A 121,896-nucleotide genomic window follows, 5' to 3' on the forward strand; every position below is an offset into this window, starting at 1 on the left:
TGGAGCCTGACCAAGATCAAAAAACACAAAACTGATATGTGCATCTACCTTTCATAAAATGCAATGAGTTTCCTCCTGAGGTGCAAATGCTGGCCAAAAGTTATGTGCTTCATCTGCTCAAGAGAGCTGCTTAACTGTGGGACAGGCAGACATCTCGAGGTAGCTTGGATCCTGCAGAAAATCTCCGTTGACCAAAGAGATTTCCATCAGCTCCCTGTTCCTGTTGCTGTAATGCTGTGATGGGGGCCTGCTAGGAATAGCATCAGAAGGGAATTGGAGGTCTGAAGCAGGAGGAGGAACTGGGTAGAATCTCCCCTCTCTTGTGTTATTTTATTTATATTCATACTCTTGTTTTTCTCCCCAATGGGAACCCATAGCAGCTTACAGTATTCACTCTCCCCTCTTCCATTTGATCCCCACAACAACAACTGAGGAAGTGGGACTTCCTCAAGGTCACTGAGCAGGCTTGCCTCCCACCCACCTTTACCTACTGGAACAGCAGGAGAAATGGGGGAGGGGTTGGTTATTGCATTGAGCTATGTGCTAACATCATGTCTGTGCAAAAACCTGGACGTGGTGCCAGATGTCAGCTGATGCTCTAGAATCTCTCTGGTAATACCATAGAGTTTCTAAAGCATCAGTCAATGCACTGACACCACATTTGGGGTTTTGTCTGGATGTGACATAGCTCAACTTCATTTCTTCCACTTGCACCACTCTTGAAGTTCCTGGGGATGTCAGGCTGCTGCCCGGCATCTCTATCACTTGATGCGTTTCCATGGCAGAGTGGGAATTTGAACCGGAATCTCCTAAATTCTAGTCCAACACTCTAACCACTACAACTTTGGCTCAATTGAGACTCCCAGCTGGCTTGTCCCTGTCCCCTCTGCAGCATTGGCTAATTCATCAGCTGTGTCTATTGCTGGACGACCAGGAAATCGCCTCTACGATCCATGTCTCATTCTAAACCTTACAAAGTCCACATGGTGGGCAGCAACCTGAGCTGTTTCAGCAAAACAGGAGGAAAGCTTAAGCCCCATCCTCATGCACCATGGTCCCAACCCAAACTGGACTCTCACTTGCCTAGGAATAAAGGAATAAAGGGCTCGCCATGGAACCCCCAGTGTTCAACCCGTGTTCAGCATCAACCGTCCCCAAGTTCACCACACAGTCTTTGTAATATCAATCCTTAGTGACCCCTAGTTTACAGCACTGCAATGTGCCTGGCATTGGGGTGTCCCTGAGAATGGTTCAGAAACTTATTTGTGCAAAATGCCACAGTCAGACTTTTTTCTGGCACAGGTAAACATGATTGGATTTCTCCAATACTTGAAACAGCTACATTTATTTCCTGGTTGTTTCCAGTTAATTCAACATGCTGGCTTTAGCCTTTAAAGCCCTAAATGTAAGGTTACCAGCTGGCCTGGAGGGAAAAAAAAAGTCCTATCCCTTTAATAGAGGTTTAATAGGATGCTATTTATCTGGTAATATTTGCATTCATTCTATGAGAAGCTTCAACAGCCTATTCCCACACATTAAACCCCTATTAAAGGCAGAGGGCATTTTGGCAACCCTAATGAAATAGTTAGATTCTGGGTATTTTAGAAAGTGTCTGTTGTCATATAGCTTCTCCAATGTTCTCAGATCACCTGATTTGAGTTCCATCTCTCAAATAGCCTCAATGTGCAGCACAGGCTTATGGGTGCTAGCCCAACAACTGTGAAATGCCCTTGCTTCCCTGCTGATTTGCCTTGATTTCTCTTTCAAGTGATTTTGAAAGCATCTGAATTTTTTTTAAAATTCAGAATGGCCTTCTAAACTTATGTTACAGGTCCTGATCATTACTCTTTCATTAATGCTGTTGCTAAAACATTTCATAACGTATATTTCATTGTATTATATGATCTTCGTAACTGTTTTATTTATTCATATTGCAACTGTACATTGCAACTGTCAAAAACAGCTTCTAAATTTTAGCAAATAATTTTTTTAAAAGCAGCAAGCTTGCAGATGTTCATGAAAGGGCTGTGCATGGAATGCTCTAACAGCTACACAAGCAAAAAACTGCATCAGTCACAGAGTGTTTATCAAGCCACAAGACAGACAATATGTGCTACCCTTCAGACAGTCCTTGAATCACCTGTCCTGAAAAGACCATTGCTACTAGGACTGCCAACAGCCTGGGGGGGGAAATGCCCTGTCCCTTTAAGAGAGACTTTATTATTATTATTATTTATTTTACTTCATTTATTTCCTGTCTTTATCCCCAGTGAGGACTTAAAGCTGCATATACTTTTCTCCTCCATTTTATTCTTACAATAATCCTGTGACGTAGATTAGGCTGAGCATGTGACTGGCCCTTTGGTCACTTGGCAAGCCTAATTTGAACCTGGGTTTCCCAGACTCTAGTCCAGCACTCTAACCACTATCCTACACTGGTGAAATGGGCAGCTGAATCTTTTCATGGCACAGAGGAAAAGTCACGTCACCTGGTAAATAACAGCCCTAACTGAACAGTCTGCTTTGGATAGGCAGGGTTCCATCAATCTTTGTAGAATGCAAACGTTTTTAATAAGGAAGCTGTTGAAATATTGGGTGCAGCAGGGGACTATCATTAAGTCCAGGTTAAGGTCATGACAGTATCAGCTGATGACATAAATGATCTACTTCAACCTGCCAGGTTTCTGGAATCCCATTCTACCATTGCCACATGAATAGGGGCAGGGGAGGAGATTTTTATTGTACATGGAGCATACAGTCCCACCAAAGTACACACAGCCATTGACACTATGAGACTCTAGGTTATTGCTCACCACCTGCATAGTTCTATTAAAAGCTGCCTTTTGAAATATAGAGGCTGCTTTATATGCTATGAGAGAGAAATGCATCAGTTCAGTAAGAGTTACAGGGAACCCTAATCAAATGGGAGGCCCTTGAATTCTGTGCATGGAACAGACTTGGTTTTAAAATACCCAATTTTACAAAGCATACAATATGGACACACACACAATGTGCATGTGTGTGCTCCATGCAAAATATAATGTAAACCACATAACCATGGTAGGCTAACTTTATTTGCCCACGTGATGTCTATGAACTTATAACAATTCTAATGATTGAAAACAGAAAAATGTGAGATTAGCCCTATTATGTCCCGGTTAAGTCCATTATTTTAGTGGCTTTCTTGATGTATGTTTTGTAGACAAAACAGCCCTCTCTAATTCAGTTTCTGGTGTAGCAAGAATGTTCAGTGCTAAGCAGAGTTACACCCTCCTACGCCCATTGCCTTAAGTGGACCCAGAAGGGTGCCATTCTATAAGACACTGAGCTATGATTCAGGTTGCTGGTTCAAAGCTCATCTCTGATATGTATATGCATAAAAAGCTTACCAGGAAGCGTGAGGCAAGCCACTCACCCCGCCCCCATTCCCAACATAGCTATAATAATATTGGCCTTCCTTACAGGGATGTTGTGAGAATTACTGTGATAACATGTTAAAGTGTTGTATAAATGTTAGGTATCATTATTAAACAAAATATATATTTGAGATTACATGGAAGGAGAATTTGTTCCATCAATCAGCCGCTTTTGCTCTAGATACCAAACAGAACCAGAATTTTCTCATCAAAAGCCACAAGCTAATAACCGTGGTCTGGAATTCTCATGCCACACATAGATAAAGCTGCCTTATACAGAGTCAGGCCATTGGTCTATCAAGGTTAGCATTGTATACTCTGACTGGCAGTGATTCTTTAGGGCCTCTTTCACATCACCTATTACCTAATCCTTTTGTAACAGGAGACACTGGGGACTGAACCTGGGACCTTCTTCATGCAAAGCAGATGTTCTGCCATACAGCCACAGCTCCTCCACAGCAGATAAGCAAAAAGCCTAGAGGCCAATAAGTGCTTGCTATGGATTTGGGACACTGAACTTGGGTTACACTCATCAACCGACATATGAACAGGACAGCTAAAAGATGAACTTCTCTCAGATAATTTTTCATTAGAAAGATCCAAACCTGAAAGTGTCCCTCCCTAACCCTGAAGTTTGACCTCTGTGGTAGGACAGTCTTCAGTTTATCACCCCTCCAACTGAGCAAGCTGAAACTCCTCTCATGACTTCTGCCACTTTTTGAGTCTTCAGTTCTTTTTCTTCTTCTAAGCTGGACCTCCATTTTTACTGCAAGAGAAAGGCTACATCGGTCAGAGAGGAGGACTTGCCTCCACCACTTCTGTATTTTTCCTTCCAGTTGAGTTATTCAAGCAGCCTCTGAGACACACATTCACTCACATAGATAAGCTGTGGTTTCGGATGAGTAAAGTCTGATAAAGGGACTTCTGTTACTTTTTTAGTATGTGATGGGTATCTATGTAGAATCTCCCACATCTTATCTAATTTTATTTCCCTCTTGTTTGAAACAGATTAGGGCAGAATTAATCTTGTGACTCAAAACAAGACTTTGCCTCTCCTGTCTAAAATGCATTGCCAAAGGATGCCAACAACACACCTCCTTTCTTGGAGGCCAAAGAACTAAGGTGATCATGGCAGATGAGCAGAAAATGGATGAGCGATGTTTATGGTTCTTCATGTGTTATTTCAAGGTGCATTCAGACATACCAAAACACAAGGAGTGGGCAGAGTGAGCCTAACTTCCTCCCAGTGTTCACAATTAAAGTGTCAAGTGTACTAATCAGTACTAATTCAGGTGACTGTCCTTCCCCTCTCTCTTCATTCTTTAGATGGGGTGCCCACCTTCACAAAGAAAATGTTTAAAGTACATTATATATATTCCATTGAATATCTGTTCCTCGCCTTGTTTAACACCACATGCACAATCTTTTAAAAAATGCTGACAGACTGCTCTGGAACATGAGAGAGTATCCGCCTCATGACATCACAAGGAAGCTGGATGTGCACAAGCCAATCAGCAATGTGCACATCCAGCTTCAGTAGCAAACAGGAGGAACAGGTTTCCCTTTAAGAGAAGATTTATGTCTATACAAACATGGGAAGTGTGCGTTCTCAGCGGGCTCACTGTTTGATTCGTATGCATCTAGACACGCCCTCGGTAATCCTTACAATAATCCTGAGGTAGGTTAGGATTATCATCTCCATTTTGCAGGCTGAGGGATTGAAACTCTGTCTCTTGCATCACACAGCACATAGCAAACTCATGACAGGGACAACATTTGAACCTGGGACTTCCTTGTTCACAGCTCAAACCCACAGACTTCACACATGGCAAATCTCCCTTTTATAAAAGTGAAATAATCTGCATATACATGGGTTTTGATAGCAGTATCTGAACGAGTATGCACATTCCTTTCAGTCTGATTTTTCCATTAAATGTCCAGTCGGTAAATGAGTTCCCTGTAACACAAAAGTTTGCAGAGTAGATTGTGAACAATCGTTAATCCTAACAAAAGTATTGTTTTTTTTCTGATGCTTTGAATCTTGTCGTTACTTTCCTTTTAAGAGGCATTCTAGCGATGGAGTGGCAAATTTTGCTTCCAGAATATTAAACTTCCCCATAATATAATGGGAGATATAATTTCACTTCACTAACGTGACAATTCCACAGCTTTACTGCCAAAGGACACCTTTTTAAAAAGTCTTATCTAGAGGAAAGGTTTGATCCTTTTCGACTCAGATTAGAAAACGGGTGGTGGGAAGAGGAAATAAAGTCTCGCTGTCTCGCAGGAATTTCAAGAGGGGTGGGTGCCCCCTGTTTTCCGTTGTACACCCCCAGGCCCAACCACAGCACGGCATCCTGCAAGAAAGCTACCTCTCCAGCCGCCAGCCAATCCCTCGCCCCTCCACGGGTCCCAAAGCTCACGTGGAGCAGTAAAAGCTCCCCCGACCGCTTCTCCAAAAGCCCCGCCTTCCATCCGTTGTCTGTCTCCTATTGGTGTTGCGAACGGCTGCGACTCCGACAGCGGGCGGGCCTCTTTGTGACGCCACAATCAGCTGTTTGAACGTTCTATTTTCTGAGCCGAGATCAACTGGGGATTCAGCAATAACAGAAAAATAATAATACCAAGACTGCAGCCAGGGAAGGGAGGGTGTCCGGACGCAAGAGCAGCCGCATGCAGCTTGCTATGGTGTATATCTTCTGAGAAGATCCGAAACAGCATTCAAATCATCCCCACCGCCTCCCTCTCTTCCCCTGCATCCTTTTTGTGGGGGGGTCTTTTTTTAAAGAAAAAAATCATTTCTATTATCGATCTTGGTTGATTTCAATTAAAACTACCTCACAGACTCTGCCTAAAGCTGGTGCTTTTTTAAAAAAAAATCTTGTGGGTTTTCTTTGTGACGTTGTTTACAAAATATTTGATGACATTAAAGGCAAGGTAAGCGGTCTTTTCTTCCCTATTTCTGTGCAGCTGGTTTCTTTCCAACTTGACCCTCTCTTTGTGGTGAAACTGAACGTTACCTGCGATCGATTGATTGGCCGTTGCTGTCTCTGAGAGCCGTTCCTTTGCCTGCCAGGTATTTTAATGGCTTGTGGCATTCAGCTTTGATATCCATTTCTCTGCTGGTGTGTTATTTAAATTCCCTTTGTATTTCGTAGCTTAGAGGCGGACGGGATCATCGCTTTAGGCTTGTGAATATGTTGTTATGGACGCGTTATGATTTCAGTCTAAGGGTGGCAGGGGAAAAACGAATATGTTATTTTAGGATAAGAGAACATTAACCGGGGGGGGGGGGTGTTGTCTTTGCTTTGTTTTGAGTTCAGAAACGGGCAGTCTTGGGCTTCAATTGCACCAGGCAGAGGCTCTAGGGCATTCGGGGTTTGAGGAGGAAGGCTTATGTTTACTTTACCCCCCCCCCCTCTAAGAATCACCACTTGCTTTGACTTGTGAATTAATGGAGATGTTTAAAACGAGAGAATCTCTGTGAGTTTTTGAGAGCATCCTTTCCCCAGGTTAAAACTGAGCCCTTCTTATTTACACTCAGTGGTCATGATTTCAGGTGAAAGGACCGCAGTATGAAACAAAGAGTGTAGGAGATCGCCAAAGCCGAGCTCTGTCGTGTTGGCAACTGATTCTCCTTCTCAGTCTGAAGAGCAGAAAGAACCATTGTCCTGTCTTGCTTTGGCAACAAAACACAGGGCAGATATTAATAATAATAGCGGGGGAGGGGAGTGGAAGGAGTGAGGAGAAGGCGGGGAAGAGGCGAGAAGGCCAGCCGTTCCCTTGTGTGTATGGAGCCCGTCTCACTGAGGTCATAACAGGCGAATGGAAAATGTTCCTCATAATGAACTGCAGATCAGAGCGGCGGGTGGCTGCTGCCTGCTTGCAGTTCAGCTGTTTCCGAAGCTGGAGCTATTTGAAGAGCCACTGCAGTCCTGCCGGCGACCGCTCCGAACAGGCTCTAGACTAGAATGCAAAAAGCAGGCTTGGTTTGTTTTCTTGGGCATTGCTAATCTTCCTCCCTTCCTTTCCCCCGCATGGATAGGATTTCTCACTTCTGTGGATATTTGCAAGCGAATGACAGAGGGGTGTGTTAGATCGATCGCTTCTCTGGCTTTGTAAATGTAATATATATTTGTGGATCAGGAAGCGATGGTGGGCGGTCAGAAAAGCAAGAATCTTGGGTGAAATATATGCGGTTGCAAACGAAGCTCTTCTTCCTGCAGTATCTAGCCATTTATGGAAATAGAGATGCGTGCCGAGTACGAGCCGTCAAAACAAAATAAGCTCGCGTGGGACCAGGATCCAAGCCATCAGACCGATGAGAAGGATCGCTGTTGTTTCTTTCATGCTCTCCTCACTGAAGTTAGGTAAAGCGGGAACAAATAGCTGGCTTGTTGAAGTGGCAAGTAGATATCCCATTTGTGGGGCTGCTGGGAAAACACCAGCCCTGGTGGGCCGGTTTCACCGATCTGGTGGCTTCTTTCTCTATCCATTCCCTTCTTTTTGCCTCTTTGTTGTTTGTTTCTTGGCCAACGCGTTAAGATGAAAGGTTGATCTCTCTCCCCATTGGCTGCCGAGGATTGGAAGCCTGTGGTGACGTTGCTCTGATTTGCATATGACATTGAGGCGTCACCAAGGCCCGCCCTTCTCGAGCCTTCCCCCCCACGCATTTTGAAGTTGTCCTCCGCTGACCTGTGTAAAAAGCTGCCGCGGATTGGAGCAGCACAGATCGGTGCATTTCTTCGTCGATTTTGTAGGCAAAAGGCCTGCGTGGAGTCATGGAATATTTTTTATCTTTGTACTCCTGAGCTAGAAGGCAAGAAGGTCGTAGCGGCTCAGCAAAAAGGCCCATGAGAAGGAGGAGGGACTCATGTCCATTACCTTTGCTCCCACTAACACATCTTTATTAATAGCTTTGCAAAGAGCTCGGATTTCAGGCTCGTTCAGTGCGTTATATTGTATTTATTTTACTTTTATTTATTTTATTTATTCTTACTTAAAATATTTATAATCTGCATTCTTTGTTTTTTTTTAAACAATATTCATGATGGCTCACAGCAATCATTAAAAATATACTAATCAGCGTTTTATTAAGAGCACAAAAGATCGATTAACCAAGAGCAGGTAGCAGTGTTTTTAATTAAAACAGCAGCAGGGGATAAAATATCACCATGACCTGTTAATATATAATTTCATAGCCGGCATAGCACAAAACCAAAATCTTTCATGTGCTATGAAAGCAGAATAGGCAAAGTGCAGTTTTTCCATGGTTGGGGTTTTTAAAATGAGAATTCAGAGAATAGTTTCAGGTGGGTAGCTAGCTGTGTTGGTCTGCAGTAGAAAAGAAAGATCTGGGTCCAGTAGTTGGTTTTTAAGGTGCTAATGGCCCCAAATTTTGCAATTCAGATAATGTTTTTAATGATCTAAATATATATGTGGTGGTGGAGAGTGCCCTCAAGTCAGAGCTGATATATGCCTATGGCAACCCCTGGTGGGGTTTTCATGGCAAGAGATTAACAGGTGGTTTGCCATTGCCTGCATCTGCAAGCTTGGTCTTCGTTGAAGGTCTCCACCCAATTACTAACCAAGGCCAACCCTACTAACTTCTGAGATCTGATGAGATCGGCTATGTACATTGCACCAAAATCATATTCCATGCATGCCTGGAAGTGGGGATGATAATAATAATAACACTGTCTTGTTAACTGCTCTGAGTGTGGCACTAATCTGTCCTGAAGAGCTATGTATAAGCATAAGATTATTATTATTATTAAGTTGTTTCCCAGTTCTATTCTTTGGATTGCATTATTCACTCGATATGGGTGCATTTTCTGCATGGTGGTGATCATTCATTCCACTTTACTGTAAATAATAACAACTTTATTCCACTTTATTAGTGCATGAAAGACTTTGCTCTCCAATTTTGCCGTTGTATCTCTTATGAAGACAACAGTGAAAACCTCTTTGAGATTTCCAGTGTAACTAACATTGCAGTCTTGAAGAGTTACTCCAGTCTATGCCTATCAATTTCGATGAGCTTAGACTGGAGTAACTCTGCTTAGGATTTCACTGTAAGTATAACAACATATACAAGACCATTCCCAGGTTTCAGCTGACCTGGTGTCCTTCCCTTTTTTATAATCACAATTAAACACAATTTATGGCCAGCAAAAATGCCAGAGGCAGTGGTGTTAGAACTGATATGCTTGCCACTTATTATTGTGTGTATTAAAGTTAACTTTACATTTCAAGCTTCCCCCTATGGCCATGAATCCTAGGAAACTACTCAAAGTGGTTCTTCTGTATCGAGGTGTGATAGATTCAAAGGCATCAAGAGCACTGCAGAGGAACTGCAGATGGTAGCTGCAAGGGTGAAGAAGACTCCGTATCCTGAAAGTTCCACCCATTCTCGGTCATGGACCAGGGGAGCAAACAGCAAAGGTTAACCAGTCCTCCAATCAAAAGGTAGCGCTGCCTAAAGAAGACTGACATCCCTAATGGGGGGGAGGAGGAGAACTCTCCTGTTTTCAGTCTTTGCAGCTGCTCTTCTTGACCCACTTGCTCTTGGGCTCTACTTGAGAGAACAGTTGGGGCGTGGGATGAGAAGTTTAAGCCTTCCTGCTAATTAAAAGTTTTGGATGAAGAATCTCTTAGTAATTATCAGATCTTCAGATACAGGTTAGGTAACAAGATGAGGGATCTTTTTCTTTTTTTGCACAGGAATCCTAGTTGAATCGGACTTGATTAAGATCCTCCCCACAGAATCAGTTTCCAACTAATGACATACTTGTTTACATAGGGTTTCTGTTGATTATATTCAGGGCTTTTTTCTGGGAAAAGAGGTGGCGGAACTCAGTGAGTTGCCCTCGGAGAACATAATCACATGGCTGGTGGCCCTGCCCCCTGATCTCCAGACAGAGGGGAGTTGCCCTCGGAGAACATGATCACATGGCTGGTGGCCTCGCCCCCTGATCTCCAGACAGAGGGGAGTTGAGATTGCCCTCCGCGCCGCTCAGCGGTGCAGAGGGCAATCTCAACTCCCCTCTGTCTGGAGATCAGGGGGCGGGGCCACCAGCCATGTGACTATTTTCAAGAGGTTCCGGAACTCCGTTCCCCATATTCCCCCTGAATAAAGCCCTGATTATATTTCTTTTTAAACATGATTTTAATATGGGATTAGTTTATGCAGTATTTTTTAAATTGTTAACATTGTTTCCATAAGCCACCTCAATACCTTTGGTGAAGACCTTTGGGACAGCGGCGCAGAGGGCAATCTCAACTCCCCTCTGTCTGAAGATCAGGGGGCGGGGCCACCAGCCATGTGACCATTTTCAAGAGGTTCCGGAACTCCGTTCCCCCACATTCCCCCTGAATAAAGCCCTGATTATATTTCTTTTTAAACATGATTTTAATATGGGATTAGTTTATGCAGTATTTTTTAAATTGTTAACATTGTTTCCTTAAGCCACCTCAATACCTTTGGTGAAGACCTTTGGGACAGAAATGCTTTTAAAAAATAAAACTTATAATTGAGACTTGAACATCTCAAGTATACGTTTGTATATGTTCTTAGATCTGTTTAGATGTTCTCTTTGGCTTGTGTTCATTGCCCATTCTGTTCTGAAGTATATGGGGTTTGGTCACTGGAAGGGCAGTGTCTAAATATTTATTTTGTTAGAGGCACTGTCCCTATTAATTACTAAAAATAAGAGCCATTTACTCTTCCCAGCCTTACCTGTAGGTTCTTAATTCTTTCCCTTTTTCTCCTGGCCTTACTTAACAAGATTATTTGACTTAACAGGATAATTCTCACAAAACAACAATAGTAACATTTGTTCCACTAGATTAGAAGAAGAAGGAATTGCTTGATTTATTTTTTTTTTTAGTTTCCCCTTACCCACCCCCCAAAAAAAGATCTATCAAGTATTCACTTCAAAATAATGTGAATGTTCTAATTTCTGAGCCTAGGCAACAAATTTCTGTCAATGCAGAAGTCAAATGACTAGTCTCTAGGGTGGATCTTGCTGCGACAAAGAGCCCTTTGCAGCCAAAAATTCTCAATGGGCTTTCATCTCCTTAGCTGCTTCCACACAGATGTTTAGCTCTGCCTTTGTTTCCAAACTGGAGAACATTTTTTTAGCACCCACACAACACCATCCTCTAATCACCCACTTTACACGCTTTTCACTGTTTTGCTCCAATCTTTCCCAATCTTCTTAGCTATGATCTTTTTTGAAAGTACACAGTCCAAACAAATTTGCACACTGCCTGAACAGGAAGGTGTCTTTCTCAATGGTCCTGCCTACTCTGATGCCATCTTTTTTCAACAGTCCCCTTGCAGCTGCCATTTTCCTGACCACTGGAGGGCTTTGGGTGATCTTTTTTTAAAAAACATCAGTAATGGTTATTGCACTGTAGTGCGCTAATGTTATAACAATCTAATGCTATGATATTCTAGTTCCTTTGAATTCCCAGCTTTCATTTTAAAAAGCTAGTCTCCATCCTTTTTTGTTTTGGAACTAAAAGGGGAAAGGTAGCATTTATCCACCTTTCCCGAAAAGGAATAGGGAAGGAAAGCTGCAAGACCCAGGTGGGAATTCACCGCGCAGCGGATCTAGTAAATGTTCCATTGCCACAGAGAATGCCTCTGCATTTGTTGTGCCATTGAAAGCAGCCTGGAGGATCATTGTTTGTGATTCTGCCCTTGTCTGTTGTTTTTCTCCAAAGTGGCAGAGAGTTAGAGGAGCCATCCATATGTAGCGACTGATCTTGTGGCTGGGCTATATATTTGGTTTCTACAATGGTTGTAAGAGGCTGTCACTTTTTTGCACATACCTGTTCGTTGGCATTTTTTGCATGGGGATGTGTGAATGCCGCCATATGGTTGGTTGCCAGGTGCTTCCTGTGTCAAAGCAGGCTGGCAGGGCCTATGTGTTTATATGTCTTTAGTGGAATGAGATATCCCTCCCAGCCCCTTGGACCTCACACACAAATCAGGAATCTTTTATAATACTCTGATGTCAGCTTTGAAACTTAGTTACATTTATTGCCCCATAGAGTCAAGAGCAGGTGGGAGTATTTTGGCATTAACTAAATACATTTTCCAGAGGCTGGGCGATGGGTTTCTGAGTGTGTATTGCCCTCCTTCAACCAACAATTCACAAAACCAGAATTAATTATGCAAAACTGTAAACAAATTCAGAACAAATGATGCAAGATTTGCAGGATTATACAAGTTGGGGTTTCTTTGTGGAACAAGGTTTCAGTTGTCTGGGCACAATTTTTTAAAAAAATGTTGAGTACCCTGATCCTTGACAATTAAAAGCATGAGGATTTTAACTGTTCATCCAGTCCCTAAAGAAAACACATCTTGAATCATTAACAGGGACCACAATAGTTAAGCACTCGAAGACACCATCCCTACATATCATAAATGAGCGTATAAAGTCTAGGTTGTACCTGTGTTGACATCTCAATTTCTTTTCTTTCAAAGGAAAGAGCACTTAGCAAGGGAAAGAGGGGCTGCTACTTGTCCTGGGTAGGGATGCCAGGTCCAGGTTGGGAAATTCCTGGAGATTTTGGGGAGGATCCTGAAGAGGGTGGGGTTTGGGGAGGGGAGGGGCCTCAGTGGGGTATAATTCCATAGAGTTCACCCTTCAAAGCAGCCATTTTCTCCAGGGGAACTGATCTCTGTTGCCTGGAGATCAGTTGTAATTCCAGGAGCTCTCCAGCCACCACCTGGAGGTTATTGTTCCAGAGAGGTAGCCATGTGAGTCTGTTGCAGCAAAAGCAAACAGAATTCCAGTGGTACCTTAAAGACCAGCAGAACATATTCCAAGTTCTAGGCTGCCAACTCCAGGTAGAGAAATTCCTGAAGATTTGGGGTGGGAGTGGAGATTGGGGAGGGTGGGGAGGGGCAGGACCTCAGTAAGGTATGTAGGATTGCCAGACTCTAGGTGGTGGCTGGAAATCTCCCAGAATTATAACTGATCTCCAGGCTACGGAGATCATTTCACCTGGAGAAAATGGCTGCTTTGGAAGGTAAACTTTATGGCATTATACCCTGCTGAGGCCCCTCCCCATACCATGCCCTCTCCAAGCTTCACACCCAGAATCTCCAGGAATTTCTCATCCTGGATTTGGCAACCCTATGCAATACAATCCATCTTCCAAAGCAGCCATTATCTCCAGTGGAATTGTTTTCTGTGGTCTGGAGATGTTGTAATTCTGGGAATCTCCACCCCCACTTGGATGGTGGGAAAACTTAATTCCAACCAAGCTTTTGTGCATCAGACTTCATCTCTTACTCATGGAAGTTTATGCTGGAATAATTTTTGTTAGTCTGCCACTGGACTTTTGGTTAATTTTACTGTTCCTTGTATTTTCATATTTTAAATTGTGAATGCTTTGGATCAAATACATTTGATCAAAAAGTAATAGATTGCCATGGGGCTTCATGCAATCTGCACTGGACTGGTGTTCTTACCACACAGCAGCATTGCCCAGATTACAAGAGCTGACAATTTCCAGGTGCAGCCTGGAGATCTCCTGAAATTACAACTGATCTCCAGGCTACAGAGATCCATTCCTCTGGAGAAAGTGGCTGCTTGGAGGGCGGACTGTATGGCATTATACCCTGCTGTGGTCCCTCCTCTTGAGTCCAAACCCTACCCTTTCCAGTCTCCATCCTCCAAATCTCCAGGAATGTTCCAACCTAGAGCTGGCAACCTACAGATTACTGGCAGTTTAGGCAAACTTTATCTTCTTCAGTTATTCAGATGTAATATGGTTTTTTTTAAAGGTATGCAATCAAAAAATGAGGCGGTCATCTTACATTTGCCAACAAGTTAGTTACATCTAGCAATAATTTTTCTTTAGTGTAACATTTTTGAGGGTGGTTGTCTTTCATTCAGGGTTGTCTGCCTTTTGAGTAAATATGGTATAATCAGAGGCACATTTGACAATTATACTAAAAAAAAGTTTATTTCTAGAGGGAGAAAGAATTTCTCATCTCCTGTATTCCTGCATGAGTCACTGATCTGAACATATCCCAGTGGAAAGAGCTCAGATTAGCAAATGCAGAGGTGCAACAGGTAGCCTACACTATAGGCAGGCATTTTTGAGTCTCTGTTATCAGCAGTGGCTGAATAAACCCTCCTACCCAATGAAGAGACAGGACAGAATTATCTGCCTCCAGCAAAGGCTGTCTGGAAGGAGGAAAGGCCGAGGGAATCACACAGGGGTGCAGCAGATAGGCAGGTACATGAGGTTCATAGAAACCTCTTATTAATTCATTGGATGTCAGATTACCTTTGAGGGAGGTTTTACACACAGGAGCTTGTTGTTTTACACAGTAGAGTTTGGTGGCACCAGCCACCTCTTTGTGGAGAGGGGGAGAGAGAGAGAGAAGCCTTTGTCCCCTTGCAGTGTAATCCACTCTCACTGTGAGCAGATGGTCCCTGCTAGGCTTATCAACATACAGTCTGAGCTGTGTCATTTTCCCATATGCCCAGAATGGGTGGAGGGAAGGCTTACAGTTATCCCTCATTTTCCAGCATGCTGGGGGGGGGGGGGCAGATTGTTTCAGAACTATCTGAAAGGCTGTATGAAGGCTATATGCAGACACAGCATATATTGTCAGGACCTGCTTCCGTTGCTCAGCAGTTGGGACCTCTCTCCCTAATCCTAACGTATAGGATCATGCCATTTGGGCAGATTCACTGTTTGCATCCTTGTTTCCCAAAGCATTTGTGAATTTTCGTTGTATTGTTCACCAGTAATGCTTGCCCACTTCCACTGTTCCACAGGTACTCAAGAAAGAACTGGCATAGCAAACCAGTTAAGAGTTGCTCGAAGTATTGTGTTACACCAAGGAACGTAGTCCATTGTAGATGCTTTCTTTCTTACCACTGGCCAGGTCCAAGCCAAGCCCTGTGATGGCACCTGATACCTACCTACATCATCAGTGGCAGGAAGCTAGCCAAGCCCCTGCACTGCATCAGGACACTGCCCCTCCCGCAGCTGTGCTGTCTCCAAGTAGCTGCTCAAGAGGGTTGGCCAGAGAACCAGCTCTGAGTCTGAGCCATGGAATGGAAGTCCTTGTTGATGCCCCTGCCACTAACTCTGTAATTTTTAACCGTCTGTGCCTCATTTTCTTCTTCTGTGAGATGATTACATTTTGGAACTTAATTTTCCACATACTGGTCACCTGAAATTCCTTGTTATCCATCATTGTTAGGGTGCATGATATCATGCAATGCTTGTTTAGCAACCTTGCATTGGTCTTCTAATTTTGAAGAATGCTTGCCTTGGGGTCTGGTACACATAAGGCTGCCGAGAGCTACCATGAGCCCCCTGGACAAAGATTCCATCTGCTTCCACCCTATAACCTGATTCATACCAAATATTGTAACAAAACAAATCACTTGGCTTTAATGTTGCCAGTTCTAGGTTGGAAGATTCCCAGGATTTGGGGGGTGGAACCTGGGGAGGGCAGGGTTTGGGGGAGGGGTCTTAGCAAGGTATAATGCTATAGAGTCTTCCAAAAAAGCCATTTTCTCCAAGGGAATTGATCTCTGTCACTTGGCGAGTAGTTGTAATTCTGAGAGATCTTCAGCCGCCACTTGGTGCCTGGCAACCATATTTGGCTTCCCGTTACCATGAATATAATAGTTGTTCATAGGTAAGAAACAGTAAAGGAAAAAGGGCAGGAAATTAAATAATAGATTTCACTTAAATCATGATTTACACTGTACAGGCTGCAATAGGATATGGTGCAGGAGAAGAGAGAAAGAAGGGGAGAGTGCAGAATCAAAAACTCTCCCCAGCCATGGGACCTAATACTGAAGTGGACTATAAATTAAATAGAGAAGACACAAATTACTTGGGAATAAGCCACATTGAATGAAGTGAGGCATCAGTCTCTCTCAAAAGTACTTGACTGAAAAAAATACTTTAAAATACTTTTACCCACCCAAAACAAAAAAGATATCTCATCGCAATGTAAAGATGCTTCATGGTAAACTGGGGAGTTGTGAAAAGCTGGTTGCATCCTTCATCGAGAGGAGGCATATAAGGGGAAAGGTATATCTCTGCAATGGAAAGAGCTAAAGATCCTTTTGTTTTTAATGAAAGCTGGGAATTCAGAGAACCCAATATACATGGGCCCTTGGAATTTTGTCTCACCCTTCCCCACGCTGTCCTTGGTGCTTTCTGGTGCAGACTTGGACAGTACTGGTCTGAAGATTAACTATGGTGTGTCTAATGCTGACATGGGCACAAGCTTTATGAAACTCACAGATTTCCCAAGGTAGTTTTACAGCTGCTTAAGAAAACTCAGCTTTCATTTGTAAAAAAAAACCCCAAAATTCTAGCCTTCAGTATTTTCAGTTAAAAACTATGATGATGGGGAGGGGAGAAGAGATGAAGTTCACAGAGTATGAATTCATTGGTTTTTCTATGCTCGTGCTTTTCAGGTTTGTAGATCAAGGTTCATTAATGGCTCACTTATGTTTTTCCCATTTTGAGCTAACTTTAGAATGACTAGAAGGTGCCCAAAACTGTGGTTTGGCATCTGCCAAGTTAACAAAAACGCACTGCATCTCTGATTGGTAACTTTTTGTTAATTGGGGGGGGGGGCATTCTTACTCATGTCTGAAAAAGGGAGCTCCGACTCTCAAAAGCTTATATTCACTGCACTCAAATCCTGCTGCTTAACCCCATCTAGAAGCTCCCTTCTGAATGTGGGCAAATGTCTTGACCATAATTAACAGCCATCAGCATTTCTATATCAAAATTCATATTCCTTCATTTATTAAAATTAACCAAAATGACACAAACCAGCATGCAAACTTCTGAGTTCCCTAAAATTCTTCATCTGGTTGGATATTAAGAAATAAAAGGGGTGGTGGTGGTGAGGAGAATGTTTCAGATATTCTACTTTTAAACATATACTCTGATGAAGAGTTCTGCAAAACTCAAATGCTTGGTTGATCTTAGTAAATGGTAAAAAAGGTGAATAATAAAATAATTAAAATAATTAAAAATAAATGGTAATAAATGGTGCAGAGTGGTAAGCTGCAGTCAATGTTCTGCGAGTCACGACCTGAGTTTGATCCTGGCGGAAGCTGGGTTCAGATAGCCGGCTCAAGGTTGACTCAGCCTTCCATCCTTTCAAGGTTGGTAAAATGAGTACCCAGTTTCCTGGGGGTAAAGTGTAGATGACTGGGGAAGGCAATGGCAAACCACCCCATAACAAAAAGTCTGCCCAGAAAATGTTGTGATGCAATGTCCCTGATGGGTCAGTAATGACTCAGTGTTTGCACAGGGGACTACCTTTACCTTTAAAAAAACAAATAAATGGTAGAATATGGATTTTGCTTTTGGATTTTTCTTGGAACTAATATGGCTTTTGTGACTAATGTAGGATTTCTAAATATGTCTAAGTTCAATGTATTTAAATTATTAGCTTTAATCACAGTCATTGATTAAATCACGATTTTACCTGCATTAAAAAAAATTAAAGGCTTTGTTACTGAGAATATATTATGGAGGGCTATCAAATCCAGGCAAATTTTATTGTCCTATTAGACAAATCCATGGAAGTCCATTAATGACTATTCTCCATGATAATTAAATGGAACCTTCTTATTCAGAGGCAGCGTGCCTCAAACAGAATACCAGTTGATGTGGGGGCATCACACTGGGGGTCTGGTTGGCCAGGATATGGGACTAGATGTAATATTGTTCTGGACTGGCAAGGGCCATTTATGTTTTTAGCTCTCAGGCTACACTCACATCCAGGGGTTAGGGTTGCCAACTCTGGGTTGAGAAATTCTAATAAATTTGGAGGTGAAGCCTAGCGAGGGTGGAGTTTGGGGAGGAATCTCAGCAGGAATGTGATATAATAGAGTCTACCCTCCAAAGATGCCATTTTCTCCAGTCTATTAGTTAAAGATTACCCTGTGAGCAGATAACAAGGAATGACAACACTCAAAGACTATTACCCCCATCCCGGACTATGGGTGCAACACCTACTGGGAATTTCCGTTGCACAATTTTTGCTGTGAGGAATGAGAGTTACACAAGGGTGCTTCCATGCTCTTGTGCAAGTCATTTTAGTGACACTGTCACAACTCAGGTCAGCTGTTCACTTCATGCACATCATCTGAGATCAGAGTGACCCATGGTTTTTAAGCAAACAGTCTAACACAGTGCCTCAAAATAACTTTCCCTTTTGTCTCACTCTTATTTGGAAGCGCAACTGCTTCAGCTTTAAAGATTAACATTTCAAATGCAGAAATTTAGTTTTGTTAAGTAAAGATCACCCTTTCTCTCATTTGAGACCACTAGTCAGATTGTACCAATTCAAGCTTTTTTACAGGGCTCAGTTAGAGGATGTTGTGAAAAGAGATCTGGTGAAATTTCAATGCAGAGTTGCTGGGCATTACATGATGAAATCATGCAAACTTCTGCTATTAGCATCCCACAGTTTCTTTCACCCTGAAAGGCAGCTTGGATTACTGAAGGGTCTTTGTGTTTTACAAGTCTCAAACAGAAATAAATACAAAAATAAGGATGGGAAAATAATCCAGAGCCTTTCATAGCAAATGAGTAGCACTTGGGTGATTTGAAAATATCCTTGCTATCAACAGCATTCATTCCAAACCCTGGACTTTTGGGGGATCATCTGGTCAGACCTTGTCAGCCACAGAAAAGCTCATCGGGGCTTTTGGCTTCCTGTGCTGACTTGCAACAGAGCTGGTCATGTGGAAGTACCATCCAAGTGCTTAATTCAGATTTTGGCACATCACCACTCTTCCAGATTTAGCAAGGACACCAGGCAAAATCAGTGTGTGAAATACATGCATGTCACCAAGTGAGGACAGGATGAAGCATCCAAAAGTTAGCAGGAACTAGGTTTTTCCTGCATTGAAATGGGAATATTTAGAGTTGTTTTTTTAAAAAAAAAAATCTAACCTACACCTCTGCCAAAGGCTCCTTGGACAGGTTCCAAATAGGATTTAGTTAAAAGTAACATTCACATTAAGACACCAAAAGAAAAAAAGAATAGGAACCCATAAACAATCACACTCAATAAACAGCATACCACGCTGAAAATATCAGCTAAAGGGAAAAAAACTATCAAAAGTCTGGGTAATTTTTTTAAAAAAAATCTTATATTAGCACCAAAAAGCTGGCAAGATCAGACCCAAACAGAGCCTCTTTGGTGGGATTTCCACAGTCAAAGTGCTACATTTTAAGTAGACCCTAGAATAAGGACTGCAGTGGCAAAACACCTTGAAATGAACATCAATCTTTCTATTAAAAATGAAGCTTTATCGAGGAGTGTGATTCACTGTGTATTATTATGGAAGAACTGTGGGATCTAAGTCTCTGGAAGAACAAAACCAGGGCTCATTTTGAGGGGGAACACGCTAGAACGCAGTTCCGGCAGTTCCCCAAAGAGGTCACATGACAGGTGGCCCCACCCACCTGACTCAGCCATTTTGGGCTGGTTTCGGCCTGGATTGGGGCCGAAACGGCCCAGATCAGGCCTCTGACGGGTGGTGGATCACTCTCCCACTCAGCAGTGGCCCAATCCTGATCATTTTGTGCTCCTTTTCAACCATTTTCAGCTCCTTTTTACCATTTTGGGCCCAATTTCGGCCCTGAATGGCCAGGATTGGGTCCAAAACAGCCAGGATAGGTGATGTCAGGGGGTGTGGCATATGCAAATCAGTCATGCTAATGACACACTTCCGGTGATGGCAAGGGGTGTGGTATATGCTAATAAGTTATGCTAATGAGTTCTTCCAGCTCTTTTTCTACAAAATGACCCCTGAACAACAAAATCGTAATGGCCGAGAGTATTTCTGAGGCTTTAGGGAGATAAGAATCATTATTCTGTAAGGCAGAGATCTTGTGAAAGACATTTACCAATATCTGTGACTGAATTGGGTTCTTGGTACAAATGAGGCCTATCCCAGACAAGCAGAACTACAATCCAGTAACAGGTGGTTTTAAAACACAGGGCCGATTCTGCCATCTCTCATGATGTGGCACTTTCTCCTCATCATGTTGTGAAGAGCACAGTTTTCCACAGCAACATGCCCTTTAAAGTCTTTGTACTTTCCTTCATTGCTGCTCTGAGGGCAAAATACTAGGGATTCTTTGTCACAGGCAAGCATGTTGTCAAGCCCTACCCCCACCCTCCCTCTTCTGTCTAGAGGAACTGTCCCCCCCCCTTGTACATGCACCATCTGTGGCATTCACATTTCCTATTCACAGCTGCCTCAGTGCTGAGCGACATGCATGTGCACTTCTCCCTCTCTGCACAATCCTTTTTTCAATGTCACTAATGTAACTGAATTGCAGGAGGGCGGCGCTGATTGGCTACGAGACCGAAAATCCATCTTTGTCCTTACTAAGAGCAGCAGCTGAGCTTGTCTGTGAAGGACTCTGTTCAAGGCTGACATGAGTGGGCTTAGTTTAAAGGGACCCTGGCATATTCAGTGACTCACCAGAGGGCTCATATGGCAACCAAACACTTCTCTCTCCCTTGCTATTCCTGTTTATCATGTCTTATTAACTCGTCTCTAGCTTTGAGTCTGAAAAGATCCAGCTCTTTATGCAGTATCTTGCAGACAAGAGGTGAAGTAAAATCACCTCTGGATGGAAAATTTCCAGTCTCTAATACTATCATGGAATGCCAACACATGTGAAACTGCCTTCTACTCAGTTCTCAGTTCATCAGGGTCAGTATTGTTTACTCAGACTGGCAGCGGCTCTTGCAGGGTCTCAGATAGAGGTCTTTCATATCACCTATTGCCTGGTCCTCTTTTAACTGGAGATTCCTGGGACTGAACCTGGGATTTTCTGCATGCAAAGCAAAGGCTCTTCCATTGAGCCTCCCTTTTTTTCTGGCTGTGCTTCTGTACTTTTATCAGGTGTCTGACAGGCAGATATTTTTCAGGTGAAGCTTTTGCTAGTAGAATGAACAGCAATCCAAGAGATCTCGGGTTTAAAACTGATGTCTGCCATAAACTCGGTAGGAGACCTTAGGCAAGCCTCCACCCCACCCCACCCCACCCCACCCCCTTCAGTCACCATTTGTATTGTGAGGATAATTATAGTGCCCTACCTTAGGGCTACTGTAAGGATTACAAGATAATATTATAAACCTTGTATGCTGAAATTTCAGTTACTTCTTCTCTATGGCACAGCTGCTAATCTGTACCATTAAGAGCACAGGAGCTCTGCATGCTAGGCAGAGGAATGCTGGCAACTCCACCACTGCAGCCCTTGGATGGGAGAAGTGGCACTTTCCAGTTGACTATTTAAAGCTTGTGTTGACTCTGGCAACCATAGACCTACCATCTGCTCTGTCTTGAGGTAGAAGACTTGAGGTGCCCAGGACAAAAACTGAATTACTCAAGAGCAGAATCACTGTGTCGAATACACAGGAAATAGTTTTTGCAAACTAGCAGCAACATCTGCATGTTTACTTGAAAGCAAGTCCTGCAGGACTTTCTCCCAAGCCAGCTGTTCTCAGCATTTTCCCTTTAGAAGTAGGTCACTTTGGGATCACTGGGGATCACTTCGGAGTAAACAAATTTAGGACTAGGGTGGGAGTTGCCCAGGGCTGTATGATGAGTCGTCACTGTCGGATCATTAACCACACAGACTTTTGGGACACATCATTTTACCACGCTCCTCTGTGCTGCCTCCTTCCCCTACAAGATTCATCCACTGGTGCCAGCATATATGTGTATGTTTGCTGGCATCACAATGGCTTCCATTGCAGCTCCCTATCTAGGTAATTGCTGCAACCCAGCACTGTCATTGTAGGTCCCAAAAGACATACTGACAACAGTCAGTATGAAGGAAGAAGGAGCAATCCTCCACTTCTGAGCCAAATCTTGCAAAAGTCCTGTGCAAATTCAATTGGACCAGTCCAGTGAGATGTGAAGATTAAGCCTTTAATAATCAGCAGAGGTGATGGAGGGGACCCAGGGGAAAAGGCATGCAATCAATAAGACCTGGGCAAGTATTAACATATTTTTAAAAAAAACTACATGAGTATATTATCACTTCTTCCTAGGAAATCGCATCCTGCCAGCTGTAACCTCAAAGCTATAATTTCTGGACTCTCAAACATAGGATGCCCCTCTAGGATACATCACTAAGTTATCACATCATCTTTCCAGCTGAAAAATTAACATTTGCTCTCTTGTTAAAAATCATTAACAGCCTGGGGATGAAAAGGAGCATAAGTGCTCCTGCAAAAACAAATGTTTGGGCCAGCATTCTGTGGCTCAGTTGTTGCTAGCAGGGTTTAGGCCTGACCTCCTTTCATTGATGGTCTGCATGTAGTGTCAAATCAGGTGATAGTATATTACAAGGAATGGCCAAAGTGTGTGATTTGTGTGGCAAAAGCTGCATGTATGACTGAAGACTCTGGTTATCTCTCCTTAGCCATGAGCTAAGCCTCTATTCTCTCCACTTCAGTTCTCTGTAACATACCTGCTGTCCTTTTACGGGCAACTTGTTTTGCAAACATTGGCTGGAAAGAAGCTTTATCTCCACAGTCTAGGTTTAGTGGTAGGGAATCTGCTTTATATATAGAAGTCCCCAGGTTCAACACAGTTTTAAAAAGGCTCAGGTAGTAGATGAGGTGAAAGACCTCTGCCTGCGACCCTGGAGAACCACACTGGCACCTGGCACAGGTAATACTGACATAGTAGACCAAGGGTCCGATGCAGCAGAAGGCAGCTTCATAAGTTCATTTGCTAGTTTCTGCAAATCAAGCTACTGTGAATATTATCGAAGCAAGTTAGGCAGGGTTTTTCTTAAAATCTAAGTAACCCTGTATTAGAGGATTAATAATAGTGACCCACATTACAGAGTCATTGTAAGGAGTACTGATATAATACATTCCAAAACCAATGTACCAAATACATTATTATGAAATATTGAGCAAGCTTTCAAGTTACTCAGAATTCTTCATCAGGTTGGATGTTCAGAACATTCCACCCTTAAAAAAAAACAAAAAACAAAAAGAGGAGAAGGGAAGTAAACAGTGTATCAGGGCATGATGGAAAACTCCCTCTTCTGCAGTTTTATACGAAAATATAGGATATGGGACAGTCTTGATAGGTGCAAAGAAGGTTTGCAGATGTACCAAAGCCTACTGGGATACAGAAGCAAAGCTAAACACAAAGTCCAGTCCTCTTTTGAGAAAATAAAAGCTATCCGTTACTCAGTTGCCTTCCAGAACTAATTGGAACACATGGGTCCCATGAAAGTAAAAGAAAAAAATGGTATTCCTTATATGAACAAGCAATGAGTGTGTCCCAGTTTGAACACTGGATGTGTGCTATATAAATGTGAAGCATTGGTATCTGACAGGGCTTTGATCTGATTAATCACTGTAGCTGGTGCATAGCTTCTCCCCCCTCTTCCATCTTGTGTATGGAAAATGAAGGCTGCCTCCACACATAACTGGATAGTGTGCTATTGTTGTGCTAGGGCAGTCATTCACCTCGGAATTTTCTTGCATGGACCAGCCAGTCCATTTATGGATGACTGATTTAGTGCAACGATAGCACATAGTTTTATGATGTGTGGAGGCAGCCAAAGAAGTGTGTAAGTTTAACTTGACTGTATCTTCAAGCAACAGACACAGTACTTGCTTGAATGTTACCTGTTTCCTCCTACTCACAGAATTTCAGGTTTGATTTTATTTCATTATAGCTCTCTAGCTTTTGATGGTAAGCAGATAGTAGTAGGGCTGAGCCGGCTACCTGCATGCAAAGTGGTAAGCTGCAGTACTGCAGTCCAAGCTCTGCTCATGACCTGAGTTTGATCCTGGTGGAAGCCGGGTTCAGGTAGCCGGCTCAAGGTTGACTCAACCTTCCATCCTTCCAAGATTGGTAAAATGAGTACCCAGTTTCCTGGGGGTAAAGTGTAGGTGATTGGGGAAGGCAATGGCTAACCACCCCATAAAATGTCTGCCAAGAAAACATCGTGATGCGACGTCCTCCATAGGTCAGTAATGACTTGGTGCTTGCACAGGGGACTACCTTTACCGTTTTATATTGCTAGTCTTCAAATATTTAGAAAGATGTACAGAAGCACTTGTTCATACTGCAATTAAGTTTGGCCATACAGCCAGTGTGGAATACTAATATGTGAGATAGGTCAGGTTGACACAGCTTGACTGGCCAAAGATCACCCTGTGAACTTCATGAAGGATTGGGCATTTGAACCTGAAATGCCCTCATTAGCCCTGCCTCCCTCATTCACCTGCTCGGGCTGGAGAAATCCAGTGTTGGAGCTTCTTGGCTGTGTGGAAATTTGAACCCAGGCCCTTCAAGTTTCTAACAATTTGCCTCACTGGCTCTTCCATACTTATGAAGCCACTTTGAATTGAATTAGACCACTGGGTCATTTTGTTTAGTGTTGTATATCACTGGCAGCAACTCTCAGATCACCTACTTGAGTTCCTTCATTGGTGAATGAACATGGGGCCTTCTAGATGCAAAGCAGGTGCTCTACCACTGAGCTATGGCCTGTCACCTGGGAATAGTTGTCTGGGGGAGTTATGGAATCATCAGCCTTCAAGGAAACCATAAGCTGATCTCTCAGAAGCCTCTTCTTTGTATATTGCCTCAAGATAGGAAGCTAGAATAAATGGTGTGTAGAATCTCTTCTACCCCATAATTTATTTGGGAAATGTGGCAGAGGGAGCACAGAGGGAACTGTCCAGAGCCCCAAGGTAGTGGTAGAGGCATGATGTGCACTCAATCACAATCTGATCATCTACTTCTATTGTTTTCATAAATATACCCTTAAGCCTGTGCTTTGCTTAGCCAATGGAAGGCATAGGAAGAGTCATGTTGGGTTTATTTGCATGTTTGTGTGGGAAACAACAGTAAAGAAGGCTGTAGGAAAGTCCATTGCCTGGAGCACGCTTGAGAGGCAGAGAACTTGACTTAGCCCTTGTACAGTGAAGTGTGCCAGCCAGTATGAGAACCAGGAGGACCCAGCAGACAGCCCTGTGGGGATGGGAGACAGCTATGTAAAGAAAATGGCCATGGCTAATTAAGCTGATGATGCACGCAAGCATTTCCTTCCCTACTTTTCTCCAGGCCATGATTTCCTCGTGATTCAAACAGCTGTTGCTTTTTCCAGAGAGTCTGAATGAATTTCTCCTTTCTTTGCAGGCCTTTGCACTGAAGCCAAGTGAAGAACCTTATGATTGCACTATATGTAACTCAACTCAGATAAGATTCGCTAGGAAACAAGCGGTTGCTGCCTTTTAGAAGGATTCATCCATCAAGTTGTGTCTCAGTCTTTGCTTCCCGTCCGCAGCTTCCAGCACCACACACTGAAGAGGGCACCTAGAAATTCATTTCTATCTTTCTTCCTCACAAAGCCCATCTTGGAAACCATCCTCTAGCCATGTTCCAGCGCTTCACCAGCCTCTTCTTCAGTGACACCAGCGCACCTGAGGGCCTTGAAGAACCCAAGCCCTTTGTCTCTGAAGAGGAAGAAGATGATGGGTGGCTTATTATTGACCTGCCAGGTGAGATATGTTTAGAGGAAATTATTGCATTGCACTCAGAGCCACACTTTTCAAAGCAGAGGATTGAGGGATCATGGGTAGTTGTTAATGGCAACTGAAGCCTAGCAACCCAGGCTTCTACCATGAGAAATGGTTGTTTTTGAAAGAAGGAAGGAGAAGTTTCTGACAGATGGGGTGGGGGGCGGACGGGCTTCCCTTCCATTTGGTGACTGGAGCGGACACTACATACCATTGACTGTACAGCAGTGGTTATCAGTGAGGTAAGGCAGTGGGTAGGAAACTGTAGGAAGAGGCCATCATTGCTGACGATGAGGAGAAGAGCCTACTCCAGTCTTCCAGCACTTGTTGATCAGAGATGTGAGGTGGCCATAGGGGCACGGGGGGTGGGGTGGGGGGTGCGGAGCTGGAATCAGCACTTTGCAGTTTGGTGGCTGCTTACCAGCTATGATTCCCTCAATCTTACTTTTTAGGCTGTTTCACAGTGCCAGCATTAAGTTTCTTCCATACTATTCCTCTTCACCTTCCCATAGATTTTTAGTTGGAATAAAAGTATCAAAATGGCACACCATCCTCTGACTCCTGTCTGCTTAGAAGCTTTCAGAGAGTAGAAAAAATTCTTCAACAAATAGCATGACAGTCAGTGTGCTGTAGTGATTATAGTGTCAGATTAGGATTTGGGAGATCCAGATTCAAATCTCTACTCTGCCATAGAAGCTTGTTGGGTGATCTTGGCCTGTCATTCTCCCTCAGCCTAACCTACACCACAGGGTTATTGTTATGAGGATAAAATGGAGGAGAGAAAGATGTTGTAAGTCTCTGGGTCCCTACTGGGATATAAATAACTAAATAACAGAAAAAATACTTTGATCAGGTCTCTGTATCCGTGCTGTCAAGTTGCAGCTGACTTTTGGCAACCCTATATGGTTTTTAAGGCAAGAGATGTTCAGAGGTGGTTTGCCGTAGCTTGCCTTTGCATAGCACCCCTGGCCTTCCTTGGTGGTCTCCACCCAAATAGTGGCTGGAGTTCACCCTGCTTAACAGCCAAGATCTGATCTGATCAAGCTAGCCTGGGCCATTCAAGTCAAGATAAAGCCTCAGTCTAGCCTCATTTTACTAATCTAAGAAATGTAATGAATTTTGATATACTACTGTTTCTTCTCCAAGATAAAATCCAGCGTTCTCTTACTACTGATACTGAAATGGTCTGATGCGGATTCATTCGGCTTTCTGCTCCCACTAATTCCAGCCCAGCTGTCATATGTCAAGCTGACCTTTCATGTTTCAGAAGCAACAGCTTGCTCGCTCTTGCCAAAAACATCATCTTGTTTGCAAGATTCCTCTTTCAGATTGTAGCAGGTTGCATGGAGCACTTCCAATTCCTGCAGCTCAGAATGATGTCTTTGGATCTTCTGTCTGCTCCAATTTCTCCATCCATCTGCGGAGATCTTAGGACAATACTAAGAGGGTCTCCACTGTTCCCTTCATCTATTTGCAGTAGCTTAAGCCAGTGCAGAAACCTAATGTTAACAATGCTGTCCCCTCAGTCTAAGATGTGAGGTTGGCATGGAATTATCTCCTACTACGTTGTTCCTGCTTTTCTTAGGGGGCTACTCTCAAACTTCTGGTATGCTGGTAGAATAGCAAACTGGGAGCAGGAGAAACTCACATGAAAATGAGCCAGCTTATAGTGTTTTCCAGTATTTATAGCAGATATTAGAAGGATATTCTGATATTAAAAGGAGGCAGGCTGCAGTGTGAGCAGCTGGTATCAGGTGAGGCCTTTTAATCAGTCCCATTTCCTCCAAATGTTGATATGAAAAGAGCTGCTGGATCCACAAGAGAAACAAAAAAACCTTTCATTTCCTGCAAGGTGAGGTATCATTGAAATTGTACGGAGACGTGTGTGTGTGTGTGTGTATGTGTGCACATGCGCCCCCACACAGGTTGCTTCAGCTCCCATTGCTAATGAATGTAGAGACATTCACATTGACAACAGACCGTCCACATTGACAACAACAGACTGTCCACATGGCAGTCTGCCTTGTACTTTCCTTGACTGCTCCCCCCCACCCCCCGCAGCATAGGATTGCTAGCTCAGGGTTGGAAAATCCCTGGAATCATTGAAGTGAAGCCCAGGAAGGGTAGAGTTTTGGGATGGGAGGGACTTCAGCAGGGTACAGTGCCAGAGTCTACTCTCCAAATATGTCATTTCCTCCAGGTGAATTGATCTTTGTGGGCTGGAGATCAGTTGTAATGCTAAGAGATCTCCATGCTCCACCTGGAGGTTGGCAACCCTTCCCCATATGGTAATCGCTCTATCAGTAAACATTATAATTCTGTGGTAATATTACAACTACTGGTTTGTTTTAAAAGCTCCAAAATTGCATTCCAGTTAAGGTTGCCAACCTTGAGTTGAGAAATTCCTGGAGATGGGGCAGGGGGTAGAGCTTCAGAAGAGTATAGTTTGAGAAGGGACCACAACAGAGATGTGATGCTGTAGAGTTCACATCTGAAAGCTGCCGTTTTCTCCAGGAGAACCGATCGCTGTCATTTGGAGATCAGTTGTAATTCTGGGAGAGATCCAAGCCTCACCTGGAGGTTGGCAACTCTACCTCCAGTGATCTGTGGGTGAAATGGCAGCCATGGGGACAGGGAGTGGAGCCAAGGAGAATAGTACCAGTGTGAGAAGGACAGCAAAAAGGCACACCTTCCTGTCCAAATGGCATGCAAGTATGCTTCAACCGAGATCTTTCAAAAGCCAGGTTTGGGAAAGATCACAGCAAAGCAAGGAGAAACGTGGAAGTGAGACAAATACACAACAATATCTTGTGAATAAACAAAACCCATTCCAATTTGGATGCAAAACTTCTGTGTAGAAACAACTACACACAGAGTGAAATTATTTCAGCGTACCATCTATCTGATCGTGGCTGGGAGGACCCAGGCAACGATTAATCTAGACTGGTGGAACCTTCGGTATGGCCCAGAAAGGCAATTTTTGCATAGGTTTCCTTTGGTTGTACTGCCTGGTGTAGAAGATGTTCCAGCTATGTGCAGCTGCTGGAGCCTGCATCTAGCTAGCTCTGAACAAAACCTTAAAAATATATTGCCATGTATCCTACCTCTCCTCTGACAGAAGAGCAACTTAAATAGGCTGGTGGAAAGCCTATTTGCTGAGTGGAGTGGTAGGAAACATGTCATTGTGCCACTCTTCCAGTACCCCTGTATCTTTTAGCATCTCTTGCGGAGAGTTGCAGTCAGGCAGATTTTGCTTTCCCGTCTCCACTGATGTGGCTGTTCAGCTGCTGATTCTTCTTTCCCATGTATCTTGGATGTGGTTCCATAATAGAGGAGTCCAAGGAAGGAAGCCGGCATCTGAGCCACTGTTTTTCCCTTGGGTTTATCATAGGAAACAAACATCGCCAGAATTTGCTATTCCTGACTTATCTGTTCCCAACTTAAAATGTCTTTCTGCCTCAGTGCTGTTCAGTCATTTCTCAATGCCTAAAATGGAAGCAGAGAACTAGGGATTGGATGCCAAGTCCAGTCTGCAGATTGGCTGTGCCTCCAGGCCCAGATCCTGGCACACCCACTGAGTAAGCCTAGTTAGCAAATTAGCTGAGAAGCGTTGCAGCAGGGCTTACCCCAGACTTTATGTTGCTCTTAATGGAGTCCTGAATTCTTTCTTTCCTCCTCCTGTCCAGCCTCCAGCTGTGCCATCACTCCCCTAATCTACCAGCATTACCACCTCTATTTCCCTTTGGTTGTTTCACTGAAACTGCCTCTCCTGGCAACATTAGTGCTACCAGAAGCATCAGAAGGCTGAGGAGTGCTTTATAGTCATATCAATGCAATGGATAAGATTGTTCCCCTAAGAAAACATTTGAAATAATGTTTTTGAAATTATAGTCTGCACTCTATGCGCTCCCTTCCCCAGCAGTCACTTTTTTCTAATTACGGAGCTAGCAGTTTCAATTTTGTGTGGTCAGGGGAAAAGTAGCTAAGGTCAACTTTGTAGTAGCTGAAGTACATTGGATTTCTTTTGTTCCATATACAAGCATCATCTCCCAACCTACGATGTGTGCTTTGAAGCAGCCAGTCCAGTTTTGGACTGTCACTTTGGCTGATTCTGCACACGTTGGATAATGCACTTCCAATCCTCTTTATAGATCATTTGGAACGGATTTTTTTGTGTGCGGAACAAAAAGTCCACCTCAAACGATTGATAAAGTGCAATGAAAGTGCATTATCCAACGTGTGCAGAACCAGCCTTTGACAAAGCTTCCAGACTTAAACTCTCCTGCCCCCCACCTCAATCTATTCTCAGATCAACAACCGAGCTTTATTTCATACCTGAATGGTGGGGTAACCAACTTCCAGATGGAAGCTGGAACCTGATGTTCTCTTGGGATTACAGCTGATTTCTAGAATCTAATTACCCTAGAGAAAATGGCAGCTTTGGACTCTATGGCACCACATCCCTGCCGACTTCTCTCCCCTCCCCAAACTCTGCTCTCCCCAGATTCAATCCCCAAATCTCCAGAAATGTCCTAACCCAGAGTTGGCAACCCTGCCTGGTACTCTGAGAATGTATTTTATTGAGACATGGTAGCCTCTACTGTTGGGGTTGCCAACTTCTTGTTCTTTCATGGCTCTTGTCCACTTAATAGTTGCTTGAGAATCAGAAATTTGGCATGGGAAACTTTTCCTGTAACTGAATCACCATCTTGAGAAGTCTTTATCTGCTGGAATTTTGTTTGTTGCAGCTGTGTTTTTGACTGAAGCCTCATCTGGAAGTTCTGTGTCTGTCAGAGCTTCTCCGTCTTATTAACTGCGGTGCCTTTCTGTGGGAAGGAAGCCAGATGATTCAACCACTTGCAACAATCTTTGACCATCTTGCTTGCAAATTAGGTGGAGAAGTAAACAAGCCTCTGTGTTGTTCAGATCCTCCCTTTCTCTTCCTGCTGCTAATCTCTTGCCATAGCAGTCTCTTTTTAAAAAATAGCAATAACAAAACCCAGGGTCATGCTTATATTATAGATATTTTTAGATATCCTGCCATGAAACTAAGGCTAAAGCTTCCTATCAGTGCAAAAGCAAACCCCACGTGTTGTTGTTGTTGTTGTTGTTCCACCTTTCTCACTGAGACCCAAGGCAGATTAAACAGTGCAACTGAAATACAATACTATCAACAGTAGAACATTAATTGAGCAAAATACATTAATGAACAACACTTAGGACATTCAGGGAAAGAGATACAATAGGGAATGATAGCAGATAATTTGAAACAAGCATAAAGCTGAGGACAGAGATGAAATCTTTCTGAAACAAAGCATAACTAGTTAACAGGCATGTTTAGCAACATAGAAGCTCCCTAGTAGGATCATATGCCCTTTATCTCATGTTCAGAGGTTGTTCCAGAAGCTCTCAAATCTTGAAACAGATTTCGGAATTCGGTTTCGTTTTCTCAGCCATGCCGGACGCTCCTCTCGGCTGGTCCGGGAGGAAACGACCGGGCACCCTGACCGGGCGGCTGATCTGCAAGGATTAGCCCCCAGGACTCCCAGGGAGGGAGCCAGGGTCCGGGACGCGGCGGGAAGAACTCCCCGAAATCAATGCGGGGAGGGAATTGCCCGTTTGTCCCTATGGAGGCCGGCAGATGTGCGCGGCGCCTCGAGTGCCGCCGGGCAACGAGAAACGGCAAGTAAAAGAAACAGGCGGAAGCCTGTAAACAAGCGAATCCCTTCTGTTCTACAAGCGTTTGTGAAGGAGAGGTTGATCTGAAGAAGACTCGCTCTTCCCCTTCGTGGAGTTCCAGAATTTTGTTGGCGCCCCCCCCCCCCCAAATGGCAGCAAAGAAGCAAAGTCCCGCTCTCGGTAAGTCAATCTCGGCCACCTTGCAGAAAGGGGAGTCGCTCGAAGAATTGGTGCGCAGGGCGGTGGTGGAAGCCATAAAACCCTTTGTTGACAAGCTGAACGAAACTGATCAAAGGGTGGGCTTAATTGAAAGCGAGGTGAAAACCATTAAGGCAGCAGCGGGGGGGGGCAGAAAAGTCTGCTCTGGAAAGTGCGTCACTTGTGAAGGCTACAAAAAAGGAGCTGAAGTTGGTGGAGAACCAACTGATCGGGCTACAAGTGGAACGAACGCAGACAATTTTGCGTCTCCAAAACGTGAAAGAGGAGGAAAATGAGGATCTGTGGGATTTGGTCTCGGAACTACTGGCGACACCCGCGAGGACGACTAAAGAAGAGGTTAAAAGCGCCATTTTGGAGGTCCGTCGGGCTTCTTCAAAATATGCAACAAAGCGACAGTTGCCTCGTGAGATCATTATTGACTTTTCAACTAAAAAGATTCGGGACACCATCCTATATAACTCATACAATGCGGATTTGGACTTTATGGGTTTGAAAGTCAAGATTTTGAAGGACGTTCCATTTCTAGTCCGGAAACGGCGTTTTAAATATAAAAAGTTTGCAGCTCTTCTGAGGGACCATGGAATAAAGTACAAATGGTTATTCCCGGAAGGAATATGGTTCAGATATAAAGATCAGGCCTATAAGATATTATCAGAAGATCAACTAAAGGATTTTGAGAATAAAAACCCAGAACTCTGCTGCACCAAGAACGAAGAAAAGGAGGAGCCGGAGGGGGGGGGGGAGGAGGAGAGCATTGCAACAGCAGTTGCACAGAGAGAATTGCGTCCGGGACCCAGAAGGGGGAGGAAAGTTTAATCAGAATTTGAAATGTTTATTCTCTGTATGATTAACCACTCCATCATTATTCTATGGAGCTATTTTTGTATTATGACAGTATGAAGGGAAACATTGAAGTGTAGTGTTTAGTGTTTGTAGTTCATTCCCCCCCCCCTTTTTCTTTTTCCACTCCCCTTTGTCCCTTCCCTCTTCCCTTTCCTTGTGATAGTCTGGTGTAGTGTTTTGTAGTTATGAAAAATAAAAAAATAATAATAAAAAAAAAATCTTGAAACAGATTTCAGAGTGAAGACATTGTTCCTACTTCATCGAACAAAAGAGTACATCTTAAACATGGGTGTCCAACCTGTAGCACTCCTAGAAAAGAACTGGGGGGCATGGCTATGCCCTTTAATCTACGCTTCCACCTATGCTGTGCCTGCTGCCAGTTTCAATGGATCAGAAATAAAGCCATTCCAAGAGAGGGGCAGTTAGAATATTTACTTGTTTAAAATAGTTTTATCCTGCCTTTCAACCACAGACTCCAAGATGGTATACAACAAATCATCGAAGATTTTTTAAAAAGTTTTTGCTTGGTTTATTTTTAGCCACCTCTTCAGAAATCAGCATACCTCCAAATTAAAACAATGGAACAATAAGAATTGCAAACAGTAACTTAAAACCAGCACCCAGACATTTAAACCCATTATAAGCAGCTGCTTAAAATACAACAAAACCAACAGAGGGACAATATAAAACAGATGAACCGCTGTAAGATATTCCAGAAAATCAGGACCAGTTAGGTAAGAACAAAACTACATGTAAAAGGACAATGACTGACCTGAATGCCCCAGGCTAACCCAACCTTGTCAGATCTCAGAAGCTAAGCAGGGTAGGCCCTTATTAGTACTTGGATGAGAGACCTCCAAGGAAGGCCAGGGTTGCTATACAGAGCCAGGCAATGGCAAACTACTCTGAAGGTCTCTGGTTCTGAAAACCCTACAAGGTTGCCAGAGGTTGACTGCAACTTGACAGCACTTTCCACCACCAAAAATAACAATGCAGGTAAATTTTAGTGAATAAAACAGGTCATGAAAAATCAACCAAAGGCTTGAGCAAATGAAATTGTCTTGGTCTGATGCCTAAAGAATAGCAGATTGGGTGCCAGGTGGACCTGTAGGAGAGTGGTCCGCAGATAAGGTGCTACCACCAAAAAAGCCCTGTCTGTGGTTGCCAGTGTGACCTACCTCTCCTCCTTAAATGGGGGCATGCAGAAAGACCTTGAGATGAAGGTCTGAATTGCCAGACAGGACACCGTAACAGAGCTGCTTAGGGCTCTAAAAATGACAGCCAGCTCTATGAAGTGTGCTGAGAAGCAAACTGGCAACTCATAAAATGAGCCTTAAAATAAGGATGAACAGAAAAAGCATACTATTGGTCTATCCTATATGGATGGGACAGGGTGGAGTGGTAGAGAACTATCCTCACTGCCAACCACCAGGTGTTCAAACATCTGTGTCAGTCTATAGGATCTATTCTGACTAAATTTTCCGCTAATGGAAGAGGAGTTGCAATTTCTGCTGATTCACCTTCCCTCTTGCAGACCACCTTCATATCATTCCTCTGTTCCCCAGGAACAGCATTTTTTAGAGATCAGTCAGCTATGGTGGGAGGGCAAAGGAAGGACAGTTTTGTTCTGCTGACAGAAAACCAACCCTTTGTGAATACAATTATACATGCATAAGACTCTTCCCTGGAAAAACAGGGATCACTGTTGCACAGAGAAAGCAACAGTCATATGTCCACAGATTTATTGTCAAGAGGATCTACAGATGTCTGACCGATCCTGCTTCCTTCCCCTGGCAAAACCCTTGTGCAGTCCCACTTAGCTTACATAACCCAAACTAATATCAAAACAAGGCAGCCCCAAGACATTTGCTTGAACATCAAGGGACAAAAAATAACTCGGAAACTTCATGTCGCAATGTTGCTTAGCGACAAATGCCACAGCAGTAATTTCAGCCTTGCTCCTGGTCCCCACCTTGACTAAGTGGTAAAACTTGTTGCACAGAGAAAGAAGCAGCAGGCTGACCTGATATAAGAAATCTCTCTGCTTATTGTGTGATATAAAGCACAGCAGCGCCTGCTACAAGAAGGGAAGCTAGAAAACTGAGATGGTGTGCACACGAGAAGATAAAGTGCAGTTTCTCACCCTGTTCATCAAACGATACAAATAGTCAAAGATTAATTGACGGTAGGGCTTACTCTGAGAGGAGATAATGGAAGATTCTTGACTGGACTTTCAGCTCATTTTTAATTGTTAAATAGCAGCTGGGAAGTCTAATTTGGATTGGGATCCACAGCATGGAGGGAGGGGGCTTTTAACTCTTTTCCTGACCTCAAATGTTCCCCAGGAGATTTTATTTCCCATTTTGGGCGGGAAACATATAGCAACATTCAGACAAATTGTATTTCTCCCAAAGGGAAATGGTATGGGATTGAAAAGGTTAAACCCCTTATGCCCTCTTCCCCCATGTCAGGGCCACAGTCTGAATTTGACCTCTCCGTGCCTGCCAATAAAAAACACATTGAAGGTCCCTCATCTCTTTCAGTGTCTTGTCATGTTTACCAGAGCTCCTTAACTCTTTGCCAACAATCTCCCCTCCCCCCACTCCTAGCATGAGGAGGATCCAGCCATGAGAAAGTTGCCTTGGGCATATTCAAAGTTGCCTTTCTCAGCACTAAGGAGATGAGGTTCTGTAAATGTAGTTTAAGCCTTCTACCCCTTCCTGACCTGAAGTAGTCACAGAGAGCTGCTATTTATCCTGTTGGAGTAGACATACAAGTCCTAGTCAGTCATTGTAGCCAGTATATACTCATCAAGGATTTGACTGCGGGCGGGGGGCAGTAAGCCTCATGGATGGAGGAAGATTTGCAGTAGGCAATAGGTTTCTTCTAGCCTACTCATACTTCTTTCATTAGACCAGGCTTCAGACTAGGAAAAAGTCAGTCCTCTTAACATCTGATCAGGCACTTAACCACCCTGACATCATTGTCTCCATCTTCTGAACTGCTACACTGCACTATTTCAGTCTATCCATGTTGTTTGAAGTATTTTGAAACTCAAGAAGGCATGGAGGGTGGCTAGCAGTTGTGAGGCTGCATATATCAGGAAAGATATTTGTGGGTCAATAACACATTTCCCACATTTTTTTCCACAAGAGTGCCTCTTTTTCCTCTCCTTTTTTTCTTGTCAACCAGTCAGTAGCTCCGAGCTTCTCTGCTGATATTTTGATCTCTGCATCTCTTCTATTATGCATCCTGCCAAGAATCTGCAAGCAGTGGTGGTGTTTACTTTAAAAAAAATCATTTTGCATTCCTCCTGTCAGTCAGAGATCTAATTATTGCTGTCCTCTTCCTGATACTGGAATTGCACAAGCCTGCCAAAAGGCTCTTGTGAGCTCACACCTTCAGCATTATTTCTAAGGTGATGAACTATGAGATTGGGTGGCTCCCCATAAGAAATTGACTGCATTCAAACGTCACCATAAACCATGTTTTGTTTAAATTGGAAATATGCCTTTTTACTTATATCTCTGCAAGGGAAGGGGCTAGAGACGTATTTTTTTCAAAAATGAAAGCTGGGAATTCAAAGAATCTGCTGCATCTATTGTTACAATGGTAGGTCACTATAACACTATGAAAATGACAATTAAAAATGATAGAATACAAAACCAGGAGGTGGGGAAAGGATGGAACAGGGAAGGAGTGGTTTCATGACGATGAACATCCAATCATCCAAAAGTGGATTAGAGGTGGGTAGGAGTGAGCGGGACAAACAAAACTAAAAGAAACATTATGCACAGGTTAAAAATTGACTCAAAATTGGCTTCCAGATCAGGGGATAAATTGCAGCAATATCGGGCCAGAACCAACAGAAAAAACCAGGCTAGATGTGCAAAAATTGTAGTATGTGTATAAGAACTATGGGCAGTGTATGATGGATAAAACCCTGTTCACTTCTGCACACAAGTGTATGAGAATTCAGTGTTATTCAGTGTAGCACTAACTCAGACAACATTTCTCCATGCCTATTAATAGTACCATATCCAATGACTGGGAGAACGATACCTATCGGGCGGGTGGTGCGGGGTCTAATTTGGGTCTGACATAAATCTTTGGAAATATGCTGTTTGAAATGTTGTCTCATAATTTTTTGAAGATGGGCTAGGCCAGCCAGCATGACCCTTTAACCTCCTCTTGTGGACTTTCAAACCAACAGATCAAACCAGTGAAAGATAAATTAGTATATTACACTCGGGAACTTTCCTGTCTGAGCTCTATTAAGATTAACACTATTTGCACCATAGGCAGATTTCTCAATTGATTGATTTAGCAGTACCAACATGTGCCTTATCATCCTTTTAAAGGACGATATAAAGAAAAAGACAGATCTCTTCTCAGAGGAATATACAATTGAAATTTTGACTCTGGAGAAGACAACATAGAAAGAAGACTGGAGGAAGGAAAGAGATAAGGGTAACAGGATGAATCGGTGAAAAAAATATGATCAGGAATAGATATGCTGTGGCATTTCCCTCATTTCTTTTAGTGAAGTTCCTGTAGACTTTATTTAATTTCTGTCACCATGCATTATTAAGGTTTCAAGCATTCATTGACTGATCACTGTATTAAGTGATTGATTTAAAATTTAGATTTTGATAAGAGCTGACTTCTGGAAATGAGTGTTTAATGCAGATGTTATCCTCAGGAAAACAGTTACCTCTACCAGTTCAGAAATGCGTTATTACAGGATCTTGTGGTTGGGCCCTAATAAAAAGCGTGATACTCTCAACTTCAAAATGGATATTAAATGGATACTTCCTTGGGCCCTAAAGCAACACACACTATTTTTTTACATTTGAATATGGGTTATGGTTTGCATCCTGTGAATTAGTTCCATGTGTGGTAGGTAAGTCTGTGCTTTGGGGGCATGCTTCCTCTTCTGCTAAAATTTCCGTTTGTTCAAGATCAGTGGTTTTCAATGAGCCCATGAGCACATGGAACTGTAGTGTAAGAGGAAGTATGTGCCATGGCAGAGAATATCTAGCTTGCACAGAACTTGTCCATAGGATCCAAGCCTATACATTTATTTCCCAAGTAATATATTTTTTTAAGAATTTCAAAACTTGTACTAAAATGTATACACCTGATATTCTAGGTCCTTGCCTGCACCAGTTCAAATCCATAGATCTTGGGAACTTCAGTGTACGTCATTAGATGAGCAATGTCTCTTTTTATGTTCTGTGCTTGGTCTGTCTCTCTTCATTTTAAGCCAGACTGACTATGGTGTCATTACACTGAGAGCATTTGACATCAGTGTTCATGTGAAATCATCCACTGTTATTATTCAAACTAGAACATTATGTTCTGCCTCTCCTGCGATAACACTACACATACATGGCCTAAGAGATATATTTAGATGATACACTCCAGAAACAGTAACATCCCTATGAGAAAGGAAGGTGGGAAGTATTGGAGAACAGATACATATGAAACGACTTTGTTCCAAGTCCAACTATTAATAAAACTAGGTTAAAAAAACAATCACCCAGGATTTCACTGGCCTATTTCAAGTCAGCATGGGAGGTGGAAGATGGGGAAATCAGAGATAGAAATCCCTGAACTGATGGAAACATATACTCAACCCATTCTCCGTCAGTTAGACCAGACCCTGATAATGAATGTTGCATGGTTATCTATGGACACCTGCATGTTGAATGTGAAGTATCTGGGATATGTTTTTACTGTTGGAGGAACTATCTGTACCTAAAGGAAAATATATGGTGAATGCATTATTCCAGTACAGATGAGAGCTGGTAGATGGGGCAGTGTGTTTTATCAAAGATTGCCGGTGGCAGGCAAAGTAGCTCATTGCCAGCCCAACCTCTGTAACATCCCTAGAGTTGATAATGCAGGGCTCTATTCTTGCCCCACTTTCTCTGTAATGCTATGCAGTGCCAGATCAATGAGGCACAAAACTGCCCACCTCACCGCATTGTTGCAGAAGGAAGGAATTGACCTGGCTTGCATAACCAAGACTGGTTGGAAGAAAATGACATGGTGTGTCTTTCCCAACTAACTCCAACTGGTCCTCCACCAACCCTGCACAGGTAGAGTTGTTATTGTACTCCATGAGGCTTTCAATTTCCTCAGACTTCGAGTACAAACTATAGTGGACATTGACTGTATGCTCTTTACATTGAGAACTAAGGATAGACTGGATATTCTTCTAGTTTACTGGGCACCTAGTTCCCCAGTAAGCGACAGAGGTGCTCTCAGATGTGGTACTGGACACCTAGAGTGATTGTGACTTCAACATCCATGCTGAATGCTCCATGTCAGGGTCGACCCAAGACTTCATAGCTTCCTTAGCAGCCCTAGGCCTCTCTCAAATAGTGACAGGCCTTGCACATGAAAAAGGCCACACTTTTGCTCTGAGCCTTTTGGGGAGGATCTTCTTTCAGGACTGGAGATTCAGCCTGAGTTGTGGTGTGAACATTGCCTGGTGAAGTCAAGGGTGAAAATTGCCCCGACACTCCACAAAAGGGGGGGCCCTACTAAAATGGTCCAACCACAAAGGCTTATGGATCCTTCTGGGTTCCAAAATGCCCTGGGAATTTTTGAATTCCAAACACGGGCTCTGCTGAGGCTGCGGTGGAAGCTTGGGATGTGAAGTTACTTGAAGCTCCCAGATTGCTTGTTGAACTCTCCTGTCCTTGTGGTCAAAGCCATACACGTGGTTCACAACAGATCTGGATGAACTGAAGAGGGCTGGAAGATGCCTGGAAAGATGCTGGCTGAAAACCTGTGCTGAATTGGATAGAGTATGCTGCAGAGCTCATTGAAAGACTTATGAAGCAGCAGTGATAGCAGCAAAGAAATGTTACTTCTTTGCTACCATTGCATCAGCTAGTTCAAGTCCATCCCAATTGTTTAAGGTATTTCAACATCTTTTTACTCCTAAATATGAACCTTCAGTGGATCAGTAACAGACAATTAGCTGTGACACCTTTGTAAATTTTTTTGCTGATAAAATAGTACTAATACTTTCTGATCTGGATGCCAGCTATAATATAGGCTAGGCCAAAGTAATGCTTAACACTCTGTCTGGTCTACTTCTGAATAATTTTGACCCAGTTACAGTGATGGACATTGACAGGATCCTGGCATCTATGAAGGCCACTATCTGGGTACTGGATCCTTGCCCATCCTGGCTGCTAAAATCTTGTAAAGACCATGTAAATAAGCCCTTGATTGTCTATCCTAAATCAGTCACTAACTCAGGTCCCTTTTCCTCAGCCACTCAAAGAGACAGTCATCCACCCTCTACTTAAAAAACCATCCTTAGACCAAAATGACATAGCCAATTACTACCCAGTCTCTAATCTTTTCTTTCTGCGCAAAGTGGTTGAGAGAGCAGTAGCTGACCAACTTCAGGCTTTCTTAGACAACGCTTGTGCTTTGAACCCTTTTCAGTCTGGTTTTAGGTCAGGCTATGGGATGGAGATGGTTCTCGTGGCTTTAGTTGATGATCTCTGCCTGAATATAGAATAAGCTCATGCTTCCTTGTTCTTCCTCCTGGATTTATCTGCAGACTTCAATACAGTAGACTATACCATTCTGTTAAGGAATTTGGAGGTAGAAGTAGGTATTAGGGGATGTGCCTTGGACTGGTTTAAATGGTTCCTCATGGAATGGACTCAAATGGTTGCTGTTGAAGACCAGCTATCTTCAGTATGAGAATTATATTGCAGGGTTCCACAAAGACTAAAGCGATGTATTATTCCTGGACATAAATGTTTTGGCATTGAGAGAGTATTCTGAAGCTAGAATGTTGAATTAAAAAAAAAAAATCTACACGACTCAAGTATTTTTTAGGTTTTCTGTAATTGTCCTGTAATTTACAAAAAAACCTTGATGCGGTTCACTGCCTTAGGGACCCTATTTTGGGGTGAAAAAAGCAGCATATAAATATATTAATCAAATATATTAAATAAAAATAGATAAATATATAAATATTTTTAGGGACAATTTTGTTTACTGATGTGGCCATTATGGATATTTCTTTACGATACCTATTCATTCCAGAGGGACTTGGGAGCGCATAACTATGTGTAGGGTTGCATCTTGAATGTGTAAGTGGAGTGTTTCCTGAGTCCGGTATCGGGAGTTTGGGTCAGTTTGGATGGAATGAAGGGAGTGTATCTCTGATAAAAAACCTCCTCCTGTACCACGTAAGCAGTTGGAAACCAAGCGAACAGGAGTTTTTTGCTCATTTCTTTGTTCTCCACCTGTTTTCCCCTCTTCTATTAATTTTTATTTTCCTTTTGAAAGCTCTGGTTTAATCAATGTCATATAAGATTTTCCTACATTCAAACAAATTAGCAAATTCCAATGTGCAGTGGTTGGTTTCTCCTTCCACCCACCTTCTAGGAGAGTTAGCCGTGCCATTACCTGTAGATTCTCTTATGACTCCATGGCCCTTTGGTGCTTGGATAACCCACTTGGGAGAGCTACCTTGCTTTGCATCTGGGTTTTTTCTTTCCTTTTTGGCATGGTGGTTCATACTTCACAGGGATGGGCTGTGTGTGCGAAAAACCTAAGCAGCCCCTCAGGGCAGTGACTTTTTAGGTGCTCCAGTGAAGCAGCATGCAGTCTTAGAGCAGCAGCCTAGAATGCCTGGCAGTGGTGCAAAAGACACTGGAGGCAAAGCTCACATTGTGCGCAACTGCACTTGCAAATGATGCTGAGGCTCACCTGTTAGCTATTGCAAGGTGTAGCTGCTTTGGGTGGCAAACCATCTTAGGCCATCCCTGACTCTTCAGGGAAGGTTTTGGGATGAAGTATAATAATGCCTTTTGGGGTGTCGTTTATACTAATAATGCCCCCTTTCTCTTCTCCCTCCCTCACCCCTTCCTTCCCATCCATTGTATATTGAATGCGTGTGCCACTTTTCTTTAATCTTCTCTGCACCCTGCATTGCTTTGCACACCCTCTGCATGGCTCTGAACTATGGCGTTTCCTTTTGTTTTGGCTTCGTTTCATTTTGTTCTGGCTGCTCCCATTCCATGTGGGTGGTGGCTCTTGTTGTCCCACATTAGATAGTTATGCTTCAGCCTCTAGCAAAGAGCGGTGGGTAGGTGAGAAGGATTCTGTTTGCACCTCTCGTTGCCGCCATGGGTCCCCTCCACCTACCACGTCTTCGCCCCACTCCCTCAGTGGCTGTGTCAGCAGGTCCATGCCCTCTCAGCCTGACCCCTGCTTGATGGACGAGAGTTGGTTTGTTACCCCTCCCCCCTGTTTTACTGCAGAAGGTCCTGATCCTGTCAACATGGAGAGCAACCCAATGGAGGACCTCCTGATTGAACATCCCAGTATGTCAGTGTACGTCACCAGCAGCAGCATCATTGTGGAGAGTGAGAGTCCTGAGGAGCACATCCATGAGGCGTAAGTTCAGGACTCTGAGGAGTGTTCAGCTTAATTGTCCAATTAATTTCCCAGGACTTACCTCCCACAAAATCCCATACCCAGAAGAGTCGCTGAATATATTTTGATCATATTATTTGAGTTTCCAAGAGTTTGTACATATACACTGCATTTGCGCACACACCCCGCCCACCTGACAGTACTTTTCATCATATTTATATAAGGTGCCAGGAAGTAAATAAGGACGAAGGGGAAGATTGCCAGTAGGGAACTGGAGGGAGAAAACAAAAGCTGAGTAAGGCAAGATCTAACCCCAGGGTGTCTAGAAGACCCTCCTTTCCTCTTAAAGTATTATTGTCACAGGTTGTACATTTTTAAAGAGAAAATCCACACTTGTGAAGCCTAGAATAGATGTGTCAGTTGGCAGCACTAGTGAGGCCTGTATTCAGTAGATACTTATTAATACTTGTATTGTTACAACAACTTACAATTACATTGGATGCATTTGCTGAGGTTAGAGGAAAGATCTCATGTTTCCAGCACAACAACAAAAATTGTTTCAGGTGGGTAGCTGTGTTGGTCTGTAGTAGAAGAGCAAGATTCGGGTCCAGTAGCACCTTAGAGACCAACTGGATTCCCAGGGTATGAGTTTTAAGAGTTAAAGCTCCCTTTGTCAGAGAGCTTCAACTCTTGAAAGCTCATAGTTGGTCTTTAAGGTGCTATTGGCCTCAAATAATAAAAATTGGTACAGCTGCTGTACTATTTATATACATTGGGAAAGTGCAGTTGCTCAATGTTTCCTCATGTGTAATCATCGTGTGTAGTGGTGACCTGTATGCTGGTTGTAAGTTCGTTCCTACGCAGGAGTGCCTATATAAGAGTCTCATAACTAGACATGGGCACGAAAGGGGGAAAAAATCTGAACACCCTGTTCATTGTTTGTTGCCATCCATGAACAACGAACAGAACCGAACATGTCCCCTTAACGAACATGTTCGGTGTTCGTGTTCATGGCCCTTTAAAGATCCCTTTAAACTATCAGCTGGCAGGTGGCAGGGGGATTCCCCCTTGCCGCCTGCCAGTTGATAGCTTAAAGGGCCCTTTCCTGCCATGTGCAAGGGGCAGGGCCCTTTAAACACCCTACAACCCCCAGCCCCCACCCCCCTGCCTCACCCCAATGCTGCCATGCTGCTGCTTCTGGGTGTGAGAGGGACGGAGAGATTCTCTCCATCCCTCTGACAGCGGGCAGAGTCAGCGCCGCGGGCTGCTTCTTCCCACTGTCAGAGGGACAAGGAGAGACTCCTATGGTCCCTCTGACAGCAGGCAGAGCCGGTGCAGCTGCAAGGCCGCTTCTTCCCACTGTCAGAGGGACGAGGAGAGACTCGTATGGTCCCTCTGACAGCAGGCAGAGCCGGTGCCACCGTGGGGCCGCTTCTGCCCGCTGTCAGAGGAATGAGGAGAGACTCCCCTGGTCCCTCTGACAGTGAGCAGAGCTGGTGCCGCCGCGGGGCTGCTTCTGCCCGCTGTCAAGAGACGAGGAGAATCTCCTCGTCCCTTTGACAGCAGGCAGAGCCGGCCCCACGGGGCTGCTCCTTCCCGGTGCCAGCAGGACAGAGATTCTCTCTGTCCCTCTCGCACTGGGAAGGAGCAGCCCCCTTTGCTGTCATTTTCTCTTCACAGTGGCGAAAACTGTACTGCCTGTTGGAAGCTACTTTGAGGGGTTACAAAACTGACCTTCCCAATGTCCAATACCCACCAAATTTGCAGGGGACATAGTCCTCAGTGTCTTCTGAAGACCCCCCACGTTTCAGAGAGATTGCAGCCCGGGAAAGGTATGATCCATGGGTTCCCCCCCTTTTGCTGTCTATTTCTCTTCTGAGTGGCAAAAACTGGATTGTCTGCTGGAAGCTGAAGATTAAAGCCAGGAGGAGTTCAGACAGAGTTCAGTCCTTGCCATTGCCAGGGTAATTGATTGAAGGCGCCTGAGTGTTTGGCTTTCCGAATAGTGGCCGAACACAATGAACGAGGCTTGTGACGACTACCTGTTCGTTTGGAATGGGGACTTACGAACGGTCCATTCGCAAACAGATGAACGGGATGTTCGTGGGTTTTTTTCCGTTCTTATTGCTGTTCGTGCCCATGTCTACTTATAACCAGAGCTACTCTGAATGTTAAATTTTCCCTTCTTTTAAAACATATGTAGGGAAGCAGCCAGAAATTGGCTGAAGATGCTCTTCTTCGTGATATTGGGTACAAATAGAAGTCTTATATTTAGCAACCCTTTTTTCTCTATATAATATGAATCCAAAGCAGCTTGCAATGTACAAAACACACAAATCCCACAGACTTATTTTTATTTATTTTATTTACGTTATTTATAGTCCGCCTTTCTCACTGATACTCAAGGCAGATTACACAGAGTGAGTTAGTACAGTCACTATCAAAGACATTTCAACAAAACATATAATGGGTATATACATGCAAATTTGCAAAGATTTTAAAAAACCCTGCAGAAATCCAACACAGAGCTTAAGAAATACTGAAACAGAACATAAGCAATTCTATGACTGACACATTAAACAACATAGGAACTATCCAGTAGGATCATCCTTATAGCAATAGTAGTGGAGTCTATGGTCTATCAATATTTACAGCAATAGTAATATGTGATCCCTCCCTATCTCTTTACCTATGGATCTCTATATGACCACTTCCTTACAGTACAACCTTCGTATCTGATATGCTATATAAACCAATTTTACAATTGCTTCTTGCCATTCAGAAACTAGTTAATAAAGCACAGCAAAGTGGCAAGAACTCCACCCTTGATGAAAACTTCTCTGCCCCAAACAGGCAGATAGGTACTCTATTCCTTCCCTCCTTCTTGGGGGCAACTTCCTTTATAGTCCCAGGAGCTGGAGTGGAAGAGCAGAGCAGATGGAAACAGCTCTGCTGCTGCTGTTGAAACCATCTCTCTGCAGAGATGGCAGGCAGGCAAGCACTCAGCTTCCTGAGTTGCAGAAGCAGAAGGGGTTGTAAGAGAATTTTATTTCAAAGGGTTTTTTGCTAAAAATATACAATTAAATATTGATCTTTGCATGGCAAGCAACTGTGGATTTTATGGCTATCATTGTGATCTATTTGTTATGGGAGGAAGACAGGGTAGAAATGTTTTAAATAAAAGATAAGTAATTTATACAATTCTTCCTCCTCAAGAAAAGAAATTTCATGAATTACCTTTGTATGTAATTCATTATGCTATAGGTGTGTTGGAGCGCGCCATGATTCATGTTTCCTCGCTATATTTATAAATAGAAGGCTTAAAATGATTTATGTGAACTAGACTTTCATTACTCAGAGAACACAAACCATCTTTTGCCCTATTTGTCTTGCCCTTAAATGACCCTGAATCTTGTGTGGCTCTCTTTATGCAGTGAGATACCTGAACGCCATTTGCAACGCCATGCTCCCCACCACTCCACCTCTCTTGCCAACAAGGCCGCCATCTTGGAGAAAGTCAACCAAGTGCGTCGGATTCAGCGGGCAAAGCAGCTGGTGGAGAAGCACAAGCTCAGTAAGAAAGTGATGCAGCGGCAGAACCGCACCAGAGAGTGCCGCCCACCTCGGGCCAAACACCAAGGCAGCTTTGTCTACCAGCCATGCCAGCGCCAGTACAACTACTAAGCTACTTCAGGAAGTCTACACCGTGGGGCATTATCCTTTTAACTCTCAGCTTTGCCAGTTTTTCACAACGCTTTCTTCAGCCAAGAGGGTCGTCTTCGTCCATTTTCTGAAATAAACCCGTCCCCCTGTGAAAGAACCTCCTAAATTCTCCTGAACTGGCACCATTCAATGATCATTCTAACCTGGGCTTTTCTTGGGCGTTATCCTCCTTTTCAGTGAGAAATACAGTTTCTGATCTATAACATCCTTCCCTTTTGCAGTTTTATTCTCCCTCACTCTCCTCCATACTTTCATGAATGTGGATTTGGATCTGGATCTCAGAGTGCAAGAAACCAGCATGTCCCACAAAGTAACAAGGCTTCAGATCTATTTTGAAACCATAAGCTATGGTTTTTTTTAAAAAAAAAAGTGTTGAAAAGATGTATATGTATGTCGATTACCAAAAGGGAAAACTTCTCTTTGGGTGGGTATTTTCCTTGGTTCCTAGGTAGCATGATTTCATACACTGGCTCTTGTAGTGGTTACCAGTGTTAGACTAATTTGGTGCTTCCAGTGAATATATCACATTTCATTTACTAAACAAAGAAACAATAATTTATAGGAGGGCCACTTTGCCCCATCATTTTTTTCCCCTTGTTGCACCAGGGAGCCTGTGACATCAGTGCCTTTCTTTATGACATCACACTCTTCACAGTGGAAACAGACTGTGATGTCACAAATGGAGATACCAGGTTCTTGTGCAAACTGGAACACAAAACAACTAGACCAGTAGGTCCCAATTTAATAAGGAACAAAAATGTATCTTGTGACGGAATTCCACCCCATACCAATATGAATTGTACAATATGAATGGTGTATTTGTTTCGCTCAATAAGTTGATATGGTTGCTAGGCATGAAACATTTTGGCACATCCTTAATTTTATAGGGGTGCAAGACAGCTCCATTGAAAACCATGGAAGTTTTGCCATGGACTTCAATGGAAGCTGGATTATACCTGAGTTTTCTGCTCCAAAGTGTCATGTGATGTACAAGAGAACCTTTGAAAGCCCATTTTCAGTAGCAGCTATTACCAGTAGTAGTTTAATGGATTCTTTAGGGGGTTCACAATTATGGAAAGGTTATGCTTGTTTTAGTACTGTCTTTAATCACGTGTGACCTTTCCAAAATGCATGCAATGGGCTCTTCAATCTGATTAATTGCAGGGTCATTATTGGTTTTCTTGCAGGATCTTTCGATGGATCTACCGTCTTGCAGAAATCATAACAGCCAAGTTTTTTATCCCATGTTTGCAGAATGAACACAATTGGGATAGCTGATACATTTAGAAGGATTTGGGGGAAATCCCGGTGAAATTATCATGGATACTTTTAAATGGAAAAGCAAAAGAAGTAAAGAAGAAAAAACAACAAAGTTAAAATCAGAAATTCCCATTTTTTCAAATATTTCCCATAAGGTTATTTAGGGAAACTTCCTCTAATGAAAAGATTTTCTCATACTGAAAGAAGTACATGACTACAAGTAAACTGCAAAGAAATTTCAAAATAGAAGTTTAAAAAAACCAAGTCCCTTATTTTGAAAATGGAGAGGGTTTGCTTTGGAGGATCACCACTCAGCTGTCTAGAGTTAGGATCTTGCCAAGCCAACTGCAGTAGTTTTTAAAGGAAACCATTAAACATGTGATTCAGTTTCTCCCATTGATTTCAATAGGGATTTTAATTTTGGCTGGATCATGTCCTAATACTAAAACCAGTGATAAAACATCATGTATAATTCTTTATATCTCACCATGAATGGAACTCTTCATGTTAACTTACTTTGGTGTTTGCACTAATGTCAATGACCTCAGCAGAGAAAAGAACTTACACATATTTACAGAGATGGTAAAGTATGTTGGAGATAGTAGTGATGGATGTTAAAGTCAAAGATGGCGAGGGAGGCTGGGATGTTTAAGAAAAGGATAGAAGGCAGATAGTAGAGCTGAAGGAGGGAAAAAGAAATCTGAAGCTGTTGTTCAGGTGTAGGGAAATGATGTGGAGGTCTAGACGTTAGAGGATGGTGGGAACAGAATGTGTGCCTGCATTTTGAAGAGAATCTTCAAGACTCTAGAAGTCTGAGGGTAAATGTGGAACAGAGAAGTTCGTTCTGTAGCCCAGAAGGTGTCTCACCATTTCAGAAGTCATCAGGTTTCATAGAAATTCTACTGAGCAGTTACCCAAATACAATACCATGTGAAACACCTGTATGAAAATGAGAATGGTAGAACAAATTGTTTCCCATGTATATTCTTTATTCATTGTGCTTGCCTTCTCTAGTCAAGGTAACCAGAATGTTCATATTCAATAACTATTGATTCTGGAGCAACTGTCCAATATGGATGAGATCTGAGTTTCTACTATTTTCTGTAGTACTTTATTCCCTTCCAGTCTTCTCTATGAAACTCATAACTACCCATTGATTTATATCAGGGATTGTAATTTTTTTTAATGATAACGTTAAAATGAATTTATTTTTTGGACTAAGCCTGTAAATTCCTTCTTGAAGCTCAGTTAGGGAGTGGTAAAAAGAAAAGGGTTTTTTTTAACATGGAAGAAGTACCTTTGGCTTGGCCATATGTATTTACCAAGCCCCAAAAGGCAAGTTGGCATGTAAAAGAATATTACCTGCTACAGTACAGGAGGAGTAGCATCTCCCCCCCCCCCCAATACAGGAGCAAACAGGACTTCAATAAATATTTCTCTATTATAATTTATTGTCTATTATGATCTTCTGCATTTAACTTCCTAGCTTTCTTAATTTAGTTTGGTTTTGCAAAATAAAATACATAATGGAATCAGTGTTTTCCCACTAATGTCTGGATCCAAAGAGCTACTTTAGGTACACCTGAAAGTTTAGACATTCTTAGTGTGATTGTTAATTTAAGTTGTAGACTTTTATGGATGTTACAATTTCCTTTTAAAACAGATACACAACACACTCTCCTCCCACAGGTTTCAAAAGTAGTTTGCCATTTGGGATGGGTGGGAGGAATGCTGCTGTTAGAAACACAAGGTTGGATCCAGCCAGAATTTATTCACTCCCATCTAATTCCATTCAGTGTTAGAAACCCCATCCCATATGGTTTTTATCCATGCAAGTACCATGATCCCTAATACAGCCTTTTTGGTGGTCAGAAGGAGCCCTCTCTTCTCCCCTTTTCATCAATGGAAAAGCTAGTTAGATCCAACCCACAACCCTGAGGTCCCCTTTGTGGTTCTTTGGATCTTGGCCTGCATTTCTTAAAGCAGACAGCTGAGCATCTTCTTTCACACAGCTGGACAGAGTACCTCCACCAGAGTGAGCAACAAACCTCAGCTGTCCTAGTATCTAAGTACAATGCATGTCAGGTGGCCCTGGGGTTGCCAGTTCTGAGTTGGAAAATTCCTGGAGATTTGGGATAGCGCCTGGGGAGGGCAGTGAATGGGGAGGGAGCGACTTTAGTGGGTATAATGCCATAGTCCACCCTTCAAAGCAGCCATTTTCTCCAGAGGGACTGATTTCTATGGTTTGGAGATCCATTGTAATTCTGAAAGATCTCCAGGCTCCATCTGGAGGCTGGCAAGCGGAGGTGGCTCCCTTTTTTCTTGCAGAGGTTCTGTGCCTCACAGCTGCAGGGCAAGCAGAAAGCCCAAACTGACTGCTTTGTGGGCCATGGAGATAACGTACTGGGGAAGCTGCACTGACATAATGGCTGGCTATCTCACTGCTGTTAAAGGAACAAAGAACAAAGGCATCTCTCAAAGACCAACTGATCCAAGCTTAAGTTGGGAAGCATCAGGCTGTTTGTCAAGAAGACTCAAGTGTGGGTGGACAGGGTAAACAGAGATCACCCGTTATCCTGAAATTTTGTTAACTTCCCTTCTCCCAACATTCCCATACAGACATACCTATTTGGTCCCTCCATACCTCTCTTTGAAAACATCTCCAGTCTCAAGCTTGAGTCTTCTGTTTATGAGGACAGTAGCTGATGTGGATTGCTTCTTTCTTATTCTAATTAAATGAATGGGGGAACCTTTGTATAGAATTGTCTTTGTGCCCGTAACAGCTGTTGAAAAGGCACTAGTAATTACACAGCCCTTACCTGAGCTAGCCTGAGCTTGTCAGATCTTGGAAGATAAGAAGGGTTGTCTCAGATGAGTACTTGGGTGAGAGACCACCAAGGAAATACAGGGTTGCTACACAGATACAGGCAATGGCAAACCACCTCTAAATATCTCTCGCATTGAAAATCCTATAAGGTCGCCGTTTGTCAGTTGTGACTTGATGGCCCATTATACACACATTACATAGTTACTGGTACAGCTTGTGGGAAGGCATCTTGCAGCCATGGGGTAGAACCTCAGTTGCCTGCCTCTCATGTCTCCAACTTGGCAGCAATTCCATGTTACCGCCTGGAGCTGCAGACAAAAGAGGCATGCCAGAATCCTGGTACTTGGTTTATTGGAGATAACACCAGACTAGCTGTCAAATATGTGCTAACTCAGCCACTTTCTCAGTAAACTGTGGGGCTGATATGTGAGATCAAGAAGAGGTGATTGCCAAATGCAATTGATTTAATCTTGGTCTGAGGGCAACTTGACCTCAAACTGTGACGGGCACAATTGCATTTACTGATTGTATCTTTTACTTCTCCTGTGGTTTACTGGAAGAGCAGTGCAGATGGCATTAATTAATTTGATTCATCACAAGCCTGGCAATGTTCATAGAATGCATTGGCTTTGTTTGGATTGGATTAAGACAGGAGATTAACCTTTCCCTTTGGTGAAGGTTTTTACATCCATTTGTTTCGAGGATTTTATTAGAGCAACTCATGAAAACAATACAAATTCAAGAGAAAAGCTCTCGTTCATTTATATTTTTGTGAGAAAATCTGGCACCAAAAGCCTAGATTTACATAGCAGAATCTGACCATTAAAAATACCAGAAATTGAATTTTGAATGTGATAGATTTCATCTTTTTATAAACCCGTAAATTTTAATATTAAAAGTCTGATGAAAAGGCTTGCATCTTAACTTCCTTCCCACCAGGCCCCACGGTCATTTTTTAATCTCATTTCTCTGTTTTTAAAATCCCAGAAAATACATAACTGGGAAGAAATAGATGTTAGTAATTTCTGATGTGATTTGTTAGATACTCATTGTGATGAGGCTTCTGTCCCTTCAATACTATAGCAACTGCAGTCTTATCACTGCAACACTGTCATATTTGGAGTAGGTACATCACAACGCTGTTAAAGGGACAGAAAACCCTTTAAAGTGCAATCACTCTGATTCTCATTTAATTTTACAAACTAAATTTGATGTTTCAGTTTTCTATTATAGTCAGTGAATCTTGACTTAAAATAACTTTGTGAGGCATCTTGTAAAAGAACTTTGTGAGGTAAAAAAGGGGGAAATATGAACATCTATATGGAAATTAGTTAACTTCTGGCAATGACGTTAAAGAATAGGCTATAGCAGGTGGCTGAGGTCTTTCTCCTCCCCACACCCCCCTTTCTAGAGCCATGTCATGCAGAATGCAATTGGGTCCATGTCTTCAAAGGAACTGTCTAAGATATCCTAACATATCAACTCTTGAGCAAAAGAAGCTAAATTCTATTAATGTAAATGGTACTTTTAAAATTAAACAGAAGTCCAGCAAAATTTATTCCAGCAATATAAAGGTTGAAAGCAAAAGACTGATAGATATGGGAAGATGTTACAAAGAGCATCCATCTCCCTATTCTCATTTTTCTGATTCTTTCAACTTTAAGTGGAAATAGTTCTGCTATTGATGTATACTTCGTGGATATGATAATGTGAGCTTGGTCTCACAAAAACTCATGGTGGAATAAATATTCGTAGCTTTTAAAGTGCCAGTGCTGTTTAACTTCGTTGTTACCCTCTGGAGTTATTTCTAAATAAACTTGGCATCACAATATTAGGCACCCCTAGCTATGTGGTCCTCTACAGAAATTAGCCCTATGTTTCACTCCATGTAAAAATGATATTCTATAGTGCTTCCTCCTTCAAACCCATGAAGATTAGCACTGTGTATTTGATTATAGTCTTAAACATTACTTGCATGGTAATGGCTGATTCAAACTAGTGAGACTCAAAGCTGGTAAGTAGAGGAGGAATAGCGTAGTCCTTGCATAACTTACCATCTCTGAACTGCTGTGGAGATTTTCTTGGTTTGTTAGGTGTTTTCCCAATACATGACGACATGCTAGGAAAGGAGACATTACTTTGGCAAAGTTTTGCATATTTTTCCACCATTAAAAAAAACCTTTGTGCAGCCATTTGAACTTGCAAATGGCTCCCTTTATAATAGTGTTCGCTTCACCACAAGTGCTGAAGGCCCCTTAATTCTCTTCACTGTCTAAAATGAAGCCTATCAGTAGATAATAATTAGGTCAACAGATATGCCACAGTGGCTTGCAATGGTCAGACAGATTCACAAAATTATCACATCCCAGACCATTTTTTTAAAAATCACAAACATTATTAATATGTGCAGAAATGGTGCTGTGGTACACATAAATCATGTACCTCTTTTTGCTAAATGCCCAGGAGAGGGGAGAGTAAATAATTGGGTTCATTATGCCCTACTTGTGATTTCCCTGAGGGATCTGCCTTGCCACTGTTAGAGACAGTTATTCTAGACCAGGAGTCCCCAGTCTTGTGGGTGCTTTTGAAATTTTGAACCAGGTAATAGACACCACCACAAAATGGCTGCCATGGGGTGTGCTCAGTCACAAAATGGCCACTGGAAGGGATGTGGACCAGTAATAAAATGTTGAGAGGTTTCAAACCAAGCATCATCCCATGGTGGAGGCAGCTGTTTTCAAATGAGTGCTCCCCGTAGACACAAAGGTGATACCTTTTGGGCTCTTCTGAAGCCCTCCCTGCTACAGTGAAAAGGAAGAAAGCAAGAAATGGTTCTTTGCCTTGAGGAAGAAGTGGCTGCCAAGAAACTCACCTGTGGGCATCTTGGTACTCACTGGCACTACAACGGGGAATCACAGGCCTAGACTGAGGGACTTTTGGTCTGATCTAGAGAGCTGGAGGAAGGTGGCTTATGTTGCATCATTGTTTCCAGATCTGCTGCTTTCAAAACAGAAATCTAAATAAATATAAAATGCTCATGTTTTTCCTTTTTTAAAATGATCTCTTATCCAAGGCTTAATCCAACACTAGTTAAATATTAGGAAAAAATAACTCCCGGTAGTGCAAAAATGGAACTGGACCACTTGAGATAGTATGTACAAAGAGAAAACAGGTGTATGTGGTGATTGCGCTATGGCTGAATTCCAAAAATATAAATTCAAGCTATGATTCTCAGATGGCCTCGTACCTCAGTTTCCCACTTGTAAAATCGGGATAAATGCCCTCTTTGTACCTTGTAGTCATATGCTAAGAATGAAAGTATCACAGGATTGCCATCTCTTAATGTAAACACAAAAATACTGTTGCAGAAAAAAATCCAAACATCTAATAACCAAGTATTATCAGTTGTTTGTAAACATCCCATCAACATTGTAATTTCAGGCACGATTTGTAGAAGGTCTTGCTATTGCTACTCACACAGGAAAGCCATCACATATTCACCCATCCATGTAATTCTATTCAACTATCAGTCTGAACAAAGGTGTTCAAGAGCACCCATACCAAGCCTCTTATGTTAAACTGGTGCTTAAAATAATTTTTCTGTGTGTATATGTGTGCATGAACATCTGTAAATATGTTATAACACAAAGATGTAAACTTTTTTAATTCAGCCATTGTAAATTGTGATAAGTTGTGCAATGTTCTGAATGAATGGTTGGGAGAATGTTGAAATGACAGCCTTAGAAAGGATAGGCTGAAATCTAACTCTTAAAAAAAACGTATATGGAAAATTTGCAGCACGGACTCAGGGACAAAACAAAGTATGTGGCTACCTTAAAAAGGTATGTGTTTCAGAAATGTTTGATTTGGATGTTTTCGTGTTATGAGTCTGTTAATACTAATCTGCATGTCCTAAAGAAATTTTTGAATCTGGTAGAACTGCTGTTTTTTTAAAAAAAGATTGAAAAAGTAACTTAGCAATCCTGTTCAACTAGCTACTGCCTTTCAGTCAAGGAAAAAGGATTTGATTTCCACTGGCTTGGCTGAGTAACAGCATTATGACCAGTCTTCAGGATGTTGTCTCTTTTTATAGGGGCATGGTCACACTGTGGTACACACATTCCACTTTTGTGGATAACAAGTTGGAAAGCGAGAATGGCAATTTGTAGCTCACTTTCTCCTTTAGATCTGTTCTTCTGTAAATACTACTAACAGACACAAATGTATATAGATATATAATATATAAAATATATTTAAGCAATATTTTCAATAAACCCCTCCCCCAATGTTTTGAGGGGTACTGAGGAAGCAAAATGGCGGGAAAGCCTGCATTCTAGATAAAACCATAGCAGAATCTTATAACTGATAAGAAACAATGAGGCTATTTCTTGCCCACCACTGATTTCAATGGAAACAAGGTAGAACCTCCCTGGTAGGAAATACCCAAGGACAGTTTGCATTGCAATAGAAGAGGGTGTTTTGATTTGTTTAGTAATCATTTCATTAGTCATTTGTATTTTTTTTAAAAGTGGGAAGGGGACAGTTAGGGACAGTATAGGATAGGCATTTTTTCCTCAGCCACTTTTAAGTGTTCTTGTGTAGAGTTAGCTTCTTCCTGACAGAGCAATAAAAGAAAAATTGAAGCTACACACCTACACGCACTCAAGTAAGCCTCATAAGAAAGACTTATTTCTGTGCTTTGGCCCAGGCTATGAAGACCACTGCATACACTATAGGAAAAGATGGCATTTAAACCATGACTGTTTAGGGTCCATTTTCAAGGACATCTATGAATTTGACTGGCTTTAAGCATTATTGGAACAAAAGCTTGGCTAGAATTCTATTCATCATGTAATAGTGGAAATGAGAATAATTATTGAGGGTAACTTCTGCATGAGGCAATTGTTTTAGCAGTAGGATAAATTGACACAGTAGTATAGATAAAGTCATCGTTGATGCTTGTGAGATCTTACAGAGCTGTGAAGGTCAAATATATGTGGAGCCCCTGAATGTTGCTGAAGATTCTGGTCGAATCCACATTCACCCATTACCCGCATGTTTATCGGATATCTTCCGTTTGCCTCCAATCCGTGATTTTTTTCTCTTCGTTCACATCCCTGCTTCCAATTCGCCTTTCTCGCGCGTCTCTCCGGTCACACGGCCGCTCGAAAACTGCTTTTTTGGGCGGGACCTTTTTTCCCCGCCCATTTTTTAAAAATTTTTTTGAGCTCACTTTTCCGTTATTTCGATCTTGTGTTATAAAGAAACATCATTGAAGATAATGATGCCTCTCTTTCCCCCACTGACAGCACTGATGGCTCTTCCGTTTCTTTTTTGGACATTTTGAAGCATGCGGGAAGCTTTCGTGGGCATTTCCTATGCAGGACAGTTCAGTGCTCGAATTTTACTGAAGTTTCACAAAGCCAAGCTTTGGGCGGGTTCAGGCCGGTCAGTCACTTTGGATGAAGAGGCTGGTTTGAAAGGTGGTTTGAAAGGTGCAGTTTGAAAGGCTGGTTTGAAAGGTGCGGGTTGCATGTCTGTGCGAGTGGAGCGTGCCGAGACGCCACCCAGCCGTCCGCTCCCCCTTCCCCCCTCTCCAAGACTGGAGCGGCAGCGCCTGCGGGGTCAAGCCGGCTTGGTGGCCAGAGGGCCGTTTACCCCAAGGGGGGAAGGCTGCGCCCCCTCCCCTCCCGCGGACCGCTGCGCTGATGGGCGACCTCGCAGGGGCAGGCGCCCCGCGAGCTGGGCCTCTGCGTGGCGAGCGCCTGAGCCGGAGTGCCCACAGTGGAGAGGGCGCCTCGCAGCGCAGCGCATCCTCGCCCCCCGGCAGCGCAGCACTGGCTCACTGCAGAGAGAGGCTTGGAGGGACGCGGCTGTCTCCTCGGCCGGCATCCCCGGCCCGCCGCCGCCGCTTCTCTCGGCAGCAGTTTTTAAAATCCCTGTTCATCTTCAGCCCCCCTCCGCGGATGTGCCAGCCCACGGGCCAAGCCACCTTTGCTGTCCCGGCAGCCCCCGCAAGCCCTGCCGTTCGGCTCAGCCGGGGATGCCTCGGCCAGTCCCTTCTCCGCTCTGAGCTGGGAGCCTCCAGCTGCGCCTGGGCTTCGACTCGGTCTGCCGGGCACCTTCTTGACCCCGGCGGGAGAGGAGGCGAGCGATGAGCCCGCCGGCTTCCCAGCGCCTCCAGCCCCGCCGCTGGGGCGGCCCTCGGCAGCGACTGTTTTCTTTATTTTGAATGATTGATTCACTGTAATTTCGATATTACAGTAATATAAAATAAAAAAATAAAAAACAGTTAAAAAGGAAGTTTTGCGAGTCCGTTCTGAGGATGGATTCACCCCAAAATGATTTTTCAAACTACCAGATTTGATTCAGAAACAGCATAATCAATAAATCCAATGCTATGAAGTCAAAAACAGTCTTTTGCAGACTACGGAGCACTTGCAAGTTGAATCAGCCAATAGGAACTCTCGGAACGGCCGGAGAGACAGGAAGGGGGGGGTGGTTTTTAAAAAAACCGCGTAAATTGCGCATTGGACTGTTCACGGCCACCGTGAAACTCCCGTTGAAAAACTGTGACCACATATTCGGGAGAAATGCGAATGAAATGCGTCTGTTTAATGAGGTAATGTGACCGGCACTCAAGATTGCGGGGAGAATGCGGGGAAAACGCGGAAAAAAAGAAGTAATGTGGATTTGGCCTCTGAGTGCATTCTGTGGCTCATTCTTAGTTCTCACTGGGCACCAGAGAGGCGTGTTGGGCCTAGTTGTCCAGTCATGAAAACTGAGCTCTAATAAAGGACAAGTTCTCTTTCCTTCCTTACCAATCCTGTCAATCTCCAAACAGCTTCCTGATTATGAAATGCCTCCTTCAACCATGTAATATAAGCATTGGCTTTTACTATGCAGTGATTTATCTTTTTTGTTTTCAGCTGTGGTAAATTTCAGCTGACTGCTGCATGGACTAATCTGCAGTGCTTCCTTTCTTCATTTTCCCATTTTCTAAATTCCTGCCCAAAATGAAAGATTATGCCCTAGCTGGCAACCAAACAATTATCATGTGGCTATTTTTAGCATGGCCTTGCAGGAGGTAAAATCCAGAGCAGGTAGCTAGAAACCATTGTTTTAATTATTCAAAGCACAATTCCCAGTCATTTCCTTGTACAGAAGGGGATTGTTCTCTTGCTAAATAGCAAGAAACATGCAAAATTAAGGCAGAGTAGTAAAATAGACATGCAAACACTCCACATGAACAATAATTTGCTGGAGTCATCCAATGGTTTTTGCTACTGGGGTGAACATTTCTTCATATTGGGTTTTTTTTTGTAGATTTCCTTCATAGTGAACCACAGGCATTGTATATGGGTCTTAATTGTTTTTAAGACAATATGCTTTTTAAAAAGATTTCACATTGCGTAGACCTGTATTTTGAACCTCAGATACCCTCAGATTGTATGTTTTATTAAAAAGACGTAGCTACCCAGTTTGGTGTAGTGGTTAAGAGCGTGGGACTCTAATTTGGAGAGCCGGGTTTGATTCCCCACTCCTCCACTTGAAGCCAGCTGGGTGACCTTGAGCTAGTCACAGCTCTCTGAGCTCTCTCAGCCCCACCCACCTCACAGGGTGTTTTGTTGTGGGGATAATAATGACATACTTTGTAAACCGCTCTCAGTGGGCATTAAGTTGTCCTGAAAGGCGGTATATAAATGGAATGTTGTTATTATTATTAATTTTGCATCTCACATTTCTTGACTTTCAGTTTTTAAAGTTATGTCTCTACTGCAAGGTCAGCTGAGACAAAGAGGCTTGGTCTAAATCAGAGACAGGGCTTCTTCTAAGGAACTAGTTTTCCAAGGAAAGTTTCTAACCATGCCCAGCAAATATGTAGAACACCTCTGCAGTGCCAGTATTACAATAAGTTCTGTGTCTTGTCAGTGATGTTGCTGTGGCCAGGTGTAAGTAATGCTGCCTGTACAAGTCTTAGGATTGGGCATCATAGCTGTCAAATACAATAGCTATGGTTCAGCTCTATGTGTTACTAGCTAGTCCTACATGGGGATCCCACCCTGTCCCATCAACGGAGCCTACTTGTATACCGCTGTGTAGATGAAAACACTCAACCAGGTCACACATCAATTTCTATTGGATAGCAATATTCAGATGTAGTGTGCATGCAAAAGCGTAAATTGGTCTGCAAAGACTCAAGAGAAAAGAGTACAATTGGAATTTTTCCTGTTAAAACTTATTGATACAAGATCTCCACTCTCATACAGATGCCATTTATTTCAAGATGGGTCCCATAACAGGGGCTCCCCATGAACTGTGGTCAGTGGGATTTATCTATACTGCTGTAACATGAGCCACTGAACAGTGCTGATTACATGATTAAACAGTTGTTATAAGCAGGACTTGGGTTCAGTAAGATTTCATACCTTAGCTCTGAAACTGAGATAGTTGTATGCAGTCGTAGTGCAGTGTACAGCTGTGTAAGCAGGAAAGGGTCTACCTTTGCATCCAAGTTGCAGGAAAATATTCTTCCTTATCTATATTCTGCAATGCAGATGGCACTGGATGCTTCTTATACTAATTCAAATGGCACTTTATTATCTTGTACTTTGAGGAAACATCGCTGACTGTGTGGAATATCTTTGCCAACAGCTGCTCTGGCCAAGAACATCACTCCTTGTAAGGAAGAGGGTATGCATAACACACATGCAGGACCATAACTAGTTGGGGGCAGGAGGATGAGTAGAGGCTTGAAGGAGTCTAGTGCCCAGGTGCTATTGGATAGTTACTACTAAAATTCATATTTCCTGCTCCAAACCTCATTGAAATAAACCTCTATTTTCAACACCTTTTCCTATTGTTTTCCCTGTGATAGAAAAATAGCTTATATTGCAGTAATAATAGCCTTTTATATTATACCCTAACTTTACTCAAATAGTCATTATTATAATATTTAATTTATTTATATGCCAGCCCTATTGTTCCTGCTCCTAATAATTGTGTCTTGAACACCTCTTCAAGCTATATTGACTTGTGTGCCTTTCACCCCTTTTGCATGATTTGGCATACCAGCATCAAAATGGAAAACATACAGGCAAAACCAGGAGGAAAACTTGGCCTAGGCAACCATAGTTAAAAGGCTTACTATGCAAAGGTAACTGAAAATTGAATTCTACAAATGTAAGTACAATTATTTAAATATTTAAAGCTTAAGATTTTCAGAGGACAACAAGGGCTTGATTTGGCAAATACTTTTCAGGCATACCTGTATGTATTTATTTTAGCAAAGCCACTTCATCGGTTACGATTTTTATTCCAGTGACTACTTCCTCTGTAAGTTATTTTTCAGAATAAAAAATGAGGGAAAGATTTATACTATGGATTGTCTCCTTTTCAATCGTAGGCCCCTTGACCTTTAATAGTTGTATAGGTGAGAAAATTTCAACAGATGCAGCTTTTCAAAACCCTTCAGCACTGTGATATGACAAGCTACATCTGTTTCTACTGCTACAAGAACTATTCAATATTCATGAACTGTGATGGTGAAAAGTTGTTTGCCTGCAATTTATACTGACATTTTATTATGAATCCAACAAAATTATGCTGAATAGTCAGAAATTCATAATATGCAAGACAACATTATGATTTTTGTTACAGGAGTGACTTAAGCAAAAAAAAAAAAGGCAGCCAGTAAGTTTCAGCAGGGGTAGCTGACAGTGGACCTGTCAACATATTTGTAAGGCAGAAACACAGAAAGGGACATGGAAGAATCTTAGTTTCAACTCCAATCTACCATCCATGTGCTAGTGAAGAGAGTATTAAGATATGATTGCCACCAGCATTTTGCCAAAACTGTATTAGGATTTCTGTATTTCTGAAATGGCTGGTCTAAACAAAAAGTGCTATTTGGGTTTGAAAGGGTTGCCTTAAGTCCTCCTTTAAAATGTTTTAAATAGACTTTCTATTTGAGTAACATGCACCCCATTCTGTACCCCAACACAACTACTTTAAAAATGTCTGCGTTTAAGAATGTGCATGCTAGAAAGGAGTTTCAAGCCCACAAACACAAACTGAATCCTAGTAATTATCTCTCAGCTACGGTCTACTAAACAGGGAAGGGGTGTGTGTACGTTTGTTTATGTGTGATTTTAAAGCATAGATTCTATCTATTGTATGCCTTACAATAGGACAACTATTACAATGAGAGTTTTTGGCCAGAGGACAATACCGCACCTCTCACAGCAACCTTTTCTACGTCATTTATACTGTGGAATGGAAACATGAATTTAGTTTAGACAAAATGTGTCCTTGTGTGCTACCTGCTAAAGTGGCAGAAGGATGGATAGTGGTATGAGTAAACCCACTGCTTGTATGGCACTGTTTAGATATTTGCAATGTGATGACAGAGCAAAGGACACAACTGCCTCAAAAGTGTTCTGTGGTGTGCCTGTGTGTATGTAACATGGTTTTGGTTGTTAAACTGTAATGCTGTCCTTTGGGGAGGGGGAGGGGGGAAGAGAACCTAATATAATGGGCAAAAAACCCCAAGAAATAAAAAAATATATTTAAACCATAATTGTGGAATTTAATTTTGTGTGTTATGCATCGTCAAGTTGCTTTCAACTTATGGCAACCCTATGAATGAAAGACCTCCAAAACATCCTATTATTAACAGCCCTGCTCAGATATTGCAAAATGGAAAATGTGGCCTCCTTTATTGAGTCAAGCCATCTCAATTTGGGTCTTCCTCTTTTTCTACTGCCTTCCACTTTTCCAGTGAGTCTTATCTTCTCAACATTAATGGAGTTCTTTAAACACATGACACTTAACATGCTGCAATCTTGTACTGAATCAAACCCATTTTCTATCTAACCAGAGTTGCTCCTTAAGGGGATTTCATATATACAGCTTTCTCAATGTATCAGTGCATGCAGCTAGATTATCAGGACACCCAAACCTTGCACAGAAGAGACATCATGTGGCTTTACACACAAGTTAAAGTTGCAGTTCTTAAGGAAATTAGCCATTTAATCATGTTGGCTTGGATCCTATGATGAACAAGAATGCTCACAAGATGTCCCCCCCACCTCCTCTTAGTAGCCCCCTAAGATCTCCTATATGCTGATGCTGGAGAATGCAGGACCTGCCCAGAAAAAAAGCCATACCACTTGAAGGGATTTGCTGAACAAAGGGAGAGCCAGATGAAATTGCCCTCCCCTTCCTTCCTCTTCTGTCAGCCGTGACTGATTCTTCCTCCTCACTGCATCCTCCCAGGATGTGGCTTTTTTGTCTGCATAGATCCTATAACTTCCAGCATCAGCTTTTCAGAGGTCTTGGGATTACTAGGAGAAAGAGCTGGCTGGGAAAGAACTGCATCTGTGCACTTCAATAAGGTCCAATCCTCAGCAATAATGGCAGTTGATGGGTTTTGGCAACAGGGCTGCTCAGGAGCTTCTGAAACCCAGGAAGTGGAGAAGTCAACTTCTTCATGAGAATTATGCATTAGTAGGGCTTCCCACATGGACCAACAGCATTAAAATAGCCTTTGTAAAGAGTGGGCTATGAGGTAAGGAAAGATGAAATTAAAATAGCAAGCAACTGAGCTTAAACCCTTGCCTGCACGTTTACATGGTCATTTCCTCATATACCATCCTGTGTTCCCACTGTTTCCTTGTTTTTCCACTTACTTATAAGCCTCCACATTTCTTTGCTCTCTCATCTTAACAGAAAAGTAAGCTGTATGCTATTGTGAATGCTTCATCATGTGCCAAACCCACAACAAATCTTGGAATGATTCTTGAGTGTATACGGGAACATATACCCACACAGAATATCCAACTGTTTATATTCTAAATTTTAAAAAATTATAACACACTTCCAAGAATGTAATGGTTATGGGAGGGGTAGCATGTAGCTTTTGGGGAACAATACCTAATAGGTGCCCTTGACAATCACAGCAAACTGTATACATATGTATCATATCAGGGCTAGTCACACTTTTAGTTGCTTGTTCTAGGTTTCCCAAGAACTTCTTGAAGACCTATAAAATCCATCAAAGCAAACAAAACAAATATGTACTCTGTGGACAATGACAGCACTACAATACCGCCTCCAGCTCTTAGAAAAGAGAGCCTACATCCTTTGCCTACAGCCAGAAAGCATACAGAATTAATAAAATGAGATTATTCTTGTTTTTGGCATGAGGCTGGAAGGATCAATGGATTCTAGGTTTGTTAAAAAGTTGCAGTTCCTGAGAAGGTACACAAAACCAACAGAAAATGTTCAGGTGCACTCAGATTAGGATAAAGTTTCAAGGTTATACCCTGGTTCCATATAAGTCTGTTCAATGGGAACAGATGGAAAACACAGTACACACTGAAAACCTGGAGCTGGGGTAGCAAAAAGTTCTGTCTCTTATGTATCACAGCTTAGAAAGTCCCCGTCTCTCCTGAGTTTATCTTCTCAGCAACACTATAAGGTAGGATCTATGATTGGCCCAAGGTCACACCCTTTGAACTTCATAGTTAAATGGGAATTTGAACCTGGGTTCCCCAGATCTTAGTTTGAAAGTCTATGCCACATCTTTTTAGTGGACTGTGGTGGTAGCAATGGCTGCTAAACGAGAACACAAGAAAAAAAACCTTTCTTCTATATAGAGCCAACACACAACTCTCAATGATTTCCTTCCCACTTAGTATAATCCTGATGTTAAATGATGCACAATGCAAATTATAGGTCAATAACATTTATTTAGAGCATTAAGTAATCCACATTTCACAAACCTTTTCATTTCATTTTGTTTTACTGGTCCTTTTCTACAACAAATACATCAAGCCTACTAAATAAAACTATTTACATTTCCAAAATCGGGCCATATATAACCCTTTTACTGCTATTCACATACAGTATTTGACCAACAGCACAGTACATTAATATCTAAAAAAGACAACCCTGTACTCTATTTTGTCCTATGAAAAGTGAAAACGTACAAATAAATTTACAATTATCTTCTCATTTTTTTACAACACGCTAAATCTAGTGTGCTAAGTGTAGATTTTACAAAATCAGAGAATTTAACAAGTAACCTGATTTTCTTTTTTAAAAAATCATTTCCTTTTTAGAAAAAAAAGAATTTTTATCTACCTGGAACAGTGTAATATTAAAATGAATTACTGTACAGAATATTAGGGTTTTACTACAGTGAGAAATCACAACTCAGAACTACTACCAATAAAATTCACACATTTACAACTTACAAGCCTTGCATATCCACTCAGTAATTCACTTGGACTTTCTTCTTTTTGACTGCATAGCACTGGCATTTGTTTCTAAGGAAGAGAAAAGCAATTCCAAAAGAAAATTTGTCCAGCCATTCACATTTAAACACAACAATTTTTCAGAGGAAAATCACATGGAAGCCAGAACAAAATTCATATATCTAAAACTAATCTCTGATTTTGGCTTGGCCTACTATTAATCATCGTAATATTTACCATTCCAAAATTTATGCCCAAAGTCACTGCTTCTCTACAACTCTACGATAACTATGTGGGGCTACACTGCAGCTTTATGAGTAAATACAATAAATTTGCAACCAACTGTGCCATGGGTGAATCACAAATGAATCCTAAAGCTGAAGTATTTTAAAGGATTCTCTGTTTTCTTGGGTGTCATAAGTGTGGATCTAAATGGCAGCACCTTGCTGCTCATATCACCTATTTTATCTTATTTATTAAGGAACATTTCTTCTTATAGCAAGATGCCCATCAACTTGAAAGACAGTGTCTGAATGGGGAGCCTCTATGTTGCCCAGATCCTAGGAGACCACTCTCTTGTTCCTAGGAGACCACTCTCTTTTGTTAGAGGTACAGACATTTCATAGCAAGGGTGCTGGAACTGGATTGGCCTTTGCTGCAATGCTGCCCACAAGTGCTGCGCTTTTTGTGTGTGTGTGTGTGTGGGGGGGGGGGGACACCACTGGGTGGGGCTACATCTGGATGACAGCAATGTCTGCAGAGGGTAGACTGACATTTGTTCACTCTGTCCCCTAGAACTAGATGAGAGCTGCTGAGAACTGAGCTGGTTTTAACCTGCACAGCCAACCTTGATTCTGTTTTTTGCAGTGCAATCCGAAGCAGATGATTCTATGAAACTTCATAAATAAAACTAAATCATCTGCAAAGCCAGTTCTGTGGTGGCAGAGATAAACATGTCTTTTATTTCATTCTTAACTGTTCTGTTAAACTCTGTTTTCCATTAAAGATATTTAAGTGACTTATTTGCTTCATGAATAAATTTGGAACACATTTTAGAGGAGCTAAAGATGCAGAACAGAAAAGTAAAAACAAACTCATCAAATTATATGCAATGCCTTGACACCAGTTTGTGGCTAACTCAAAGGTTTCACACCACACTAAATCTGAGCAACGGCAAACGTGGTGAGTGTAATCCTCACTTGAAAACTACTTTTTGCTGTCAAGTTTCATTTAATTGGGTAGCTTACCTTTTGCAGAGCTAGATGCCGATGCTGGTCTGGAGGATCTCTTGCGTTGACCATTCTCTACAGCTTCCTGCACTGCAGTAGAATCTTCTGTTCTTGAATTTCTTCTACTTGGAGTTTTAGCCTTTTCACAAGTCTCCTTTGGCTCATTTCTGCCAAAAGCAGGACAACAGCGATGCATTTACAGAAACAACATATACCGCAAGAAAACAGGATGAGATCCACAGCCATGAAACGTTATATAAACACAAAGCTGCCTTATACTGAGACAGACCATTGGTCTATCATGGTCAGTTTTTTCTATTCCAACTGGCAGCGGATCTCCGGGGTTTCAGGCAGACTTCCTTTCCCATCACCTCCCCCACCTGACCGTTCTAACTGGTAATACTAGTGATTAAAGTAGGAAACCCTTTGCATGAAAAGCAGATGCCCTGCTGCCGGGCCATGGCCCCACCTCTTAGTTTCCAACACAGCACAAAGTTTTTTACTCTTACACTTCTGGAAACTTTCACATGTGATAGTTCAGGTAACCATGGAAAGAAATATTTTATTAATAAAAAGATGGGACCAGTCAAAGATCATAGATTTATTGTTACAGTCCAAGACCAGCAAACAGTACAATAAAAGTACTGAATAATGAGTAAAAACAGTACAATTATAAAATAGAGTACCATCTAAAATTGTACATGAGTTTAAAATTCTAAGATCTAAAAGTTAATATTAAGATCAAATGTCAAATGACCCTATCTGTGCTTCTTTGTCTCTTCCCTACTTTGGTAAGCCAACCAACCAAATCTGGCGCCCATCCTAGTCAGCTTTAGATTATCACCTGCAAGCATAATTGACAGAAGTATCGTTCTGCTGCAACCAGGATAGGAATTGACAATAGGCATAACTAGAGTTTCCCTAATATTTTGGTATAGGCTGCATTCAAAAATAACATGTCCTAACATTTCATCAGCACATGCAGCCTTTCTTCAAAGATCTAGTAAAGCTGGCCTCCAATATAGCTGAAGGTAGGGCATTATTACTTAAAGGAGTAAAAATTCTCCTATGGATACTGTTATCTAAAAAATTAATATAAGGTTTCAAAGTTATCTTATTAAGTATAGTTACATCAAATACAGGGTTCCTAATCCTACTCACATCCATCTGCCATTCGACATCCAATATTCTTTGTTTTAAAATAGTTCTAGCCTGAGCATAACCCAAAGCCTGCATATACTGCTTAGACAGACTGTAATAGTTCAATTTGACCTCTGTCTTTTTCTGCCATGGGGAAACAAAATTATCTTGCATCATAGTATAAGACAGACCAATAGGTGAGAAAATCAGTTTTAACCAATAATTAAAGGCAATAATCCACAGTTTTGCCTGTACTGAGAGCAGGCGTGCTTCTAAATGAATTGCAGCATTTGAAACACTTGTTGAAACTTGGAAAATAGCTCCCAGTCTTTGTGGGAGGTAAGGCAGATTATTGCAACTAGGACACAGGATAGGTGTCCAAAACATTTTTTTTCTCTTTGTCACTTGTGTTCCATTGAGAAGGATGAACAATCAACATCAGTGGAATAATTACAGAGTATAAACTTAAATACTCATGTAAGTATTTGTAGGAACAAGCCCTCATCTAGAATTTCCTTATAGGCAAACATGGCCAAGGAAAGAGAAATTCCGTAAGTTATGCAACCTAAAAACCAAAACCAGAATTAATCTGTACTAAAAATTCATATTCTCCATTCTAAAATTACTTACATAACGCAAGTGATAACTGCAGAATTTACTTCCAAATCTGAAAGAGACAGACAGAAAAATATCAAGATGTTGATATCGCAACCCATGCTGGAAAGTCTTAAAGTACAGAAGCAGTTGAGTCAGGTGTCTTTTGATCTAAGAATGAAGGCATTAATGAGCCCAAGGCATACAAATTCACCAGATCTCTGTGACCCTTCCCCCTTTCCTGATCAGAAAATAAGGGCTGGAATCTAAGATGATATAGGACAAAATGCAGCTCTACGAAGAGCTCTCCACTTGTCAGTAAGATTTTTTTTTCAACTTATAGGAAATTGGAATGTCCCATAATTTAAAGCATATGGGCCCCACAGCAGCAAAATATGTACCGCTAGATTGTGCCAAATTTATTATGAAGCCTAACCACTTTCAGGAGAGGTCAATTTGTGAAGACAAAATCATTGGCTGTCGGCTGACCATACACAAGTATTATTCTGCAAATTGCGTAGAACAGAACTGATCAGGAAAGCATTTTATTAAAATGTACAGTAGTTTTAATGTCTATGAAGAAGCAGTTTTATTACATTATTTATTGTATTAGACTGTTTATTGAATTTTTAAAAATGTAATCCACCTTGCACCTCCATGGAGATAGGCAGATTGTAAATGAAGAGAATAAACAAACTTCTGTCCTCCAGATCTCTGTCTGGTAACACATACATACAAAGAGTGAGACCCAACACTGACAAAGTGCATTTTATTTTCCAATAAAACCTCTGACCACAGCCAATATCCACTAACCCCTCACCCTTATTTTAAAATAATTTGTACCACCAAATTCCAAACTTAGCTACGATTATCACAATATTATCCCTTTCCTTACTCTGGGCAAGGTTAAGCAGTTATCATGGTCCTGAGAAAATAATTTTTCATCTTCTCAGTATTGTACTGGTAGAACTAAGAACAGTCATCTGTTCTAATGCAGAAGCCAAAAGTAATTGTGTAAATGTAAAAAACACAACCGGGTTTTATGTGCATATCCATCCCCCTCTGAACTTTTCTGACATTTGTTCAAGTATAGTTTACCTGTTCTTTGAGCAGCGCTCTCTGGTGTTGGAACTGAAGTCTGGGTTGATGATGCTAAAAAAGAGAGATGAGGCAGCAGTGTGCTTAGCTTTTCTGTCAAAGGGATCTACCTATAAAAATCTGTTGACCTAAGCAGTAATAAGGAATTTTCGTATAGAAGTCAAGAAAAACAGGCTGCCTTGTTTTACACTGTAAATGATAAACATTCATCTGGCTTGTCCTTTTCATTCTGGCTTCAGGCCTGGCTATGGGACAGAGCCTGCTCTGGCAGCCTTATCTGATGATCTCCATCTGAATGTAGACAAAGACATGCCTCTTTTTTGCTCCTACTGGATTTATCTGAAGCCTCTTGATACAGTGGACCATGCTATTTTACTAGACACTTGGAGGCAGACATATTAGTGGATGTGCTTTGGACTACTTCAAATAATTTCTCATAGACTGCACACAAATGGTTGCCATTGGATACCAGTTGTAATCAGTGTGGGACTTATCCTCTGTGTTTCCACAGGGTGCAAATCTATCCCCACCCCACCATGCTACTGAACCTTTATGCAAAGCTCTTAGGACAAATCATTCATAGTTTGGGGTTGGCTATCACCAACATGCTGATGACACCAAGTTGTGTCTCCTTATTAAAATATCCTGGTGACATAGTACAAGTCCTGAGTTGTTGCCTAGCTGCTGAGGTTAAGTGGCTAAGAGTGAAACTAAATTACTGCTGGAGAACCATATGAATGTAGTTGCAAAATCCTTTCTTGCAACTCAGTTTTATCTGGAAGATGGCTCTCTCTAACTTGACTCAGCCACTCTGGCTACCAGGATCCATGCCATGGTAACATCAGGTCTAGGCCATTGTCATGCACTCTTCACAGGCCTCCTTTCAAAGTTAACTCAGAGATTCCAATCAGTACAGAATGCCCCAGTTAGCTATTAGCAGGAACTAGGGGACGCATGCACGTCACTCATTCTTCAGTCATTCCAGTGAACGCCCATCATTTACTGGGTTCAATTTAAAGTACTGGCTATCACATACACAGCCTTTCATGGTTCTAGACCAGCATATCTCCCCCTATGCTCCACCAGAACAGCTTCGCTCATCTGAACAAGGCCTTCAGCAGGTGCCAGCCTGTAAATGAGCAAAATCAACCACTGTCTGTACATGTGTGTTCTTTTCTGTGGCCCCCACCTTATGGAATGACCTGCCTGATGAGGTCAGGAAGGCCCCCAGTCTCCTGGCATTCCACAAACTATACAAAATTTGAATTATTCAGGAGGGCTTTTTACACGGGCAATATTAGTATACTATAATTGAACATTTCAGAAAGATGTTTTGGTAAAGGGATAGGGACTGTGCTGTGTATAATACTTACCGTCTGTTGCTGTGAGTATGATCCTGCTATGTAATTTCTGGATTATTTAACACGTCATGAAAAACTTATGCTTTGTTTCAGACTTCTGTAATCCTAATGCTATTACATTGGTTACTGCATGTGCCATCTGTTGACTGTATTGACTTATACTGTGTAATACACCTTGAATCTCAGTAAGAAAAGCTGACTATATATAACATAAATAAATCAAGTTCTTATTCTGAACAGAATGCTTGTAAAATGGGTCTTATTGACAGCCCTTAAAAAGGCAATGAACATCAAAGGTAAGATTCACACACAATACTGATTAAAGAAAACATGCAGGGCTATTGAATAAAAGAAAACATGTAAGGCTCAATCATTACCTAGCTGTTTTCTTTTTCAGGTGAGAGGGTCAGTTCATTGGCCTATTTCCTAAAAATGCCATTTTCTGAAGGCTAAACTAACATCATCAACTATTTTTTGGACTTCCATGTAAAACACATAAGCTAAATAAAAATACGGTGGACCCTTGCTATTAACAGATTTGTGATTTCACTTGCAATTTAAATTATTCATGGTCTGTGTGATATGGTCTCCTTACTCCTTCCATGCTATCATCATAATTATTACAGCATTAAGTTTTGTGAGAGTATTCCTGAATTTCACCATTCATGATAATTCCAGGAACAGATCTTCCACAAATGACACAGGTCTACCAGCAAAGTACAGGCACAAATCAACATTTTTAAGTTTCAAGTGCCAACTTATTATTAGCAGCATTTTTAAAACACAGTAACTCCCACATCTTTTCCCCATATTCATTTCTTCCAAATCTACTGTTAAACCAGAGATCCAGAATAAAATCATTTTGTCTCTTATACAGAGTATAGCGTCTGTCCATTCATCACTTTGAGCTTGCTTATTATCAGAAGTTTATACTGGAAGCCTTGGGAAAACATAGTCCCTCCCTTCCCCCCCCCCTTTTTTCCAGAAAAGAAAAACATTGAAATGTTAGGGGAAATTGTAATATATGAAACACTTGTTTGCTGAACCTCAACTTGCTCTATTACTTTATTACCATAAAATGTATCGTGCATGGTTTAGTTGGTGGTGGAGAGTGCTCTCAAGTCATAGCTGACTTATGGTGACCCCTGCTAGAGTTTTCAAGGCAAGAGACTAACAGAAGTGATTTGCCATTGCTTGCCTCTGCATAGTGAACCTGGGCTTCCTTGGAGGTCTCCCATCTAATTCCTAACCAAGGCTGACCCTGCTTAGCTTCCAAGATCTGGACTGCCTGGCCTATAATAACTGGGATTTTTAGGTCAAGATGGGTAGCCATGTTTGTCTGCCTGTAGCAGTAGGAAAGAGCAAGAGTCCATAGCACCTATAAGACTAACAAAATTTGTGGTGGGGTATGAGCTTTCATGAATAACGACTCACTTCTTCAGATTTTTAGGGAATTTAAAAATGCGTGCCCTAATTTTATTCAAACAATTTTAAATATATCTGGAGGGGCAAGCTGTTGCACCTTAAATATCTCTTTAATTTTTGGTACTTGAGAAAATAGGAATAAAATTAAAGAACTGAAACAGGAAGCATCGATACTGTAATGTCCATTGAACAAGGCCTTCCTATGGGGCCCTGCTTGTCTGGGGAAACCTGCTTGTTTTAAAAAAGATAGAGACTTATGGAAGGGCCTTTTCAGCAGCTGCTCCAGATTACAGTATTCCCACTGATCAGGAGAAGCTGGTGCCATTTCAACAGGTATTTCAGAAAAACTGAACATATTTTTGCACTGCAAGACCTCTAATGTAGTTTACAATGATGCAGCAGTTTCAAAATTATTTTTAAGCTACTGTTTTATATATGTTGCGAGCCACCTAGGGCCCAAAAGAAACAAGGAAACAAATTAAACTGGCTAAACTGAACAAAAGGAGGTTCATTATCTAAGATTAGAGTGACCTAGATTCAGCTTTAGATTGGTGGGAAGACCACATTCAATCAAGCTTTGGACTTCTGTTTCTCTAAACAGCAGTCTTTCAACTCATAGAAAACACTTCTGAAATGGAGAACTCTAAAAGCAGCCTGCCATGTTCCATTAGTATTTACTGTTCAAAGAACACTAGAATGCCCATCCTCAAGCGTTCCATCACACAGAAATTAAACATCCCCACAAAATAACTGAGTGGCAACACACAGTAACTGCATAGCAACACTGAACTCTTCAATTAGTATGTCTTTATATACAGTAAAGTGTAATTCTTTATACATTTACTTGGGAGTAGGCTCCAGTGGACTGAATGACACCTGATTCTACATAAACATGTGTCGGATCGGGATGCATCGGGGTGGGTGGGTGGGAATGTTTAACCTTTTCTTCCCCTGCTGCGGGATTCATAGCCTTCATTGACTTCCATCTTATGCAAAACAAGCTGATTCAACTACACTGTCTTTTCCAGCACCTCATCAGAAACCTTCTTTACAGATAATGCGTCTGTTAGACTTTCTATGTCTAACAATCTGAGCTGCAAACTTACAAGATCTTCCTTCAAGTGTAGAAGCTGTAGAATTGTTGAAATGTCTCTTTTCCATATTTGAGGGGCTGAGATGATGGGCCATTCATCAATAAGATGATTCAGACATTCACTGGGGATTGGTTTAGAATTACCCTCACCTGGGCCATTACCATCCACAGTGAATAACTGTTTCAAATATCTTTTACTCACTGGCTAAAAAAGAAAGACATGCTTATCAGCCAAGCCATAAACACCAGAGGTCAATCAACCTGAAATGCTGGTGTTCAGGCAATCCTTGAGGCCATTATGCCACACAAGGAAGCTGCAGCAAGAAGAGGAACTCAACAAGAATCCCCTCCTCTCTTCCATGAGCCGAGCAAACTCTGTGAACTGAAGCTCTTCTTACACAAGACTGAGGGAGGGCAATTCCTGCGGATTCCCCTCCATTTCCACAATCCCATGTCACATAGCATGCAGCACTGTTCTGTAGAATTACCCCCATCCCTCAGCAGTAGCTTTACGAAGGGAGAGATGCAGGAGACTGTCAGAGAAAGAAGGCGGAAAAGACCTGTATCACGAAACTCCTCTGTTTACCAGAGCATGGATTTAACTGTGCATGTGGGGGAGGGGGGGTCTTCAAATTTCCTCAGGCCTTCACACCTCTAATTCATCTTTCCACACACATTTCTGTTTTCAGTTAACAGGGGTGGGGTAGGGGGGGAGAATGGCTCTAGATAATTAGAGTACATACCTATATTCTGTGATAATTCGTGATGTGTTTCTGAGCTCTCATCATCCAGTCCAATTCCAACCTGCTCTCCAGGTAAAGTACCAGGGTTACCATTAGTGCTTGGAATAGTGGGTATGACGTCAGAAATCACTGGAGGGGTTACTACTGAGAGCACATTTGTGGAAGAAGTGCTGCCCGGTAAACTAAGAGATACAGAGGCAGAAACAGTAGCAGCAGTGCCGACATTCAAATGGCCAATCCCAGAAGTGCTTTGTTTCAAAAGAACAGGTGCCAGAGGTGCCACAGTGTTACTTTCCAGTTCTACAGGCAACTGCTCCACTTCCAGACTGTTAGGGATTGGGACATCTAGCCCCTGGCCTTCCACCTCTCCCTCCGCACCGTATTGCTCTTCCCCCTTCTCAAAGCAGTCCGTGACTTTCTTACATGCTTTCGTCAGCAAAAACTGACCAATCCTGTCCACCTTCCCCTTCCCCTTTGCAGATGAAACTGGACTTCGTCTATTGATAGAAGATCCAGGGCTATGCGCACGGGGAGGGGAAACCATACCTCCAGACTGTGTGGCTGCAACAGAGCATGGATCAACAGAGGCAGAAGCCTGAGAATTCATCTCCTCTGGGTTGAAGTCTTTAACTTGTTGAATAGGAGGATGCGAAGAAGTGTTTGAAAGAGCTGTTGATGGGGAAGAGGGAAGCTGAATAGGCGTTGCTAGTGAATTAATAACCAACGACCGGCTTGTTGGCATACTTGAGATAGGGGTATTAGATGATGCACTAGGAGGTGCAGGCCCAGATGAGAACTTTATATTTTGGGGTAAATGCAAAGGACCAACAACTGCAACAGACTGTGGCATTAAATTAGAATTAGAAGTCATTGGGGTTGTGGGAATTGTACTTGGCTGAGAACCTTTCATGACCTGGATTATTGAAGATGAATTTATAAAAACTGGAGTAATGAACTGAGGTCGAGCATTAGACTGAACAGTCGTCTGTCCTTCAGAAGCCATTACTTTATTACCCACATTAGGCATGGTGACAACAGTAGACATTAACGTAGGCTGCAAATGAGAAGGCAACGGCGCTGACGAGTTAGACGATGATGTAATAGGGTTGGAAGTTACAAATACTGTTATCTGATTGGGTGGGAGTGATGTGGAAATAGAAGCTGAGCTAACAGGCCTCTGAAGTACTGGGGGAATATTCTGAGAAACATTTGAGTTTATGTCTCCCAGGTCTTGTTGCATTTGAGTTGAACAGGTTTCAGTGCTTGGAGGTAAGCTTAGGGAACAAGCAGGATCTTTGCTAGAAGAAGGATCCTGTGGAGGAGGAGGAGGAGGAATGGCAGTCATCTTTTTAAATTCCTCTGCACAAGTCACTGTTGGAGGCACTTCAAGGCCAGGGAGACCTAGAGGTTTAATCGTTACATTAGGAGCTCCAGAATGGTCAAGAAGCTGACTTAAGGATGTTGGTGCCTCACGCATAGCTGGAGAGAGCATGGTTTTGTTTTCTTCCAGGGTGGGAAGCTTGTTGGTTTCTACAGAAGAAGTCTCTCTTTTTTGTTGCTCTTCATGGACTAGGATTTTGATTTCTTGGCTTGGAACACCTTTCAGCTCAATGTTGCGCTGATCTTTGTTCATTGGGGCAGCCGGTGTACTTGGACATGCACTGTCTTGAGGGCCACTGAAGCTCTCTTTGTTGTTATCCTCCGGAATACCAGTCGTAACAGATACAGGTATTACAGGGTTCTGAACAGTCAACATTCCATTATTCTGAAAACTTCCAGGCATGGGCATTTGCATAGGAGAAGGGCCAACCATCATACTTCTCTGTAAATCCATGTTCTGCATGAGTGCTGAATTCTGCTGTGGTGTCAAAGCTAATTTGGCTGCTTTTGAATTTTGCCTTCCAGGGCTTGGTGTGGTTTTCCTACTGGATCCAGGACTGGACCTTCTGCTGTTACTTGGACTGGCACGCTTTGCTCCTCCAGTACCGGTTTGCTTCCCTGAATTAATAGCCAGTGTGTCCAACTTGTGTGTTTGTGGGGAGATAAAACTTGACTGAGTGTTCATTGTTAGATTTGAGGGTGCTTGCCCAATGGCCTTCAAAGTGGTTGGATTAAGACCCTGCTGATCAAATCCTCTATTAAGGTTAGGCCTAGGAGGCAAAGGAATATTAATTTGAGGCGGGAAAAGACCTGCAATAGAAGCATTGAGCCTCTCTGGAGATAAACTGATCTCTGATGGCTCTGTGCTTGGGGGACGATTATTGGGAGTCTGAGGATAGTACGGTCTTGGACTTGCCCTGTTTGGTGTTTTGGGTCTCGATGTCTGTGATGTAGTAGCAACATTTTGAAAATGGTGTGGGTGAGGACCAGGAAGAGAATTAGGTTGCTGTTGAGGACTTGCACCTTGGGAAGCTGACAATGGAGCAGATCCAGGTTTTGGCCCTGCCATCATTAACTGGTTTTGTGAAACCACTAAATGGGATGCAATATTATTTTGAGTCCCTGATGCTGGAGGTGCTTCAGACCCATTTCCGTCTGCAATTGAGGGTACTGATGGAACTTCTCCGAGTGGAGAACTAGTAGGGTTCTGTACATTATCTTGGTAAACTATCTTTCGTGCAGTATTCACTAGAGGAAGATTATTTGGCATAGGAATTCTTTGCTTGTCAGGAGATGGAGGCACTGAACTAGGACCTTGCAGACTAACCATAACTGACATGTTGCCTCCTGGCTGCATTGACATTCTTTGAGCCTCTATGTTCAGCGGGCCTCTCGGTTGAGGGACACCTTGAGGAACAGGAAGTCTGGCAGACTTAGGATCCTGTTGCATCATAAGCATCATCATCATCTGTTGCTGCTGCTGCTGCTGCTGGGATTGCGTCTGTTGAGGTGTTGGTGTAGGCTGCTGCTGCTGCTGCTGTCCATGTTGCAAAAGCTGAGGTGGTATTTGCTGAAGGGATCTTTGTTCCATTGGCTGTGACGGGTAGCCTGCAGAGAGATATAAGATGAATATTCATGTATTGGAAACATGCAACTTACATTTCAATCAAATGCCTTAGCAGAAGACTGGCAGATAACCAACTTAATACCTAGGTTTTTAAAAAAAAAAAAAAACTGTCCGAGGCAAATAAACGGGAAGCATTAATAAAACTAAAATTACTGAACATATAAAATATCAACTATTGCTAAGAATCATCATGGATTTCTACAAGGAGTTATTCCATGACATCACCCTTTGGCATTCTTTTCAAGCGTCAACAAACATGTAGATATTATACATTAGGATTTCCAAAAAGTATTCACAAAGTTACTGATTAACAGAGCCATCCTAAGCAGTTACACTTCTCTAAGTGCATTAACTTCAATTAACTTCAAAAGGCATAACTCTACTTAGGATGGTACTGTAAAGATTTGTAAGTAAATTTAGCAGTCGTTAGAAGAGGATGGGGAATGGACTGGCAATAGGAAAAAAAGGATGGGAGGACATGGGCAGTTTTTATGATAGAAAGAATAAAGCGTGAAGTCTCCTGAAATACTTTATTGGGACCAAAGATGTATAGATTGAGGTCAGCCCAAGTTTGCACACAATACCACATTATTCAAGAATGTATTAACTCAGGCAATGAGAAGAGTTCCAAAGGAACTCTTCATATTGTTTGAATAGTCAAATGAATGGCAAATAAAGTTCAAAATAAATGAAATGTAAGGCACATTTTAGGATTTTGGCACTTCACCAAATAGATGCAACTGACTATATCATATATAAAATCATCAGGTATGCTGCAGATCATTATGGAATAGTCTATAACCTGCAAGACATGTACACAATTTTTTAAACTCTGTATACATGCGCTAAGAAACTGGGACCAACTGCAGCTCCTTGCAGCTTATATACATGACAGTAAAAGATGTTATTGGGCACACATGCAGGAATCCTGGATTCACATTACTTATGAAAAAGCTTCTATGTGGCTTGCTGGAGATGGCAAGTGAAATCCCATTTAGAATTAGTGATAAGACCTATGTCAGTATCTCAAAGACACCATAATATTGTATTTACTGAGTATATTAAAACCATAAAGAAAATATGCTCATCACCTGGTGGTCTGTTTGCGAAGTCTGCAAGTTTATGTCCAGTGTTATCCAAATTTATACCTTGCTCTCCAGGCAATGATGGCTGATCTGCCTCTTCCAGACCAGCTGGGCGTGATTCTGAGGCACTAAAGACAGAAATATGTACGACTAATGCAAATGTAGTTCTTCAGGTGAAAAAATGACAAATTGATTTGACTTCTTAAATGGAAAACAAGTTTATGACATGCAGTGCATTTCCCTATGTGCCATGCTATAGTCAGACGTATACACAAAATGTTTATCTACCCCTCGGCCAGAAATGGCGATCACATTGTTTATTGACAGATTATGTAACCCATGGAGCAAGATCGCCTACTAAAATGTAGTAAGCAGATCTCAACTAATTAATGAGAGCACTCTCTCATGTGGTGAATGAGCAGTAAATGGTTGCCAAAAAACAACTAAAGGAGATTTCATGCAGGATTGCAATGCAGGACTCACAAAGGGGGGTCTGAAAAAATGACCCATCTAGTTCAGTTGTTTCAGAAGGATGGGCAGTTTTCCACTGCTTCAAACACCAAGAACCCTTTAAGAGGTGATGCTAAATACTGAACCTGGCATCTTATACATGCTGAATACATACTCCGATCATTCCCTCTGGAGGTTATACAGCACTTCTTCCAAGAGACCGCAAAGTATGGCTGGAACGTACATATCACAGCAACCTTGCTCAAGCTAAACAGGTATAGGTCTGGTTAGTACCCCAAAGGAAACCTGCTAGGAATCCTCTGCACACCGCCTTGAGTACCATGATGCAATGTAGGATATAAATTAAATGATCAAATGATTTTCCAGGTTATTATTTTTTTTAATTAAGGAAAACTACTTTATCAAGGAAGAAGTTTGGGGGCTCTAAGCTAATACAGAAAGCAAAAATTGGCACATTCTGTACTGCTTTCTATACTCATGCACCCCTGGCAAGCCATGGAAGGTAGACGCATTGCTGTCCCTGCTTATGATTGATGGTTTCTGGCCTGCCTCTAGAACTTAACACAAGCAAATAGTTCAACACATGGGATGGTACTGTAAAGTATTTCAAATGGAGAATTTGCTTTATATCAAAATGCCATGAACATAATTGTTCAAATACACATCTGTTAATGCCTTATTCAATATATAAAGAGGGACCTTAACTACAGTTAAGCCATATTTCAAATGTTCCAAAGGGAGGGTAGCTATTACGTTCAATGTAAGATCAAAAGATTTCCCTGTTTAAAAACAATCCAGTTCTTTCCTGTTGAATGTTTTGATTTACACTGCATAAGCCACCTTGAGTGAGAAAGGCATACTATACATAGACTGCTTCCACACACGTTGGATAATGCACTTTCAATGCTCTTTAGTGATCATTTGGAACTGGGTTTTCGTGTCTGGAACACAAAATCCACTTCTAAAGGATAACTAAAGTGCATTGAAAGTGCATTATTCAACATGTGTGGAAACAGCCACCATGTAAATAAACATAAATAAATAAATAAATGGGCAGCACAACAACCTTAATAATATGCTGTATCTTGGGATTATGAATGCAATAAATGTCTACAGCCTGGTTCTGTAAAACATAAACTTACTGGAAATCACCCCAATCTTTGGACTCAAATAAAATTATGGTTTAAAGGTTAAGAGTCTAAATTAACTTTGTTGGTCTGCTTCAACTAAGATGACAAAGTACCTCATGGCACATTAAAAACAGAGGAATGACAAAAAGACATTTATTGCCACATACTCTTTTATTAGCTACTGTGACCAAGAATTTCTTCATCCTGCCTTGGATGAAAATTAGCTCTTGCTTGCAAAAACTGCTGCAAATTAGAAAACTTTAAGGTGCTAGATGATTCACTGTTTAATTTCAGGTTTCCTGCCCCAAACAAACCATCTCAGAGATCTCACTTCAATTCTATCTACTTTAACCCTAATCTTTCCATGTTTCACATGGTTATTAGGTAAGTGGCAGCTCTAAAGCAAGTGAAGGTTCAGATTAGATTTCATGTCACTTCACAAAATTAAACCTATGGTGCTGGAGATTGAAGGGTTGAATTCCTGAACTTGAATTTCTTTGCTCTTTCCATTTAAATTGCCCTAAACTTTATGCCTTACCTGAATGGAGGTTCTCTCATTGAATTTGTAGTGTCTGATAATAATGAGTTGCAAACTATAAAGGCTCTCAAACTAATTCACAGCTCAAAGCACTGTGCTCTGTAACTTTTTTTCTGTTGACTACTATCCCCATTCATGGCTTTCCATAGCTATACACGACTCCTGCTCACCTGATTAATAGCATGTACTTTGACAGTTTTTGGGGCAAACACAGGAGCATTAGTATTTTAAAAGAAATGATTAATGTCTCTACACATTTAACTTTGTTGAGTAATATGATTTTTTTAAGTGTGGGAGAGGGGAATAAGGGGCAGAGAATTTGAGCCCCAGGGGCTGCAAAATGAAGTGTTTAGATGGATATTGGTGAGTAGTTGTATCATGTCCTCAGACTTCTTTGAACCAAAATTAGAGAAGGAATCATAGGCAAAATGTTATCCAAAAGGCTTTTTAGACTAGGGCAAGGTAAGGCTAGTATATTATGGCAGTAATAAACTTTGTGTGGAACAAATCCAAAGCAACAGGAGCTTGATGCATAATTAGTTATGCAATGTACTGAGATCTCATGACAAACCTGTGTCTATTCATGACAGGCACAAACACAGCTTGCTCTCATGCTCCATCTGCCTTGAGACTCAGTGAGAAAGGTGGGCTATAAATAAAGTAAATAAAATACAACAGACATAGGACACAACTGAAGGCTCCCTGATTGTGAAAGACGTCAATCAAACTTAAATTTGCTGCGACACCTGAGTGGAACCGTCTGAGCACTAAAGTTTGCTTCCCTCCAACAAACTGGGATAATAAACAACAGTTTAGTCCTATGGAGTACCTAATGCACAAAGGGAGAAGGCAGGAGAGAACAGATAAGGAGAAGCAGCATGTTGGATTCAGAGTAAATAGGCAATTTCCACTGAGCCCCCCTTCCTGCTGCAAAGCCCCTCATGCCACTCCTCAGATTCCCCTATGGTCAAGGAGAAGTATTTTGTGGAGATCAGTCTCTGCAGTGGGAGGGAGGAGGTGGGAAAGTTCCATTCTGCTGATAGACAATTTAGTCTGTATCCAACCCAGGTTTTGTGCTCGTAATGAACAAACCAAGGTGTGACGGGATGTCTGAATGCTTGGCTTCTAAAAATCAATCGCTGCACATATACCCAAAGTTGTGTATTATCACACAGTGGAAGATGCTGGTTAAGGCACTTTTCTCTTTATTCTGCTTCTTCCACTGTGACTTTCAGTCTCTTACTTTATTTTCCTTCTTACCATTCTCACTTGACTGAGGTATTCCACTAGCTAAACAAAATACTGGCCCTTCAAGAAACACAGAGGGCAAGGGTTAGAGGAGCCATACACTTCAAAATCTTTTTATATTAAAGCTAAAACCTGTAATTGTTGTGATGTGTTACAGAACTCTTACAGAAAGTAAACAAAATAGATCAATACCATCTTTTGTTCAGGTATGAAAATTTTCAGAAACCTGGGATTTTAAGAAAACCAGCAGCAACCTCTTATCTTTTGCTGCACCTTTACTATCTCGTTGCTTGCCACACTTATTTGAAAAAAGGACCATAAAAATAGCCAATATATTGAATGTAATATAGAAGATTATGTATTTGTAAACTTGCAGAAATTCCCATTTTGGCAAAAGCTTTAATCTTGAAATAACAATTTTCATGACAGCACGTCAGTATTAAGGTACCAACAATAACAAATGAAAAGAACTTCAAACACAACATTCCAGATCAATGCTTACTGATCAAATCTTGATATTATCACTTCAAGGAACAAGGGACTCTTAGTACTCAGATATTAATGAATATGGGCTTATGAGACAATAATCAAACATACTTATCCAATGGTAGTTGAAATTCACCCTCTGTGTTCTGTTGTAAGAAGAGCAGTTTTGTACATTTGCTTAATTTTTGTGCAATTCTACAATTCCATATACACACTTTTGTATTACATTCAGTATATTGACTGTTTTTTTACAACCCTCTGAGATCCCTTTTCTCCCCCTGCATTTTTTGTACCATCACACACATTGCCAAGAATTTCAAAGATTTGCTTAAACTCTCTTTGGATTCAGAACAAATGCTGTAAATTGAAATTTATTCAAATGTATGACCTCTTCTCTCCTCGCCCAGTACTTCTGGGGTCAGCTTCAGACTGTCATCTCCCCCTTAGGCACTGTACTTGGAAGTAGACCAGTGCTGTAAAACTGATCCAGGATTGAAACTCAATAGGGAGATGGGTGTAAGATTCAAGGTGTGTGCTTAATACTAAGCTTGTGAAATATTTTTACTTTTACAATGATGTTTCACATTGTTTCAGGTGTGAGTTTTAAACCTCAAGCACGTAAACTGGGGGTGAGATATTGTTGTCCATGAACATATATATTTTATGCTTCTAACAGCCACAAGCTATTCTTTCCACGACTAAATGGATGTGTATGTTCCCCTAAAAGCCTGGGGAAAAGTTCTTTGCCTCTTGATTAAACCTGTACTGAAGGGGCAGTATTTAGACTTTACACTAATGGTTCCAATACTGTTAAACTAGCTCTCTCATGGGAGCATTGCATCCCTAAAAACTATGGCAATCCAATAAAGATCAGAATAGATGCTCATGAAGCATCTAATGGCTTGGTTCTAGCAAGTAGAAACAGACTTAGCGCAGGTTCCACTTGTACAATATTTTGTGCAAAACTAGTAACTTTTATCTATATATAATATAGTGCCCAGAAATTGCACAAGATCTTGTGCAAGTAGAAACACGAATGGGGATACAATAAGTTTAACTTAGTGCCAGATGCCACTTCATCTTTTTTGTTTGCATTTCCACTTACACAAGAATTCTAGCACAAAGAAATCTTATGCTGGATCCAACCCACCATTACAATTACCCGTATGCACAGAGATCAGGGTCATAAACTCACGGTCTGTTCAACAGTTACACATATGGAACCAAGCATTGCCCCATTACATTGCAGCAAACTAAGCTAATAGTTTAGAACTTCACATTGACGTGCAGACTTGGAGCCAACTTAAACATGATGCTGGTCAAGCAAAAGAACTTATCCGCATGAACTTGCCAAGCATCTCATTTAAACTGCTCCATAACCCATACAAGGCAGCGGTGCATGCTTCATTAGCCCCCAGAAAACTACCCATTTGTGCTCACTCTCTCTGGCATGCTAACTAAGCACACACAGCTGCTTTGCACAGAAAGCAGCCCAGTTTAACAAGAAACCCTGCAAGTGTAAAGTTGCATGGCTGGATTCTTTTGCCTTGCCAAAACATTTAAATCAGTCCTTAAAAGACAAATTTCAAATATCCATACATAGATTACCCTACCTATGGAAAAACACCACATGATCATTATATGACAATTTATAAACACAGATAACCTTACTTTTCTTTAAAGACAAAATAACCACTGAAACAGAACTCAAAAGTGTTCTTTTAAGGTGAATTATATACCTTTTCCTATTAATTGATTATAATGAAAAGTACACCACTTCCTATTATTACACAGTCTCACTATTTTATCTACTTACCCGATAACCATTAAATGACTGCTGTATTTTCTGTCGCAACATTTGTTACTACCTATTTTATCCAAGTGTGCCAATATTCTGGAGCAGAGCCATTTTTTTATTTTTTGCTGGAAAGCATCTTTTGAGGAGACAAGTCTCTCACTTTTTAATTTGCTTTTTTTAATTTATGTTTTTGTAAATTTCAGTCTTAGTAAAATCAAATAACATGCCTCACATGTTTGAAAGCTGAGATGCTTTTTCAAAATCCTCATCCCAAGAAAAAATGTCATTTTTTTTGGAGGGGGGAGAAAGAAATTGATGTATTGTATAAGCCATCTCTCACAAATTGCCTCCTTTATACAGTGGCAGGTGGTTCCATGCTAAGCTTTACTCTTATGCCTTACTCCAGGTAGAAAGCAGTTAGGTCCACTAAATAACATATTAACGTAACATGAAAGCATTGTGTTTCTCTCTTATGATTTGTAGGAATAGCTTTTTGATACTGGAACACTGTATTTATTAACCAAGACTGGGGACCATGTTTAACATGCTGCAAAATACAGGAGTCAATATAATTATATGAACTGTATGCGGCAGTTTTATTAACTGTCACAGGCCATTTCCACACAAGTTGAATAATGCACTTCCAATGCACTTTCGCAATCCTTTTGAAGTGGATTTTTTGTTCCACACATGGAAAATCAGTTTCAAATGTTCACTAAAGAGTATTGAAAGTGGATTATCCAACGAGTGTGGAAGCAGCCTCAGTATAGGCATGTTAGCTCTGTATAACATTAACCTATAAGGATCAAGGCAAGAAAGAAGCTTCTTCCACTGCTGGTCTTGCAGTTATCACCGAGAAGTCAGAGGGACTCAGTGCCTCTAATTCTACCCTCACAACCACTGACAGTACAACTTTAAGGGGCCAGAACTTTTCACCCCAGGTCTAGAAAAAGGTGGAATCATATATTACATAAATGCATGTGTGCTTCCTGGCAAAAATGCCAAGAAAGACACAGCAAATGAGGTTAAAGGAGAGCTGGCACTTGTCAGAAAGGTGATAAGTAGTGTATGTTCAATGGCTATGATTTTATATTGTAGGAGGCACTGTGGTAGCAGCCAATAGCCTATCCAAAGCATTCCTAATTCTATCTCTATGATCCTGCATCACTTATACATTGAAATACTTTCACTATAGAGGGGATGTACATTAAGAGGAGAGGAAGCTAAAAACACTCTTTGGCCATTCATTGTGGCTAACAGGGCAACTAAAAGAGTCTCTTTGATGCTCCTTTTCTGTTGCTGCTTTTTTGCATTGTTTCTGCACCAGATATATGAAGAAGCTTTCCACCTGGAAAGTGACAGCTTTTGAAACTCTAGCTTAACAACTAACACATATACACATAATGAAGTAATTTTACCAAATAACTTCTTTAATTATTTTTTTCTTCTGCATAGAATGGAAGCTCCAATGGCAAAACTGCCACTGTGTTATAATCTATAGAGGTTTTGGATAAAATAATCATATGCAAAGCTATGAGCAATACAGATATGACAAACTGTTCGGTTGTATAGGAAACAAAAGTGTTTTTTAAACCTACTTAATTTGTTCTACTTGCTGATTATTTTTCTTCTTCCTTGGAGGCTTTTTCTTCTTGGGTTTATTGGCATTTTGATTGTTTGGTTTGCTGCTTACACCGAAATGTCCTGCTGATATATCACTTTGTAACAAATTTACCAATAATGGGCTTGTTAGTGTGACATCTTTGTTGACAGGAAAACCTGGATTTTGCCCACAGGAAATCTGATTTCCATTTTGGGCTCCACCAAAAGGAGCACTGAAAGGCATTCCATGTCCAGCAAAATGGCCCCCTGATGTATTGCTGTTATTTTGCATCCCTTGCAAGTGGGACGACACCAAGTTTCCTTGCTGCATAGAAACATCAGGTAGCATTTGTGTCAAGTTTACATCACTGCCTGTTGTAGTGGTAGTATCACCCAACTGCTGAGACATGTGAGAGCTAGGACCTGTGGGCCTCAGAACTTGTCCTTGAATCCCCATAACCTGAGAAGGATTGCTATTCGCAGGTCCTTGCTGGGTCATCATCTGCCCTGTGAATTGCACCATGTTTCCTTGCATATTAGGAGTTGGTCCTCTCATCATTTGAGCTGGCCCCGTCATGACATTTGACTGGCTCTGAGCATTAAATGGTTGTTTATTTCCTTGCATCTGATTGGTCATCATCTGCTCCATCATTGAGTTTTGGGGCAGCAACACCTGGCCTTGGGGTCCCATCATCTGATTGTGTGCAGTCATCATCTGCTGGCCTTGCTGGGGAATCATCTGTTTGGGTGGGGTCATCCTTTGTTGAACTGGACCAAGATTTTGGTTTTGAGGTGCTACCATCATCTGGCCCTGTGGCATAAGCTGAGCTCGAGAAAGTATCACCTGGTTTTGAGAATTTAGAGATCCCTGAGGCTGAATGTTCACCATCTGTCCTTGGGAGGACACTATTTGCTGGTGCATTCCCATGAGCTGAGATTGTGGTCCTTGTTGAGGCTGTCCTTGCATGCTGCTCATGTTTACTTGTGGAACTCCACTGGAGCCTGGCTGCTGGTTGTTTATATTTCCATGAAGTCCCATTAAATTGGTCTGCATCATATTTGCTGGGCCATGCTGAACTTGCATCTGGCTTTGGGAAGGACCATTTCCTTGGCCACCTTAAAAATGCATATCATTTAAGTTATAATAATATTAATTGAATTGCAATGAACATGTAAAGTAAAATAACTTTTAAAAAAATCAATATATTGGATGTTTATAACACTAGAAAAACTAGGAACAACAGATATGAAAGTAACAGTGACAGAAGCACTGAAACAGCTATTAATTCAAGTTAAAATTAAATCAAGAGAGGATTTAGCAGCAGAAGGGCATGTTTGCCAATGGTTTTCCTATATGCAAATCTCAGAGAGATTTAAACTAGACAAGAGACATTATGACTGAGTAATCTAAAAGTGAATTTGAAATTGCCCTCTGTACAAATGATGAACATTTTATTTCTAAAATGTACAAACTTTTGTTGAGCTTTGAGACAGAACAGCAAGTAAAAGAATATATGATTAAACAGGCAAACAACTGTGGACATGACATATTAATGGAGCAATGGGAAAATATGTGGACTCTATGCTCAAAAGTGGAAAACTCCAACATTACCTATAGTGGAGGAATGGTTGATAAAAGTTTTGGAGTTTGCGTCAATGGCAAAAATTACTTCACTGGTTAGAGAAAAGAGATTAGTTACATTTTTGACTGAATGGAAACCATTTATAGACTTTTTACATGAAATAGATAATAAGGACTTGATGACATCTGGATTTATGGATTAAGAACCATGAACAATACAAAAAGGAAGGCTCTTATGTCTAACTTAAAATAAGTGAGACTTTGAAAATGATGTATATTTGTTGTGGAGAAAATCAGAACTCAATTTGTAGTTTAGTTTTAGGGTTTTTTTTCTTCTTTTACTTGTGTCTTTTTTTACGAATGTGGTTTTTTATCTTCTATGTTTATTGTCTATAGCTTTTATGTTATTGTTTATAGTCTAAATAAAAAAAATTCTTCTGAAACAGCAATCAATTTTAATATTTAGAAATGCCAATTACACATGATTAGAATGTGCAAATTTGAGAACTGGCATGAAAAACTACATAAAAGTTAACTGCCATAAAAGATTATTTAAAAAGAAACTGTATTTAAAATCTTTTCAAGAAAGTTTTAAAAATAGTTATTGGACAAACTATCCTGTACAAAAGGAGAAAGAAGTCACACCAATTACAGCCTCTTTCTTCTCATCAAGAACTTTATATGTCCACATTTTAGTTAAGAGGGCAGTTTATTGTTGGGAGTCTACAAATGGTAGCAATGGCAGTCAATTTCTGAAAGTAGCACAGAATTTCTTCCCCTTTCCTCTCAAACAAATTTATGATTCTATGGGTTCAAACCAACCAGATTTTCCACTTGTGGAAAAATGTGGAGGGGTCTTCTTTGACCACCCAAAGGCTATACTGGAGATCATGGAACCTGAATGAACAAAAGCCATATGGGATGGGGAATGTAGTATGTAGAATTGGATGAGATTTAACAAAAAAAGCAAGCTGGACCCAAACCTTCAATATTTAACACAGCAGTTTGGTTGCACTAAATGCACAGATGTATGACTCCAGTTCAACAATTATAATGTACCAATCATTTGCAAATACTGAACCTTCTTTCACAGCCAGCTGCTGTAAATTAGGAAAGAGATAAGTCATCATAATATAATTAACAGACCTGCGTGTTGTACACTTTGACTTGTTTGTAGTTGAGGTGTTCCACTATTTGCAGGTGTTCCTGGTGCTGTAGAAGGCACCGGACTTTGCATGAAGTTCTGGTTTGTCTGTCCTGCAGGAAAGCCAGGTGGGAGACGCTTGGGCATTCCTGGACAGAAAATGACTTTGTCTATTATAAGCAGATTCTATAGATACAATTTTGGCATCTAACATCAAAGGAAAGCTAAACAAAGGACAATACAATCAGAAGGAGTAATAGGATACACTCCCTCCTTTTCTACTCTTTCCTTTGTCATCTTTCAGATTTCTTCCATCTCCTTTTCAGTGCTTCTTTCTCTCCTGACATCTTCTGTCCCTGATCCCCAATTCTATGCCACATCTCCAACTGGCTTCTATGTGTGCTCAACAGTGTTGATGTTCCAGCTACTTCCCACAAAGTCCAGGCAGTAACAGCTGCTCAAAGGGTAATGGGTGCTTGAGTTGTAAGGTGTCTGTTTGCTGCTTGAAACTACTTCCCCAGCAGCAATAACTTCACCACCAGAGGAGGGGGGACTCTAACTACAAGAAGTAAACAGAAGAACAGCTGGAAGAGATAGCAATGAGAAGAAAAGGGAAATTTATGCTCCCCCCGATTCAGCAAGGGAAATCCAATTCTTCCTCCTAGTACCTACCACAACCAGAATACCTACTTATCCAGCCTGGAAAAATGTTCTTTAGCTGTAGGAGCCAGTCACATTTTTCAGCCTTTGTAGTTTTGGATTTTAATGACTAAATTTTCTCATTCTTGCTACCATAAAATCTATTCCTAAACTCTTCATTTCTTCTAATTTTATGAAAGCGAATACAAAAGTGTTCTAGTATATCAACAAGTACGGGGGCAATTCTGGTTGCCATGACCACAATAACTTCTTCCAAATTTTTCATAATTCCATTATTGTTTTTAAAAGCTCCACTTATTGATATTGGAGCCAATATAGAAAGTAACTGGTTGTGAAATGAATTCAGCCATCCTTTCGTTACTGAGAGATGCGACGATAAAATGATAGCTGAAAATACTAAACATTAAAACGAAATTTCCAGGTGACCACATAATTTGGCAAACTCCACTTTCTATTTTTCTCATTCCCACAAATTCACAGTACATAGGCTTATGGAGTACCCTGTATTGACTGGAACGAGATTCCATTATCAGAGCCCCTAATTCTTGCACCAGTTGGATAAATATAATCACACTCTTACCTCGACGTTTTCTTGGCCCCCTACAAAACTGAGGTCTCCCACGTAACTGAAACTTTATTTATGAGGGGAGGGAGGAATGGATTTATCCTTTTCTCCCATGGCAGCCATTTGATGGTAGCATCAGCTACTCTCTCACTATTCCAAAAGTGCCTGGTGATAAGACACTCTTCCAACTCTTTAAATGCACAGCGACAGCAGACGATATGAATCATTATGTCGTGTCCACAAAAACTTCCACGTACGCATTATTCTATAGTTTAATGTTTTATGTTATCAAAAGTGAATCAACATAAGAGTTATGTAGTTAACTCAGTGGATGTGGAATAACTCTTCAGTTTGCTAAACAGAGTAGGCAAATCCATATTTTACTTAAATAATGACTTACCTCCTAACCCAGGATGTAAACCCTGTGGACCTTGGTTTTGCTGTTGCATGACCATGAAATTAGGAGGTACCGTTCCCGGCTGTACCAGAGGATTACGACCAGGAGAATTTACAGGCTGTTGAAACCCTTGCGGGAGGGCATTGTTCTGGGGAGGCCTTGGTCCCATTTGCTGCTGTGCTTGGTTTACTGTTGGGGAAGATGCGGGGGATGCCTGCTGAAAAGAGGAGGGAGAAGAGGCGGGAGACTTGTTGGTCAGGTGGGGTTGCTGCAGTGGCGTAGGGACCCGGGAGGGTCCTCCCTGAAGGTTCTTCATCTGAGGGGCAGTAAATTGGCCAGAGTTGCTCATCTGAGGAAAGTTTGTATGTGCCTGAGAAGCTTGTTGGCTTCCAAAAGGGTATGGAGGTGGGGGGTGGGAGGGTGTTTGTAATGTTGCTAAAGATGGTCTCGCTTGGAGTTGCTGCTGCATCTGTCCAGGCAAGGGGGCCTTTTTCCACCCCTGGTTAATTGTTAGTGTGCCCATTGTTCCTTGGGATGGAGTGGGTTGAACTGTTCCAGAAGGCACCTGGTTCCAAGCGGGAGGAACTGGAACCTGAGCTGGGGTTGTAAATGAAGGGCGAATACCCTGTTGTGGTTGCTGGTGCTGTTGAGGGGGGCGTGGCTGCAGTTGTTGCTGTGGCTGCATCTGTTGGAAGTTGGCTGGACTTATTTGCCTGTTAACAGGAACTGACTGCGCAGAATGGAGCTGAGGCATTACAGGTCCAGATGGATGATTCTGCTGTTGGATAGTTAGCCCTGATAAGAGTGGGTCCACTGCATCTATTAAAAACAAAATGCAGAAGTAGTGACAGCTGCAGCTGGTACAAGCAGAGATGACCGTAGGGGGAAAAAATCCTTATTCCTGGAAATGTTAGTCTGGGAGAACAAGCATGTTTATTTTCCATATTCTCTCTCACATAACATTCTTTAAGAGATCTTTGCTAGACTTCACATTACGAAAGAGATGAACACCACCAAAGCCAGAAAGATTACATTATAGGTTGCACTTTTTGCATTTTAGATATTTTGGGCCCACCATTTACATTGTCTTTTTCTATACATCCATTTATATTACAGCTGAGTGTAGAGGATAACACTTGAAGCATCTGATGAACTTTGCTCTAATCCACATTCGTTTATTCCATAATAAGTTAATTATGGTACCATTCAACTATTGTTTTTTCTTAATTAACATGGACTCTGCAAAAATACGGGAATATTCCAAGAACTGGAGCCTCTCTTTTAAAAGGTAATACAGGTCAATACTTGAGGCTATATTCCCAGATTAGCTCATGCAAGCAAAGGGAAAAGACACAGAGATACAATGGAATAGAAGACAATGGAATTCAGAGTTAGCCTCATTTATGTTTGCTACCTGGCTGAGAGGCCGGCCGAGGAGCCCTGGGCTGCAGCTCAGTGTTAGCTGAACTTGTAATCATAGGTGAAGACACATTTCCACTCTGCTGCATCATGACAGTTGCAGGATTATTGATTCGTATTAACCCTAGAAATATAATAATATTTATCAGTGTCTGCAATTGATCATACTGCAATATTAAGACATGGCACTATTCTGATTTGAAAAGTTTTGATCCTACTTTGACCTTTAGAAATTTTAATCTTCACACTGGATCCAAGATAAAAAAATACGTGGACTAGAAGGAAAAAAGAATGACTGCAGGACCATATTAGTTCTTCGGTTTGGAGGATCACCTAGTTACAAACATTTTTCAATTACATTTATCAAATATTGCCTGTGATGATGAGTTGGTTAAGTGCAGTTGTTGCAGTGGCTGCATTTGTTGGAAGTTGGCTGGGCTTATTTGCCTGTTAACAGGAACTGACTGCGCAGATGATAAATAGTGGGCTATCTAAATATGTGTATGGTTTTATATCAGCAGTTCTTCACATTAAGTCCCTAATCATAAAGAACTTTAAGGATAGTAAAGACCGTGAATTGAACCTGGAAGCAGATCAGTAACCAAGGCTGTATTCACTGCTGGTGTTACATGATTATACTGACCTATCCTGGTAAGGAAATGGGTAGCCACATTTCATACCAACTGAAGGTTCCAGGTTGTCTTCAAGGACAGTGACACAGACACTGTGTAATCCAACCTAGAGGTAGCATGGATTAGCATGGCCAGATCAGCCAAATCTAAGACAATTTTTTAACAAAATACAGCCAGGGGGGGAAAGCCCACACTATGCCAATAACTGTATGAGTTTTGCAAAGAGTAACAACAGATCTAGAAACATCCCAGGACTCTTTATATGCTATAAAGGAGTTTTGGATCATCTTGTCAGCAGATCTTCTAGAAGATCTTCTAGAAGATCTGCTGACCATCCTCATCTCTGTCTTGTTCAGATTCAGTTTTGTCTTGTTCCACTGACCACTGCAACCAAGCCATTGTTTAAGAAAGAGACAGCTGCATCTGGGGGTTTAGTTAATTAAATATAGAGCAGGATGTTACCATAACACGACCTGATCCCAAGTCTCCATTAAATGATCTCATTTAATGACCTGGTGTAAATATAGCACAGCAGAGGTTACCAAAATGGAATCAAGGCAGACCACAAGGGCCTAGACAACTAATAAAAGCTTCGACAAGATGGGCAGTGCCCTATCAAACAAAAGGACCTAAACCACAATGCTGTACCAACAGCAATCTTCTTCTCCAAGTGATGTAATAAAATGGAGTGATTCATAGTGTAAAAGACTGCTGACATTAAAAAAACAAAGTATGTTTTATATATTAATTTAAAACATTTATATGCCGCCTTTCTACATAGAGTCCCCAAGGCAAATAAACCTTATTTGTAGTCAGAGGTCATCCAACAGTATGATTAATGCTGTTCTTGATACAAAACCATGGGGTCAAGGGCAGAAGCAGCATTCAAAGTTTGCATGAGTTGCTCTGCCACCACCAGCACAATTACCTTGCACAGTAAATTTGACAAAGATCTAAATAATTGGGCAGGGAAGACTTTTAAAAATGAAGGTATTGTATCCTTGAGGACTTTAGGAAAATCCCCCTCTTGACAATCCTGGTCAAAGAAACATCAGTCTTATCCTGGCAAGATTATGCAGCCAGGTAAAGATTTGCTTTGCATATGATGGCTTCAAAACCACAAGGGCCATGACCCACAACTGTCAAGAACAGAAATCTAAACTATTCAAGCAATATTGATTAGCAATATTTAATGGATGCATCCAACACCTCAAGCACTGCATCTACTTTAAACCTTGTGTATGAATTGGTAGCAGTGTTGCAAGAAGGAAAGCCTTCAGTAAATGTGGATTTGTCCAGGGGTATGGATTTTCATTCCACTCTTACCTGGCCAGCTGGTTTCAGAAAGGATGAGTGGGGACTGTTGCTTAGCCCTGCTGCATTTATGCTTTGTGATCCCACAGGGTCCATCTTCTCTCCCATGTCATTTAGTATCTACATGAAACCACTGGGAGAGATTGCTGAAGGATATGAAATGAAGTGCCACCAATATGAAGATGACACCCATCTCTATTTCAACTTAACAGTCAAGCTGGTAGGCCTGTGGAAGTCCTGAACAAATGCCTTGAGAAAGTAACGGAATGGATGAGGGCCAATAAACTGAAGCTCAATGCAGACAAGAAAGAGGTCCTGTAAGCCAAAGACAAAGTCGCTCAAGAACTGAGGAGTCAACCTGACCTTGAGAGGGTAGCGTTCCTCCTGATAGCAGAGGTTCATAGCTTGGTAGTGGTGCTGGAGTCTTTGTGGTTGGAGACTCAGGTCTCCCCCATAGCAAACAGCACCTTTTCTTACCTTTGACTAATTCACCAGCTACAGCCATTACTTGAAAAGCATGAGCTGGTAATGTCAATCCATGTTCTATCACAACCAGGTTAAGAATATTGTAATGCGCTTCCTATGAGTCTGCCTTTGAAAATTGTTCACAATCTTCAACAGATTCAAAATACAGAGGCCAGGATATGGTCAAGGACTGGATACAGGGATTCTATTATTCCTGTACTGAAAAGTCTGCCTTGGCTGCCCATTTGCTTCCAGGCACTATTCAAAGTGCTGTTTTTTTCCCCTTTAAGGGCCTAAATGGCTAGGGTCTGGGGTAACAGAAAGAGCAACTTTTCCCATTCGGTTTAGCAGACAGTTAATAACCACAAGTGCTTCTCTCTGTGCCTAAAGAGGAGAGGCAGAAGGTGACTAGAAACCAGGATTTTTTCAGTAGTGGCATCTCATCTTTGTAAAGCTCAGCCAGCACTTACTTTATTATCTTTTAGGTGCTTGTGAAAGGCAGCGTATAATTTTTGTAAATAATTATAATTATAATTTTTGTAAATAAAAATAATTATTTCTGCATGTTATACTTATTCCACTCACACTTATTTTTACTAGGCATTTCACTAGGGCAATATTTAATGTTTTCATTTCCTTCGTTATGCTTTCTAATTTTCCTCTCTGTTTTAATAGTCTGATTTGCTGACAAAAGCTAGGCCTACTAGTGATCTAGGAAACCCTACTGTTCTTTCTAAACCAACTTATTCAAGGCAGTTGATGGTATCTTTCTAAATACAGTTGCCACAGGACTTGGGATCTTAATGTGGTGGTTTTCTATCAATGATGAGGAGCAGGAAATTTTTAAACCAATTTTTTTTTCCATGCTACCTTTTTCCACAGAAAAGTTTTCACTCCACTTATGTAAATATGGTTAGTTTATCTATAGTTGTTGGGGCTGAGGTGCTGCAAATCAATCATAATAGGTAGGCTAAATGTAGGACACGAAGCACTGATAAACCCTGGTGCTTGTACATGGTCCAGCCTTGTACATGATATATTTGCCTTCTTTTACTAGCATTATTTAAATTTTGCAAACAATATTTCCCAATTCAATTTTTTCCAGGAAATCCACGTCACTGCTTCCTATCACCTTCTACATCAGTACTCAAGACAACACTGCCCCACGCCCCACAAGGACCAACAATCCACAGCAGCCACTCCGTCTGCTTGAACTCTGTTAATGGATCTCCATTCGATGTTTCTGGCTTCCCTCACCTAGGTTTGCTTATGAACTGGTGAAATGTTTTCCAGGGTGTGACCATCTGCTTTAATACAGCTTCGTGGCCACAGGTAAGAGCAAGGTAGCTGGAGGAAATCAATCTCTCAAAGCAGCTTTTTAGAGGGAGTAACCATTCAGGGTGAAGAGTACTGACCTTTCTTACTCTCTTATCACTACACTTATTTAACACCTCCAAATCAAAAACAACTCTTGCAGCAGAGGACTTCATTAGAAACAATAGAGCCATTATTATTCTACCAATAGAACAGTACCAAACATGAGGTTCTTGGGACCCTCTCTAAAATGTGCTGTATACTGAACAATTAGATAGAACTCTACAGCCCTCTTTCTCTCCCTCTAACCTCTATTTTTGTTGCAGGAAAAATGTTTACTTCGTAATATATTTAAATATTTATATCCCACAGGCAGCTTCCAATCATAACCATTAAACAATCAATCAACAATAAAAACAACAAAAATGAACACCAGTGTTCTCATTCATCTCTCTCAAAAGACAGCTATATCACAAGTCACTAGCACATCAGGAAAAATTGGTAGCAGATTTCACTAAGTATTGTAGCTAATTTTTTAAAACTGTACTTGCCTTGGCTACCTTGCATGGGAAATCCTGTCTCCATCCGTACTGAGTTGCCTGGTCCAACAGGGCCATTAATCCTCACCTCTTGGCCTCTGTTTTGAGCTAATGCTAAATTGATAGCACCTTCACCTGAGAGCCAATGTCAAAATGAGAAGCAGAACATATGGATTAGGCAGATGAAGCAACATTTTAAAAGGCAGTTTAATTGATATATATATTTAAATGCATTTTGCTTACATTAAGCCAACTATTAGGGTAATAGAAGCTTGTACACTGCTATTCTTCCTGTAAAAGTATCATTTGAGAGTTCAAAATTATTTTTAAGGAACTTTCTCCAATCCACCATATTGTTATGGATGCAGAGTCCAATATGCACCGAGAGCTTCTCCCCAAAAGCATATGCTTCTCCATTCACTTTAATGAAGCATTCTGTTTGCTCATTTGCTCCCTCTGAAGAAATCAGTGTGCATGAATCTCTGAAGCGTCATCTCATCAATGAAGAAGCAGGATCCCACACAGCTTTTTAGGGCCAGGGGAAATTCATCAACCCCCCTCCACACTGCACCCATTGAACTTCTTCAAGCTATTCTTGTCCTCAAAGAACAGCACTAGGTGTGTGGGGGAGGTAGGGGAGCATTTTATGCTGTAGCAGGAGAGGGGAGACAAGAAAGTCATGCTCCAGTTACGGAAACCATTCATGTGATACAAGCCATTAAGTGAATCCTGGCCATCATGGAGCAAGTTTTCCTACTTCCTTTTGGCAATAGCCAACAATATAGATCAGGGACATGGGATACTTGCTGGTAATGCCAAAGCAATGCTCTGGTACTATGTCAGCATGCTCTCACACTCTCTTCCCCCTCAAAAGTCTATGAATACCAATACTGTCTAGTCTAAGGGGCATCAATTATTCAGGGTCTCAGATAAAAGTTTTTGACACTACCTACTACTTGCTCCTTTCAGCTGAATACTGAGGATTGAATACTGGGGCCTTCTGCATACAAAACAGATGCTGTACCACTGAGCCCAGCCCATCTACAAAATAAATGTAGCTTTAAATGTCTGTGAAAAATTTTGGGCACTCCTCCCCCACTGCACTGTTCATTGTATATATTAATCCAATCTATTGTCTCATAGTGTAATGAGATAAGTGGGCAATAAAGGAAATAAAATAAAAGGGACATCTAGAACTGACATGGTAAGTGCTAATAAACAATACAGTATGGGGAGAGAAAAGGGAAAATCATCACAAAGACCAACACCTGTGGCAACAGTAGTATAGCCAACCTCTAAGTCAGAAAATAAGAATTCTCGTGAGGTATACCATTATCTGATGTCGTCAATGATTAAAACAAATTAATGATAAAAACTTTATTTTGCTAATACTCTCAAATGCATTTCTAAACCATGCTACAGAATACACAAAGTAACTTCAACTACCTTCAATCTGAACTGAGAGAATCCCCAGATCTCGAAGTTGTTGATTGTTATTTTGAGCCAGCATTCGTAGACGTTCAGCTGCTTCACGAGGAATATTGAATGTAACACGTACACTATTCCAGGGCTCCACTTTCCTCAATTTTAACTTGTTAGAATCTTAGTTAAGAGGAGAAAAAAGAAGAAAATTAAGAAATAAACCAGAAAAAATTATTAGAGAGATTATTCTGGTAAAGTATGGATTAGCAAGGTCCTCACACTTATATACAATGCTTCTTATCATTCAATATACTTCTTTCCTGTAAGTTAACTCAACAAGAGTACCTATAGGAAGAACTCATATCACAACACAATCAAGGCAATAAGGGCTAGCTCACATAAAAGACCTTTCAATTAGTAAATGTGTATTTAAATACAACACAGGACAGCTGACAAATCAATTCCAGGTATGTTCTTCAATCAGAAAAGTTGCCTATTTACATGAACAAGAAATCTTCAGATCTCAGCACAGTGAACTTGTGCTATCTTGAAAACACATTTTGGAGCATTCAAGACATTAGAAACTGACACAACTGGGATTTCTCAGCTAACTCACATGGACAAATAGCATCCATAAATGAAGAAAGCAGACAACATAATGTCTGAAACAGACCTGTACTAAGCCTTCCCTGATTAAAACAAACCAAGTACCAAAATACTTCTACAAGGACTTAGTGATCACTCATAGTAAAATGAAAATAGATCGACATAGCCACATAACCTGGACTATTCAAACTTTCACTAAAAGTAATATAAAGATTCTGAACAGAGGTAGTGTTAACTGTGACTCATAACAACATTTTGACCACTAGACGTGATTGAACAATTTAATTGTTATATAAACATGATCTCTTATACTGGGTACAAAAAACAAACAGCCCATGATAATACAGGAAATAAGCAAAATATTACTGGAAAAGTAAAATAAAGTATCACAGGGCAGATTACGTAACACAGAGTTAATAATACTTAAGACACTAACATGACACAGAATATTTCAGTATACAAGCATAGAATACTTCAGTAGAGAAACCCAAATAATTTCCATCACATGGAAAGGGACATTCCTTTCATTTGGACAGCCAAAGCACAAGCTGATTACTTTGTCTATTCAATGCACAAAATTCTAAGAGTTTGCCATAATAAGTTTTTTCCAAGTCAAGAAACAGGTATCTTGAGTCTCCCCAAGGTAACTCAACTGCCAGGATTTATTCTAATCTGCTCAGTTCCATGCTTGGGATCACTGATAAAATGAAGTATGGGAGTGCAGTTCGGTTTGGAATTTGGATTAAAATACCGAAATTTGGCTGATTTCATAAAAGCCAGGTATTCCAAATCAAAAACCAGGTATCATGAATTTTGCTGAATTTTCAGGAAAAAAATGGTAAAAATTGGCCATTGTTTTCCATGGGAAAAAATCACTCTTAGAGTTATCCAGTGAGCTGGTGCAGTCATTTTTTCAGGGAATTCCAATTTTTTCCTCAGATTTAGTTTAAAAAGTTCAGATTTACCAATTTTTTGGTGCACACCCCTAAAATTAATTATGGCATAACTTAGTATCCCAAAGAACAGGAGATATCGGGGTGGGGGGGAGCAATGAAGTAAAGAGAAGTTCATCAGCCTACTCACAGCAACACGTATGATAATTTAATAAATAAATTAATGATACAATGTTGAAAGAACAATAAAATAATCAAAAACTTCCCCACTTCCTCCTGGAGCCTGAGGGCTGATGGATACAGTGGGGGGTGGGGCTGAAATGGGAAGGTGGAATCAGTGGGAATTTCATGCATGTAGAATGAGGCGTAGGATCTGATCACCTACACCTACTGCTTATGAGAGCCGTATTTAAAATATTACCTAAAACAGCATGGAAATTTCTAGAGTAATGCCATTTTTAAACAATGTGTTTTATTTTCACATAACATAATAAAAAGGCGATTCAAGGAATCTCCAGCTAAAAAATACAAGAGAGTAAAGTACCCATGTGTAAAAGGCCGGGCACATCGTGCAATATAATGCCCAACTTCTGTTTGAAGTCATCATCATCTATATTCCCTTTAAAAGCTACAAAGATGGTGGAATCTTCTGAAAGGCTGTCATGATTTACGTCATCTTCCTCCAGTCCAGAGTCAATATCCACTTCCAAGTCTTCCATGGTTGAAGAGCACAATGAGGAGTAGTTAACTTTTAAGCTAGGTATGTCACCCCAAACCATGGTTATGTGATTTGCTGCGGTGGAAGCTACTCAGGTATTAAGGAGAACCTATTTAAAAAAGTTTAAAAATATATATATATTTAATACATGTACAAACAGGCATGTAGGCAAGCACAGACTGTTTCTACTGCTTATATTTTATTGCTAATAGGTTTAGACAGGAGTACTTCTATTCATTTACCTCTTATGTACAAACCCGCTTCAACATATTTTGTTATTATTTAACTGTACTGACTAAATATTATCTGAAGCCAAATTTAAACATGGACAAAATACAAAGTTGCTATTAAAGGTACAGTTCAAATTACAGAGATTTTGCCCAATTCTATGCTTTCCAGAAAAATTACAACTCAGCACAGGATCAGGTACGAAAATAGGGAAACATTAATGCAAGGCACACCTTCCCCAGTTGCCTACTGTTGCTTGGGATATAGCTGCCAATGATACCTTGTGTAAGAGCCCAGGTGTCATCAAGCATGGCCCAATGCCAGTGCAGGACCAATACTCATTTAACTAAAGCTTTTTCAGAGGTTGGAAAGCATGGCTTCCTTTGCAGGGAACTGTCTACCATTACATGTATTATGGTACAACCCTCTACAGGAGTTAATACGGGTAGCACTGTCAAGGCAAAATAATTTTATACAATTACTACAACAGTTACCATGTGCATGGATCTATTAAGGAAGCAGATGATGTGCACATGGTTTTCCACATTATTTGGAAGGTATAAAAGCCAGCATATAGGGCACATTAGGAACACTTACACCCACTGTTTTTTAAAGACTTAAAGCACATCTGCATTGTGTTATGGCCATAAAACTTTAAGGCTGCAATCTTAAACACAGTTACTGAAATCAATGGGATTTAAGTATTTGGCTATACTTTTCTACTTCTGAACTGTTAGCTACTGAATACATAAAACATACAAAAGTGCCCTTCTACTCTCCACAGTGGACACACAGGTCAATCACACTACAAATCTGACATTAAAAATCACAATATTCAGAGACTAGTGGGAGAACATTTTAAACTTTAAGGGCATTCTGTTGCTTACCCAAAAGTCACCATTTTCCTACAAAGAATTGTAAAAGGAGAATCCAATGCAAAACTGCTGAACTAGAATTCAACAAGAAGTTTAACACCATCGTCCCCCAACCCAGAGGTCTTAACAAGGAATTTGGATTTTTCATTCATGACAGGTGCTAATATTTTACATATCCCATTCTTTACAAATGAGACTTAGGGTAGATATACCTCTATAACTTTCTAGTATGATCTGCTTTTCATGTTTTGTGCTAACCCTACTTTTCCTGTCTCTCAACAGTTGGGAGTAGTCCTCTTCTACTTTGAGAAGGGTGATTACTCTTTCACTGGATCTTGTTTTAAACTGGTCTTTTTAAAACCCCTCTGCTCATGCTCTTCCGTTGTGTACAGGTTTTAATATAAATCAATCTTATGGATGTACACTTCAGACATCTGACTTATAAAAGTTTATCTGGAATAATTTTTAAGTCTATGAACTCCTTTTTAAAAGTGACAATGGACTCTTATTTACCTGATACTTTTAAGTGAAGACACTGGGCATTGAACCTATCCATATGCAAAGCAGATACTCTCTCACTGAGCCACAGCCCATTCCTGGGTAAGTTTGTTACTTTAAGGAACTAGGGAACTGATGTGCTTGGCGGTATTGTCAGGATACCATTTAGTATGTATTCCCAACACTAGTGCCACTGCTTTCCCCAATACGAAGCTGTGTACAATAACTGCCTTGCTGAGGAGAGAATGGCAGTTTCATAGCAGCTCCAGTTGCAGCCTGACTTCTGGGAAGCAAGAATTCATAACAGACTGCAGGAATGTTAGGTTACTCTCGCCAAAGCTAAGAGAAAGTGACTAGTAGGGGAAAACCCTTACTTTAGTGAATCGGATTTCAAAAGTTCTGCAGCCACTGAGTATCGCAGCAGATGTTCTCAAAGGTTTCCACTCTTTTTGTCTTTATTTTTTTAAAGCAAAATAATTCCCCATTTTTCCCCTTTGGAAAAAATGAGAATGACATCTTTGTGAGTTGCACATACTGGCCGTACACTGAAATTAAAATACAAGTGAAATTCAATAACAGAGATAATGACAGAGTTCCCTAGCATATTAAAACAACAAACTTATTGTGATGTGGCACCTTAAAGACTATATTATAATACATTATTTCATGATCTTATGTCTATTTCATCCAATGTAGTTGTGAATACTAAATCAGTAAGATTTTTTAAAACATAGAATGAGAAAGGAATAACATTGCGAACAGTAGGTTTAAAGGCTTGGTTTGTAACACTTCTGCAGCACTGAAAAGTGTACAGATAAGGACAACAATAATTTACAACAATAAAAAGACAGCCTACCAGGAGATCCTGTATCAGAAGCTGCATGGCCATTTGAACTGACCATGAAAATTCGATCCATAATAGTATTCAGGTTCCAGGTCTGCTAAAGCAGACTGTAGGAGTCTGATCCTCTGAATTCTTTCGTGACAGATCAGAAGTTCCCAAGTGAATCTGTAAATATACCCAATTAAAATTAATCACCTTCTCAATTCTATCAAAGCAACTCCCAATATAAGTGCAAAGAAAACCTTTACTAGATCCTGGTATTTTTATGATAGTGCAGTGTTCAATGTATTTTCTTAAATATATTTTTAAAGTTTTTCTTCAACCAAGAGAACAGCACACATACTTTGTCCACAGCAGAATTCAAAACTTTAAAATGCAACATCAAATTAATCCTTAGGCTATGTATAGTAGGATCCTCAAGTAGGGAATGTGAAGTTTCAGGGAGAGAAACAATTGTTAAGGCAGGGCTGAGAGCTCAATCCGAAACAGGTCTACTCAAAATTGACGTTTTATTCAATGGGTCTTACTCCCAGTAAAGTGTTCTTAAGATTGCAGCCTGAATCTTTCTCATTCAATGAACCGAGAACTAGACATATTTAACATCCTTTTACAGAGGATTGATCCATACTGAATGCAGAGGAATAACATCATCACAGTTTGAGGATAAACTCAGATGCTTTGTTCTACTGATGCAACCTCATGTACAGTTTTAGGAAAAAATCAGAATCTCATTTCCAATCTCTCTTCCACTATTAGTAATGCTTAGTATGCTGACAGTATGGTGCAGGAGGTTAGTGTTAGGTTTGGGGCTAGAGAATTTAGAAGGGCAACTTCCAAAAGTCTGAGAAAAACTAAGTTAACAACAATCCAGTTTTCTATGGCTGTTGTGGGTTTTCCGGGCTGTATTGCCGTGGTCTTGGCATTGTAGTTCCTGACGTTTCGCCAGCAGCTGTGGCTGGCATCTTCAGAGGTGTAGCACCAAAAGACAGAGATCTCTCAGTGACACTCAGTGAGAGATCTCTGTCTTTTGGTGCTACACCTCTGAAGATGCCAGCCACAGCTGCTGGCGAAACGTCAGGAACTACAATGCCAAGACCACGGCAATACAGCCCGGAAAACCCACAACAGCCATCGTTCTCCGGCCGTGAAAGCCTTCGACAATAAATCCAGTTTTCTGATGACAATATAATCTGTCCAATCAATATCCAAAGAAGACAACATATATATAAAAAGTTGTACAAAAAAAGTTGGGTGCCTGACACATACAGAAAACTAAAGCATTAACTTTTCTTCCTCTGTGCAGATGACTCACTCAAGCTACAACGGTAAGCAAACTTACTAAGATTCATTTCTAAATAAATATGGAAGGACTGGACATTCACGCAACTTTAACTAAAATTATTTCACTGGAAAACCATATTTGTACATAATGCAACTGCATTATTCGCTGCTAGAGCTCCATGGGAATAAAAGTTCTCATCACTGAACAAGGCCACAGCTACCCTCCACTGTTTCCTATGAAGGGAAAATCCAGCGCTTTCTTCTTAGCCAAACACACAAGAGCAATCAAGCCCAACAGAATCAATGCCAAACCAAAGAATCCCAACAGCACTAACCTGGCAGCAGGCAGCAGAAGACATGCATGCCAACAAACAAACAAACAAACAAACAAACACACACACACACACACACACACACACACACACACACACACCCTGAAGCTGCAGCCGGTTTCAGCAGCTTGTTTTTGCCCCCTTTGCATGTTTCCCAGGCCAAAGGGGGGGGGGCAGAGAGGTGATTCTCACAGACAAATGGCATAGCTCATTAGGGGGAGCTCAACTGCTTGTCCAATCATGATGATTCTCTCATGCAGTCTATGAGAGAATCTTCATGACTGCCCTAAAAGTTAAGCTCCCCCTAATAACTACCAAGTGATGTCATTTGCCTCCGAGAATGGCCTACCTCCCCCTCCTTTTTTGCCCAGGAATCATGTGGAAGTAAGAAAAATAAGCTGTTGTGACCTTTGAAATGGTGGCCCCAGTTATTTCCAAATATTTCTGGGATTAACTGGGATAGAAATATCAGTATATCAGAGAATTCCAGATATGACTGTGATTCCTGAATACACCCAAGAAATACCTTCTTGGTATAGTGTTGAACGCCCAGACTTGGACAGCCCAGGCAAGCCTGATATCATCAGATCTCGGAAACTAAGTGAGGTCAGCCTTGGTTAGTAATTGGATGGAAGACTTCCCAATAAGACAAGGGTTACAGAGGCAGGCAATGGCAAACCACCTCTTAGTCTTTTGCCATGAAAACCCCACCAGGGGTCGCCATAAGTTAGCTATGACTTAACAGCACTCTCCACTACCACCATATTGTTGGACTGGATATATCAAACTGCACACACCTAGTATGCAGATCTCTGGTGATGTTAGAAACCCAACTGCATATACATTTTACTGGAGTGGACCAAGGAGATCTGCATGCAAGTAAATATGTCTAAGTTGCCAATCAAACAGTACCTACTAAGATAGTTCCAGTTGAGTAGCTGTATTGGTCGGCAGCCAAAGAGGTCCAATAGCACCTCAATGACCAACTATATTTCCATTTTAAGAATCAAGGCTCTCTTTGTTAGATCTGATGACGGGAGCTCTGACTCTCGAAAGCTAGTATCTCAGAAATATAGCGCCTACTAAACCTGTGCTGTGGGAGCATAACATACTGTACATAGGTAATAATCCTTTTTTCCTCATTAAGTCAACTACTTAAGAACTTGCACATGCCTACTGTTGCTGAAAAGCCTTCTACATAACAACTGAAGTAGGTGTCAAAGCTCAAATCCAAAAAGGCAACACCATTGCAGTTCTTATGCTGACGGTGGGGGGAGAGGAGTTGAATGACAGGGCTTTATATTTTACAGTTTAAATAATTACTTGAAAAATTAATGAATTATTGACCTAGAATATTAAATTTCTTCTCATTTACTTTTCCAAACCCTAATGTGATAGTAGGGAGGGGCAATTCTAAGCAAGCATACTCAAGTCTACTCAGCGGGGCATACCCCCATGAAAGTGTTCTTAGGATTGCACTATAACAGAAGGCCGAGTTTTATCTGACAGACCTTTCTAAACTGTGTATTCTAATCCACTATTTTGATTTCTCATCTGCAAAATCAATAGTCAGAAAGAGCAGACTTAAATACAACTATGCTTCTTAAGGTTTAAGCTAGAAGTTATACTGGACACCTCAGCACCTCTTTACTAAAGAATTACAACAACATTCGATTTATGTACTGTCTTTCAAAACAACTTAATGGCCACTCTGAGCAATTTACAAACTGTGTTGTTATTATCCTCACGACAATCACTCTGTGAGATGATGGGGCTGAGAGAGCTCTAAGAGAGCTGTGACTGACCCAAGGTCACCCAGCAGCCTTCAAGCGAAGGAGTGGGGAACCAAACCCAGTTCTCCAGATGAGGGTCCTGCCGCTATTAACCACTACACCAAATTAAGTACAGCATCTAATTGTTGGCGGTGTAATTTACAAGATGCATCTTGACTTAAAGCATATGCTTTGGACATTTCCAGTCATTCAGCCCTTTTGGGAGGATGTCATTGCCCATATTAATTTTGTATTAGAATACTCATTATCTTTGAGATGTTAATGTTTTTTAAACTATTTGCCTATCTCTTGGAACCTAACTGATGGTCAACAGAAATGAACCTTCCATGCACTTACAGTTGCTAAAAGTCACTGGAAAGACAAAAGCCCATTTTCTACAATTTATTGGATGGAGGACCTTATTGAAATTTGAACATATTGCATATAGACAGCAATTATGTATGGACTTATTTTTAGATATTTAGAAACCTTTCACAGAAGTGTATGTATAGATTCGCCAATAGTGTTTTTGTTGCCATTACTGGGCTTTTTGTTTCTTTTTTTGTTTTGCACTAATAAATAAAACAAGTTTGGTTTCTTGTGGTCCAAATGGACCATGGGAGGGGTTGAATGTGCAAGACAAAGAGGTAAAGATAGCACACACCTATTCTGCTTTAAAATGTTACTCCATAAAAGGACCCCACCTTATGTTATACCATAGAAGTTGATGTTTTTCACAATAGTTTTAAGTACTAAAAATTCTACAGAAGACGCTTGAGCATATAAAAAGTGGCATTTGCCCAGGGAGCTTCATCTATCTCCCTCTATCATTAACTTCTGCCAGTAGGTGAACTTTCTGATTTGTTTGGCATTCTCTCACTGACCCTCCTTCCTGCTTATGTGTTTGTTGTTTTTAATATATATGTAATTTTAAAGTTTGTTTTAATGTTTTTGATTGTTTGGTGCCTCGGTGACCGTAGAAAGGGAGAATTAAAAGTTTTAAATAAATAATAATGAATTCTACCAGCCATTACAGAATTGCACACAGAAGAGTCAACACAGAACTGTTCAAGAGCTATTGTTATAAAGGGAGCAGAGTCGCAGTTACGGTTTTCACTGCATTACTTGCTGTATGTATCATACTGTTTCTGTAATCTTGCTTAATTGTATGCAATGTAGTTTTTATACAGCAGTCTCTAATTTTGTAATCCAGTTTTTATTTCACTGTTTATAAGTAGGTAACTTTTATTTCAATGTTTCCTGTATATTGTTCCTATTGCACTTTTTAAAATTGTGTAATCTCCCTTTAATCACAGTGAGAAAGGCAGATTACAAATGAAACAAAACCAACAAAACTGAACTGGGAGAAAGAAATGACAGAATAGAATGGATTTTTTAACATTTATTTTTAAGCACTGTGGTTTTCCTTTGCTTTGATGAAATGTTGCGCACTACCTTAAGGTATTATTTCTAACAGAGAGATAGAAGCTTGCTAAAATAAACAGTTTCAGTTATTACACAATCTTACTAATAGCAGACAGGCATGCATTAATTCATCCGAGAGACACAGAGCCAAGGGCTAATATGTTAGTGCAACATTTATCTTTTTAAAAATGTCGTTAGATGCAATGATTTGGTAAGTTACTGGGTGATAAACTGCAAAGTGAAATCACTGTTAAGATGAACACAGGAAATTTACAGCCAAGACACTATTTTGGATGCAATTTTTTAAAATATATTTGTATTTATTTATGTCATTTAGAGTCTGCCTTTCTCACTGAGACTCAAGTTGGATTACACAGTGTGAGACAGCACCAGGGCTTTTTTCTGAGCTGGAACGCCTCAGAATGGCGTTCCATCAGCTCTTTAAAAATACCCACATGAATGGAGTCACATGGGTATTTTTTAAATGGCCTATTTTGGCCATTTTGAGCCTGGATCAGGCCCAAAACAGCCTAGATCAGGCCTCTGCTGGGTAGGGGAGGGTTCCTCCACCTGGCAAGCCCGATCCTGGCTGTTTCGGCCCCAATCTGAGCCGTTTCAGCCATTTGGGGCCCATTTAGGGCCCAAAACGGCCAGGCTCGGGTCCGAAACAGCCAGGACTGGGCCAGTGCTGGGCCAGGGATGGTTCTCCTGTGTGGCAGGGGAGTGCTTTCCCGTGTGGCAGCAGGCTGTTCCAGGCCGTTTCTGGCCCGTTTGGGGCCCAGAACGGCCCGGATCACACCCTAAATGGCCAGGTTTGGGCTGTTGCCCTGTGGAGGAATGCTCTCCCATGTGGCAACAGCCTGTTCCAGGCTGATCTGGGCCATTTTGGCCCAATTTGGGCCCGAAATGGCCCAGATCCAGCCACTGCCAGGTGGGGGAGTGCTCCCCTACGGTGGAGCAGCCCATTCCAGGCTGAATCAGACCACCACCCCCCATGCAGTGCAGGAGCGCTCCTGGGGCAGCCATGCCTACATGATAACATCACTTCCCGGAAGTGATGTCATCATGCAGACCCAGGAGTGCGCGCACTGTGCGCTCACATGTATTAAGAGGTGCACCACCTGTTCCCGGGAGTTGCCCCAGGTGAGAGTTCCCCCACCTCTTTCCCCAGAAAAAAAGCCCTGGTCAGTACAGATAATATCAAAGACATTTCAATAAACATGTAATGGGTATATACAGGCAAATATTTTTTTTAAAAAAGCAGAAATCAAATACAGAGCTGAAGAAATGTTGAAACAGAGGATAAGCAGTTACATGACTTACATATTAAAAAACATAGGAGCTACCCAGCTGGATCATACTTTTAGCAATAATAGTTATCTCATTATCAGAAGGAACTGATTTCATTCTCGGAAGCCAAGTGATCCCATTATCAGAAGCTACTGATTGCATCTACTCCCCCCTCCCCTCTCCACTTATATATCTGACCAGTTTCTTCTTACCCTCCATGCATCTGATGAAGAGAACTGTGATTCTCGAAAGCTCATGCTACAGTAAAGTTGGTTATCTTAAAGGTGCTACTGGACTCTTTTCTATTTTGCTACTACAGACTAACATAGCTAACTCCTCTGGAGCAATAACTGTGAAGTCTGTGGTTCCTCCTTATCCCTCTACTGATGGGTTCCCTATCTCCTTACTGATGGATCTCTTTAAACCACTTCCTTACAGTACAGCCTTCATATCTGAGTAAAAAGCCCTCTGGAATAATTCAGTTTTGCATCATTTGAGGAAGGCCAGGAGAGTAGGAGCCTTCCTAACTACCTCAGGTAGACCATTCCATAAAGTGGGGGTACCACAGAGAATGCACGTGTACAGGCAGCTGTCGATTTTGCCCATGTGCAGTTGTCCATTGTAATCCCTTTAAATTAATTGCTAATGCCTTTTTTGAAGAAATGTGTAACTGTCCATTCTCATGTGCACCCCTTTCCTTCATTCTGATTTACCTCTCCATTTGCTTTCAGATATGGGAGAGAGAGCTACTCCATGTTCTGTCATAACAGCTGGATTCTCACAGCAGATGAGGTTTTGCTGGCAGTAATTTTAGTCTCCACTGATGTCCAGAGGACAGGCTAACTGCAAACTGGGTTAAGTAAGGTAAAGCAGGAAAATACCACTGCCATAGATCAGTGATATCCTAGTAAGTGCAAACTGACCCACATTAGATAACCGCTGCTCTATCATGTTCAAATATCATCACTATAAATCTTTTGAATAGTCTAAAATATAACTGAAACAACCTTTCTGTAGCTTAATTAATGTAGCAAAATGCTCAATTTTAGAAAAAGTGCTTTTCCACAAGAGAGCCCTATTGACCTGGGTTTTCCTTTGTTCTCCTACAAACCTGTATACCAGCCTCATCCACAACGATTTTGACAGAGAAAGCTTATACCTCTCTAGGACTGAAGAATAACAATAGTAAATGGGCTAAAATCTGGCAAGTACAATCTATAGCCTTTTTAAAGCATTCAGTATCTAAGTAAGTGCATTAAAATTGCTAGAGTGCTATTTAAACATGTTATATACTATTTTGTTTTCCTGCCTTCTTCCTGATAATTTTTAATAACATTCTTTTTTTTTTTTTTTGAAAAAATTTTTATTGGGTTAGAATATTATTATTTTTACATTACATTCAATTTTCCCCAGATTTTTCATTTCTAACCCCCTCCCTTTCCCCCCCTTTTGTTGACTTCCAACAGCTTTCCCACCCTTTGTCCCTTTTCCCTTACTTCTATTAAATTCCTCTGTCTAAAACAGATATACATTCTCCATTATATTAAGCAGTACATCTTTAACTACTTTTCTTATTATACACCCAAACTGTACGTCTTTGGATAAACAATTTATCCCATTTTCCTGTTTTGAATATTTCTATATATCATAAACCTATATATCATAAACCATAAAAATCTTACATTTAAATCAAACAATTTTACTTGTTCTCTATATATTACTCATTCTATCTTTTTATGGTAATTCTATATAGCTCATCACATAGTCAATCAATTTAACTCTTCTGTACATTCAGTTTGGTGCATATGAATCTTATCAAAGAAAGAAAATATTGTTGGTTACTCAATCCTCGTATTTAAACCTTATCATTAATTATTTTCTATCAATATTCTATCTGTTAACCTATACATATCTATATATATATCAATCTGTTAATCTAACTGCTTATAACTTCACATTTATCTCTTCCTCCCCCGGTAAAGTCACCCCTCTCTTTTATACTTTTATTATACTTCAGTAGTTCTCAAACTGCCACAGTTTTCCTCCCACCTCCCATTTCCTCTCCAGATATTGTTTCAGCTTCTCCCAGTCTGTGTTAAACTGCCCTGAGTCCAGATTTCTCAGTTTTCTTGTCATCTTGTCCATTTCTGCCATGTACAGCAATTTGTAGATCCAATCTTCAATAGTTGGCACTTCTTGTATTTTCCATTTTTGCGCATACAAAAGTCTAGCTGCTGCTGTCATATAAAATATCAACGTCCTATGATGGGCTGGAATTCCCTCCATTCCCAAGTTTAGTAGCAGGAGTTCTGGGTTCTTATTTATTTGAAACTGTAAAATTTCACTCATTTCTCTTATTATTTCCCCCCAGTACTGCCTAGCTACCTCACACGACCACCACATGTGATAAAGGGAGCCCTCATGTTTCTTACATTTCCAGCATTTATTAGAAGTATTCAAGTTCCCTAGCGCAATCTTCTTTGGTGTCATGTACCAACGATAAATCATTTTGTAAATGTTCTCTTTAATATTAGTACATGTCGTTATCTTCATTGTAGTTTTCCACAAGTATTCCCATGCCTCCATTGTTATTTCTTTATTGAAATTTATAGCCCATTTCACCATCTGTGTTTTAACTATCTCATCCTCAGTATACCATTTCAACAGTACTTGGTATACCTTGGATATTCTTTTCTTGTCTTCTTTAAGAAGGGTCTGCTCTAGTTCCGAGTTCTCTGTTCGTATGCCCCCCTTTGCAGAGTCCGAATTGTATAAGTCTCTAATCTGTCTATACTGGAACCAATCATAGTTAGGTGATAGTTCCTCTTGCGTCTTTATTCTGAGTTTAGATACTTCAGTTTTAGTTATTTCTTTGTACGTTAAACATTGTTGTTCATTATCAACAGCTCTCGGATCTATCACCTCGTATGGAACCACCCACAAGGGAGTTCCTTCTTGTAGGTAAATTCTATACTTCTTCCAGATTGTATATAAACTTCTCCTTACAAAATGATGCAGGAACATCGAGTTGACCTTTACTTTGTCGTGCCATAGGTATGCGTGCCATCCAAAGATTTTTTTATATCCCTCTAGGAATTTTTAATAACATTCTTGACCTTCACCTTAAGTATTCATAATTTCTGGCCTAATCTCATACACATCTCTACCATTTGGTTCCAGGAATATCTAGATATTAGGAGGCACGAATATGTGTATGGAAACACTTGTTTAAGAAAAAGGTGCACAGATAAGGTACGATTTGTATAAAAAAGATAGTTAAACTTAAGCAAGTAAGTATATTCAGCAAAGTGTTCATGTGCAGGGAATTGATAGCTGCCATTTATATGAAGACAAATCCCGTGAAATCCAAAACTCAAGATCATTTTAATCTATTTTATAGAAAAAAATGTCAGCAGAAACCATTATTTACTTTCATTCTCACAGGTTACTGGTTTTTATCCAGCGATGAAATCAAGATATAAACACACACCATTCAATCACTAACCCTGCATTTTTTCTATATTTGCATTCTGATTTCTCAGTTTTTCTACAGTTTGTTTTTACAAATACGGGTATGTGAAGTAGGGGGTTTATATTTAAGACTGAGAGAAATCAGGTCAACAGCTATTTAACTAAGTCTCCACTATATACAAACACTGAATTATTGGGAATATCATTGCATATTGTATACCAGATGCATTATTACAAGTTAAATTGCCAAGTGACGGCAATAGTAGACTTACCTGAAAATTGATGGACCTGAAATTCTTCAAATTCTTCCTTTACTTCCTAGACATAATTCTAGCAGCACATACATGTTATTTAAACTACTCATTTCCTCCTCTAATTCAAGTCCACGGTAAATTAGCACTATTATCTACATATCTAGGTACATATCTAGGTATATACCATGTACATTTATTAGAGAGTAAGCCAAGGGGCCTGGATAGTAAGATTAGCAGGCAGCGCAGAATTTCCTTACAAGTTTTAAAGCTGTTTTCCTTAGTTTGAGTGCAGAGTTAAACATTTAAGAAAAAAGACCATAGAAAATGTATCCTTAGTAAGGAAAAATCATAAAACACAGTACAAAACTACATAGAAAAATTAGTTTCTTGTTATGAGTTTTCAACAATACAACCCCTGCTAGTTTCTCCCTTTGTATATAACACCCTATACTTCCAAAGATGTCTAGTTTCTAGAAGCATCACAGAAATCTGTCACATAAGTGTCATGGAAGATGGGCACAGGGGAACTGGAGAAAAATGCACTATTACACAAAGTGTCCAGCAGCAGCCAGTCTGATGTCACAAGAAATTTACAATAGGGCAAGATGGCAAAAACCACCTGATGGTTCTGCCCAATATCAAATATACTTGCTCAAAGCATAGAGGCTGTATTTTCAGGAATCGACATTTTAGTTGATACAACAGACCTCTATAGTCATTTAAAAACATTTATGGTGGTAGGCATAGCCTATGATATTTCATAGAATGACAGGTCATCAGAAGTACCTCCATTCCTTCCTGTTTATCTCACTGCCAATGAGTAATCACAGCAGATCAGAGATTCACTGTGAATGAACAAATGTGTAAAGAAGTAATACCCACAGTGCTCAGTAAACCCAATGTAGGATTTACAGCTATTCCACAAACAGAACGTTATAAAATAGTAGAGCAGGAATGACTGACAACAAAAGGTACAGAAATGGCAAGGGCATTCATTTCCAGGAAAAAAGCGTAATATTTTTCAAAAAGAGGGTTTAAAGAAGTGAGCTATACAAAAGTGGGATGCTCTTCTTGAAAACTTGCATGGAGTCATGAAGATGAGAGAAGCACACAACACAGGACAAAAGCAGGCATTATCTTCCTTACTCATTTTCTGTTTCCCTCTTTCACCTTTATAACTCTTACCAAGTTTGTCTGAGGAAGATCATCAGCCTTGAAGCTGATGTAGCAAGAAGTGAATGCAAGACCCACATCAACCGTGACATCCAATAATCTCACACCCATTAATTTCACTTAATGTAAACATGCTGGGGAGCTGTAGCCAATTGTAATTTCCCAGTTCATATAGGGAAAATAGAATACACAAAAATTTATCTCTAGTGGGAAAACCTTAAAATCAGGAATGTCTCTATCAGCAAAGCTTTCAATATATGTGAGTCTGCTATATGTACTGCATGCAAATTCTCCTTGGATGTTAGAGAGAAGGTAAGGAACTAGGGTGCCAAAAATTTGATTTTTAATTCCCAGTAAGTCATAATGTGTTCCTGCTGGGGTCACAAGGATGTGCATCAATTGCAACAGCTAGTTTATACCTACTGTTCCAGGGGCAAGTTTTACACTTTTGCAGTTTGGCTCTATGCACACTATATTTTGATGCTACACACTACTGAAGTTCTGTGCAATTATGAATATGCCCCGAAAATGGCAACTGAAAGAGTAATGCAAAGAGGAACATTTAGAATAGACTATGTTATAAAGTGCAAAAATTTAAAAATTTAAAGTTATCAGAGTTTAGGAAAAAAATATGAGGCAGCACTATTGGTAATGAATGGAGAAGTTCAGGTTGAGAGACAGAAGACGAAATTAGAACTTTGCTGAAAGAACAAGCAACACGTAAAAGTGCTCCATTTCCAAAGTATTTCAGACTTATACCAATTAATTACAGAAACTAACAGTGCAATCCTATGAAGAGTTACTCCAGTCTAAGCCCATTGAAGTCAATGGGCTTAGACTGGAGTAACTCTCCATAGGATTGCACTGCAAATCTCTTGTATTTGCTGAAGTAGGTATCATATTTTGGTACATATTTTATGTAGAAGATCAAAGTCTTAACAGTGATACACAATGAATTTCAACTATAGTATTTTTAACTTAATTTATGCCCACCTTTCTCCCCAATGGGTACCCAAGGCGGCTTACCTCATTCTCCTCTCCTCCATTTTATCCTCATAACAACCCTGTGAGGTAAGTGAGGCTAAAAGAATGAAATTGGCCAAGGTCACCCAGCAAGCTTCCATGGCACAGTGGGGAATTGAACCTTGGTCGCCCAGATCCTAGTCCGTCACTCTAGCCACTACGCAATCCTGGCATTCCATAGGACTACAATTCTATGACTACAGGGTAAACACTTGACATTCTCCAGTAAAATGGGATATATTTTCTGGTCCACATTTTTAAGACCATGGACCAAATACATATTTCTGATAATAGCCCTTGTCAGTCTTTATAGCAACCAAGATGTATTTGTCTATTATTGTTATATTGTAATATTTCACAGACTGGAATCTATTATTTTAACGGTAGACCATATTAATGGTTACAACTGAGACGTCTGTTAAATCTTATTTGTCTATTAACAGACTTCTCAATTGTAACAATCAACATGTTTTAACATTTAAAATGGTTATTATTGAAAAGGAGACACAGAAGAGAGAAGAAAGATAATGTCATATAAATTCCATAAATTACTTAAAGTTCCTCCCTACATACATATGTGCTGTCAAGTTGCAACCAACTTATGGTGACACCCAGCAAAGGGCTTTTCAAGACAAGTGAGACCCAGAGGTGGTTTGCCATTGCCTTCTCCTCTGCAGATACTTCCTTGGTGATACCCCATCCAAGTACAGACTCTGCTTAGCTTCCGAGATCTGTCAAGATCGGGCGATACCATGCTGTCATCCCTCCAACGTTCGTCCTCACCTCAAATGAATAACAATAATAAACTCTGATCTTCAGAAGCTTATAGATTTAATACATTTTAATGTTACATTAAAACTGTAACATTAAGGTCAACAATATGTTACAAGTGGGGGAACCACAAGGACTTACAAGAGGCATCTCATTTTCTCTCCTCTCACTATTTTCTCTATCCCTTCTCAGTTAGAACTCATAGCCTCTCCTTCTTTCCTGCATCATCCTCTTGTTCTCACCTACCAGTCAATCTACACCTTTATTCGTCCCCCACTTTTAGCTCCCCCACCCCCGCACGCCACACTCTCCACAGGAAAACTTTGGCAAAGTTGTGCAGTACCAACTGAATAAGGCCGCACTGCATGGGCTTGTGGGGGATACCTTACTTTCCCCTGTGGCCCCTTCCCCACACTATTTCCACTTTCCCTCCTCCTGGAAGTTCCTACATCCTCATCTTTCCTTGCTTCATTCTCTCCTTCCCACTCCCAGCCAGCCTACCTTTTATCTTCCCCTCATCATCAATCATACAGTGAGCTTCCACAGCAGAATGGGGATTCAAACCTGGGTCTTCCAGATTCTAGTCTGAAACTCTAACCACTACATCACACTGGCTTTTGTGGAGTGGCTACTGTTGAACAGCAAGCAGCTGTACCAGGGTGAGTCATGCACTCACGTGGTACCAAATCACCCAGTGGCTGAGTCCTCCCTCAAAGGCCAAAAGAGGTCAGGAATGGGCCCTGCCCTCTGCCACTGCCGTTTACTAACAGCAACCAAGACTGGAAGGTTGGCAGTACTGTTGTGACTGCCCAGTAACAGCCACTGAGGATATCTGTTTCTCAAAGCTACAGTGCTCCTTTTATAATTTGGGTTTTGTTGTACCCACCTCAATGTTCTTTTTTTTTTAAGAATTCAGATATTTCTGTGAATGTGAGGCTTTTTTCACATTTGTAGAAAGACCAATCTTGTCTGTTTGTGGTCCGAATCTCTGGATTTAAGTATCCACAGATGGGGACAAGTTGAAAATCTAAATATATAAAAGCCAAGCCATATTCCAGATGACTCATCTCTTATCCTAGTATGCCTCCAGAGGGCACTGCTGCAGTGGGAAGCCAAGGCGAGGAAGCCCATGCCTCTAGAGAGCGCACTGTGGCGAGAAGCATGGGCCGTCCCTCCCTCCTGCCACCTACCTTCACCAGGCAGCGATCGGGGCGGAGAGGAGGAAGCAATACCCAACTGCCCCCCACCTTGAACCGGTGGCAATGCTCGCCCCCCCCCCGCTTCACCTGGCCACGATCAGATGCCAAGGAGGCAGCAATGCCCGTCCCCCCTTCACCCAGCTGGGACAGGAGCGGAGCAGGGGGAGTGCCCCCCTTCACCCAGCAAGGATCAGGAGTGGAGCAGGTGGCAGTGCCCCCCCTTCACCCAGCTGGGATCAGGAGTGGAGCAGACGGCAGTGCCCCTCCTTCACCTGGCCAGGATCAGGAGCAGAGCAGGTAGCAGTGCCCCCCTTCACCCAGCCAGGATCAGGAGCAGAGCAGGCAGCAGTGCTCTCCCTTCACCCGGCCGGGATCAGAAGTAGAGCAGGTAGCAATGTCCGCCTGCCCACCCTCCCCTTTCTAGAGCCCGTTGTATTTTTCCCACAAAGGGATTTGTTGCTAGTTAGATATATTGTGGTACTGTTTCACACGTAAACTTGTACTTACTGAAGCTCTGCTAAAATGCCTTCCAATCTCAAGGTCATCAATTTAAGCAGTTTGCTTTATTTATTAGAAACTAATACCACTTTTCTGCGTCATCTTTCTTAAACCTCTACCCGGACTCAACAGAGCCAGCTATTAAGGTTCATCCATTTCCAGAGCATTTTGTCTCAATCTATATTATATAACCAAGAACTTGTTATATAATGGAATTCAAATATAATTCACTCATCATATAGGTGATCCAGGAATAAGTATACAATCTGCTATGTATGGGGTTGTACTTCTCTCAAAAAAGAAACCTTGCAGTTTGGAAGCACTTCTGGACTTCTCTCTGACTCTTAATATTCAGGTGACAGAGGTGACTAAACGTGATTTTTACCATCTTAGATTGGTCTACCAGTTGCAGTCATTTTTGGAGATGGTGGACCTGGTTACAGTCATAAATGCCTTGGTAACATCCAAATAAGAATATTGTAATGAACTCTATGTGGAACTATCTTTGAAGATGGTCCAGAAATGTCAACAGGTTCAGGATGCAGCAGCCAGAACATTAACATAGTTGAACATCTATCCTGTATCAAGTACATTGGCTCCCAGTCTGTTTCCAAGCCCAAAGTGATGCTGCGGACCTTTAAATCCTAGGCAATCTGGGTCCAAAACATCTGTAAATCTCTCTGCCTTCATAGACTTGCCCACACTCTGATCACTTGAGGCAGCACTACTTAGGGAATATGCACCTGGGGCGATATATTTGGTGGGGATCCACATAAAGGCCTTTTCAGCAGCCACCCCTAAACTTTAGAAACCCCACTCCCCAAACTATACATGTCCCAGTCAGTTGAAGACTTTTATTTCAGAAAACTTTTTAAACACAACATTATCTCTAGTTTTAAACATGTTTAAAAATTATTTTAAGAGTTTACTGTAACATCTATGGATATACCTGTTTCTTGTGTTGGCCTTTTTTTTAAAAAGAAAGATGGAATAAAGGTTTGGTCTATAAAGCTCACATTGAAACAAAATGCATAAACCAAAATGCCTGCTGCCACAGTGATATATACAGAGCTCCCATTTTCATCCAAATTAGTGCATAAAGCAGATACTGTTAAAAATAAGATTCCACAACTGGCTATTATTCTTAGCTATTACTAGATGTAGCAGTCCTGTTCTAATTTACCAGAGACACATGGCATTCCTTTCCAATATTATTTAACACACTTTTGTTGAAAGCAACAAGTTGGACTGTTACACTAAAAAGAATCTGAAGTTTTTATGTGACTGAATACACATTTTTCTTTTTACTACAGGATGACAGTATATACTTTGGTCACATTAAATATCATGAGTAAACTGACCAGCTTGCTTATTTTTTTATCTGTCACTTAACACTGAACTAAACACAGGCTTAAAAAGTTAACCCAAAGAAGTCTAGTCATGCAGTTCACCACCCCTTGGACAAGTAATAATGCCTTTCCAACAAACAATGTCCAGCATGCCACTTAGGCAGCCCTAAGGAAAACAATCACATGTGAATAAGCATGCCTGTTAAAGTGTGCATGTTTTGTATCTCTCTACCACCAATCTACGTCATACAATTTCATGTAAAGCCAAGATTTTCTCACACCAGCAAACTCTGTCAGATTGGTCATAGTTCTCCCAATACTCCAGGTGAAATTTTTATAAGTACCAACTTATGAACCAGTCCCATCTTTCAGATACTAATTTTCATTTACAAGAGCTAAACAAGAGTATGAGATACCCTTACAAGACCAGTCCTTGTGCTCTAATTATTTCAGGGGTATTTATTATTTTCAGGTTGTCTCTTTAAAGGAAGAGGAGGCACATAAAATATATATGCAAGCAACTTGAGGTTAGAATTCCCTTCACCAAATTTGATGTGCAGTAATCTTGCAGGTTAACCTTTTACAGCAGAAGACAGAAGGTAAGACTACAAGAACTTAGACACAGAACAGGCAGAATAATTACTTAGATATGATCTCCCCGCCCCCCCCCCCCAAGAATCCCCAAACATTCTCTTGGAGTTACCAATACTTATTTCAACAACATTTCCAGCCAATATTTATTATACCAATGGATTTGCTTATACCAATGGAGTTATATCAATGGAGTTATTATATTAATATGTCCTAACTACAGACAAAGTTAACATATTCTGGTAGTTTTAAATGTTGTTTTTAACATGTATGTTATTGATTCTTTATTTTATTACATAGACAAATATTTTATAAAGAAACTTAGTAAATTTTACCAAAAAAACCCCCAAACCACTTAAGGGTTCTGGGCCCCTTTTGATCATAGGGTCATCCCAGGACAATATACGTCCCTGAGGTCATCCAAGGATAAAATGTTCATGGGAACAACCTCAAGATCAAAGTCACAAGAACTATCAGTCCTCAGCTTGATAGTATACTAATTGCTCTTTAGAGTTTGTATTTCAAAAGGCATCTTAGGATACAGACTTTGTATCTGAAATATTAAGTATCAAACAGAATACTAACACTACAGCGGAAAGACCAATACCAACAAAGCTACTTCATTCCAGGACCACCTAAGCTATTGGTCTGTATGTCAAGCCAAGCACAGCTTAGTTCTAACTACTTTTCCTAACACCCAAAGATAGACAACAAAAAAAATTAAGCATGTTCTATGGATATAAAAATATGCTTTATTATCATATCCAATCCCAATAATAAAACTGGAATGCCAGTTTTATTATCATGATAGAATAGTAATAAAGGACACTGGATGAATTATTCTGAAAGGGGTCTTCAGAGCTCTGAAAACAGTGCGAGGCCTGCTTACACACACCATTTCAGGGATCTTGAGAGGGGATCAGCCCCATTATCAGCATGGGTAGCAAGTTATTTAGCACAGTGCTGGAAGACAAAATAACAGTTTGAAAGGTGGCTACGGGAACAATCCTAGGTCTGTTTGGAAGAAAAGAACCTTTTTATTTCGCGGGACTTACTTCCAGGAAACTGTTCTTGGGAGGGCAACCTATATCAATTATTGTCCAGTTTCTTAGAATCCCGTGCAAAACCTCGCTTGTCCGCCTTAAATCAACTCAAGTGGAGGGAGGGGGAGAGAATTGGATCTCAAGCGGGGCAGCAACCATCTCAAATAGCTTAGCCAGCGCACCATTTTACACCAAACACGGTGTTGTGAAGAAAGGAGACATGCATTGTGTTGTGCCCTGAAGCTGTCACGGAGAACCCAGAGCCAGGCCCTGATAGGAGGACCACTGAAGTCTGGCCTAACCAGCCGCTCATATTATAGAACCCGTCCTCCAACTTCCCCCCTCTCCCAAAGCCCTGCCACCCGCCGGTATTCACCCTCCCATCTGCCAACCTCGGTATTGCCAGGCCTGCCCAGGCCCTGCCCCCCCCCCGCCGACCCACGCCCCTTGTAAGCCTCTCCGATGGGAGCGCCAGGGCTCTGCCTCACCCTTCCTCCGAGAGGCCAGGCCGGCACCGCTGCAGTCCCAGGCCCGCTCGTGCCCCTTCCCTCCTCTTGCCCCGGGGCGACCCTGACCAGGCCCGTGTTTACCCCCCTCCCCTCCCCGGTGCAGCCCACCCGCTCGGCCCCGCCTCGCCTCGCCTCGCACACCATACACACAGGGCGGGAGGGGGAGAGACCCGCGCGCTCACCTGGCGGCGCTGCTCCCGTCCAACGCGCCCACCACCCACCGCCCAGAAGCGCCGGGCGGCGGGCAAGCTCTGGACTCCCGGGCGCGGGAAAGGGAAACGCGGCGGCGGGCTGGAGAGGGGTGAGGAGGGGGCCGGGGCAAGTCCGAACGCCCAGGGCAGCGACCCTCAGCCCGGCCACGGCTCCGCCTCCTCCTCGGGGAGGCCACGTGACACGCCGGCTGCGCGCGTCGCCTCGGACCGGGAGCGCGCCTCCGATTGGGAAGCGGCCGAGCGCGCGCCTCGCCTTCGCCCCCCCGCCCTTCCGCGCTGTCTTTCTCTAACGTGAGGAGGACGGGGGGGGGGGGGGGTTCGAGTGCTCGAGAAAGAAAGAAAGAGAAAGAAAGAAAATACATTGTATGCGTGAGTATATACACACACACACACACACACACACACACACACACAAACATTATATATGTAATGAAATGTATCTAAAACTGTATATAAAAAGAGGAGGGTATTATAGATATAATATAAAGAAAGGAGGGTATTTTTACCCTCATCCGCTACACAGAGAGAGAGAGAGCTCTCACGTTCATAGGCTAGTGTCCGTTTCCAACCCGGCACTGCAGGAGCTGCCTGCTATACACTCACACACACCATCTCAGGATCTGAGGAGCGAGTTTGTATACTTGCACACCCTCCTCAGGGGAGTCTGAGGCACACCTGTGAAGCACCTTTCCAAGAAGAAATGAAAGCTGCATTCTAACCCACATAATGCAACTCCAGTACCTGTCAGTTTGTCCTAAGTTGAAGTGATTGTATTCCTTCTAACGTTTTTGCATGAACTGGACAGTGTGGTGTGGGATATTCTGATACCATTTCGAAAACAAAAATATGCAAAACCATCCGTTGTGCCATTCCATTACTCCACATGCACATTGTTATTTCGTTAAAAACTATATTGAAGTATTGCTGGCATTGCTGCAGTTCTTCCGCTACTGTTTATGCAATCGGAACTGTGATAAGTCCATTTTCCTTTTGGCTCATGCATCGCTGGATCCAAGCCCCCCTCCAATTCTGTAGGAATTTTTTTTTAACAGTATGCATTGCAATCAGATGGTCTTGTTGGTGCAATCTGCTTCTCCCCTTAAGAAGTTCTTTCTGTATTTTTGCACAGTGCTTCCCTCATATCCCCTCTTGTGCTCCTTTTGGATCCGCTGCTACTAGAAATGCAGTTCTAAATTGGCCCTTAATCAGCTCTAATCAATCTGAACATATCCATATCATGCCAACATGTTTGCTAGTTTTTAAAATGCCACAAGGCTGCCTTGTTTACAGTAGGTACATTATCATTGCGCAATCCTAAAGAGAGTTACATGCTTCTAAACCCATAGACTTCAATGGATTTAGAAAAGTGTATAGATTTTTAGGATTGCACTGTGTAATACTCAAGTTCTGCCAAATTGATTATACTTTGTAATTTGTTGTTTACTTACATCCTGCCCTAGTAATCTGTGTAGCCTGAGAACCAGAGGTGCAGTGGCCACAGAAGCCTGAGTTCAAATGTGTTCTTAACTATTAAGTTCTGCTTAATACTCACAAGGACTTGTGGGAGAAATCTCATTTCCCTTCCCCCACAATCTTTCTCTTCCCTGAACTTTCTCTCTGTTTCCTGCAGCAGACAGTGGAAAAGGTTCCTACAAGATGCTCTTGGCCCTGGCAGATGCTCCATCTCAGGGTTTTCTGGCACTGGCACTGGCCCTGCCTCCTTCCCTCCCGCTGGCAGTCTCCACCCAGAAAAACAATGACCCAGTTGTGTGGTGCTGGCTGACAGAAAACAGTAGGGCCTAGGGTGGGGACTCGCTTTCGATGTAGACCTTCTCCATACCATTTCCTTTTCCCCTGCTCCCGACTACCCCCAAACAAGGCTGGTGCCAGGGTTTCTGGTGTCTGAGGCAAGATTGCACCCCTTGCACCATGTGCGCATGCTCCGGCCCTACGCGATGATGTCACTTGCGAAGGGGCAGGGAGGCAGCCCGCTTCCCCACTTGCTGCCATGCCACCTCGGCGCCCAGCTCACCAGGAGCTGAGCCGAGGCAGACAGCGGTGGTGAAGGGGCGGAGAGGCAAGCGGGGAGTTTTGGGGGGGTCATCGGGGGCCAGCACAGCACCTCCTTCAGAGTTCAGCGCTCAAGGCGACTGCTGGCACCGCCTCCATGGATGCGCCAGGCTTGCCCCCCAGTCATCCCGTACTTCCTTCTTTCCTTTTCACTCAACCAACCAGCTGACCCTTTTGCTGCTTACTTCCATCATCAGCTAATTTTATTATGTATTTACTTCCTTGATACCATGCCTTTCTTCATAATGGGGACCCAAAGCACCTTACATCATTTGCCTCAACTCCATTTTATTCTCACAGGTTAGGCTGAGAATGTGTAAATAGCTAAAAGCTACCTAGTGAGTTTCCACAGGAGAGTGGGGATTCAAATCTGGGTCTCCTAGTCTGAAACTAATCATTTCACCACACTAGTTTTCATGGGGGTGGCTTTTGTTTAACAATAGCAAGCTGCTGGGCCTGGTTGAGTCATGCAAGTAGCATAGTATCAAGTTGCCTAGTTGTTGCTGCCAGACCTGTCCCCAGCTAGTCCTCCCTCAAAGGCCAAAACAGTTCTGGAAAGGGCCTCTCACCTTGCCTTTTGTTGACAGAAATGAAGGCTTGAAGGATGGCAATACTGTTGTGGTTTCCTAGCAACGGCCACTGAAGACATCAATTTCTTAAAGCTACAGTAGCTCCTTTTCTCATTTGGAGGTGTTTTACCCCCATATATTATTTTTAAGATCTGTCCTGTCTGTTTACAGCTCCAATCTTCATGTCTGAGTATCATCAGATTTGGCCAGATTAATATTTATATATACTGAGGATGATGATGATTGATGAGTAGGGGTGTGCAAGCCAAAAAATTTCGGCTAAAGCCGAAAGCCGAAAGCCAAAAGAAGAATCTCTTTCGAATAAGCCGAAAGCCGAAATGGCCAGCCGTTTCGGCTTTCGGCTTTCGGCTTTGTTTCGGCTTTCTTTCGGCTTTCGGCTTTCGGCTTTTTCAATGGGAAAATGCCTCCGTCTTCCTGGACGTCTGGGGGAGGCATTTTCCCACCGAATCAGCCCAAAATTGGTGGGGACCTTCCTCTAACCCCTCTCTAAACCCCCCCCCCCCAAGTTTCAGACCGATTGGACTTTGGGGGGCCATGTTATGGCCCCCCAAAGCAGGTCCCCCTATCCTCCCATAAGAAAGCGAAGGAGCAGCATATTGTTAGCATGCTGCTGCTCATCTTCTTCATTATTTCCTATGGGGAAAAAATGAAGAAGCAGGCTTCCTTTGCCAGGGGTGGCATTTTGCATGCAAAATGCCCCCCAGCCCTCAGGGGCCCTTCTCCCACCCTTCCTCCCACCCCCCACCAAGGCTCAGCCTGCTCCCACTTGGGGGGGCCATTTCATGGCCTCCCCAAGTAGGTCCTCTCAGCCCCTAAAGTCCACCCCTTACAGCCCCACACAAACCCAATTCCCCCCAGCTGCCACACACAGACCCAAATCCCCACATTAGCCCCTCACAGACCCAAATCCAAACCCAAATTAACCCAAATTAACACAACTCACAACGTCAGAGAATCACAAAGGGCATGGCAGCAGTATCTTACACAAAAATAACACAACTCACTTAACATCAGAGAATCACCCCAAAATATTGCTGTCAAAAGCACTTTATTTCCTTAACTGCTTTAGGTTACACAGTAGGAAGGCACAACAGGGCATGAAAGCAGTGTACTACATAAAAATAACACAACTCACTTCACATCAGAGAATCACACAAACACAACTGCTGTCAAAAACGGTGAAGTGGGTTGTATTATTTTGTGTAGTACACTTCTATCATGCCCTTTGGTGCGCCCCCCCTGCTGTATATCCTAAAGCTGTTCAAGAAATAAAGTGTTTTTGACAGGAATTGTGCTTTTGTGATTCTCTGATGTTAAGTGAGTTGTGTTATTTTTGTGTAAGATACTGCTGCCATGCCCTTTGGTGTGCCCCCCTGCTGTGTAACCTAAAGCTGTTCAAGAAATAAAGTGTTTTTGACAGGAATCGTGTTTTGTGATTCTCTGATGTTAAGTGAGTTGTGTTAATTTTTCTGTGTGGGGGACTGCTGGTATAATGTGTCATAATGCTTCGCCTACTTGTACTCTGAAAGGGAGAAAATAATTTTTTAAAAACTTTATTTTGTGTTGTTCGTGTTTTATTCTTTGTTGTGCAGTTGGTTCCCATCATAGGGAACAATGGGGCAGGC

The 121,896-nt window shown here is 41.4% G+C and overlaps 2 protein-coding genes across 5 annotated transcripts; one reads left to right on the plus strand and one right to left on the minus strand.

Annotated features, from left to right (window-relative positions):
* The first annotated feature begins 5,994 nt into the window (after window positions 1-5,994).
* Window positions 5,995-48,701, plus strand: TP53INP2 (tumor protein p53 inducible nuclear protein 2). Of its 4 annotated transcripts, XM_054980078.1 has the most exons (5): window positions 5,995-6,353; window positions 25,646-26,007; window positions 41,862-41,900; window positions 42,072-42,207; window positions 45,621-48,701. In XM_054980078.1, exons 2-5 carry the CDS (start codon window positions 25,884-25,886, stop codon window positions 45,868-45,870), a joined length of 549 nt encoding a protein of 182 aa, XP_054836053.1. In that variant the 5' UTR covers window positions 5,995-6,353; window positions 25,646-25,883; the 3' UTR covers window positions 45,871-48,701. The 4 variants fall into 4 exon arrangements, with proteins under 4 accessions (XP_054836053.1, XP_054836050.1, XP_054836054.1 ...); XM_054980075.1 differs by having other exon boundaries at window positions 41,862-42,207; XM_054980079.1 differs by lacking the exon at window positions 41,862-41,900.
* A 14,041-nt stretch (window positions 48,702-62,742) lies between these two features.
* Window positions 62,743-117,749, minus strand: NCOA6 (nuclear receptor coactivator 6). Its single transcript, XM_054980044.1, has 15 exons — window positions 117,582-117,749; window positions 99,431-99,583; window positions 96,800-97,082; window positions 94,781-94,936; window positions 93,347-93,469; window positions 89,066-89,194; window positions 87,655-88,470; window positions 86,032-86,178; window positions 83,300-84,419; window positions 76,037-76,158; window positions 71,939-74,926; window positions 67,317-67,370; window positions 66,255-66,291; window positions 64,503-64,651; window positions 62,743-63,327 (listed from the first exon to the last, which is right to left on the minus strand). The coding sequence occupies exons 3-15, from the start codon at window positions 97,032-97,034 to the stop codon at window positions 63,281-63,283; spliced, it is 6,123 nt and encodes a 2,040-aa protein (XP_054836019.1). The 5' UTR covers window positions 97,035-97,082; window positions 99,431-99,583; window positions 117,582-117,749; the 3' UTR covers window positions 62,743-63,280.
* Between the last annotated feature and the right edge of the window lie 4,147 nt (window positions 117,750-121,896).

Source organism: Eublepharis macularius, chromosome 5 (genome assembly GCF_028583425.1).
Source record: "Eublepharis macularius isolate TG4126 chromosome 5, MPM_Emac_v1.0, whole genome shotgun sequence".
In the NCBI taxonomy this organism is placed as follows: Eukaryota; Metazoa; Chordata; class Lepidosauria; order Squamata; family Eublepharidae; genus Eublepharis; species Eublepharis macularius.

Excerpts from the sequence above, each read along its gene's own strand:
- NCOA6 (XM_054980044.1), bottom strand. The coding sequence starts at position 97,034 with ATGGTTTGGGGTGACATACCTAGCTTAAAAGTTAACTACTCCTCATTG. Across the intron at positions 89,195-93,346 it reads TCCCATGCAAGGTAGCCAAG|GGTTAATACGAATCAATAAT; the intron begins GCAAGTACAGTT and ends TTATATTTCTAG. Across the intron at positions 67,371-71,938 it reads CGAATTATCACAGAATATAG|CATCATCAACCCAGACTTCA; the intron begins GTATGTACTCTA and ends TCTCTTTTTTAG.
- TP53INP2 (XM_054980075.1), top strand. The coding sequence starts at position 25,884 with ATGTTCCAGCGCTTCACCAGCCTCTTCTTCAGTGACACCAGCGCACCT. Across the intron at positions 26,008-41,861 it reads GCTTATTATTGACCTGCCAG|ATAGTTATGCTTCAGCCTCT; the intron begins GTGAGATATGTT and ends GTCCCACATTAG. Across the intron at positions 42,208-45,620 it reads GAGGAGCACATCCATGAGGC|TGAGATACCTGAACGCCATT; the intron begins GTAAGTTCAGGA and ends CTCTTTATGCAG.